This window comes from Cervus canadensis, chromosome 17 (genome assembly GCF_019320065.1).
Source record: "Cervus canadensis isolate Bull #8, Minnesota chromosome 17, ASM1932006v1, whole genome shotgun sequence".
Taxonomy (NCBI): Eukaryota; Metazoa; Chordata; class Mammalia; order Artiodactyla; family Cervidae; genus Cervus; species Cervus canadensis.
This window is the reverse complement of record NC_057402.1, coordinates 47,109,716-47,231,611: the sequence shown is the minus strand read 5'-3', so window position 1 is coordinate 47,231,611 and position 121,896 is coordinate 47,109,716. Positions and strand designations below refer to the sequence as shown.

The 121,896-nt window shown below is 44.3% G+C and overlaps 4 protein-coding genes and 1 non-coding gene across 8 annotated transcripts; 2 read left to right on the top strand and 3 right to left on the bottom strand.

Annotated features, from left to right (window-relative positions):
• Nucleotides 1-2,359: 2,359 nt before the first annotated feature.
• Nucleotides 2,360-16,107, bottom strand: RLBP1 (retinaldehyde binding protein 1). Its single transcript, XM_043490064.1, has 8 exons — nucleotides 15,843-16,107; nucleotides 12,952-13,045; nucleotides 12,554-12,682; nucleotides 10,713-10,917; nucleotides 8,673-8,851; nucleotides 5,147-5,305; nucleotides 3,249-3,359; nucleotides 2,360-2,922 (listed from the first exon to the last, which is right to left on the bottom strand). The coding sequence occupies exons 2-8, from the start codon at nucleotides 12,961-12,963 to the stop codon at nucleotides 2,764-2,766; spliced, it is 954 nt and encodes a 317-aa protein (XP_043345999.1). The 5' UTR covers nucleotides 12,964-13,045; nucleotides 15,843-16,107; the 3' UTR covers nucleotides 2,360-2,763.
• A 9,381-nt stretch (nucleotides 16,108-25,488) lies between these two features.
• FANCI (FA complementation group I) lies at nucleotides 25,489-88,480 on the top strand. Of its 4 annotated transcripts, none has more exons than XM_043489715.1 (38): nucleotides 25,489-25,612; nucleotides 28,255-28,357; nucleotides 33,673-33,745; nucleotides 38,260-38,390; nucleotides 38,809-38,965; nucleotides 39,047-39,104; nucleotides 40,556-40,597; nucleotides 40,924-41,047; nucleotides 41,460-41,545; nucleotides 43,088-43,214; nucleotides 46,375-46,467; nucleotides 47,104-47,240; nucleotides 50,515-50,695; nucleotides 52,068-52,155; nucleotides 57,644-57,774; nucleotides 58,245-58,315; nucleotides 59,102-59,216; nucleotides 60,711-60,833; nucleotides 64,753-64,821; nucleotides 68,425-68,526; nucleotides 69,420-69,590; nucleotides 69,667-69,788; nucleotides 70,309-70,473; nucleotides 71,044-71,223; nucleotides 74,838-75,004; nucleotides 75,335-75,411; nucleotides 76,430-76,546; nucleotides 78,920-78,971; nucleotides 79,799-79,926; nucleotides 80,026-80,094; nucleotides 80,281-80,374; nucleotides 80,669-80,856; nucleotides 82,255-82,308; nucleotides 82,391-82,450; nucleotides 84,791-84,856; nucleotides 86,385-86,480; nucleotides 86,769-86,876; nucleotides 87,792-88,480. In XM_043489715.1, the coding sequence occupies exons 2-38, from the start codon at nucleotides 28,274-28,276 to the stop codon at nucleotides 87,870-87,872; spliced, it is 3,987 nt and encodes a 1,328-aa protein (XP_043345650.1). In that variant the 5' UTR covers nucleotides 25,489-25,612; nucleotides 28,255-28,273; the 3' UTR covers nucleotides 87,873-88,480. The 4 variants fall into 4 exon arrangements, with proteins under 4 accessions (XP_043345650.1, XP_043345653.1, XP_043345651.1 ...); XM_043489716.1 differs by having other exon boundaries at nucleotides 25,507-25,633; XM_043489717.1 differs by having other exon boundaries at nucleotides 25,530-25,704.
• Nucleotides 87,710-105,639, bottom strand: POLG (DNA polymerase gamma, catalytic subunit). The gene is made up of 23 exons (XM_043489719.1): nucleotides 105,477-105,639; nucleotides 103,977-104,747; nucleotides 100,952-101,147; nucleotides 99,899-100,063; nucleotides 99,657-99,803; nucleotides 99,432-99,511; nucleotides 98,435-98,617; nucleotides 98,188-98,342; nucleotides 97,837-97,963; nucleotides 96,701-96,937; nucleotides 95,663-95,783; nucleotides 95,423-95,509; nucleotides 95,017-95,124; nucleotides 94,068-94,228; nucleotides 92,466-92,519; nucleotides 92,245-92,362; nucleotides 91,743-91,878; nucleotides 91,396-91,642; nucleotides 90,322-90,444; nucleotides 90,038-90,206; nucleotides 89,705-89,913; nucleotides 88,713-88,873; nucleotides 87,710-88,209 (listed from the first exon to the last, which is right to left on the bottom strand). The coding sequence occupies exons 2-23, from the start codon at nucleotides 104,585-104,587 to the stop codon at nucleotides 88,151-88,153; spliced, it is 3,654 nt and encodes a 1,217-aa protein (XP_043345654.1). The 5' UTR covers nucleotides 104,588-104,747; nucleotides 105,477-105,639; the 3' UTR covers nucleotides 87,710-88,150.
• Nucleotides 92,526-94,052, bottom strand: LOC122455002. Its single transcript, XM_043489720.1, has 3 exons — nucleotides 93,269-94,052; nucleotides 92,809-93,185; nucleotides 92,526-92,725 (listed from the first exon to the last, which is right to left on the bottom strand). The coding sequence occupies exons 1-3, from the start codon at nucleotides 93,721-93,723 to the stop codon at nucleotides 92,583-92,585; spliced, it is 975 nt and encodes a 324-aa protein (XP_043345655.1). The 5' UTR covers nucleotides 93,724-94,052; the 3' UTR covers nucleotides 92,526-92,582.
• A 235-nt stretch (nucleotides 105,640-105,874) lies between the features above and the next one.
• Nucleotides 105,875-105,947, top strand: TRNAR-UCG. The gene has a single exon. It is a non-coding gene; the product is annotated as a tRNA-Arg (tRNA).
• Nucleotides 105,948-121,896: the final 15,949 nt, after the last annotated feature.

The window sequence follows — 121,896 nt, the reverse complement described above, 5'->3', positions numbered from 1 at the left end:
ATTTGGATTTGAGTAATAACCAAACGTATGGATGTGAGAACCAAATGTCATGTATGGAGAGTTGCATCATAAAGAAAGCTGAGCACCGAAGAATTGATGCTTTTGAACTGTGGTGTTGGAGAAGACTCTTGAGAGTCCCTTGGACTGCAAGGAGATCCAACCAGTCCATCCTAAAGGAGATCAGTCCTGAATATTTATTGGAAGGACTGAGGCTGAAGCTGAAACTCGAATACATTGGCCACCTGATGTGAAGAACTGACTCATTTGAAAAGACCCTGATGCTGGGAAAGACTGAAAGCAGGAGGAGAAGGGGACGACAGAGGATAAGGTGGTTGGATTGCATCACCAACTCGATGGACGTGAGTTTGAACATGCTCCAGGAGTTGGTGATGGACAGGGAAGGCTGGCATGCTGCAGTCCGTGGGATCACCAAGAGTCGGACACGACTGAGCTACTGAACTGAACTAAACTGAAGAACCAAAGCTGCCCCCAAGAACCTTTGCCTGCAGTGTTTTCCACATCCTGATCGCCTTCATAAATTAGAGTGGCCACAAATCAGAGGGTGGGGTGAGGAGGGCTTCTGGCAATAAGGGACCAGGGGAAAGATTGGAGTCATCCAAGAGGAATCAGCCAGGGTTTTCCTCAAATCTGGGACACAACTCTTCTACAAAACAATTATAAGTGTAGCTTGAAAGCTTTAACAAGGCTCATTCCTTTTATCTTTTCAACTCAGCCTCATCCCCTCTCTGCCTCTACCAACACCTGTACTGTCAAATCACCAGTGCCCTCTATCTTGGCAAATACAAGCCCCATCCTCCTATCACTTGCCCCCTCAGCAGCATGTTTCTGCCCTCACCCTGGACATAACCTTCTTAGCTCCAGATATTCTAGATGTCTTGGGAATGAGGCTGCAGAGCCCTCTTCATTCAGGGCAGCTCCACTCTTTCAGGCTTAATACTAGAGTTCCATGTAAGGTTTGATTTGGAAAGGCTTCAGGTTTTAGAGGGTTTGAAGAAGGGTGTGGGAGAAATCCTCACTGGTCGTGTGTATGCATGCTCAGTCACTTCAGTCATATCTGACTCTTTGCAGTCCCATGGACTGTATCCTGCCAGGCTCCTCTGTCCATGGGATTCTCCAGGCAAGAAAACTGGAGTGGGTTGCCATGCTTTCCTCCAGGGGATCCTCCCAGCCCAGGGATCAAATCTAGGTCTCCTGCATTGCAGGCAGATTCTTTACCGCTGAGCCCCCAGGGAAGCCTCTTCACTGGTCAGCCATCCATAATAATTTGCTGTGATTCTTCCTTCAGCTCTGAGACTGTCTGTATATCATTTAAGAAAATAGAGATTGTTGACTGTGAAAGTCATAAAGGAGGAAAGTCACTTGGGTGATAAGCATACACTACAAACCCTAGAAATGAAAGAAAAGATACAAGAAATGAATGCACATATGTGCACAGTCACATATATATGTACATGTACATAGCCACACTGGAAAACAAGAAAGAGAACTCAGTGGGTTCAGAGAAATTTCCAAAGGCGTGAAAGTAGAGGACACTGGATTGAATCCACAGCCCAGGAAAGAGTTGAGGGTCCTGCACCAAACGGTGGGCACAACACCAAGGGTGCTTTCGTGCTCAGAAGGAGGCAAGAGCAGGGAAGTCTTGGGATGATGACTGGGGTACTTCAGTGAGAACAGCCAGGCCAGTCAACCCTCACCCATCACCACAAGCCGGATAACAGGAACAAGTATCTGTCTGAGTGGGAAAGTCAGTGCAGGACCTTGGGAGAAGAATCAGTCAGTGCCTCTGAGCCCCATGCCCAGAAGAAGCCAGGCCTTCCCCAAGAGGGAGCAACATACCCAGCACACACTCAAAAATCACCAGATGCTTTGAGGAAAGTCAGCTCCACAGAAAGAAAAGCATTTATATTTGTCTAAATATGCAGAGCTTGAAAGTAGAAGCTCATTGCTCTAGGGTGAGGCTGCAGACAAAGAAGAGCTTTCACCGTATAACTTGAGGACTGGGAGAGTGCTCAGAGAAGATACCATCTGTAAATCCAAGTAAAACCATCTGTGGAGGCAAGGGGTCTGGAGGATACAGCTTTGGTGGAGGGATCCACAGACAGAAAGGAGGAGGGGGACACAACTGCCATCCTTGGAGGAAGCCCAAGCTCCTGCATACATCAGAGGAGGAGGACCAGACCACCCCAAAATGGAGCCACGTCAAGGCTGCTTCCACCCCAGGATTCAACATGGAAAACCTTTCACCTGCCTACCAGCCACCAAGGTCACTATACTTGCCAGATCCTTTGGACTCATATCCCTCCCCTCTTGGGCTGAGCAACTAACACTTTTACTTTACTCCTCTTTTATCTTTTATTTTTTGTATTCTTAGGGAGGAAGAGAACTTTAAAACCAGACTCCTTGCCTATTTTCACAGATCCTAAACAGTAAAACTCTATTACAAAGGAAATCAATCAGAAGCTTGATTAGAGTCTTTGAAACTCAACATACCAAGTCTGTGTCCTAAAGCTTCAGAGGCAGTAGAAATATAACTATCCTCACTTTTTCATGTTCAGGAAATTCCCCTGCTTTTTTTATTGGCCCATAGCTTGGGAGGAGAATGACATCTGAGTTCACCCAAGCTTAGGGAGGTTCAGGGGCACCACAGTCACCCCAGGAAGCCCTTTTTCAGCCTTCTGGGTCCAGGACAGCTGAGGAGAGGCCCAGGAATGCTAACTACAGGTCAGATGGCAGGAGATGTTCTCAGAAGGCTGTGTTCTCAGTTTGGTCCCGAGGACCAAAGAGCTGCTCAGCAACGGCTTTGCCATCATACTTGGGCAGTGTACCCCCGAAGTCGGAGGGCAGGATGTCCTCGTCAAACTCTTGGTAGAAGCTGGAGAGGTCTTCTCCATGGACAAAGACCTGCAAGGAAGACAAGGAGATGGGTCTGAGCAAGGGGGTACCCTAAGGATGAGGTTGGGGGAGAAGAGGAACAGGAGGACAAAGGCACACATGCCATCTCTGCCTGGCGATGTCCTTCTCAGAAGTCCTCTTTGCTGTGCTGCCCAAGGGATCCACTTGGTTCCAAATCTTGGTACAGAGCCCGAGGAGGGCTCAGGTAGGGTCCCCTCCTCCTCCACCCTCATCCCTCTTGTCTCCTGAACCCTTTCCTGCTACAAGCCCATTCACTCACTCACCCACACACCAGACAATCAGTGGGCACCTTCCCTGTGCAGCCATGCACTCACCCTCTGGAGCAATTTGCTCTTCAAGAAGGGCTTGACCACGTTGTAGGTGGTGGTGAAGTACCACGGCTGGTAGATGAAGTGGATGGCTTTGAACCGAGCTGGGAAAGAATCCTGCAGGGACAGAAACATCCCACCACATGGCCACATGACCTCAAAGTTTCCCACTCACTCTCCCACTATACTGCCTCTCCCCATGACATGAGGACAGAGCTGTTATCGCACAGTTGCCCTGGAGGATAGCCCATGCAGGTTCCATCCCCAGGCCAGTACCTGGGGAGCCCTGGCTTCATTGAAGCTCCAAACTAAAGGAAGGATAACCCCCAGGCAGCCCAACCCTCTTCCTGCTAATGCACAAGACCCTGTCATTAAGTGGAGTGGAAATGGAAAGGTAGCCTTGCTTGGCTTTTAGGTGACCGAGGTTTTTCAAATCCACTTGCCTGCTGAGTAGACTACAAACCGTGATAGACCAGAGGGACACTATTGCCATGCCTTATTGTCCTGATGCACAGAGCCAACTCATTGGAAAAGACCCAGATGCTGGGAAAGATTGAAGGCAGGAGGAGAAGGGAACGACAGAGGATGAGATGGCTGGGTGGCATCACCGACTCGATGGACATGAGTTTAGGCAATCTCAGGGAGATGGTGAGGGACAGGGCGGCCTGGAGAGCTGCAGTCCATGGGGTCACAAAGAGTGGGATATGACTTAGTGACTGAACAACAATAATTGTCCTCCATCCCCTCCCATGACCCTCACTTCCCATCTCTCCTTTCCAAGGCAAAGCAGGTTTAAGATTAGATTCAGTTCAGTTCAGTCGCTCAGTCGTGTCTGACTCTTTGCGACCCCATGGACTGCAGCACACCAGGCTTCCCTGTCCATCACCAACTCCCAGAGCTTGCTCAAACTCATGTCCATCAAGTCAGTGATGCCATCCAAACATCTCATCCTCTGTCATCCCCTTCTCCTCCTGCCTTCAATCTTTCCCAGCATCAGGGTCTTTTCAAATGAGTCAGCTCTTCACATCAGGTGGCCAAAGCATTGGAGCTTCAGCTTCAGCCTCAGTCCTTCCAATGAATTGAATATTCAGGACTGATTTCTTTTAGGATGAACTGGTTGGATCTCCTTGCAGTTCAAGGGACTCTCAAGAGTCTTCTCCAGCACCACAGCTCAAATGCATCAATTCTTTGGTGCTCAGCTTTCTTTATGGTCCAACTCTCACATCCATACATGACTACTGGAAAAACCATAGCTTTGACTAGATGGACCTTTGTCAGCAAAGTAATGTCTCTGCTTTCAAATATGTTGTCTAGGTTTGTCATAGCTTTTCTTCCAAGGAGTAAGTGTCTTTTAATTTCATGACTGCAGTCACCATCTGCAGCAATTTTGGAGCCCAGGAAAATTAAGTCTGTCACTGTTTTCATTCTAAGAAAGGACTTCAGATACATCACTATATAGGAGTGAGTTGTCATGAGGCATTAGTGATATCTCTTTCTCAATATAAATTCACATGCAGAGGGAGATAGCATGACAAAACGGGACAGAGAATGGGATTCCAGGTCAGAAGGTGTAGTTCAAGTCCCACCTCTGCCCCTTGATAGCTGTGTGACCTTGAGAAGTCACTCAAATCTCTGAGCCTAGGTTTCCAGGTTTGTAAAATGAAGCAGCGAAGCAGGAAGAGAATGTTTTTAAAGAGTAAATGAACTGATGAATGTGAATACGTGGCAAACTGTGAATCACCATGAAGTGTTTGTGGTTGGGGTTGTGATTGTCACTGCTCTTTTGGGCACTAGGTAGTTGCCTTCTCAGGCCCCTGCCAACATCATTAAACCAGAAAACCAGGCCCTGCCTCAGTCTCCCCACCCGTGACAGGCTCCTGCAGGACAGAGTTCTGAGGCCTCACCTGCAGCATGTCCACCATCTTTCTGAGATCGGAAGGCCGAAGTCCGGAAGCCTGCTGCATGGTGAAGCCCTTGAAGTTCTCAATGATGCAAAAGCCATTAATTTGAGTCTCCTCATTCTCCAGTAGCTTCTCCAGGATGAAGCAGTATGCCTGCAAGATCTTGGGCACAAGTGAATGGGCTGTAAGATCCAACCCATAAGGACAGCTAAGACTCAAGGTGCTAAGAGGAGGGCTTCCCTAGTGGTTCAGTGGTAAAGAATCCACCTGCCAATGCAGGAGACTCGGGCTTGATCCCTGGTCTGGGAAGATCCCACTTGCCACAAAGCAACTAAGCCCTTGCGCCATAACTACTAAGTCTGAGCTCTAGAGCCCGGGAGCCACAGCTACTGAAGCCGATGCGCCTAGAGCCTGTGCTCCCCAAAAAGAGAAGCCACTGCAATGAGAAGCCTGCACCCTGCAACTGGAGAGTAGCCCCCGCTCACCACAACTAGAGAAAAGCCTGCATAGCAATGAAGACCCAACATAGCCAAAAAAAAGAAAGAAAGAAAGAAAAATTTTAAGAAAGGTCTTAAGGGAAGAGCTATACCAGTTAGCAAATTAGAGGTAATTTGTCACAGGCTTGGGGCTGGAACAGTCCACCTCTTTGAATGTATCCCAAGAAAATAATCAAATAATCTTCAGTGTCATATCCATGGTTATATGCCAGAGTGTCTATCCTTATACCATTATAATAGTGGAACAACCTAAATGTCCAGCAACAAGGGACTGGTGAAATTATGGTATATTCACACTATGGGGTATTTTGGAACAGTGATATATAAGACTAATGATACAGAAAGATATCTATTCATGGTATATTATTGTAGAGTATGATCCATGTTTATAAGAAAAAATGTGTATGTCCGTATGCATTTGCATGCATGTATGTTTCTAGGTTTCTTGAAAAAATAGACTTGGAAGAATGTCAGTGGTAGAAATCTCTGGAGAGTAGAATTCTGGATGATTTTAAATTTGTGATTTTTTTTTTTTGCATTTTCTAAAATGAGTGGTATCACTTACGTAATCAGAAAAAAAATATTTGTAAGTCTTCCTTAGCAGATATATGTATGCTTCAGTCCTAAAGCCAATATCTTATTCAGTAGCAGACACTACAGGCATTCCTAATAGGATCAGGAACAAGATAAGCATGCTCACTTTCCCCACCACAGAAGTACTGACCAATGCATTTGAGTTTTTTTTGTTGCTGTTGGTTGGTTTTGTTTTTGTTTTAATCAAGGGCATAAGAAATAGAAAAGGAAAAGAAAAAATTTCCTCTAATTACAGGTATTATGATAGCATTCTTAGGAAATCTGAGTCAGTTATATGAGTAACATAAATAACAGGAAAATTCAGTAAAAACACTAGGGTATGAAACTAGGAAAACAAAAACAATAATCTTCATGGATGCAAAAAATAACCAATTAGGAGATATAATGGCAGAGAAAGTTCCACTAATAGCAAAAAAATAAATACTTTAATGACAAATGTGTGTAAGGATTAAAAACTTTGAAAAACTTCTGGAAGCTCAAAATGTATTAATAAAAGGGAAGGCATCCCTTTTTTGTGGATGGTACCACTGGTCATGGATGTTACATTCATACTGATACTGATTCTCCTTGTTTGTTATTTACATTAATGTTACTTCAATAAAAATCTTCTAGATTTTTCTCCTAGGGCTAAACAAGTTAATTCTAATTGTTTTAGGGAGGGTAAACATGCAAGAATAGCTAGAAAAGCCCTGAAAAAGAGGAGCATTAAGGACAGAACTAATCCCAACAGATAGTAAACATTCTATACTGGACATGGAACAACAAACTGGTTCCATATTGGGAAAGGAGTACATCAAGGCTGTATATTGTCACCCCGCTTATTTAACTTATATGCAGAGTACATCATGAGAAATGCTGGGCTGGATGAAGCACAAGCTGGAATCAAGGCTGCTGGGAAGAAATAGCAATAACCTCAGATATGCAGATGACACCACCCTTATGGCAGAAAGCGAAGAACTAAAGAGCCTCTTGATGAAAGTAAAAGAGGAGAGTGAAAAACCTGGCTTAAAACTCAACATTCAGAAAACTAAGATCATGGCATCTGGTCCCATCACTTCATGGCAAAGAGATGGGGAAACAGTGGAAACAGTGACAGACTTTATTTTGGGGGGCTTCAAAATCACTGCAGATGGTGACTGCAGCCATGAAATTAAAAGATGCTTACTTCTTGGAAGAAAAGCTATGACCAACCTAGACAGCATATTAAAAAGCAGAGATATTACTTTGCCGACAAAGGTCCGTCTAGTCCAGGCTATGGTTTTTCCAGTAGTCATGTATGGATGTGAGAGTTGGACTAGAAAGAAAGCTGAGCGCCGAAGAATTGATGCATTTGAGCTGTGGTGTTGGAGAAGACTCTTGAGAGTCCCTTGGACTGCAAGGAGATCCAACCAGTCCATCATAAAAGAAATCAGTCCTGAATATTCATTGGAAGGACTGAGGCTGAAGCTGAAGCTCCAATACTTTGGCCACCTGATGTGAAGAACTGACTCATTTGAAAAGACCCTGATGCTGCGAAAGATTGAAGGCAAGAGGAGAAGGGGATGACAGAGGATGACATGGTTGGATGGCATCACCGACTCAATGGACAAGAGTTTGCGTAAACTCCAGGAGTTGGTGATGGGCAGGGAGGCCTGGCGTGCTTCAGTCCATGGGGTCACAAAGAGTCAGACACGACTGAGTGACTGAACTGAATGGAACTGATTCTGTCTATAATTAAAACAGTGTGGTTCTGGAGCATGAAAAGACAGACCGATGGCACAGAGTAGAGAGTCCAGAAATAGATCCATGTACCTGTGAAGATGCAGAATATGATAAAGATGGCATCTCAAGTCATTGGGGGGAAAGATGGACTTTTAAATACATGTTGTTGTGACAACTAGATAGCATTTTCTAAAACAAGTTTGTACATTTTCTTTAAGGCTTGGTGGCACATGCCAAAGTCCTCCCAAGATGAACCCTACATCCCCCACTACAATAGCTCTCTTAAGGGCTTGACAAGTGAAATCACAGACACACACATACTCAGATGCAAAGAACTCAGGCTGCTTAATAGATTGGAACCCATGCTCTCCAGAATCTCTCCCAGTCCACAGTCCACTAAGCCCTGTTCTCTGTGTTGCTCTCAGCTTTCAGCACTTGGCAGGGTTGATCCCAGCTCATGGCCCACAGCTGTCACTCCCACTCGGCAGGGATACCAGCGGACAGCCGTGTACTGGCCAGTGGGCCCTGCCTGCAAGGCTGCTGGGTTTTCCAGCTGCCACGGCACATCCAAGGACTTCTCTTCCTGCTCAGAAAGGGCTTGGTGCCATGAGTTCCCAAACATTCCCTCACAAACCTTGCCTCCCGGGGAGCCAGGAATGAGGTTCCAGTGGAGACCAGATCTGGAGAAGGGAACCCAACCCAGGCAATGGCAGGGAACCAGGCGAGCCCCCACTGACCTCATCAAAGGTGATTTCTTCCGAGTCCCAGTTCTCAATATTGAAGAGCATGACTACTCGGCCATACTTGTCCCGAGTGGAGAGGACACCAGGGTAGCCAGCCTCAACGGTGCAGCGGATGGCCTCCAGGGACAGGCTGTCGAAGAGCTCTGGGTACTGCAGCCGGAAGTTCACGTAGCCTGGCAGAGGGGGAGCAGAGGAGGCCCCTCAGGGAGCCAGCCCCTCCCGGGGTGGCACGTGTGGGCATGCAGAGACCCGGGCTCCTGCCTGGCTCCTCATCTACATGCTGTGTATAACCCGGCAGGGTACTCAACCTTTCTGTACCCCAAGTTTCCCCTCCAAAAGACAGAAGGATAATACTGGCCTATCTCGCCAAGTTGCTGTGGTAATCAAACAAGATTCCAGGTACGCTCCGGTCTAGCACAGGGACCTGTGCTCAACGTTGCGTGGCAGCCTGGATGGGAGAGGAGTTTGGGGGGAAGGATGGCTGTTAATTGGCTATATCCTAATACAAAGTAAAAAGTGGGAAAAAATGCATGGATTTTTTCCAGGTATGAATGCCATCAGTAAACTGTACAAAAATAAGGTGTAATCCTAAATCTGAGGACAGCTATTACTGGTTATTTTTCTCTTTCCCAAGAGTAGAAGCACAGGTGTTTCAGTTGGACACAGGGTTAGCTGAGCAGGGGTGGGGAAATGATCCCTAGATAAAATCCAAACCCCAGGCAGGACACAGAGGTCCCTTCTAATTTCAGCGGGACTTCCACTACCCACCAGCCACATCCTGAACCATCCTGATTGGGTCCCTTCTTCTCTGCGGTTGTCTCCTCCAACAGACCCTGGAGGTGCCAGGCTCGGAGGAGGAGTTTGGGAGGCATTTGCCAAGGGAAAGCCACTGACCTCCTTGTTGTTCCTCCAACACCCCAGGCACGTTCCCACCACCGTTTTTGTCCTTGCTATACCCTCTGCCTTATTGCTCTTTCTTCAAGCATCTCACTTCTTTTTAGTTTTTCTTTAAAAGTTTCCTTTGCACTAGAGCCTTCCTAATCATTTTACCTAAAACTTCAACCCCTCAGTCCTTTATATCCACCTCTTTTGTTTTTCTCTGTATATTTTTAATTGTCTGGTTTATTATTTCTACCATTAGACTATCAGGGCTACGAGGGCAGGCAGTTGTTGTCTATTTTGTTCTCGGCTGCATGCTTTGGCCTGAAACAGCCCTTGGCACAGAGCAACAGTGAATTAACATTTATAGAAGGAAGGAAGGAGTTAGGAGAAGGACTCCCCTGGCAGTCCAGTGGTTAAGATTCTAGGCTCCCACTGCAGGGGTGTGCTGGTGGATATCTGGTGGAGGAACTAAGGTCCCACAGCACCCCACCCCACCCCACCCCCCAAAAAAAAAACAGAGTAATGAAAAAAAAATTTTTTTAAGAAGAAGGAGAGAAAAAAAAGAAGGAGAATCATTAGGCTGCTGAGCGCCTGCTCAGACATCGTTCCCTCCAACAGCACCAAAGACTTGATTCCCTTAGGACACTGGTCTTCATCCAATGGGCGTGGCCGGGGAGGTTCTGTCCTCTGGGCTCACTCCCAGGGCAGGCACCATCTTCAATTCCACTCTTTGTGAGGTTTGGGTACTTGCGAGGAATCAGGCTCATACCCACCTTCCAAGCGGCGCTCCAGAGCCAAAGCCTGGGAGGGGCCCGGTGGGAGCAAGGAGGGAGCAGGGGTTGGAGCGGGAGCTCTGGCATCTCGGGCTCCCAGTTTGGGTGGCTAAGTTCTGCTCACTGAGAGTGGAAAGAAGCGCCGGATCTCCAGGAATCTGGTCCTGCCAGACTCACTCATTGTCAGAACTGAAAAGGATCTCAGAGACTATTCAGTTCACACACCCATTTTACAGATGAGGAGGTTCAGACAGTCACTTGACAGAGCATGGGAGGGAGGTGGAGTGGGCAGTCTCCGTAGTGCCTGAATGAAGGGCCACACCATCCTCATGACCTTCCCTTCTCACTCCCAACCCTCGCAACCTTCCTGGAGCCTCACCTCTGAGCAGCTCGTAGGCGCGCCCCACGTGGAACTTGCGCGCGCGGATGAAGCGCAGGAAGAAGGCGCTGTCTTTTCCCTGCACCCTCTCCGCCACCGCCACGGCCAGCTCCTGCCCGGAGGCCGCCTCCGCCTGCACCAGCTCCTGCAGCTCCCGCACCGCCTCCTCCCGGGTCTCCTCCTTCTCGTTCAGCTCGTCCTTGGCCTGGAGCAGGAGCGGGGTGCAGGCACGAAGTCAGGTAGGCGAGGTGCGGGAGGTTCCTCCCGGGGCCAGACCGCGGAAGGGCAGAGGGCATGGCATCAGCGCTGGCAGCAGCTGACTGCCCGTTATATTTGGAGAAAATTAGGGCAAACTGCTCATCCTGGGTTTGTTTGCAGGAGACGGCCAAAGGGCTAAATGTTTCTAACCACAACAACCTATGCTTACTGGAGCCCTGAATTAGCACACTGCTAAGTCCTGTAGATACGTTTGAAAAAAAAAAATATTGATTTGTCTGCTCTGGGTCTTAGTTGCAGCCCGCAGGAGCCATGGGGTTGCAAAGAGTCGGACACGACTGAGAGACTCACACACACCTTCGAACTCCTAGTTGGGGCATGTGAAATCCCAGTTCCCTGACCAGGAATGGAACCTGGGTCCCTTGCACTGGGAGGGCAGAGTCTTAGCCCCTGGACCACCACGGAAGTCCAATACATGATATTTTAAAATCTTGGCCACAGTCCATCACAGGAAGGTTGTATTCTTATCCCCCATTTCTCAGGGTGAGCAGACTGAGGCTCATAGAGGTTGAGATATTCTTGCCCAAGATCACCCAGATAAAAAGAGGTGAAGCTGAAACTCCTGATCAGATTGAACTGTTAATTGCTTCACTCTGCTGCATCCCAGGTTCATTTCTGATCTTCTCAAAATTAAAGATACCATTAATTAAAAAAAAATTAAAGATACCAGTCAGATGGCAGCCTGCCCTCTCCCTCACATTCCTCCCCTTGGATGAGCCTGGAGAAATCCTCAGCATGCCAGGGGCGGTTCTTTCCTTGGCTGGCATGAGGGGTGAAGGCAGGTCTGGGGGAACTTGGAGCAGCTTTCCCTTGAGATGCCCAGGGAGCAGAGATGGAAGCCAGGAGCCCAGGGCCAGCTCAACCCCAGGCCAGCTCTGCCACACTCGGATGCTCTCTGAGCTTGTCCGACAACCTTCTTTCGTAGACACGGAAGACAGGACCCGAAGAGGGAAAGCGGTTTGCTCAAGATCACATAGCAAGTTGGAAGTGGATGTGATATTGGGCCTCGGGCCCTTTCCTATTCAGCTGGGGGCAGCAGTTGTACCCGTCCTCTCTAAGACCATTGCAAATCAGGGCTCCTCACATCTGAGTCTAGGATGATCCCTGGTCCAGAAGCCCTAGGTCCCAGGCTTGGTTTCAGGGAACCCTGTTGATGCCATAATCTTAGAATAGGGTGGCCTGGACATCTGGTCGACCCAATTGCTACCATGGCCCTGACTTTCAGAATAGCCCCTAGAACAAGCCAGTCCTTTAGGTCCAGAATGACCCGGAGGGCTGGTACTGGACCCCTTCTACAGCAGAGAGGATGTTATCAGTATTCCCTTATGTTACGACTACCATGATGGTCCAGTGGCTGAGACTCTGTGCTCCCAATGAGGGGAACCCAGGTTCGATCCCTGGTCAGGGCACTAGATCTCACATACCGTGACTAACAGCTCCTGCATACCACAACTAAAGATCCCATATGCTGCAACTAAGACCCAGCACAGCCAAATAAATAAATAAATATATTCCCCCTTGTTGCCTCCCTACCTGTCCCTTCATACACCCCCGGGCCACCTCACCTTCTGCAGGGTGTGGCGGGGCAGCTGGCTGCACGGGCCAAAGACAGGTCCATGGTCTTTGGTTGTAAGCCTCTCCAGTTGGGCACGGAGCTCCTGTTCCTCCTCAGGGACCATGCGGAATGTGCCCGCCTGAGGAAGGAGAAGCCAGGAAAAGAGAGCAAAAGGCCCCCATCAGCCTGAGCAAGCCAGCCAAATGGGTCTGCTCATACCCCAAGCTAGTGCTTTTGCCCAAGGTCACTGTTGAACTTCCTCCCCATGGGTGGGGTCAGGGACTGCCGAGAGGTTTGAAGGGTGAATGCCCATAACCCTGAGGAGAGCAGACAATGGAGAAACAAGGAGGAAGGAAAGGAAGGAGGGAAGGTGGACAGGGGGGAGCCCCAGGGCACGGGGGTACTCACCCCCTCTGACATGCTGTCTCTGGAAGACTGGGAGAGATGCAGACAAAGAAGGAGCCCACTCTGTCTGTCCTGGCCTCTCAAGGCAGCTTCCTTCCTAGGGGAGGCATGGAGAAGTTCTTCTGTTATTGTCTCAGAACAATGAATCTCAGACTTTTGAGTGCATCAGAGCAACATGAGGCATTTGCTAAGAATACAGATGCCTTGGCCCTGTGCCTGACTCTGAACTAGGGACCAGACATGTGTATTTTAAAGCAGCACCCCAGGGACTTCCTTCATGATCCAGTGGTTAAGACTCCGTGCCTCCAGTTCAGGGGACCCAGGTTCAATCCTTGGTTGGGAAACTAAGATCCCACCTGCCATGTGGCACAGTCAAAGAAAACAAAGCAGCACCCCAGTGGCCCTGAATAAGGTGGTTTTTGGGCTATGCTTTGGGAAACACCCCTCTAAGAAGGAGCACACACAAATATACCTCGAACTTCAGTTCTTAAAATGAGATGGCCCCAGCCAGGGAGAAACTAGAACAGGCTTCCATTCTCCGTTACATGGTCACTGAGGGATAAAGCAATCCCTCTTCCCATTTGTGTCCCTCTTTTTCCAGTCCCAAGGAAACACCTGAGAAACTCCCCAGCCTTGTGGATGGCCCCATTCCAGCGAATTCACTCTCCGGAGGGATGATGGCTAGTTATGTAACCATAACTGGGTGCATGTTCAGTGCCTTGTGATGCACTTTGCAAATCCATTGTCTGGGAGCCAGCATTATTATACCCACTTTACATAAGAGGGAACAGGCCCAGGAGAGTAGGTGACTTGTCCAAGATCACACAGCCAGAAATAGCCAAGGATCGGGGATCAAGACCAAGCTGTGACTTTCCGTCAGCACCAAGAGGCAGCCTGTTGTGGCAGAAGTCAGATCTGGGTTCAAATTCTGTCTCTTCCACTTGCAAGTGATGTGATCTAACCTGAATCTGGGTTGTCCCCAATAAAAGGGAGGTGGAAGGTTATGAAGATTTTATTAAATAATGTACACAGAAGCAGTGGGAGGCCAGCAGAACAAATTTCGTCCTTTGCCCACGTGACATCCCGCTGAGTATTTTAGGAGACAATTCTTCTATTTTCACATTTTCCCCTCTCCTACCTAAACATCCCCAGGCCCGTCACCACTCCACTCCTGCCTCCGACCAGGTTCCTGTCAGTCAGTTCTGTCACCTGTTCACTGTTGATTCGTGGCAGAGGTGGGACTTAAACCTATGTCTGCCTGACACCAAGACTTTTTTTTTGACACCTAGAGCCAAGACATCTCCAGGCAAACTCTTAGGCAGCAGGTGTCACAGAAAACCACACTTTTGAGTCAGAGAGACCCAGGTTTGAATCAGCCTTTGTTATTTATCACCCATGTGACCTTAGGCAAATAAAACCTTTCAGAGCCTCAGTTTTCTCATCTGCAAATTGGGGATAATAGCCACATCTACCAAATAGAGTTGTAATGAAGATCATATAAGTTCTGTAGGGTACCTAGCACAGTGTTTTGCTCTGAAACATAGTTCCCCTTCTCTTTCTTAGCACCATCCTGATCATTACCCCAGCTTGTAGAGAGAGGCTTAGAAGATTCCAGGGAGTATCTGAGGATCTTCCATCTCCTGTCTGTCCCACTCCGCAGCCCCAGCAGGACAGGGAAGTTCTGGGGGGCTGTAATCCACCAACAGGAATAAAATAGAAGTCAACTTTCTGAGAGATAGACTTCCAAATATGCAGGAAGATATATAAGATAGACTGAAATGCGACTGTGCTGTCACTTCGGTTTTGCTGGAACAGAAATAGCAAGGCTAATAGAACTCCCCGAGTGAGAGGCTCAGGCAGGAGAGACAGTAGCTAGACACCCCCAGAGAGTTAAGCAGGTCATCACAAGATCAAGAGTCTTAGAAATGAAGGGTTAAAGTCAGTACAGCAACTCTTTTTAACATATGCCCAGGGATGGGAGGGGAATTGGGGGGAGAATGGATACAAGTACATGTGTAGTTGAGTTCCTTCCCTGTTCAACTGAAACTATCACAGCATTGTTCGTTGGCTATGCCCCAACACAAAGTAAAAAGTTTTTAAAAAATAAAATAAAATATGCCCAGGGGACTTCTCTGATGGTCCAGTGATTAAGACTCCGCGCTGCCAATGCAGGGCATGTGGGTTTGATCTCTGGTTGGGGAACTAAGATCTGACATGCTGTGCATGGCCAAAAAAATTAAAAATAAAATATGTCCAAACTACTAACTGTGATTTTAAACTGTTGATTTATGAGTTGTATACATGGAGAAAATACCCACCTCTCACTTCATGTCAAAGCTATTCCCTGCCATCTAGGGTTGCCAGATAAAATATAGAATATCCAATTACACATGAATTTCAGATAAACAAAAAAGTTTTGAAGTGTTTAAGTATGTGCCATACAATATTTGGGACATACTTATACTAAACAGGGCTTCCCAGGTGGCAGAGTGGTAAAGAATTCACCTGCCAATGTATGAGATGCAAGAGACTCTGGTTCAATCCCTGGGTTGGAAAGGTCTCCTGGAGTAGGAAATGGCAACCCACTTCAGTATTCTTGTCTGAAAAATTCTATGGATAGAGGATACTGGCAGACTACAGTCCATGGGGTTACAAAGACTGAGAACACAAACACACTAAAAATGTATTTGTGGTTCATCTGAAATTCACATTTAACTTCTGGATATCCTATATTTTTATTTGCTAAGTCTGCCATCAGGTTGGTCGGACTCAACCTGAAGAATGGCCAGTTGGTTTCAGTTTTGGGGGCAGCCTGGAATGTGGTCTCCCCACCACAAACTCCTCACCCTAATCCTGAGCTTCCTGGCCCAGCCAGGCCCCTGCTACTGACTTACCTGACAAGTTAGCAGCTCCTCTTGGGACACCTGGAGCCTGTGTCCTCCGGGAGCTTGGAGGTTGCCTCTGCTGGGGGTGTGGTCCAGTCAGCAGGCTGGGATTACTGGGTCACAAGGAACTTCTCAGGGCCCACAGTTTCCGTTTAAATCAGGCTCACAGGGAGGCCCAGATTGGGGCAAGTGACGCGCCAAGGGGGAGAGGGGCGCAGCTTGGGCCTGGCTGGAGCTCCCTCAAAGCCCTCCTTTGTGTGCGGCTGCTCCGGAGCTCCTGCTCAGCCATGTGGAAGCCGGGCCATGGGGGTGGGATCTGGGTCAGTCCCATTCCCTCCTCCCCTTCCTCTCTCTCATTGCAGAGGGGGTCTGAGAAAGCACTCCCTAGGGTAAGACATGCTGGAGACAGAGGGAAAATTGAAATGTGATCGTTGATGAAATGGCAGCGGCGGAGAATCTGGGTCGGTCACCCTCTCCCTGAGCCCAGCAGGGCCTGGCATGGTAGGGCAGGGAGCAGGGCCCGTTGGGGAAGGTAACTGGTTAAGGCTGCGTGCGGAAAGGACAAGACCAGGCCGACCCACTTCTAGGCAGTGGTGTGCAGTGATAAGAGCCTGCTTAGGAACCAGACTGCCCGCCCCCCCGCACCCAGCACCTTCTAGCTTCAAGAAGTGACTTCACCGCTCAGTGACTCAGTTTCCTCCTCAGAGAAGTGGGGATCATTAGAGGAAGTCCTATTCCCCAGGATCTCAGAACGGGACTGTATTTGGAGATACAAGAGGTAATTAAGGAAAAATGAGGTCATCACGGTGGGCCCTAATCCAAATCACTGGTGTCCTTATAAGAAGAGGGAATGTGGACGCCGACACACACAGAGGGAAGACGGCATGAAGACCCAGGAAGAAGGCACCATCTACGAGTCAAGGAGAGAAGTCTCAGAAGAAACTAGCCCTGGGGACTCCCTGGCGGTCCAGTGGTTAGGACTCCGCACTTTCACTGTGAGGGCCCGGGTTCCATTTCTGGTCAAGGAACTAAGATCCCACAAGCAGCATGTGGCAGGACCAAAAAGAAGAAAAAAAGAAACCAGCCCTGCTGACATCTTGACCTTAAACTTCTAGCCTTCAGAATTGTGAGAAAATGAATTTCTGTTGTTTAAGCCACTCAGTCTATAGTACTTTGTTACGCCAGCTTTAGCAAACTAATAGAGATGTGTCCTTGGATTTTTTTTTTTCTCCAGGTACTTCACAAAGTGTGAGGGCAATGATGGAAGGAGGTTGTGGTGAGAGTTTAAGCTGCTTTATGGGAAGGAAACATAGAGACCCCAGAAGAGTGCATGCGTGCTCAGTTCATGTCCGACTCTGCCACCCCGTGGACTGTAGTCCACCAGGCTCCTCTGTCCATGGAATTTTTCAGGCAAGAATCCTGGAGCGGATTGCCATTTCCTTCTCTAGGGGCTCTTCCCTACCCGGGGATCGAACCTGAGTCTCTTGCACTGGCAGGCAGATTCTTTACCACTGAACCCCCTGGGAAGCCCAGAGACCTCAGAAAAGGCTTTGTCAGAATTGGATGATGGGAACTTCCCTGGCAATCCAGTGGTTCAGACTCCACGCTTCCACTGTAGGGGACACGGGTTCGAGCCCTGGTTGGGGAAACTAAGATTCTGCATGCCGCGTGGTACAACCAAAAATAATAATACAAATTACTTAAAAAAAAATAAACTGGTGATGGACTCCATCATGAGGAATATTCCTTTCTACCGAGAACACTTTCGAGTTGATGGCACAGCCCTGACCGGAGTGGGGATTTTCAGGATGCTGACAGGCCACAGGGCCCTGTGTAAGGAGCAGAGCTTTCTGTGGCATTCTTCTTCTCACAGCCCTTCTGTGCCTCTGCCCTGCCCTTCCCCCCTCCCAAGAGTCACGTTCACGTCCAGCCTCTCTGGCTGGAACAACGGTGCTGCTGTGTGCGTGGAGACACTGCCCTGTGCAGGCCGCCCTGGCAGACCCTGTGGGCTCCTCGGCTCTCTCTGCCAGGCTAGAGGCACATTCGCCATGCCCCCATTCTGTACTGCAGCAGGGGCCTTACCAGCATTACCTGATCCAGTCCTTTCCGATGTGAGGTAGAGAGTAAATCCCCCCTTTTCACAGAACAGGGAACTCAGAGTCCCAAGTGGCGAGGGGACCTGCCCAAAGCCACATAGCTGGAAGAGAGTCGAGTTCTGGTTCCTCTAAAGCCCTTTCATTATTCATTACATAAGGCTGCCCTCTTCTCCAGAAGTGAGAGTGATGGCCCAGGAAAGTCACACCTGCTCCCAGCTCCTAGGGAAGGTGATGTGGTCTCCTCTTCTGGGGAGCAGCTTCCAGGGACAAGAATCTGGTCATTTCCATTCTCTCTTGGTCAGTACTAATTCCCCTGGGCCAAGGAGGACCCCAATGAGTGCCCAGGCCTCAACCCCCCAGCTTTGAGAAGTGGGAAATCCCAGGTTGAGGGACATTCTACACCTTCCTTAAAATTATACAGTGGTAATGAGAGTCCCTCAAGTAGTGTGGTCTGACCCACAAGGACTGGCAGTCACCTTGTGCTCTATAAAGCTCCACAGAATTCCCTGGTGGTCCGGTGGTTAAGACTTCATGCTTCCACTGCCATGGGCACTGGTTCAATCCCTGGTCAGGAACTAAAGATCCTGCAAGCTGCATAGTGTAGCCCCAAAAAAATAATAATAATAATAATTAAAAGTAAATAATAAAAAGCTCCTGTTCTTAGACATAGACATAGAGAACAGATTTATGGACACGGGGGAGAAGAGAGGGTGGGATGTATGAAGAGAGTAACTTAGAAACATACATTACCATATGTAAAACAGAGAGCCAATGGGTATTTGCAGTTTGACTCGGAGCTCAAACCAGGCTCTCTAAAGACCTAGAGGGGTGGGATGAGAAGGGAGGTGGGAAGGAGGTTCAAGAGGGAGGGGACATATGTATACCTATGGCTGATTCATGTTGATGTTTAGCAGAAACCAGCACAATTCTGTAAAGCATTTATCCTTCAATTAAAAATAAATTTTAAAATCTTACTTTAAAAAAAAGCTCCAGTTTTTCCAAGAGGCATGCTCATTCATCCCATGAAAAAGGGTCTGCCCTGTGGCAGTGGGGGAGAAGGAGGTGCCAGAGATGAAAGTTACAAGAAGTAGAAGAGTAAAATCAACCAATATGTTGTTCAAAGAGTATTTTCAAATTAGTAGGTTTAACAATATGTGGCGGCTCAGCGGTAAAGAATCCACCTGCAATGCAGGAGTTGCAGGCAACTTGGGTTTGATACCTGGGTCAGGAAGATCCCCTGGAGTAGGAAATGGCAACGCACTCCAGTATTCTTACCAGGAAAATTCCATGGACAGAGGAGCCTGGTACAGTCCATGGGGTTGCAAAGAGTCGGACATGACTGGACACGCATGTAACACAACAATACAAGGAAAAACCAGTTGGTGCTTTCAGATGGCAGGTTGGTTTTAACTCCCACTACTACAGAAAAAGACACAAGTATTTGCTATGGACTGGATGTTTGTGTCTCCCACCAGGTTCCTTCGTTGAAGTTCCAACCCTCAATGTGTTGGTATTAAGAGGCAGATCTTCTGACAGGTGATTAGATTTAGATAAGATCTTGCTGGTGGGGTCCTCGTCATGGGATTAATGCCTTTATTTAGAAGAGGAAGAAGACAGACCAAGCTCACTCTCTCTCTCCATGTGAACACATAGAGAAAGGCCTCAAGCACACAGTGAGAAATTGGCCATCTGCAAGCCAGGAAGAGGGTCCTCACCAGAACTAGACCATGCTAGCCCCTTGATCTCAAGTTTTCAGCCTCCAGAACTGTGAGAAAAAAATGTCTCTTGTTTAAGCCACCCAGTCTATGGTATCTTATCATGGCAGTGTTTATAGGAAGGAAGCCGTAGAAAGGGAGAGGTTAAAGATGAGTTTGAGCAAACTCTGGGAGATAGTGAAGGACAGGGAAGCCTGGCGTGCTGCAGTCCATGGGGTGGGAAAGAGACGGACATGACTGAGCGACTGAACAACAACAATGACCATGTTCAGACAGAGAGGGGGAAGTGACAGTAAGTGAGTTTCTTGCTGAGAAGATGGAAGAGGTAGGATTCAGTGCTCCAGCAGAAGTACTGGACATAGCCAGTTTGGTTGAACACTCTCTCATCACTAGAAGAAGCCAAAGAGAAGAATTTGTGCTGATGACTGTGAGTTTAAAGATTTGGTATAAAGTTCAGGTCATCTGCTGAGAGTAAAGGAGGAGATAGGAAACTTTGAAATAATCTTAATGAAGAAAAAATGGTTAAACTTATTAAGGAAGATTGGCTGTGTTGAAGCCTTGAGATTGGTGACAATGGCTTTTTCTTTTTTTTCAAATTGAAGAATAGTTGATTTATAATGTATTAGTTTCAGGTGTAAAGCAAAGTGATTCATATATATATATTGTTGTTGTTTAGTCGCTAAGTCATGTCCAACTCTTTTGTGACCCCATGGACCAGTCCATGGGATTTCCCAGGCAAGAACACTGGAGTGGGTTGCACTTCCTTCTTCAAAAGATATTCCCAACCCAAGGATTGAACTTGTGTCTCCTGTGTTGGCAGGTGGATTCTTTACCACTGAGCCACCAGGGAAGCCTATATATATATATATATTCTTTTCCAGATTCTTTTCCTTTATAGGTTATTACAAAATGTTGAGTATATTCCCTGTGCTATACAGTGGGTCCTTGGTGATTATTTATTTTATGTACAGTAGTGTGTATATATTAATCCCAAACTCCTCGTTTATCCTCCCTCTCTCTTTCCCCTTTGGTAACTGTAAGTTTGTTTTCTATGTCTGTGGGTCTACCTCTGTTTTGTAAATAAGTTCATTTGAAACTTTTTTTTAAGATTCCACATATAAGTGATATCATATGATATTTGGTTTTGCCTGGCCTATTTAATTTGGTATGATAATCTCTCAATTCATCCATGTTGCTGCAAATGGCATTATTTCATTCTATTTATGGCTAATAATCCATTGCATTAATATGTATGTACGACATCTTCTTTATCCATTCATCTGTTGATGGACATTTATGTTGCTTCCATGTCTTGGCTATCATAAATAGTGCTGCAATGAACATTTGGGTGCATGTATCATTTTGAATTATAGTTTTGCCTGGATGTATGCCCAGGAGTGGAATTTCTGGATCTTATGTTAACGCTTTTTTTTTTTTTTTGGCCACACTGCAAGGCTTGCAGGATCTTTGTTCCCTGATCGGAGATTGAACCTGTGCCTGTTGTATTGCAAGCCAAGTTCTTAACCACTAGACCACCAGAGGGGCTTTCCTGTTGGCTCAGTGGTAAAGAATCTGCCTGCAATTCAGGAGACAAGGTTTCAACCTCTGGGTCGGGAAGATATCCTGGAGGAGAGCATGGCAACCTATTCAAGGATTCTTGCTGAGAAAATCCCATGGACAGAGGAGCCTGGCTGGCTATGGTCCCTGAGGCTGCAGAGTTGGACGCAGCTGAAGCGACTACACAGGCATGGGATCACCAGCGAAGTCCCTAGGTCAAAATTTTCATTTTGAAATTTATTTCATTAAAATAATTTAAAAACCTATTTTTCTAAGGATGTGTTCATAACTTTGCTCCCATTTAACAAATATCTGAAGCACCCACTATGTGCCACTTTTCCAGACACTGGGAATACAAACAGTGAGCTGTTAAATCTCTGAACTTAAGCCCTTCTAAACCAGAATTTCTTCAGAATGAAGTCAGCTGGTTCTTCTTAATAATCCTGTGGACTTCCCAGATAGTAATATCTTTTTCAAATCTTGGCCATTTTTAAGTATACACTTCAGTAGTGTTAAGTATATTCACATTGTTGAGAAACAGATCTTTAGAACTTTTTCATCTTATAAAACTGAAACTCTATACCTATTAAACAACAGCTCCGAAATCCGCCCTCTCCCCAGCCCCTGGCAACCACCATCTACTTTACTTTTTGTGTGTGTGCCACACAGCATGTGGTATCTTAGGTCCCCAACCGGGAGTTGAACCCACATTCCCTGCAGTGGAAGCTCAGAGTCCTAACCACCAGACTGCCAGGGAAGCCCCTTCCATTCTAATTTCTCTTTCTTGGAGTTTGTCTCCTTAAGATATCTCATATGAGTGGAATCATACAGTGTTTGTCTTTTTGTGACTGGCTTATTTCACTTAACATGTCCTGTGGTTTCATCCCTGTAGTAGCATGTGACAGGATTTCATTCCCTTTTTATGGCTGAATAGTATTCCTCCTTATGGATATACCACATTCTGTTTATCCATTCATCTGTTGGTGGACATTTGGGTGTCCAAATGTTTTGGTGCACTGTCTTAGTTGCTCTGTGGCATGTGGGATCTTCCAGGATCAGGGATCGAACCCATGTCTCCTGCATTGTCAGGCGGATTCTTTACCACTGAGCTACCAAGGAAGCTCCTCCTTAAAAAAAAAATTTTTTTTTACATGCTACTTTGATTATTCCCTCAAGCAATGTCATCCTTAAACCCAGACAACTGGAGTGCCTGCGATTAGTGGTGCCTCGATGGCCCCCTTCTTTGATGATGAAGAGTCCAAGGAACTTGAAGGGTATATCCTCTGAAGCCCACATACCCTCCTTTAGACCATGCTCGGGTTACCTTCCCAAACATCTCCAAGCTCAGTTCCTCAGTCTATACAGACTTCTTCCTAAGTTCACCCTTCTCAGAGTGGACCTGTTAGGGTGTATAACCCTGGGCCCAGAAGTAGTCAAGGGGAGCCAAGGGCAGCTTTCAGGGAGAGAGGCGGTGTGGATTTTCAGACTGAGTGTCCATGTGCAGGCATATGAAGGCCCTTACACTGCAGGACTGAGTGGGAAATGACAGGGGGCCTCCATTTGTACTTTTTCTCTGGAGCCCTGCAAATAGCAGCAGCTATAATATTATTACCCAAACATGAACCAGGTCTGAAAATCATGTGGTCCCAACATTGCAAACCTGTTTTTAACTGGCTGTATTTTCTAGAATCAGTGTACGCCTAACTGCCCAGTGTATGGAGGCTGGGCGGTTGAAGCAGATGGGTAAGATCTGTTGCTTAGTAAGGAAGTTTGCACCAGGGTGGAAAATACTGTCATGAGTCTAAGTCTGTTCTTGTCCTTTGCATACATAACACCCGTGAGCACTAATAGGAAATACAGATGATACATTCATGCAAAAAGGGGAGGCAAGACCCTCTAGTTGTCAATGCCAGTAGGTAAATGCTTACACAGGCAATGCAGCAAGTGCGCCTGGGAATGCAAAAATGGAAGCTGAAAACGAGCCTGTTTGAGCTACACAGACACGGCTGCTACAAATTCACAGCTGCTGGCCCTTCCCCAGAAGCATCCTGGAAGGGTGGTTTTGTGGGGAGAACATGAGGCCAATTCTCTTCCTTGGAAAGCTAAAGGAATAATCTTCCAACTCAGCTGCTGTGCTTCAGCCACATGTGTTTGTGTGTTTAGTCACTCAGTCGTGTCTGACTCTTTGCAACTCCACAGACTGTAGCCTGCCAGGTTCCTCTTTTCATGGGATTCTCCAGGCAAGAATACTGGCATGGGTTGCCATTCCCTTCTCCAGGGGATCTTCCTGACCCAGGAATCAAACCCAGGTCCGCTGCATTGTAGGTGAGTTCTTAACCATTTTGAGCCACCAGGGAAGCCCACGTTAGCCACACATCACAGCTCGACACTGGGCCAGGAATATGGTAGAAGTAATAAAGTGCTTACGAAGGGTCGTGAGCAAGTAGTAGACAGCTGAGAGGCATCGTTCTCTTCCAGCAGCTATGTTTCTTCCAGAACTGGCCAAGTAGATCCATTCTACTCCTGGGGACTGGGAGTCAGTCTCCAGACTGAATAACCCCCGATCTTAGCATTCCTTCCAATGCCATCCAATGGTCTCACACTTGGCAAGTCCAAGTCTAAAAGCCAAATCATCACCCTCAAACTTGCGCCCTTCCCTGTGTGTCCGTTCCTTGGCAGGATCACCCACTTCCACCCCTGTCACTCAAGCCTGAATATTCCTCAACACCTCCCACCTTTTCCCAAGCCTGGGCCACACCACCTTTGTTCAGGACAATTTAGAGCCTCCTAAGGGGATCCTGACTTCAGTCTTCCTCACCTCCATCATCTCTTTTGAATAATCTCTGCAGCACTCACCTGCCAGAAATATCATTCTGCAAAGTGAATACAATAATGCCCTTCCCCTTGATCCATTCCCCACTTGCTCCTGATGTGAAAAAGACTGCTTTCCCACTTCCATCCAAAGCACCTGAGCCAGCCAGGGGCTTGATTGCTTGTTGCCATCAGACCCTTTGGACAAGCTGCCCCTTCAATCTAACACAGGCTCTCAAACCTCCCCTCCATTGCTCTTTGTTCTACTGTCAGTTGTTTGTTTTACAAATATTTACTGCTTTGCCAGTGGTGGTGGTTTAGTTGCAAGTCTTGTCTGACTCTTGCGACTTCACAAACTGTAGCTCAGGCTTTGTGCTAAATGCTGAAGTTTTGCATGCAATAACCCCCGTAGCCACATGGGACTTATATCTTAGGGCTGTCAACTGAAAGAAAAGTACACAACCTAAAAGTGAGTTAAGTTTAATCCAGGGACCTTACACAGCACGATCACCCAGGAAACAGCCTAGCCCTTAAGGGAGGATATATATGAGATTTTTTTTGCAGCGGGTGGATGGGTGGGAAATCCATCCATCAAACTGAACATCAAAAGATAACTGATCATACACAAAACCCCAGCCATTTCAAGTTAATGACTTAAATGCTCTTCTATGTGTAGGAAGATGCAAGAATCTTGTTGTTCCATTGCTCAGTCGCGACAGACTCTTTGCGACCCCATGGACTGCAGTACATTAGGCTTCCCTGTCTTTCAATATCTTCTGGAGTTTGCTCAAACTCATGTCCATTGAGTCAGAGAAGCCATACAGCCATCTCATCCTCTGTTACCCCCTTCTTCTCTTGCTCTCAATCTTTCCCTGCATCAGGGTCTTTTCCAATGAGTCGGTACTTCCAACAGGTGGCCAAAGTATTGAAACTTCAGCTTCAGCATCAATCCTTCCAATGAATGCAAGAATCTTGTTTCATTTAAATTATTCCTTAGATTTGCATCTTCACTAAGGATCAGTACATTCAAAACGTTTCCTACTTTCCCCTCAGGCACACTGAGACCAGAGACTGCAGTGGCCACAGACTTGATTCCTGCAGAACAGGAATTGCACGCAACATTTATTTTTCCTTTACAGGGGAAACTGACACCTCTGGCCCAAGGAGTAGGATGCCTTCCTCTGCCTTCCAGGCACTTCCCATGCAACATCACTTGATTCATTTCCTCTCTCACTGACCCTTTCCCCAATAGTACACAGGAAGGCCTTAATTGGTCAAGACATCGTGGTGACTATGCCCAGGCCACACTTCCCCTGCTCGTTCTGAGGTCCCGAATTAGCGTTCACAGATTGTGCCCCCGACCACCACCACTTTGAGTGGGAACATCCGAGGATTCCACGGCTCCCCCCCTCCCCAGTTGTCTTAATGGTACGCTCCAAGCAAGAGCTCCCGGGTACCGGAAATAAGCCTCGGGGGGCGGGACCCGTTGCTCAGGGTAACGGAAGGACGGAAGCTGCAGGTTGAGCGGGTTTTTTGGAACTCCGTGGCTGCGTTGAGGTGGAGGTGACCGGCTAGAGGAGCTTCGCGCGTTGCAGGGGAGGTGGGACTCAGTTCCCGGGAGGTAACGGGTCTGGGAGGACAGGACGGCGCCCCTTCCGAATGGCGTTCTGGCGTTTTCCTTGGCCCGAAAGAGTCAGTGTGCCTTGGTGTCTCCCGTTGCTGTCTTTAGCTTTTCTCGCTCCTTGGGCGGCCTACAGTTGGCCCTCTCGTTAAATTTTTCCTCTCCTTCAGCGTTCAGCTCCTACGTCTGAGACATTTCTCTAAACCCGTTTCGCCTTTGTAGCTCGGTCACAGCGCACATCCCCAGCTGCTTCGTTTTATAGTTTCTCTGTGTTTACTTCTCGCTCTCTGAGAAGCCCGGGTGCTAAACCCGCGGCGTCTCCCTTCCGCGGTGCCTCACTAACCTCGGGGCCTCTTGACAAGGAGTCTGCTATCCGCACAGGGACTTAACAGCCACCTATCTGTGTGCTACTCAATTCTGGTCTTAGGACTAATTTAGCAAATGTACCTGCTGAAATAGAAGGAGTTCAGCATCTTCCCTTTAGGGCTGGACGTCTCTTTTGGTCCGTATGCCTTTTCTGAATCCTCTACTACCACTCAGCCCCTAACAGAGGGGCTAATCGTAGGTAAGAGTCCCCAGTAGTGGGTAAAAGCATGGGTTTTGGAGTCTGCAGTTGGACAGACTTAAGTTTCAGTTCTACTTCTGCAACTTACTAGCCTTCTAACCGTGGGGGACGTTCCTTAATTTCTCTGAATCCCAAAAGATCTTCATCTGAATTGGGAGTAATAGCACCAGTCACAGGACTGGTGTGAGGATCAGTATCATTTTTCCCACAAATATTTATTGGGCACCTATTACGAGCCAGGTACTGTGCTAAGTCTTGGAGATTCGGTGATAAACAAAACCAGAGATGGCCCGCTGCCCTCCTGGAGTTTGTGATGGAGTGGGAGATGTAGTTCTTAATCTAATAAGTGTAATGTTAAAAGTGTGGTGATGGTGAGAGATTACAGTTGCCTTGAAAGAATGTAATAGGGGAGTGTTTAGACTGAGCTTGTAAAGGAGTGTGGGATTGGGCTGAGACCTGAAGGATTTTTAGGAATTAACAATAAAAAGATTGGTGGGCAGTGGATGAAAGAAGGGGTATTTATTTTTATATAAGTTCCAGACAGAAAATCATGTGAAATTGTCTGTGGCAGGAGGGACTTGGGGGTTTGAAGGACTCAGCAGTTCAGTGTAGCTGGCATATAGAATGATGAAAGGGAATTAGCATGGACTAGACCTTTATATCCTGACGTCAGGATTTTGGACTAATAATGGAAAGCCACCAAATCGTTTTTAAGATGAGGATGACTCACAAATCTGGTTTGTTGTTTCAAAGACATTTTAGCTGCTCTGTGGGGAATGAGTTAGGAAGCTGTGTAGTAGTTCCGGTGAGAGATGGTGGTGACTTTGGAATAATGTGGCAGTAGTGGATCTCAAAAGTAGACTTGAGAGATGTCTGGGGACACAGGACTTGGTAGTGGCTGTGGAGGATGAAGGTGAAGTGGTTAAGAATGTTGCCAGGGTTTCTTGTTTCAACAGCTGGGTGGATGATGGTATAATTTAGGGAGATTGAAAACAGCAGGAAATACAGGAAGGGGTTTTTCTTCCACCAGTGTGCATTGCCCTCTTCTCGTAATACTCCCATAGCTATTCACTACTCACTGAAGCCTATCTGCCTAATGTGCTTCGATTTCACCCTTTGCTTTGCTCTCTCCAGAGTCAGCCACCAACACCAGCCTTTGTCACTACTGCTGAAATAGCTCCCAGTAGCCTCTTAGCCTATGCTCTTGTTTGTTATTCCCTCCCTACTTTAATCTGCGCATTGATGCCATATTTAGTTTCCTCAAACATCGATTCAGTCTTGTCAGATTCTCTTTTACTCCAGACCTTTTTGTCACTACTACTTACAGAATAAGGTCTAACTTCCTTAATTCGACGTTTAAGATCTTGCACAGTTTAGCCCCACCCTTTTACTAGCTTGCCTTCTCACTGCTCCCCTAGCTGAACTCTCTACCTCAGGCTATGTACTCATTTTCCCCAAGTAAGTTTTTCAGATTCCCTTATGAATGCCTTTGTTGACAATACTTTCCTTCCCAGTAATGTACCATGTGGTTCTGGTGACTATTTAAATTTAATCTTTACATTCCAGTTCAAGGTTTCCTTTGCTGGGAAGCCTGCTTGATGTTTGAGCACACATTTATTTCTTAGCCTTGTTAACTTCTCATTTATTTTTACACCATTTAATTGGTATAAATGCATTTGCAGTGCTATTGCTTTATTCATTTATTGTGTATGTGTAGATAATAGTATATATTTGCAATACTGTTAAATGACAGCTTTGTTCTAGGTAGCATAATGGGTAGATACTAAAAAAAAAAAAAAAGAAAATGTGAATAATTGAATTATGAGACCACTTGGTTAGACTACAGCTTTCTAATAAGGAAATTCCAGGGGATTCTCCAGATTCTTTGGTTTGGCTAAGAATCACCTACTCCTACAATTGGTAGTCCTTAGCCTGTTGAGTACCCATTGTGTACATAACATGTTTGAAATACTCAGTTAACAAGGAGAGAAGGGAAAAAATCAAATTTGTTTACTTTTCGTAGTTTCATCCAGCTCTTGACATTTTTCCTTTTCAGTTCCTTGCTGTGTGCAATAATGGACCAGAAAATTTTATCTCTAGCAGCAGAAAAAACAGCAGACAGCCTACAGGAATTTCTTCAAACCCTGAAAGCAGATGATGTGAGTATTGGGAAGCAGGTTCTGCCAAAAGCAGATGCCAGGCATGATGACAGATGCAAGGGACATGTTAGAATTAATTCTGCCACTTCATCTATCCCCCACTCTCCTTAGAAGACAAGGGTTTATTTGATAACAACTCATAGATGTAAAGAAATGGGGGAGAGGAAGAGACATGGACTACTTAGGGCATTTCTGTACATTTATACAACTGCATAATTTCTTGGGAACATACAGTTTAATGAAATCGACCCAGTTTGAGATGGAGTGCTTAAACAGATCAATTTTCATAAAAGAAAAAAAATTAGCAGTTATACTTCAACAAAAATACCAGGCCCAGATAGTTTTGCAGGAGGCTTCTACCAAACCTTTAGAGATCAGAGATAAGAGCTAGATAGTCCCAGTGCTACACAAGTTGTTTTAGAGCATATATATTACATAATGTATGTACATACATAAGGAAAGCTTCCAAGTGCTTTTTATAAAATATAACATTGATGCCCTAAACCTGATAAAGACAGCTTGCAGGGGCTTCCATTGGTGAAATGTGAACTTCAAAATAATCAAGTTCAGTTATGAATTATAAATCACTGAAATATAAAGAAATCTGTGAGTCCATATTGATAATAAAAATAAATGGTGAGAAAGGTTCTTGCTTACCATAAAGTTAGAAAATCATCATCTGGCAATAATCATGATCAACATTGGATCAGGCAGAAGCAGCAGTGGATGCTAAATCCAGGGAGAAGTTTTTTGAACTTTTTATTTTGAACTGATTTTAGACTTACAGAAAAGTTGTAAAAATAGTAGAGTTTCCACATAGTTCTCTCCCCAGTGTTAACATCTTACATAATAATTTCAGTAAAATTTTACGAACCAGGAAGTTAATATTTGTACAACACCTTCAGTGAGACTAAAGACTATTTGAACCCTACCTGGTAGTTTTTTTCACTGATACCTGCTTTTTTTATGTTCCAGAATCCTACTCAGGATCCTACACTGCACTTAATTGTTATTTTCCCCTGATTTTCTGCAATCTGCAACCGCTCCTCAGTCTTTCTCTGTCTTTTGAGACCACTGAAGAAGTTTTGATCCATCATTTTGCTGAATGTCTGATGTGTCTCATGATTAGACTCAAGACATGCATCCTTAGCAAAAAGACCACAGAAATGGCTCCATGCCTTTTCACTGTGTGTCATATCATTGGGCTTGTGATATGTCATACCTGGTGATGCTGACTTTGAGAACCTGATATCAGAGGTTGCTGCTGGGCTTTTTCATTATACAAGAGAAAGTTAGATGAGGAACACGATACTTGCATAGTCTTAAAGTTTCTTCCACAAACTGCATACTGGTTGCAAAGGGCGGAAAAAAAATAATTATAAAGTGGGAAAATAAGGCAACACATTTGACTGGGTGATCAGACTCATACTACCAGTGAAGGACAGATGGTATCACATGCCTCCAGGTGTGATACTCCAAGAAGGACACAATATCAATTGTATTCTGGCCAAGAATGCATAAACTCAGTCTAATCATGAGGAAGCATCAGACAACAGAAAATGAGGACTGTCCTGTCTTATAAAAATCTATTTTGGAAAAAAAAAAAAATCTATTTTGATGGTGCCATTAACTTGGTAGTTCCAGTCTGTCCACTAAAAGAAAAATTTTAAGCTTTTCAACGTAAGGAGGATACTTAACCTTACCTGGAGCTTTTCTGGTGGCTCAGACGGTAAAGAATCTGCCTGCAGTGCAGGAGACCTGGATTCAGTCTCTCGTTGGGGAAGATCCCCTGGAGCTGGGAATGGCTAACCCACTAATTTTCTTGCCTAAGGGAATCCCATGGACAGAAGACCCTGACGGGCTGCAGTCCATGGGGTCACAAAGAGTCGGACATGACTGAGTGACTAATACACACTTGGTTTACTTTTGCATTTTAAAATGCAGTAAAAAGGGAACTGAATAAGGTCAAAAACTAAGACCGCAGATCATGTAACTAGAGGGAGGAAGACGAAGTAGGAGTAGAGGACAGAAGGAGTGGAAGAGAGCTAATTTGTGTGAGAGCCTGCTGTGCCCTAGACCTGTACAGGGTCCTCTGCCTGTCATCTAATGTAATCCTTCTAACAGTGCTTTGAGGCAGGAAGTAGACACACGTAACAGAGGTTAAATAACTTGACGTTATAAAGCTAATATATGACAAAGCGAGGATTCATATCTGGGTCTTCTGATTCTGGGGCCAGTTTTTTTCCCTGTATGCCACTATGCCTTCTCTTAAAACTGAATTTTTTCAAGAAGAGTCAGGGTTTCTCAGCCTTGGCACTGTGTATATTTTAGAGTGGATAATTCTTTATTGAGGGAGGTTGTCCTATGCATTGTAGGTTGTTTAATAGCATCCCTGGCCTACACCCATTAGGTGACTGCACCCTTCCGGTTATAACAACTAAAAATGTCTCCAGACTTTGCCCTGTATACCCTGCCTGGGGTGGGGGTGAGGGGGTAGCCCCTGGTTGGGAACCTCTCCTCTGAGGGTTATGTCAAGGGCTATTGGAGGTTCCAGGCGGAGCAGTCAGTTATTTCCTTATTAGGTATTTAAGAAGGGAGAGATGAACTCCAGTCAGAAAGAGCAGGCACATGTAGAAAAGATCAAATTCAGTATTGTATTGGTTTTGGCCTCTGTGATAGTCCTTTGTCTGGATATTATCAACCTCATCTCAGTTTTTGCTGGCTGCTGCTGCTTAATCACTGAATGTTTGTGCTTTTTTTATCTTTACATTTTCTCCCTGGATGATCTTACATGTTCCCATTGACCTCTTTCCTCTCTGAGCTCTACTTTGGCATATCCAGTTATCAACTTGACATTACCACTTGGGTATCTTAGGAATAGTAGTTCTGAGCCCCACATCGGATCTGCTAAATCAGAAACTGCAAGTGGAGGTCTCTGTTTTAACAATCTCTCTGAAAGATTTAGATGCTTGCTTAATCCATAATTTTCACCATGTCAGTAAATGGTGTCACCATCTACCCAGTTAGTTGCGTAAGCCAGAAATTTTGAATTCTCCTTGATTTCTCTTTTTCCTTTATCACCACAGCCATTTCACTTCTAAATCATGAGGAAATCTGTCTTTGTCTTAGTCCTTTCAGGCTGCTGTAACAAAATACAGTAGACTGGGTGACTTATAACAACAATTATTTCTCATAGTTCTGGAAACCAAAAGTCCTGGACGATGGTTCCAGTGGGGTCAAGTGAGCGCCCTCTTCTGGGTTTCAGGCTTCATATTGTACCTTCATATGGTAGAAGGAACCTGGGAGCTCTGTGGGATCTCTCATAAGAGCCCTAATCCCATTTGTGGGAGTTCTGTCCTTATACCTATTCACCTTGCAAAGTCTCCACATCCAAATACCATTATAATGGGTCTGAAGAGTCCAACACATGAATTTTGGGGGACATAAACATTCAGACCATAGTAAAGCCCTCCTGATCAAGCTCTCAAATATATCTTCAGTGTACCGATTTTCAAATTAAGATGGGGTTATATCCCAATAAACCCATTTTAAGTTGAAAATATTATACATTGAAAAATACCGTAAACCGGAAATGCATTTAACACACCTACCAAACTTCGTAGCCTACCCTTACTTTCAGTATGCCGAGAATACCTACATTAGTCTTCAGTTGGGTAAAATCGTCCAACAGCCTGTTTTTTTAATAAAGTCTTGAATATCTCATGTAATTTATTGAATACTATTCTGAAAGTGAAATACTGAATGGTTGCATGGGTGCAGAATGGTTGTACGTGTACTTGTTGTTTATCCTTGTGATCCCAAAGCTGATCACTAGCCCAGGAAAGGATAAAAATTTGAAATATAATATGTACTGAATGTGTATCACTTTTGCACCACTGTAAAGTTGAAAAATCATCAGTTCATCCATTGTTTTAAGTTGGGGACCATCTGTACTTCATCTTACAAAGTATTACAAACTGCAGTAGCTACTTATTTTTACAGTTCTGAGGACTAGAAGTCCAGAATCACAGTGTTGGCATTGTTGGTTCCTACTAGGGCTGTGATTATCCATTTCATGCCTCTCGCCTAGCTTCTGGTCGATTGCTGACAATCTTTGACATTCCTGGCCTTGTGTCACCTACACATGGTCTCTGCCTTCATCTTCACATAGCATTCTTGCTGTGTATGTGTTTCTGTCCCAAGTTTGCCATTCTTCTAAGGACTTTAGTCATATTGGATTAGGGCCTACGCATATGACCTCACCTTAACTAATTACATCTACAATGACCCTGTTTCCAAATAAAATCACATTCTGAGGTGCTGGGGCTTCGAACTTAAACATGAATTTTGGAGGGGAACACAGTTCAACTCATGACTTCTGATTACGTCAGTGTAGGCCATTATCTCTCTCTTGATCACTGTAGCAATCTCCTAACATTTCTATTTCACTCTTAAACCCTTCCACAGTGTATTTTCTACCACAGTAGAGAGACTGATTTTTTTTTAAACATCTATCATGTCCCTCTCTTCTCTTTAGTTACTTCTATTGCACTTAGACAAAAATCTGAACTTCCTACCATGGCCTACAAGATTCTTATCATCTGATTCTCTCGAAATTCATTTTGTGCCACTCTTCCTTACTACTTTTCATCCAAATTGGTCTTTTAAATTTTTTTTCAGGCCATCCCACTTGCCAAACTTCTTGCTCCTTCAGGACCTTTCCGTGTAACAATACCTTCATCTGAATGTTTTCCTTTTCCCACTTTGCATAACCAGCTTTTTCTCATCCTCTAATTCTCTATATGGAAATGTCCTCCGCCTCAGAGACGCTTTCTCCCTGACTACTGTAGCTGAAGTTACCTCCCTTTCCTCAATTATTGTTTATTTCAGTCTTTTCAACCATTTCTTTTTCTGATTTTTTTCCTGTTACCCTTTTTCCTTCTATCCTACTGTAAACTGAGTCAGACTATCATGTCAGTCTTGTTCATTCTTGTATACCTAATGCCGAGGAAAAAGAAAATATTCAAAGAGTGTTGAATGAATGTATATCCCCAAGAACATAGCTCAATACCTAGTGCTGATTAAATATTTAATAAATGTTTGTAGAAAGAACGTATGAATAAATTTCATCTTGACGGCCCAGTATCATTTTATGATCCACCCTGCTATAATGTGAATACATATGTTATTTTTGATGCCTGGAATTTCTGAAAGATATGATCCTGACAGATGAGCGTTTTTCATATTGGGAGTTTAGGTCATTCAAATAGGGAAATTGTTGCCAGACTTGTACCTTTTCCTTTCTTTTTTTGTAGCTCACTAACCTCCTTCAGAATCAGGCAGTGAAAGGAAAAACTGCCGGAGCACTGCTGAAAGCCATCTTCAAAGGTAATAATAATGCCACTTCTCTCTCTGGGTTCACTGGTATGTTTGTTTACTTTTGGCTCCTATTGCTATTTTTCGTATTGCTTGAAGCACCACTGAAGCTTTTCTGTTTTGGGGATTTCACAGAATCAATAGCACTATCTTGTGGACTTAAATAATTCTTCTAAGGCAGGTAGAAGTGGCTATCTGAGATGTATTGCTAGTTTTGGAACCTGGAAAGGATGTACTTAATAAAATACGGTTTGGTTTACTTGTGCTTTTTAAGCTTATGGAGAACGGCAATAGTTAATATTTAATCTGTATTTAACAAGAGGCTAGGGAGCTCTGAGTTAACGAAATGGAGTATCTTAGTTGACTTATTTAGAGATGCTTAATTCCCAGTGGGGCATATTTGTTTCCGTATCTTGAACAAGGGCCAGTTTTATATTGTTGCAGATTGTAACTCACAGTCATTTTGTAAATTGTAGTAGAATAAAATTCTATAAGCACAAATTAAAAGTGGCTTTAGACCCTTAGCAGGTTATTTTAACTTGGTTTATTTTTCTTACCCCCTCAAGTAATTGGGTCTTGCCTTGCAGGTTTCAAAAACACATATTTAAAATTTGGAAACTTTTTAAATGACTGTTTTGTAGAAATATCAGAGACCAGGAAGTAATGGAGAATCAGGAGCTGCTGCCTCTGTATACTAAGTGAAAGTAATAAGAGTAAAACCGGGAATAGATCATCATGGCTCCCACTTCTGTAACTAACCTTATTTTTACCTTATTTAAAATCATAGATTTGGAAATCCTAGTTTCAAAGTAGCACGAATTATTGAGTATTTATGGAAACTGCCTCAACTATTTTAATCCTATTAAATCAGTTCTGTGAAGGACCAATAGTTAGCTAATGATGACGTTTTAAAAAATTGATATAATCCATGTACTAAAAAATTCACCCTTTTAAAGTATACATTATTTTATTGAGATGTAATTGACATCATAAAATTCACCCACTTAAAATATCTATTTAGTGGCTTTTAATATATTCACCAAGATGCACACCTGTCACAATTTTCGAGTATTTTTATTATCCCTGAAAGAAACTTTACCTTCCTTAGCTGTCACCTTCCTAAATTCCTGATTGACTCCAGCCCTAAGAAACCACTTATCTGCTTTCTGTCTATAGATTTGCCTATTCTGGCTATTTCATAAAAGTGGAATCATACTATATGTGTCCTTTGTGACTGGCTTCTTTTACTTCCCGTAAGGTTACTAAGATTCACCCGTGTTGTAACCTATATCAGTATGTCATTTCTTTTTATTTGTTGAATAATATTCCATTATCTGAATAGATCATACTTTTCCATTCATGAATGGGTGGACATTTAGGTTATCTACACTTTTTAACAATTATGAATACTGCTACAAATTTTTGTATAAACACATATTCATTTCTGTTTGGTAAATATTTAAGAGTAGAATTGCTAGGTCATATTGGACACAACTGAAGTGACTTAGCAGCAGCAGCAGCATGGTGACTCAATGTTTAAGTGTTTGAGGACTGATGAGCTGTTTTCCCAAAGCTGCTACATCATGTTTCCAACAGTATTGAATAAGGATTCCCATTTCCCACATCCTTTGTCAACACTTGTTATTGTCTTTTTCATTCTATCCACTCTGGTGAGTGTGAAGTGGTATCTGATTGTGGGTTTGATTTGCATTTCGCTGACGGCTAATGATATTGAATATCTCTTCTTGTGCTTCCTGACCAATTTGTATGTCTTTGGAGAAATCTGTGTTCAAATTATTTGACCTTTTAAAAATTGGATTGTCTTTTTATTACTGAGTTGTAGTATTTAAATATTCTAGATATAAGTCCCTTATTAGATGTGTGAATCACAAAGTTTTTCTTCCATTTTAGGTTCTTTTCATTTTTTTAATGTATCTTTTGATGCACGAAGCTTTAAATTTTGATGTCTGCTTAATTTTTTGTAGCTTTTGCTTTTGGATTTTTGTCTAAAAGATCATTGCTTAATCCAAAGTTACAAAGATTTATACCTATGTTTTCTTCTCAAGATTATAATCTTAGCTTTTACACTTATAAATTTGATCTATTTTTGAGTTAATTTTTGTATATGATGTGAGGTAGGAGTCCAGCTTAATTTTTCCCCATTTTTTCCCCTTCTTTTTAAAAATATTTATTTATTTATCTGGCTGTGCTGTGTCTTGGTTGCAGCATGTGGGATCTAGTTCCGTAACCGGGGATTGAACCTAGGCCGCCTGCATTGGGAGCACAGAGTCTTAGCCACTGGACCACCAGGGAAATCTCTTTTCCCATTTTCAATAGTACCTTTATTGAGAATCAGTTGCCCATAAATGCTAGGGTTTATTTTTGGACTCAAAGTTGTATTCCCTTGATCTACATGTCTCTCCTTGTGTCAGCACCACACTGTCTTGATTAGAATAGCTTTGTGGTAAGCTTTAAAATTGCGAAGTGTGAGTCCTCCACTGTTTTCTTTTTTAGAAGTAGTTTGGATATTCTGGGTCCCTTGAGTTCTCATATGAATGTTAAGATTAGCTTGTCAATTTCTGCGAAAATGGAAACTGGGTTTTTGATAGGGGTTATGTTGAATCTATCTGTGGAAAGTATTGCTATCTTTATATGTCTTCCACTAATAAATATGGTATATCTTTCCATTTACTTAGGTTCTTTTTCATTTCTTTCAACAATATTTTGTACTTTTCAGAGTATAAGTGTTGCACTACTTTTATTAAATTTATTCTGAAGTATTTTATTCTTTGGATGTGATTGTAAATGAGATTGTTTTCTTAATTTAATCTTCTCATTGTTCACTACTAGTATATAGAAACGCAGTAGATGAGTATATTGATCTCATATCTTGCAACCTTCCTGTACTTGTTTATTCTAATAGTTTCTTTTTTGTGGATCCCTTATAAACAAAATTATGTCATCTTCAAATAGATTACTTCTTTCTCAAACTAGATGCCTTTTATTATTTTTCTAACCTAGTTACCTCAGTTGGAACCTCCAGTACAATATTGAATAGAAATGATGAGAGTGAACATCCTTGTTTTTTTCCTGATTTCAGGGGGAAATCTTTCAGTTTTTTATTAGTAAGTATGATGTTAGCTGTGGGTTTTTCATGGATGCCCTTTATCAGGTTAAGGAGTTTTCCTTCTAGTCCTAGTTTTTTGATTGTTTTTTTAAATCATGAAACAGTACTGAAATTTTCAAATGCTTTCTCTGTATCTGCTGAGGTGACCATGTGACTTTTATCCTTTATTCTATTTATGTGGTATGTGAAATTGATTTTCATACATTGAACCAGTATTGTGTTATTAGGTTAAATCCAGTTGGGTTACAATCTTTGTTTTATATTGCTGAATTTAGTTTGCTAATATTTTGTTGAGGATTTTTGCATCTGTAGTCACAAGGAATATCATTCATGTCTTTGTCTGAATATGTTTGTCTGGTTTTGATATAAAGGTAATATTGACCTCATAGACATCAGTTTGGAAATGTTACCTTCTCTTCTGTTTTTTGGAAGAGTTGCTGTTAATTCTTTAAATGTTTGGTGAATTCATCAGTAAAGCCATTTGGTTCTGGACTTTTCTTTGTAGAAGAGGTTTTATTGCTAATTCAGTCTCTATTTATAAGTCTGTTCTGGTTTTCTGTTATCTTTTTTAGTCAATTTTGATACTTTGTGTCTTTATAGCAATTTATTAATTTCATATGTTGTTTATTGTATTACTTTATTTTTTTTTTATATCTGCAAGATTGGTAGTAATGCCACTCTCATTCCTGATTTAGTAATTTGATTCTTCTCCCTTTTTTTTCTTGGTCAGTCTGAAGATTTTTCAATTTTGTTTATCTTTTCAAAGAAAAAGATTTGGTCTCCTTGATTTTTATTCTTCTATTCTCTTTCATTTTTGTCTGATTTTATTTTTATATTCTTTTCACTTGGTTTGAGTTTCATCTCTTTATAATTCCTTACGGTAGAAGCTTGGGTTATTGATTTGAGACCTTTTTTAATATAGGTATTTACAGCTATAAGTTTCTTTATAAGTTCTACTTTAGCTGTATCCAATAACTTTTGGAGTGTGTTTTTTTTTTTTCCCCATTCATCTCAAGATATTTTTCTCTATTTTCCTGCTGACTTCACTCAGTGATGATGTTTTGAAGAAAAGTATGTTACTTAATTTGGGTTACTGGATCCCAGAAAAGCTTTAAGAAATATTAGAAGGTGTTCCTTCTGCACTATAAAATTACTTTAAAAATTAATGGCATGGATGGAAGTGTGCAGAAAAGGTGGTATTTCAGTTTTCTGTCTAAATTAAAAGACTTTTTCAAAGCTCCCATATATTGCTGTTCTAAGTACCATAGTAATAAGTATTTCGATAATTCTGTTTCTATATTCAATTGCAAAGCTGTTTGTTATTCCTGTTTGCCTTTCAACCTTGTAAGACTTCTTCGTTTTTTTCTTTGTTTCTGTACTACCTGTTTAAAACAATAAGGTTTACCCTGTTCTGAGGAAGCTGGAGCTCTTAAGAGACTTAAGATATACATTTGTTGTATCCAGTTGTTGGAATCAGGGGATTTACAGAAAGAAGTAGCATCTGAAATCATAGGACTACTAATGCTGGAGGTGAGATGGAAAACAAAAACTTCTTTGGTTTTGGTTGGATTTGGAGCGGGGTTTGTAATTTGTTGAGGGAGGGAAAACAAACCCACCATAGTTCTTACTTATAAATAAGAACTACCATTCTAAAACAAAATAGCCGATGAATGAGCCATGAACCACCTAGATGTTTATGTTTGGTTTCCGGTATCATGGACGTGTGTCTCTTTCAAGAACTGGAATATTTAAGAACATCAGGGAACTAATAGAAGATCCTGACCTTTTGAAATCCTTTACCAGAGCAGAATGATTCCCTGAATCACTTTTAGAACCAGTTTTGGGCTTCAATGCCAGTTCTGTCAACTCAGCAAAAGACAGTTTCTTAGAAAGAGGTACCAAATATCTAGATATCTGCTTAATGTTTTTTAATCCCGTGAACTTTTAGGTTCACCGTTTTCCAGGACAGTTATTGGTTGAATTAGCCAATGAGTTTGTTGGTGCTATCAATGAAGGCAAGCTAACAAATGGAAAATCTTTGGAGCTGTTACCCATTATTCTCACTGCCCTTGGTACCAAAAAGGAAAATCTGACTTATGGAAAAGGTAGTTTTTCTTCCAGTCTTAGTAGCATTTTTCTCTCTTCACTTAATTGGATTTATTCTTCAGTGTATTTTGCTTTTCTAGGTGAACTAAGTGGGGAAGACTGTAAGAAGCAGTTGATTAACACCTTCTGTTCTGGCAGGTAAGTCCTTAATAATATGAAGAACTTTTCTCAGGACTACAAGTCACCAAAAAAAGGAATACCGTTATTTTGGGAATTTATATCACTGAAGTTTTAGTCCATTTTTTTGTTTATGATTTACTACTATAAAACCATTTAGTCCGTGATCAGTTTTTGAGAGAGGTTATTTGCTGTATTCTTTGTTCTAACATTATACATACAGTCTCTACTTACTTAACTGTTCATCTTAACACAGCAGTTTAGCCCTATAGTATTATTTGGAGTCCCAGGGTCTTCAAGGCTAGAAAGTCATCTTGCCACTATCTTTTATTTTTTTTGGGGGGATGGGTGATATATAAGTGATATTTTTATCTTTAAACCTGATATTTGTATCTTTAAATCTGAAATACTAGTGTCTACACTAAGGAAAAACTGCATTGTATAAGAAAGTCTTCATACATGAACATTTCAACACAGAAATTTGTGACTAACTTAAGGATACAATAATAGAGATATGTAAGTTGTGGTATGTAAGCTATGAAAGAGCCACTCCATGTAATTTATACCCATTAAAAATGAAATATATAAAGACATATAGCAAAGATGAAAGATCTTTGTGTGTATGTGTATATAGTAAGAGATCCTTAATATGTATCTTTATATGTATATATATCTATATATAGTCTGAAATGAATAGAATACTAACTTACATAATACTGTGATTATACTTCAGTATATTGAAAGGAACTAGATTATCTAAACCAGAGATAACTGCTTTCATGGTTCATGAGGTCTCTTACAGAAATGATTTTAAGCATGTATCAGCTCATGTATGTATATCCATTTATTAGTTCTTATTTACACAAAAGTTTATTCATTCCACATTGTAATATACCTTGCATTTTTCATTTAACACATATGTTCATGTCAGCATATACTACCTTACATCATTCTTTTTAATAGTTCCATAGTATTCTAATATTTGGCTAATCTCTAATTGTTAGATTGTTTAGTTTTTGCCAATAAATAATATTGGCTATTTGGTTTTTTGCTATTATAAAAGATGTTGCTGTTAACACTCTTTTATGTCTGGGTGACCTTTTATAAGCATGTACATGGGATATATTCCTAATAGCAAGAGCTGGGTGGCTCTTTGGTTATGTGCATGTTTAAAGTCGATAAGTAGTATTGCCAACTTGTCTTCCCAGAAGGATCATATCAGTGTATGTTCCCCGAAATAGTATGTGAAGTGTTTGTTTACCAAAATCTCACTAGCATTGAATGTCATCAAGCCAGTCTGGTAGGTTAAAGTGGTTATTTCATTGTTTTAAATGTCATTTCTTTGATCTTGTTTCCCAGTGGCAGCAAATCAAACTTGAAAGGGCCCTGTTCTTTTCTTCCTTGCTAATTTTACAAAGTAACATGTAAATAAGTTAAAAGAACACAAACTTTTCTTTTTCATTTTTAATCAGATGGGATCATCAGTATGTAATCCAACTCACCTCTATGTTCAAGTAAGTATCATCATTCCCTTTTCTTTTTAATCCTGCTGTGAGAACTTACCTGCTAGAAGTTGAAATGGAGTAAGCTCAAAAACCACTGCTCCTCAGTAAGAGTATTGGTACCTCTGTTTTGTTACAAGATTTCCCCCCACCCTTTTTTGCTTTAACTTCTTATTTAAAGTATAACTTTATAATGTTTTTTTCCAAGATAATTTTGCTGAGGTAAGGTTATTGGTTTCCTTTAAGGTTCTCTATTAGAGAAAAATCAAAAGAGGCAATTAACAATTTTCTGATATCTCCCAAATTAGTCTCTAACCTTTAGAATCTTTGATCCACAGGGCTGTCCCTCTGACTGCAGAAGAGGTGGAATTTGTGGTGGAAAAAGTGTTGAAAGTGTTCTCCAAATTGAATCTTCAAGAAATACCACCCTTAGTCTATCAGCTTCTGGTTCTCTCCTCAAAGGTATAAATAAAATATTTTTTTAAACTCTGGTGTAATGACCAATTAGTACCATTCAGCTTATTCACACTCTTTATTTTATGTACTAGGACATAGAAGCTTTCATTTCACATATGATGATTTGGTCTACTAAAAATGTCATGGTCCTCAGCCGGAGTGAATGTGTACTATCTCTGGTCTCATGTGTGTGGTAGGAAGAGGGATGAAGAGCTCTGAAAGGGTGGATTATAGGCCCCTTAGAGTCTGATATTAAGATGTATTTCAAACTCAGTTTCAAAAAGTGTTTTTATGAAAGTGTTCTATAAATTCTTAGTGTGAGTCTAGCTTATAATTTATTTAAATTCATACTTGAAAATTCTTTAAGCTGAAAAGTACTTTAACTTGCCCTTATTTATTTTGTTTTATTCTTTTTCAGGGAAGCCGGAAGAGGGTCTTGGCAGGAATCATAGCTTTCTTCAACAAGCTAGATCAGCAACACAGTGAGGAACAAAGTGGTGATGAGTGAGTCAAAGAGTATAGAAATAAAATCATTTTTCCAAATTCATCATCTCATTGTCTAACTCTTCAGTCCCTACCTTCCCCTCAGTATAGAATTTCCCTAGTTCCCTTAGCTGCTCAGTAATAAAATTAAAAAATAGTGTAGTCTCCTCAACTCTTTTATTTTAATCTTTCCTGGAAAATAGCAATAATGACTCTGTAGTTACAAACTTCAAAGGCATTTATTACGTGTTTATTTTGTGTCAGAAGCTATTGGACCTGGGCCAGTGATGAACCAGTCAAAGTTCAGAAATTTTAATGAGAAGAGAAAAGAAAAGAAATGACAAGAAAAGTGTTAGAGTGGAAAGTGCTATGCATATGTTTCAAGTGGATGACGTGCCAGTGACAGTGTAGCTACGTCGGGTTGAGTGGTCAGGGAAACCGCTGAGAAGGTGCTGTGTTAACTGAAGCCTGAAGGATAACAGCCATAATATGTGGATCAAGGAAAAGAACATTCTTAGTGGAACAGTTAGTCCAAAGGCAGGACACAGCACGGTATGGCTGGAAAAGAGTTTTTGAAGCAAATATTTGTAGAATGCTTGCTATGCGCCAAGTACTGTTCTTAGCACTTTAAACTTCACAGCAACTCCATTTTGTCTCTATTTTATACTTGGAGAAACCAAGGCACAGAGAAATTAAGGGATTCCCTGGGGTTATATAGCCATAAATTGCTGGATTTGCGATTTGAATGCAAGCAATTTGTCTGCAGAATTTGTGCTTTTAATCCTATCTCAGTCTGCTAACCTGGAATAACTGTTATTTTACTTGAGCAGTTGATGAGAAGTTGTTCTTGTGTACTGAGTTAGGAAAGACTGACAGAATAGCAGGTTTAGAGGAGAATAAGCTCAGTTTTTACCATGTAAGTTTGAGATATGTATTAGTATCTGATGTGAAGGTGCTGAGCAGGCAGTCTGGAGTTTCAGGGAGAGGTTGGGACCAGAGATACAGATTGGAAGGGACTGAAGCCTGCAGGCTCTTTAGGGTCACCTGGGCAAGTTGTGGAAAGAGAAAAGGAACCCAAGATTGAACTCTCAGAGGCATTCCACCACTTGAAGGATGAGCCAGCACAAATAATTTGAGGCCAGTGACAGTGCCCCAGGAGCTAAGAGAACATGTTTCCAGAAAGAAAGGGGTCAACTGTGTCAGATCTACTGAGGCTTTAATTAAGATGAGACTTGATTATTGATTTTGACAATGTAGAGGTCGTTTGTAGCCTTTGTAAGGATAATCAAATAGCATTGAAAGGGAGGTTAGGGAGGGCACAGAAGCCTAATTGAATTGGATTTAACTGGGGAGAGGTAAACAAGTGGAAATAATGACCATAGACAGTTCATTCAAGAAGTTTTATGAAAAGGAGCAGAGAATAAGACAGTAGATTTTGTACTTTCTGCCTGCCTCCAATGATCCTGTTAGTTCAGCCTGAGTTTTTCTATTCGTTCATGTGAGCAAATGCACCGTTGTCTCTTGGTCAAGCTATAGCTCAAACCTTTCTGTTGAATCTTTTAGGTACTTGGATCTTGTTACTGTACCACTGGATGAACTTCGTCATGTGGAAGGCACCATTATTCTACACATTGTGTTTGCCATCAAGTTGGATTTTGAGCTAGGCAGAGAACTACTGAGACACTTAAAGGTAGTAACCAGACTCTTAAGGTGATCCAGGATCTCTTCATGAAATAAGGACGTTTGAACTCAAGCTTCTTTTTATGCTGTTTAATGACAGGAAACCAATACATAGAAATACTATAGAATGACCCTGGGTCTAGAGGGTCTCTTTTTTAACTTTGAAAGTGGAAGATATATGATACCAGTATATTCTTAAGCAAGTCTCATTTTAAAACCACATCTTAAGTGTTCTAGTGTTTTTTATTTGTTTTTTTAAAGATGAAGACTGTTCTGGAGGAAACTCAAAATTTAGCCTTAGCTCCATTATTATATGAACTTCACTCTTGACCTGTTTCCTTATTTGCGAATTAGGGAAATTGTCACTTAGTAAGTCATGGAGTTCTCATAGTAAATCATGGAGTTTTGTGAAGCTAAGTCATTTTAAAATATTTGTAAAGTAGTAAGATAAAAACTAGAAATGTTTTGAACTCTTTAAGTATTTTACTACATTTACCTTATCTCACCTCTCTCAAGTATATTTTTTCTGAACTATTTAAAAGAAGAAATGTTGACACTTCAGTGCCTGAATATGTCCACATGTGTCTTGTAATAATAAGGATTAATACCTTTTTATTGAATTTTTTAAGAATCCTGCCCAGTTTTCTTGTGTCTCACATTGTCAGATTTGTCTTATTGTCTCCCCGTAATTAGATTCAAGTTAAACATTTTTGGTGAGAATATGTCACAAGTGCTGTTGTATTTTTTCTCTTGTTGGAGTCAGTGAACTTTCTCTGAAGGACCAGATAAACTATTTCAGGCTTTGCAGATGATATGGTCTCTGTCACCGCTAAACTACTCTTGTAGCAAGAAGACAGCTGGAGACAACACATGAATGAATGAGTGTGGCTGTGGGCCAGTGAAACTATATGGGCACTGAGTTTTAATTTTATTTAATTTTCATGTGTTATGGAATACTATTACTCCCTTGACTTTTTTCCCCTCAACAATTAAAAATGTGAAAAGCAGTCTTAGCTTATGGGCTGTATAAAAATAGGTGGTGAGCTAGATTTGTCCCAGAGGCTTTATTTTGCTATCACTATTCTATTGCATCACATCAAAAGGCTCATAGTACCAGGCAATCTTAGCCAAATCATTTGATTAAGACAAGGACCAGCAGTTTTCTTCACTTGCAAAGATATGTTTCCCTTTGTAATTAGAAAGTAATCCTTGGGGTCATAATTTGAGACATGTGAAAATCCTTTCCTCAGCAACCTTTAACACAGTGGATTTTGGTTTCCCATCTATTAATGATTCTTGTCCTAAATCAGTAGTTATACTGGGAGTTGCAAAATAGTAGAATTAAAATCAGAAGTTTTTATTGGTCATTCCTTCTAGTTGGTTTTCTGTGAAAAGAGCCCCACACCTCCATTTTTTTGAATATTGTTATGCAACCATGAACCTTTTAAAATTCCATGTACTCATAAACAGTACCCAAAATGATCCATATTTGGCCATTTGGATCCCTGAGGTTGGCTTATGTGTCCTTCTGACATGACCCCGTTAGTCTTTGAGCACTTCCATGGCATAAGCTATCCAAGATACACCTGTACTTTCCTTATCGCATCTGATTTCTCCAAGGAGCCTCAGGTCCCTTTTGTAGGAGAAGATATTTAAAGACAAATGTGAAAAGTAACCTTTAAAGCTCCTTTATCTTCTCTGTGTCTATTTCCTTTCTTTTATTTAGGTTGCTAGTAACTGTTCTTTTCAAAGAACCAGCTTTGTATTTGTTTACTGTTTTATTTTTGTTTGTTGGTTTTCTGTTTTATTCATCTTTGATTTCTTTTTTTTCTTTTGTTGTCTACCATTTCTTTTAGGGCTCAAAAACCTATTTTTTAACTTTATTGAGTTACAATTTATGTAATGTAGAATATACTCATTTTAAAGTATAATTCAGTGATTTTTCATAAGTTTACCCAGTTATGCAACAACCATCATCATAATTCAATTTTGGAACATTTTCATCACCTTGTAAGATCCTTCATGCCTGTTTCTATAGATTTACCTTTCCCAGACATTTCATATAAATGAAATCATTTAATATATAATATTTTGTGTATAGCTTTTTCATTAAGCATAATTTTTCAAGGTTTTTATTCATGTTGTAGCATTTATCAGTATTTCATTCTTTTTTGTTGTTGAATAGTCTTCCACTATGTGTGTGTATGTGTGTCCATTGATTAGATGTCCACCAGTTGATGACATTCCAGTTGTTTTTACTTTTTGGCTAATACGAATAATGCTGCTGTGAACATCCAAATGCACGTCTTTGTGTCGGGATATATGTTTTCATTTCTCTTGATAGATACCTACCAGTAGAATTTCTGGGTTTTGTAATACATTTATGTTTATATTTTAAAGAAACTACCAAACTGTCCTCCAAAGTGGCTACAACATTTTACACAGCCACCAGCACTGTATGAGGACTCCTTTTTTTTCCGCATCGTGGCCAACATTTGTTGCTGTCTTTTTTTATACCTATTCTAATAGCTATAACACGGCTTATTGGCTGTTCTGGTATCTTTGTATTGCAGAGTCAGACATGACCGAGCAGCTGAACAGCAACAACTACGATATCTTTGATGAAATGTCTATTCAAATCTTTTACCCATCTTTTGATTGCATGACTTACATAGTTTTAAGATTTCTTTGCATATTATGGGTACAAGTCCTTTATCATGTATGTAATTAGCAAATATTTTTTTTCAGTCTGTGGCTTGTTTCTTAATGGTGTTTCCTTTGAAGCACCAGAGTTTTGATTTTTAATGAGGCCCAGTTTATCAGTTTTTTACTTAACATAAATTATATTTTTGGCATTGTATCTGAGAAATCTTTAATCCAAAGTCTTGAAGATTTTCTGCTGTGTTTTCTTTTAAAAGTTTTTATAGGCTTTTTTTGGGGGGGTCATACTGTGTTATGTGGGATCTGAGTTCCCCAACCAGGAATTGAACCTGCACTCCCTGAGTTGGAAACACAGAGTTAACTGCTGGACTGCCAGGGAAGTCCCAAAAGTTTTATAGTTTTAGCTCTTAGGTTTAGGTTTCTGATCCACTTAAGGACCTGTTTTTAAGTAGGATATGTTATATTTTTCAGATGTAAGTTATGACTTCTTTTCGGTTTATCTGTTCTAGGCAGCGCAGCAAGGAGATTTCAGCACTATTATATGTCCTTTCAGCATCGCCCTCTTGCTCTCTGTAACAAGAGTACAAAGATTTGAGGAACAGGTATTTATGAGTGACTTTTGGTTTCCTTCTGTAGTTGATAAGGAATATAAGAGCCTGTTTATCCTTTCCTAAACAATTTCACTCCCATCCTACCAGCAGCAAATTACCCTGTAAGAATGTAGGCCCACACTCTTCTCTGGGAGCTGCTTGAAGACTTCTTCAGATACTTGATTTATACTTCTGTTTCCGACTGTGTGGCAAGCCAGGGGCTGAGATGGAAATAGCAGTGGGAATATCACACAGTCCAGGTAGCAAGAATGGCAAGTTTAGCTGGCTATTCATAGCAGTCATATTATATTGTAGCTTTCTAAGAAATAGTCCTTGACCAAGTTGAAATTAATGAGAATAGGTTATTTGCAAGAATGAAACTATAAAATCCTTTACCCTTTTTTCTCATATGTGTTTCCCTGGGTGTGGGTAATATTTATTTTTAGCCATTTTGCTCTCAAGACAGGCATGTCTTCAGCTCCTTTAAGTTCTCACTGAAAGTCATAATTTTTGCATCATGCTCATCTGTTGAAACAGTTGTAGGGATATGAGTGTGTGGCAGCAAGTAGGAACAGTTACAGGGTTAAGATTCTCTGGTATGGGCTATACATTTTTTGCTTCATTTTCCTATTTCTTTCATTATGATAGGTGTTTGACTTTTTAAAGTCTTCAGTTATAAAAAGCTTTAAGGATGTTCAGCTTCTCGAAGGCGCAAAATATATGCAGAGTCTATTTCCTCATGGATGTTGTATTTCAACCATGATCTTGGAAGTGGTAAATAATAGGTAAGTTTATGAACCAAAAGATTTGTAAGCTCTTTAGTGTTAGAAAATGCAGTGTGGTACCATACTTATGGCCCATCAGAGAAAACTGTTGACTTTACATATCAAGGTTTAAATCCCTTAAAATTGATCAAGCAGACTTTCCTGTATCAGAAGATTCTTAAATCCCAAGGCCTGATTTCTTGGCCACCTTGTTAGCAAGAACACGAAACTGAAGTAGTACCTTTACTTCTTTCATGTTATTACTACTCTGTTGGTCTAAGTCTTCATTGGCTTTTTAGGTAAGTAAAATACAGTTTTGTTCACTGTAACTGTTGGAGTTTGGGACTGATGGATGGAATTAAATTAGTAGTTTTAGACAACTGATTAGCAGTTTTAGGCAAATTTATCTTTAACCAAATAAAAAAAAAAAAAAAAACTGGTTACCATCCTGGTTGTTATTTTCATGGTTAATGTTGTATTTCAGAATATACCTCAGCCATTATAAAAATCTTTACTGAGTAATGCTTTTTTTGTGGTTTTGGTTTGCTGTATTTAACTCTGTTGACAATTTTTGTGTTTACCTGCAGGTAGCTTGGAGGTGCAAAACATTAATGTACTAGGAAAAAAATCACCTATGAACCAATACAACTTCTAGGTTATACTTATTCCCCTGTGTACCAAATCACATATGAACTCTTTCACATTACAGATAAGACATTTTGTAGCAAAACAGATTGTAACTGCCTCTTCTCTCCAAAATGAGAACTTTAGTGCATAGCACAATTTCTCCACTTCCTTCTTGTTCAACATTATTACTAACAAGCAATACTTACTTAGACTTCACTGTTTTACTGGTTTCTTTGTTTACGTTTATCTTTTGAATCTCATACTTTGGCCCATCTGATTTCTGCTTGGTGTTTGGTGTGCCCTTCCACTATAAGGATTCATATATTTCCTCTTGAAATGTTTTTCTTCTTTTATTTTTTTTTTGAGTACTCTCTCCTTTTTCTGTTGGAATACCTTGATCTATATACTATGTCTCAATTTTTCTTTCATACTTTCTGTATTTTTGTCTTTTTATGTCAAGTTCTACAAAAATTCCTGGGACTTCTCTCGTGGTCCAGTGGCTAAGACTCCATGCTCCCAATGCAGGAGCCCCGGGTTTGATTCCTAATCAGAGAACTAGATCCCGCATGCCACAGCTCACCCCTGGCACAGCCAAAATAAAAATTCCTTAGCTCACTCTTTAGTTACTTCTTCAGTTCTGCAGATTTTATTCTTAGGCCATCTGTTGAGGTTTTCACTGTATCCATCATGTTTTTTATTTCCAAAATTTCCACTTGGTTGTTTTTTCATAAGTTTATTTTTTTTTTTTTTTGTTTCATGAGATAATATTCTCTTTTCTCTGAGAATATTAGACTTTTAAAATATTATATTTGTTCCATTAGTCTTTTCCCATAGGGGTTGGTTCTCTTTGTTGAGTTTGGTGCTTCTCTTTCCTGATGGTATTATTTTCTTGTATTTGGTGATTGCTTATTTCCTTATTATTGTATTTGACGTTCCCCATTAGTTTGTCTGAGAGTGCTGTATTTTTTTAACACACTCTACCTCAGTGATTTGAGGATAGCAGTAGGATATACCAGGGGCTAATCTCCTAGGTATGGTGTCTCCCTAATCCTCCAGCATGTTGTCATCGTCTCAGAGTGCTGCTCTGCCTCTCAGGCCCCAGAAGCAGTGAGGTCTTGGGGAAGAAGGTGAAGAGTGCTGCTGTGTGCCAAACCTCATTCAGGCGTACCCTAGCCACTCACCACGAAAGTAGCCCCGGGGTTCCTTCCAGTTCCCAGCGTACCTGCCCTTGGCATCTGCTTTTGGAGGCACCCTTTCAGTCTGCATAATATTGTCTGGATTTCCTCTTTCCTTCTATTACTTTCACTTTTTAAGGATTCCTCATAATTTCTAGACAGTCAGAGCACTTCTTATTTTTCCACGTTATCATGGATTGTATGCATGCACCACATAGAGACATTCACATAAGGTTATATCTATCTTTTCTGTCATTTGTAGGTATTCAGGTTGGGAAAAATGGAGCATGTACTCATTTTATTGTCTTGATCCCAGATTCCCAGAGTGTGACTGTTGTTAAAATCTGTCAGAATGTTACGAGAATCTATTCACAACTGTCTACTTCATTCTTTAATGCTGCATTATAATTTGTTGCTGTTTAGCAGGTAGATGTAATGATATAAAGATTATTATAGACATGATTTCCACTGTTGTGGGTAACATTAAGTGGTATAAAATCAATAGGGTTTCTCTTGCTTTGCAAAGGTTGTTTGTAGTTTTATTTCATGCTTTTGAAATCCAATCATTCATCAGTCCAATTCCTACTATAAATATGAATATAAAATAAATATGAATATAAATGTTCCTACTATAAATATTTACTGAGTGCCTTTTTTTTTTTCATTTATTTTTATTAGTTGGAGGCTAATCACTTTACAATACTGCAGTGGGTCTTGTCATACATAGACATGAATCAGCCATGGATTTACATGTATTCCCCATCCCGATCCCCCCTCCCATACTGAGTGCCTTCTATATGCCAGAATTTGTGCAAGGCTCTATGAGCAAAAATATGGCTACAGTGTGCTCTCCACCATAGAGAATCTCAATCTAGAGAGGAAGACAGACATTATATAAGAGTTGTTATTGGCATGAGGGGAATAGTAGAAGCAGAAATTAACATGTAGTCATGAAATTTTGAATGGCAATCTCTAATGATCTGTGAAAAGTGAAAGAAAGTGAACTTGCTCAGTCGTGTCCGACTCTTTGCAACCCCATGGACTGTAGCCTACCAGGCTCCTCAGTCCATGGAATTTTCCAGGCAAGAGTACTGGAGTGGGTTGCCATTTCCTTCTCCAGGGGATCTTCCCAACCCAGGGATCGAACCCTGGTCTCCCTCATTGCAGGCAGACGCTTTACCATCTGAGCCACCAGGGAAGCCTGTAATGATCTGTACACTGAAATATTCCAGTTTCTTCCATATGTTGCTTCATGTTCCATAGTTTCTGGATTTTCATGGTGATCTGTCGGTAGAGATTGCTTACCTACCAATTCCCCATTACTGTTCCTCCAAAAATTCAGTATTTGCCAGATTAAGGGTACATGAAAAGGAAAGACTCGTGGAATATTGGTTATACAGGTCAAGTTTGGGAAATGTGTAACATGGCAAAGAATGTAGAGGTAAGGTATTTTATTAAGTTTTTCTTCTTAACTAAACTTTGTTTTCCTGCAGTGTTCATAGTTGGGATCATGTTACTCAGGGCTTGGTAGAATTTGGCTTCATTTTAATGGATTCCTATGGGCCAAAGAAGATTCTTGATGGAAAAACTGCTGAAACCAGCTCAGGTCTTTCTAGAATGCCAAACCAGCATGCTTGTAAGCTGGGAGCTAATATCCTGTTGGAAACTTTCAAGGTGAGACTCTAGTTTAGCAACCATTCCCTCATTTTGTTGTATTATATTATAAATAGGGAATTCACCTGGGAGTTTGAGGGACTGGGCAATTTGAGTATGTAGCAGTTCCCCAGAACAGAAACTGGGATAATAGTTGAAACATTAATAGATGCAATTTGATGAAATACTTTCTCACTCTTTATCTGAGTTTTTCATCTATTCTAATTTCTGTTCTTTCTGACCATTTCTTAGAAGTTTGAATGTAAGATAGCTTCCTTATTATTTCCTCTTCTTCCTCTAGCAGTAAATCATTTCTGAATTTATTTTATTCCCTTATACAAAAAAGAATCTTTTAGGTCGCTGTAGAACATCAAACTTGAAGAATCATGCCTATTGGTTTATTGTTTTTGAAGAACCCCAAATGGGAAATTTATATTCTTTTAATTCATTACCATATTATGACTGTTATCTCAATCTAAGTAAGATCATATCTGAGGCTAAACAAATTTGCTTTGCTGGTGATTTCTCTAAGTCATCTTGACATCCATTCTTCAGTGTATCTATACACCAAAAGTATCTGCTGACAGTGTTATTTGGAGGTCAATTTAAATGTAAATCTGATGTTCTGATCCAGAAGTGAAGTGAATACCATATAATAGTCCTTGAGGGTTGTGTGTTAGATACACATGACTCTTTAACAGTAATCTGATTTAAAAACATTCTTAGAATAAGAGACTTAATATTTTTTGTTTTTAAATTAATCTTTTTTAAAAATCAAGGTTTTACTTGGTTCACACAGTTGTTGGCTTTGTCAAGGTACCTGTAGAGCATAGAATTTACTGATAATCAAATTATTAGTCCAGAGTCTGAAAGAAATCAGTCTCTACTGAAAGTAATCAAGGTCAGATATGAAATTTTGCTAAAGTTCAAGTAAAAATTCAAAACAGGTCTTTTTAAGGCAACTACTCTGCTTCTAGAAACTGAGGACAGGGTTGGTGAAGATTTTCTAGATTTTCAGGTTTTTTTATGGGCTTTTAAATTTTAATATGAAAGTTGTGCATACTGTCAGAAATATGGACATTGGCATATAGTAGATACCTAGGTAGAATTATTCCTGTTTGCTGCTGGACCTTACATGTAGCAGTGCTTCCATGTGCTCTCTCTTTTAGGCTAATAAAAGTTTGCCTGGTTAATGAATAATTTGTGTACAGGATGAGAGTTGAATTGAATGATGTCTTTCCAGATGATTCACATTATGTTTGTCTTTGAAATAAGCAGTCCAGTTTTACCCATATTCAAGCTATTGTTTATTCTGCCTAATAGGTATTAATTAATACAGTTGTAAGCTGAAGGTCACCAAGGAATATTTTATTGATTCTTCTGTTCCTTTTAGATCCATGAGATGATCAGACAAGAAATTCTGGAGCAGGTCCTCAACAGGGTTGTTACCAGAGCATCCTCCCCCATCAGTCATTTCTTAGGTATTGAACTTTGAAAGGGTGGAAAAAGTTGTCAGGAATATTTTTATTTAAATGTCATAATGCTTTGGATCCTGGGAAAAAACCTTAATGATATAGTAGATTAATGCAACATCTTTGATTATGATGCCAATAAAATATAAATTCCTTTATATTGTCTATGGTTGTCAAGAAGGAAAGGAGCATATAACTAATGAGTGAAACTACTTTGCATCAACTTTCTCTCTTTTTTGTTTTAATAATTGTCAAGTGAGTGCTGTCCCTCTGCTGTCTACTTATTGACCTCTCACTCTCTTAACCCTTGACATTCTGACTTCATTGGTCAGACTGACCAATGGTCTGTCATTTGGTGACCTCTTTGGTGACCTCTGAATTTTTTGTCTTTTTAATACGTATTTCCTAATGCCTAAATCCACTCATTTTAATCACCAATTTTCTTAATTTCCTTTTCTTTCTACACTATTTATAACCCTCCTGAAGTTCTCTGATAACTGTAATAGTTTGCATCTTTTATCCTGCCTTTTATCCTGATCAGTTTTTCTTTCTTCTTGGAGATTGGTTTTCTTTCTTCTATCCTTAAATGTCAAGGTTCTCCAAAGTTCTGTACTTGACATTTCATTCTACTTCTTTTCTTTCTTTACATTCAGCTTTACTGAAATATAATGAGGTACAGTAATGTGCACATATTTAAAGTGTAACAGTTTGACTTTTGATGTATGTGTACATCCGTGAAATGGAAACTATCACCACAGTCAAGATGAACATATCTGTGTGTGTGCTAAGTCGTTTCAGTCATGTCCAACTCTTTGCAGCCTCCTGGACTATAGCCTGCCAGGCTCCTCTGTCCATGGGATTGCCCTGGCAAGAATACTGGAGTGGTTTGCCATGCCCTCCTCTAGGGGATCTTCCCAACCCGGGTATCGAACCCTCATCTCCTGCATTGCAAGCAGATTCTTCACCTGCAGAGCCATTGGGGAAGCCCATGAACCTATCTATCACCCAGAAATGTTTCCTGGTGCTTTTTTCTGATTTGTTCTTGCATCTCTCTTTTCCTTCCCTGACTTCCTATCTAGTCTGATCTGCTTTCTGTCACTATAAATTTTAAATATTTTGTGTAAATGGAATCCTACAATTGTACTTTTTTTTTCTTTTTCCTTTTGGTTTGGCTTTTCCAGCATAATTTTGAGATTTTTCCAAATCCTTTGTCAGATATGTGTTTTGCAAATACTTTCTCCTCTTCTGTGGTTTGACTTTTAATTTTTGTAACATTGTCATTTGAAGAGCAAATATTTTTATCAGTTATCAGTTCATCAGTTTCTTTGTATAGATCCTGCTTTTTGTGTCTTGTATTTAAAAAATTTTTTTGCCAAATCCAAGGTCCCTAAGGTTTCTCCTATATTTTCTACTAGAAGCTTTATATTTTCATCTGTTGTACTTAGATGTATGATCCAGTTTTGTTAAATTCTGTGTATGGTGTGATATAACAGAGTTCATTTTTTTGCTTATGGCTATCCAATTGTTCCAGCACAGATTTTTTTTTTTTTTTTCAGCACAGATTTTTGAAAAGATTATCTTTTCCTTCATTGAATTACCACGGTGTCTTTATTGAAATCAACTAACTATATACGTGTGGATCTATTTTAGTAATCTTCTATTCCAGTGAGCTCTGTTATGTCTTGATTGCTATATATTGAGTGTTACAATCAGTAGTGTAAGTCCTTTAACTTTGTTCTTTTTCAAAATAATTTTGGCTATTCTAGGTCCTTTATATTTCTAAATAAATTTTCTAATCAGTTTGTCAAGTTTTATGAAAAGACTGCTCATGTTTTGATGGAGTTTGCCTCAAATCTATGGATTAATATGGAAGAGAATTGGCATCTTAACCATATTGAGTCTTCTAACTCATGAATACACTATATCTCTCCATTTATTTAGGTCTTCAATTTCTTTCAACACTGTTCTGTATTTTTAGTGTGTGTATCTTGTATCTTTTGTCAGTTGATCCCTATTTCATTTTTTTGACACTGTTGTAAATAGTATTTAAAAATTTTTCAATTTGTGATTGTTCACTGTTGTCATGTAGAAATAGTTGCTTTTTTAATGTTGACCTTATCGCCTACAGCCATGCTAAACCCATTTATTAGTTCTAGTAGCTTTTCAGCAATTCTTCAGGATTTTCTACATAGAAATCACATCATCTGCAAACGCAGCCATTCTTGATATCAGTGATTTGTCTTTTTTTCTTTATCAATCTGGCTTAGAAACTTGTCAGCTTACAGCCTTTCAAAGAATGAGATTTTAGTTTGAATTTTCTCTATTGTTCTTTTATTTTCAATTTCACCAAATTTTGCTTTTTATTATCTCCTTCCTCTTGCTTGCATTGGGTTCATTTTGCTTTTTTAAAGTGGGTGAAAAAAATCAAAAGAATATTTCTTGATACATGAAAATTTTAATTTCAGAGTCCATAAAATACAGTATTATTGGAATACTGTATTTATCAGCAAGAGGCTTATCAATTTTATTGATTTTCTCTAAGAACCAGCTTTTCATTTCATTGAGTTTCTCTGTTTTTCTGTTTTTAGTTTTATTGATTTGTGTGCTTTTTTGGGTCCTTTCTACTGCTTACCTTGGGTTTAGTCTGTACTACCTTTGGTTAAATGCATGTGTCATTAATTTGAGATGTTTTTCTTTTTTTTCGATACAGGCATTAAACTGTAAATTTCCCTGTAAACATTGCTTTAGCTACATCCTATAAATCTTGTTTTTTATTTTCATTCCATTCCGCATACTTTTTCATTTCTCTTGTGATTTGTTCTTTAACCCATGGGTTATTTAGAAGTATGTTATTTAGTTTAGTCTACTATCATTGTGTTGTTCCTGATACGTTTCTGTTGATTTATGTCATCTTCATCATGAGTTGTGTTTTCCTGCTTCTTTGCATCATTAATAAGTTTTGACTGGATGGCAGACTTTGTGAGTTTCACATTGTTGATTTGCTGATTTTTTTTTTCCTTCAAATATTCTTGAGCTTTAAGGTCCCTGGTTGCTCAGACGGTGAAGCGTCTGCCCACAATGCGGGAAACCCGGGTTTGATCCCTGGGTTGGAAAGATCCCCTGGAGAAGGAAATGGCAACCCACTCCAGTACTCTTGCCTAAAAAATTCCATAGATGGAGGAGCCTGGTAGGCTACAGTCCATGGGGTCACAAAGAGTCGGACACGACTGAGCAACTTCACTTTCACTTAAGTTTCTTGGAAAGTATTTAATCCTTTTGATGATTATTTCTATGTTGTGTTATGAAAGACCAGACAGCTTTTAATCTAGGGCCAACTTGATGCTGCAGTTAAAGCAATGTTCCCTGTATATTATGAGGTGTGTACAGTGTGGGTGTTGTGAGTGTGAACTATTTCCTGCCCTTTAGGACCTCAGAGAATGGATTTGCCTACTCCTTGCCAGTCACTTTTAGCTTCACTTAGGTGGTTTTTTCACACACATGTACTGACTAGCACGCAGCTCACATACAAGGAGAGCTCCCTGCACATCTCCAGGGTGCTTTCACTGTAGCTCTTTACTTTCTAGTGCTAGCTGCCTTGGCTTTCCTGAATTGTCAACTCTGTCTCTTTAACTCAGGAAGACCACTGGGTTCTGAGTTTCTCTTCTCTGTGTTCCTGCCTAGAAGCTCTCCAGGCAGTAACATGGGACAATTATAAGCCTCTCCTCATGTATTTCCCTCTCTCAGGGATACTGAGAGAGTGTGTACTGCTTATTATCTGGTATTTGAAAATTGTTGTTTCATGTCATTTGGCTTGTTTTGTTGTAGGTGTTTAAAGTGAAGATAACTCTGGTTAGTGTTACTCCATCGTGGTGGAAAGTGCTTCTTCTTTTTATACTTTCTCTTACTTGTAGATATCACCCCTGTTCTCATGATTTCAGTTTTATTTTGTTTTTTTTTTTTGGTGGGCTTTTGTGGGCATGGCTCCCAAATCTTTTATGTCAGGACTATTTGCTTAGTTCAGTGCCTCAATGCCTTCATTCCATTTAGCTTTTTTTTTTTCTTTTATTTCAAATGCAATACTGTTTCCTTTGAACAACCTCCTCTTTCCTTTGTCCCTATTTCTGTTACATGAAACACAGATGTCTGAGTCCCAGAGGCTAGAATTTCTTTTAATCTGGAATACATTTGGTACCTAAGTTCTCTCATTCTTTCCCTCATACTTTTTATATTCTTTTTTATACCCTCCCTGCCACACACAGACATCCATTTGCCTAATTCCCAACCTTATAACCTTCCATTTAGGCTACTGCAACAGCTTCCTAACTGGTTTCCTTGCTTTCTTTTCTCTCTGCTGCAATCAACCCTGCAAATTGCTACCAGAACAGTATTCCCAAAACATCTGTCTGTCACCCAGAAATCACCTGTACCTTCTTTCATAAATTACCAGGTCTATATCCTCTTATTTCAAGGTCTTGGTGGAATACCCTGGCTGTCTGGTAGTTAGGACTTGGTGCTTTCACTGATGTGAGCCTGGGTTCATCCTTGGTTTTGAAACTAAGATCCCAGATGCCACATGGCATGGCCAAAAAAAAAACCCAAAAATGTCCCTGACAATTTGATTGAACCTCACTTTCCAGCATTAACTTCTGTTATTTACTTTTCTGAATCCTTCAGCCCACCTCCACAGAGTTCCCCACCATCCTCTGAATGTATCTTATACTTTCCTTCCTGTTCTTTTACTTGGACTTTTCCCTGTTTCTTTGTGCATTCTTTAGAATCTAACTTAAATTTCCTTTTCCTCTTTGCTCACCTAAAGCATACCATCCCATAATGATCACTTTCTTTACACCCCTATTTAAATTCTCTACTGTTTCCTAGACAGTGAACAATGTTTGGAATTATTAGATACTTGATATGATTTTGTTACTTCTTTCATTCTTTTAAAATACTTTTTTCTTGGAAGGTGGGAGGGCGGTTCCAGAGGGAGGGAACATAAGTATACCTGTGGCTGATTCATGTTGATGTATGGCAGAAACCAGCACAATATTGTAAAGTAATTATCCTCTAATTAAAAATAAAATTTTTAAAAAAGAAAAAAATTTTTCTTGATTTTCGGCTAAATTATGTTTCTTGAAGGAAGAGAGACCATGTTTTGTGTTTCTGTATATTCCTTGTAGGGCCGTATAATTATGCTTGTTTATAATAAAAATTAGTAAATATTTATTGATTTATTTCAGCTTGGAAATATGAAGACAATGTGTGCTGGTTGTTCAGGCACTATAATGAGTTTCTTCCTTTCTTTTAGACATAAAATTTTTGAAAAATATCTGGTTAGCATTGACCTTAAAGTATATAGGATCAGCAGAAATGTATATTACTTGACTTACTTGAGAAAGGAGCAAAAAACTTTTTTACCATTTCTTTTTCCATATTTATGTTCCTTTTATTTAAAACCTCTAGTTATTTGAGGCAGCTGATCATAGTTTCCGTTTTTCAGACCTACTTTCAGATATCATCAAGTATTCACCGTTAGTTCTTCAAAGCTGTTCATCTAAAGTTATAGAAACTTTTGACTATTTGTCCTTTCTGCCCGTTCAAACCGTACAAGGACTGCTGAAGGCAGTGCAGGTAAGTCTTTTGACTCCTAAGCAGCTCATGGGCAAGGTTGAACTGTTTAGTAGAAGTCTGATGTATTTCTTCATAATTACATATGTATAAGAAATCCTATTTCCCTTGATTCTAAGACAGAACTTTCTATTAAAAGAGCAGAAGTACTGAGCTAGAGTCTATTTTCCAAGTTTATCCCCTCTTCATAGTACTATTCTCTCTCCTTTGATTCTGTTTCAAGTCAGTGAAGTAATTGAAAGGCTCTTAGGAAATTATTAATTGAAGACAGTAGCTATAAAGGTATTCACAACTAGTTTCAATTTAGCGTTAGGATTAACTGTCCTTATTACTAAGTGCAGTAAACATTGCAGCATGTTTACAAAACAGAACCAAGCTTTCTTATACAAGCCAAATGGTGACAGTATTGAATAGAAATGTGCTAAGGCTAATAAACAAATTGCTGTTTTTAACACTGATTCTTCCTCTTTCAGCCCCTTCTCAAAGTTAGCATGTCAATAAGAGACTCCTTGATACTTGTCCTTCGGAAAGCCATGTTTGCCAGGTATGTAGCATCCCCTGAGATCCTAGGAAGTGACGCTCTCTATTGTTACCTAAAGTCCTCTCTGCAGTCACCGCTAGTAAGCAGTCATGCAAATTCCTAATGCACGATCGAGATGACAGTACCATCTCCTAAAGGGATTATGAGATGAGTACTGTGGAAAGAATTTGCTATTTAAGGATAAAATACCAAATTATTATCACATTGTCCATATTATAGTACACTCATGGGTATTCAGAGGAGCAACTAGTAAGCAGCCAAATGCTATTTATCTGTGTTCTAGAGCTGACAGTTTTTGTTAGTCCTTTCCCAAAAGTGTGTGTGATAGGCCAGCATTGTATGTTGTAGTCTCAGTGAAATGAATGGTTTCTCTGGATGGAGGGTTTACAAGGTGCCAAGCACTGCATTCCTCTCTGTAGAAGGGAAGTCTCCTTTAGACTCAGGAAATCAACAATTTTCTTTGCTATTTAGTACTTACGTTTGAGTTATCAACTCATTGTGCAGCCTCTCAGGACTCCTGTTCTCACTGCCCACAAAGGCTTGTCAGCAGGATAGAGAAGAGTAGAGATGGTGTCATGAGGTTAAGTAGATGAAAACTTCAGCTGAATTCCTGTACTTCCTAAGTGATGTGAACAGCTATGCCTTATTTTGAGTATGTTTACTTTGTTCTTCATTGTTAATATACATTCTTTTTCTGTACAAAACTGACTGGATTTTTCTGACACAGAAGCCTATTACTGTGAAATCAATACTGTTTGGTAACTTCTTCTCTGTCTATTCCTGAGCTAGCCAGCTCGATGCCCGAAAATCTGCAGTTGCTGGGTTTTTACTGCTACTGAAGAACTTTAAAGTTTTAGGCAGCTTGTCATCTTCTCAGTGCAGTCAGTCTATCGGTGTTAGCCAGGTAAGGACTTTTTTTCACCGGCTTATGTGTGCACTGATGCAGGAGTTGGTGTAAAGATTTTTTTACTCGTGTTCTGGTTGTACAAATGATCCTGAAACTGAGGGTATGATGATGATAGTATCAGCCATCACTTACTAATGGCAAATTTGCTGTATGTTAAACTGCTTTTCTGTATGGTAGCTGCTAGCCTCAAGTTGGCTCTTGAACTGTATGTTGATTGAAATGTGGCTAGTTCAGATTGAGTTGTGCTGTATATGTAAAACACACACACTGGATTTTGAAGACTTAGTATGAGATAAAAGTGTAAAATATCTCATAATTTTTTATTTTGATTATGTGTTGAGATAATATTTTGGCTATGTTGGGTTAAGTAAAATATTAAAATTAATTTCACCAATTTCTTTTTACTCTTTTGATTTGGCTATTAGAAAATTTAATATTATATATACAGCTTGCATTTGTAATTTGTATTGTGTTTCTAATGGACAGCACTGTGCTAGACACTATGCTAAGTGCTTTACATTTATTTTCTCATTTAACCTTCACAGCAATCCTCTGGCTAAATACTGTTATTGTCCTCAGTTTTAATAGTTTATTTATTTGCACACCTGATAAAACCTGTATTCTGAGATAACAAAGCTTTTTACAATAATTTGATAATCTAGGCTTGGCAGCAGTAAAATTGTCTTTGTCATTTAAATTCAGTACTAATGTGATTTGTAAATAAGAGACATCTGTATAGCAGTTTCTTTAGGAATCCTTTATTGCTGTTATAACGACTCACCACTTTTGTTTATAACTTATGCCATAGATTAAATATTAGGAACACTGCATATCATTTATGTATGGTTAATATCCCCATTTTAAGTATAAGAAAACTGAGACTGAGAGAAGTTAAATAATTTGCCCAAAGTGATAGAGCCAGTGAAGTGTGGAACTCGGATTTGCCCTCAGTCAATATTAACTACCTCACTAGGAGCCTGAAGTAAGGATTAGGGTTCTTGGTCTATAATGACTGAAATTATTATGTAAATCAAACAGGCAGTATTATTCTTTGTCGTGTCCATATCTAAAAACTACCTACCTCTAAACCTCTCAGGAGTTCATGGAACCCTCAGAAGAGCTCAATTCTTAGCCTTTTAAGTAGAATCAAGTTTATTTTGACTACTAAATTCTAGTGGCATGAAATAATCTGTGTGCCTTCCTAAGTAGGTGACTTAAGAATATTGTTGTACCACATTGCCAAGGAAAATCTTAAGGAATGAGAAAGTTAATTTTTTTAAGTGCTTGAAAATTCTTATTCCAAAATGGAATAGGATACTTATCATGGTCTGATAATGGTTATAATGTCTGCCTCAGCCCTGGGTTTTGCTGTATGGGGAAAGCTAAATGTAAGGTTCTTTGACCAAAAATATCAGCTCATTTTACCCTTTAAAGGAACTATTAATATTTACTCAGGTAAGATCTACATGAGCTGACCTCTCTTCCTTTCAGGTCCACGTGGATATCCATAGCCGTTACAATTCTGTCGCCAATGAGACTTTTTGCCTTGAGATCATGGATAGTTTGAAGAGATGCTTAGGTCAGCAGGCTGATGTTCGACTCATGCTTTATGAGGTAAATCAGTAGGGTGAAAGGGATGTAGTACTCTGCTCCCCAACTCCGCTGATCCTTTTAATTTTAATAATTTTTCTTATCAGAGTACGGTAGATATACTCTTATTTAGTGCAATGAGAACTAGTAGTTAGTGATGCTTAGCCAAAAATTCATTGAAGGTGAGGAAGCGTAAAGAATAGTTGAAACATATTAAATGTTTTCATTTGAAATTTTTAAATGTACTGTTAATTTACCAGCCTTTTGTTTTAAGGAAAAGTTCTTTTGCTTTTGAGTATGAAAAATACTCCAGATTAGTCTTGGTAGAGAAATCTTCTAAATGTATTCAGTTTTTTCCCTAAGTTTTTAGAATTGTCTTCCCCTCCCCCAATCCATCAGAAATTAGTTTTAGAGATTTACTTTTATTAAATATTTCCAAAACATTCAACTTAGTTTTCATAAAAACAACTTCTTAAGTTTTTTTGTTTGTGTTTGTGTTTTTAGTGGGGTGGTTTTTTTTTTTTGGCCATGCTTGCATGCCTTGTGGGATCTTAGTTCCCTGACCAGGGATTGAACCCACATCCTCAGCAATGAAAGAGCAGAGTTCTAACAGCTGAATTGCTAGGGACTTCCCTCAAACAGCTTCTTTGTCATTTTGCTCTTGGTTTCCAACAGTTTCCAGAATGTCTTGAGTAGATTACATAATGACAGTACAATTAGCAAAAAATGAGTGGAACAAAATACTGATTACTACTGACTTGTAATTAGGATATAATCAGCCAGTGGAATGAAAGTCTGCAGTCATGGGAGACTGCAGTACAAGTTCTAGCATTTAGTACGCTTTGCACGTCAGCACACATTTCATAGGATGGAGAACATTAGATAATCCAGCGGGTAGATTGAGTGCAAGTCATTTCAGAGAACAGCTTTACTTTCATTTGGCATTTTTAAAATAGCATTTATTGAGCTACCGTAGTTGTCAGGCACCATACCTGACATTGGATTTTTTCAGGTTTATTGTAAAAAATATAGAAAGTACAGAAAAAAAATTTTTTTATTATTACTAGTCCTACCATTCATATGTATACTTACACAAAATTGGAATCATAGATTTCTCTAGTGTTTTATCTCTTAATATTATGCTGTAAGCATTTCCTATTTTATTAAATGTTCTTCACCACATAATTTTGAATGCTAAAAAGTGCTCTTTATGTGTACAGTAATTTATTTAACTTTTCTTTATTTTGGGGGCATTTTGTGGCTTCCAGTTTTTCACTATGAGTATTGTTGAACCACACTGAATGTTTGACAATAATGTACCACTGTGAATGACCACATTGCCGGGTTAAAGATAGAACATTTTAAAGTCTATAGCATACGCTGTCAAGCACTGAATTTTTTTTTTTTAATGGTTGAAAATACCTTTGTTTTAACATTTATTTAATGTTAAATGTTAATGTCTGAAAAATCTCAGACACTCTTTGCAAATGAGGATTTGAGGGGAAATTTCTCAATTTAATAAAGGGTATCTATAAATCCTACATTTAATTTAAATAGTGAGAGAACTTAATGTGTTTCTCCTCTGGTCAGGAACAAGGATATTTGTTCACAAAACTTTTGCTCTACATCGAAGTGAAGGTCTGATCCAATGCAACAAGGCAAGAAAAAGAATTAAAGGCTCATAGATTTGAAAGTATGAAGTAAAGCTGTCTTGATTCACATAGTGTACATAGACCATACCAAAGAGTCTACAAAAAATGATATAGTAAGGTTATAGAATACAAGATCAGTAACCATGTAATAGTCAATTATAGTTTTGCTTACTAGCAACAGATAGTTCAAAATTGAAAGTAATATTTGTAGTAGATGAAAAATACTTAAGGAGAGGTTCCACAAAGTATATGCAAGATATGTACACTGAAGACCTCAAAATATCACTGAGAGAAATTAAAGAAGAGTTAAGTAATTGGAAAGATATGCAATGTTCACAGAATAGAATGCTCAATATTGTCAATATTTTTAAGTATCTGAAAGATCTGTAAATTGAGTGAAATCCCAGGCTTTTTTGGTAGAAATTAAGTTGATTCTAAAAGTTACATGGAATGGAAACCACCTCTAAGATGAACAGCACAATTGAAAAGTATAAAGTTGGTCAGTAGAATTTTGACAAAGATCCCAAGGTAATTCAGTGGAAAGAGGATAGTCTTTTCAACAAACAATTCTGGAACAATTGTTTGTTGTATTGGGGGGCTCCCCAAAGCCACCTCTATTTAAAAATTTCTTTAGGAGTCATAAAACAACATATATTTATTCTCATGGCTAAGATTATAGTTAAGGATACAAAGCAAAAAATAGCACAAGTGAGAGGCTCATAGGGTAAAGTCCACAGGAAACCAGATTCCTCTTTAAGAATATAAACTATATTGTTTATACAGTTTAGGCACAATAAGCTTCTCATTGTTTTGGGAGTTTTATATCAGTATAAGAAACTGTTTATCAACCAGATTCACAGCCACCAGCCAAGGGCTAACCTTGGAAGCAGACCTTACCAAGGATAGCAGTCTCAGACTACTAAGTTAACTCTTCTCCACAGTCATCCCTATTAAAAAGAAGAAACCCTCAACCCTTACTTAGCTCCAAATTAAAAAAATTACCTTGTAATGTCTCATAGACCTAAATCTGTTAGAATATTGGTATTCATTTATTCATCAAAGACTTAAGTCAGTCTTTTGATTTGTAAAAACTCTATGTATTATTAACATAAATACCTTTTGTCATACTTGTTTTAAGTACAGGCCAGATTGCCATTTGCTTTTTTTTTTTAGTTCTACCACTTTATTGCTACTAACCCATCTCCCTCCACCTTTGTGCACACATGCTTAGTCATGTAACCCCATGGACTGCAGCCCGCAAGACTTCTCTGTCCCTGGACTTTTCCAGGCAAGAATACTGGAGTGGGTTGCCATTTCCTTCTCCCACCCCACTTTTTTTTAAATGACAATCATTTTAGAGCTAGAAATTTAGATTTTACAGTTTGGTTGTAATCTTTACCTTTGAGATACCTACTATCTCTTTTGTGTAGAGTCCATATCCTTCCAGTGAATATTTACTAACATTTTCTTCTATTTTTTTTTCATGCTTTTGTTTAACTACTTAATTCTTCTGCAATTTTTATATTAATATATAAAGACCCAACTCCCCCCAGATTAGCCATTTTTTTTTTCAGATATAATATATTGCCTCTTTTATGTGTACTGAGTCTTTCTGTTTGTATGCTATGCCTTTATTTTTCTGTAATTTTTGTGCCAGGACCACAACTGTCTTTTTATTACCATTATACTTTTATAAAATACCCTAATACTTATTAGAGCTGATCATCCTTTGTTTTAAAGAAAAAAATGGGAGGGGATGTCAATTCTCATTTTCTGTTTCTCACTGGTGGACTGTATAACCTCTTTCTCAGGTTCCAAAAAGAAAAGCCTCCCCAGGATTTTAATCTGAGCAGTTTTAAACTAAGACTGGGAAATTTTGGATGGGATGAAATGTCATAGTCATTCACAGTAGGGTGCTTAGGTCCAGGAGGCACTTTTGAATCACTGGAGACTAGGGGGAGTGCCCTAAAAAGGAAGGCTGTAATGTATGATAAGAGGAAAAAATGAGGTCTGGGAAAGGGAGAAGTACCCCAAAGCCAGAGGAGACCTGACATCTAACAGTTGTGAGGATTATGGTCAGTTTATAATCAAGTTCTCATTGTCAGAGATCTCACGTTAGCTTAGGCCAATAACCTAAACTTTCTGCATTGTTTCTCCCTCTAGCATGTACGGCCTCCATCTTTTTTTCAGAGAGCTGAGAATAGGTAAAGAAATACAAAGTTATTTTAAAGTTAAGATTGTCCAAATCACTAGTGACTCTGATAGCTTATTTGTCCTCTGATTCCTTTTAGGGGTTCTATGATGTCCTTCGAAGGAATTCTCAGCTGGCTAACTCAGTCATGCAAACTCTGCTGTCACAGGTAAATTATATTTTCATGGATATAAGGGAACAGGTACCAAGGCATTAAATATAATTGACGTTTTTCATAATTTTCAAAATATAAAATAATTCCCAACTAGTCCACTGGTACGTTGCAGACATGCCGAGGGTACATGATGCTATTTCATGTTGTTTTATTTTAATCACTGTTTATCTGTCTACCATATTGCCATCATCTGACAATTAACCTTCTCAGTTAACATCCTAAGTCAGAAGGACATTTTGTAGAACCATTTATACAAAGGCCATCAGCAGTAGTACCTGTTATGTTTATTTCTGATAAAGAAGAGTGATTTGGAGAAAACAGTAAAATATTGACATTTCTTAAATCTGAGTAACATATTCATGAGTGTCTGTTGGTATTTTCTGTATTTCTCAGCTTTTTTAAAAAGCTGCAAATTATGAAATAGTTCAAAGAACCATCAAGATGAGAAGAATTTAGCTGAAGAGTTTCTGATGTGAATAAGACCTTTTTACTCTCGACATTAAGCATTTATTTGAATTAGTGTATTCACAAAGTACAACCATCACCATAATCAATTGAGAACATTTTGTCATCTCAGAAAAAACCACACCATTTAGCTACCCCGCCTCTAATTTTCCCATCCTTCCTCAAACCTTCTACCCCCAAGCAATTATCAGTCTTCTTTTTCTCTCTATAGATTTGCCTGTTCTGGACATTTCATATAAATGAAGTCAAACAATGTGTGGTCTTTTATGACTGACTTCTTTCACTTAACATGATGATTTCAGGGATCATCCATATTGTAGGGTGCATCAGTACTTTAATCCTTTTTATGGCTAAATAATATTTCATTGTATGATTTATTTTTTTTTTAATGTATGTTGAGAGAGTTCAAGAGACTATTGTGTACTAATAGTAATAACAGTACTTAATGTTTAGCACTTACAGAGGGCCAAGCAATTTATGAATGGTGTATGGTGGATCTCATTTAGTCCTCACAAAACCCTGTGAAATAACTGCTTAGTTCCATTTTACAGATGTATGTTTTAAGGCTCCAAGAGGTTAAGTAATTTAATTTGCCCAAGGTCTCACAGTTAATAAGTGATGGAGCTAGAATTTGAATTCAGATCTTCTGGCTCAAGAGCCGAAGCATGTGTTTCTCCTATTTGGAGTTGATTAAGCTATTTGGATCTGTAAGTTGATGCTTGTCACCACATTTGAGAAATGTCCATTCATTATTTCATCAGATTATTTTTTCCTATCCCCTCTTTCCTTTCCTCCTGGGACTTCAGTGGTATGTATAATGGAATGCCTGATATTGCTCCACAGATCTTTGAGACTTGGTTCATTTTTCCTCAATATTTTTACACCGTTTTCTTCAGATTTTATATTTTCTCATAATCTGTCTTCAAGTTTACTTTCTTCTGCCATTTCAGTTCTATTGTTTTACTCTTAAATGCATGTTAAATTTTATCAGATGCTTTTCTGTATCTGTTGAGATGACCATATGATTTTTCTCCTTTAATCTGTTACTGTGATGAATTATATTATTTGATCTTTTTAAAAAAATTGCATTCCTAGAATAAACTCAAATTGATTATATTACCTTTTTTATACACTACTGGGTTTGGTTTCCATTTAGGACATACATATATCTTTACAAGAAGGAATGGCCTGTAATTTTCATTTTTCATACTGAAATTCTTTGGTTTAGTATGAGCTTAGTAAAATGATGGGGATATTCCCTCTTTTTCTGGTTTATGTAAAATTTGAAGTTTCTTTTATTCCATTTTCCCCCTTACTTGTTTCAAAGTTAAACACTCTTTAAACTTTCAGGTATATTGTCTAATGATTTGGACAGTCTTAACTCTCAAATAACCCTATATTTGAAGTCATGTGAATTCCAGCCCCAGCTACATTTGGAGACTAACTTATGGTTAGAAAGTCCCTGAGGAGACTTTTCCCCCTTCACCTGAAGTCAGAGGTAGTTAGCTAGGTATATATCCCCCCACTATCTTCCTCCATGTGGTGGATTTATTTTTTAGGTTCATCCACCAAGGATATCTGCTTTTGAGAATTCCAGCTTTCTGTGAAAGTCTCTGATACAATCTCAGATACAATCTCTGATACAGTCTAGATAACAATCTCTGATACAACCCCATGAGGACCTTAGGCTCTATCTTAAATTTCATGATTCCTTTTACTTTCCTTTCATCTTAGCTATCTATTTAATAAATGTATCTATATAAAAATTTTAATGCAGTATTTTTTATTGTTCTTTACCATGAGGGTTTCTCTAAACCCTAGTCCACCATTTTGCTATAAATAGAACTTTTCTTTCCCTCTTGCTCTTCCTCCTTATTTATGCCATTGCTTTGTGCTAATTCTTCTAAAGAAGCTCCATTTGAAAGTGGAGAAATTATTGGAAGGTCTTATACTATTTATCAAAAGTTTTTCAGTGGGCCTTGGACCTGATCTTATATAAAATTTAGATCTTATTAGTTATATTTTATCTTTCAAACTAATGATCAGCCCATCTGCATTTGCACATTAACATGGAGAGTTATGACTGAAAGCATAGAGCAGTGCTTCCCAACGCAGGTTAGTGTGTGGGCCAATAAAGTTATATAGACTCCAACAGTTAAAAGGGGAGAATGGCAATTAGCATTTTTTCTTTATGGAAGTATAGTTTATTTGCAATGTATTTGTTTCTGGTTACAGCAAAGTTATTCAGTTACATATATTTTCTTTTTCATTATGAGTTACTACAGTATATTCAATATAATTCCCTGGGCTATACAGTAGGATCTTGTTTATCTCTTTTATATATAATAGTTTGTTTCTGCTAATCCCAAAGTCCTAATTTATCCTTTCCTCACCTGCTTTCCCTTTTGATAACCATAAGTTTGTTTTCTGGGTCTGTGACTCTATTTCTATTTTGTAAATAAGTTTTATTTGTATCATTTTAGATTCCACATGTAAGTGATACCATATAGTATTTGTCTTTCTCAGTCTGACTTCAGTTTGTATGGTCATCTCCAGGTCCGTCTATTTTGCTGTAAATGGCGTCATTTGATTCTTTTTTATGGCTGAGTTAGCTAACTTTTTTTGAGCTCTGTTATGAGCTGAATAGTATTTGAAGCTCCTTATGTGTGTTAGCACATTTAATCTTACACAAATGTTTGTGCTTATATTAATAATATCCTAATTTCACAGATGAGAAACCAAGACATCCACCTTTACTGAATTAATAAGTGGTGGTACTGGGATTTTAGACTCAGTCAGTCTGACTCCGGAGCCTGTATTCTTAACAACCAAGCTGTACTGAAAGTGCTTGATAGCCTATACAAATTAAGTAACTGGTGTGAGAGCGCGTGGTGCCTTACAGGTGAGGTGGTGAAGTGGACTAGGAAAGATCTCAGTCAGTGCCCTGCCTGATGCAAGGGCAAAGGAAGGACAGGGTTGAGCCAAAGCAGCAGATTTTCCTGCAGTGTTCTTTGGACAGTTGGGAAATAATGTCTTAGAAGGCATTAGACATTAAAGTTGCCATTAGCTTGACCAGTTAAAAAAGTGAAAAGCATTCATGAGCCATGGTGTCTTTTTCCTTTCCATACACAGTTGAAACAGTTCTATGAGCCAGAACCTGATGTACTGCCTCCTCTGAAATTAGAAGCTTGTATTCTGACCCAAGGAGATCAGGTCTCTCTACAGGAACCACTGGTGAGACTTTGTTTCCTCCTCCTATAACCATTATTTTTACTCTTAAGTAAAACTTCCAGCCCTATTGATATGGTTGAGCTTCAGAAAGAGATGACTTCTCTGTGAAACATCTGGTACTCCCAGTGAATTTTCACTCTTGACTCTTCTCTGACCCATCACCACCTTGGTTTTGGTGGTGAGGTATCTGCATGTCAACACTTGACTAATAATCAAGGCATCCATCACTTCTCCCAAGGAGCATTTTACCTCCCATTAATGGCTCTCTGATTGCAAGTACTAAATAGATATACTTTAGAATTTGGAGAACAAGGTTACCCAGAAGCAGATGAACCCAGGGGATCTGCTTCATTAGTCTGTAGTGTATGACTTAGGCTGAGCTAGAACTGGCATTCTGTTGAACCTTCAGAGGAACTGGGACAGGTTGGTTTTCTACTCTCGTCTAGCCTCAGAAAGAAAGGAAAGAAAGAAACTGAAACTCCTGAGTGACTTAAAACTGAGATGTGCTCAGCCTAGGTCAGAGAAGCTATATTGGTCTCCCAAAGATTCCCTCAACTCAAACCCATATGTTTAGAATAGCCTCTGGGACTCAAAGGTGCTGGAGAGGATTTAATTTCACAACCTGGCTCCTTGGTATTTGTACCAGATCAGAGCGAGCACATTTGATGTTACATTGTTAGGTGTCAGCTACTTGTGAAGCCGGTGCCTTTGGGAAAGGCCAGAAAACAATGCCTCTGTTAGTTCAATTATTTTTTTCTGTTTTGGTTTTTTTTTTTTTTTTAACTCCAGATTGACTTAATTTGTGATGCTAATGATAACTTTATTTAGCCTTATAGATAAGGTTTATTTGTCACTTCTTTAACAAGGATGTTCAGTTATTATATTTTCTTCTACAGGATTACCTGCTGTGTTGTATTCAGCACTGTCTGGCCTGGTATAAGAGCAGAGTGGTACCATTACAGCAGGAGGAGGAGGAGGAGGAGGAGGGCTTCTACCAACACTTAGACGATATGCTGGAGTCGATTACGCATAGAATGATAAAGAGTGAACTAGAGGACTTTGAACTGGTAATTGCTAAGTCTAAGCTGTGTTGAGTAATGGAGGTTTTTAGTAGCTTATTAATTTTTATCTTGTGTCTTTTAGGACAAATCAGCAGACTTTTCTCAGAGCACTAGTATTGGCATCAAAAATAATATCTGCGCTTCTCTTGTTATGGGAATTTGTGAGGTTCTAATAGAATATAATTTCTTCATAAGTAATTTCAGGTAGGGTATTACTGTAACTCTACTTGTAGTTCATTTTGTGTGTGGGAGTGTGTTTTCTTAACACTAACAATAGGCTAGAGATGAACAGACCACAGCCCCATGACACTATCTCTTAGATGGACCTCTAGCCTAAGACCAAACAATGTTCTTTCTACCAGGGAACATCAAAGCACATGCCAAACAGACTTGTGAATTTTGTCTCTCCATCAGTCTTTACTTTATTGAACATTCCCCAGACCTTGAACATAACAACCCCTGGTTTTAATAGAGAAATTTTGATTGGTGGTAGTACTGAACTTTCATTCTCTGCAATGACTGATACAAATAAAGGAGGAAAAGAAATGACCCAGATTGGTATTACCTAGGAGTACTGTGTTAATAGTGAAGATCCATTCATTTGTAATAGTGGGTCTAAAGTATGACATCTAAAGAAGTATTGTGATTTCCTTATTACTGTTTTGAAAGTAAACAATAATATTCTGACACCTTTCCTTGGTGGTCTCTTTTTCCTTTTATACAGTAAGACTAAGTTTGAAACGATTCTGAGCTTATTTATGTGTTACAAGAAGCTCTCTGACATCCTTAATGAAAAATCTGGTAAAGGCAAAACGAAAATGGCCAACCGAACAACCGATAGTTTTTTGTCCATGAAATTTGTGTCAGATCTTCTCACAGCTCTTTTCAGGTAAGGTTCTAACAAAGAGCTTAAAGACAGCCTTAAGGTGAAGGTAGAGACACCTGCTAAGGGTCACTGATATTATCTAGTTTGGATTCACAATTCTTTAGCTTATATACAGTAAAAAGTAAGTCAAGGGGGTTGTAATTTTCTTGAAAGCAGAACAATCCCACATAGGCATTTAAAGAGATACTTTGAATTACTAAAGGGAACGTCAGAAACAATGAACTAGTGGATGAAAAGATAGGATGGATTCCAAGAAATCAACCTAAGTAGCATGAAAAGGGGAAAGAAAAGCCTGAATTTAAAAAAAAAGGAACAACAAAAAAAACATTAAAGGAAGTTAACTAAGACTGACCTTTAAATTTCATCAAAGTTAAAGGATTGGGGGAAGGGGGAGAAAGGGAGGTAACACTGAGAATAATATTTGTAGAAAGACAGCCTCGGCAGTGACTCTGGCGTGGGCTGCCTCAAGTCTGTCTTTAGAGCTGGCTGGGTGCTATTGTGAACTGTCCCTAGAAAACGTAATTTCAGGTCCCAGAAGCAGGGGAATCTTTCTGTCTCTTTTTTCCTGTCTAGGGACAGTACCCAGAGTCATGAAGAGAGCCTGTCTGTTCTGAGGTCCAGCAATGAGTTCATGCGCTACGCAGTGAACGTAGCTCTGCAGAAGGTCCAGCAGCTAAAGGAAACAGGGCATGTGAGTGGCCCCGATGGCCAGAACCCAGAGAAGGTCTTTCAGAGCCTCTGTGACATAACTCGGTAAGCCCCACGCACCCTTAGGACCTGTTCCACTTGCCGTGGCATCTCCAAGAGAGGAGATCGGCAAGGGGGTTGGGGAGAGGAAGGTGGTTTGAAGTTGGGTGGGGAGTAAGGTGGTTTGAAGTCGGGCATACCCAAAGGTGGAAGTGCAGTCACTCACTATGTTGGGGTTTTTTCCTAGTCCTGTTTTGGTGTGGATTGTTGGCCACATATAAAATGTTATTCTAATACCAGGAATAAAAAGGGATATTACATAATGACTAAATAATTCATCAAGCAGACAGAACAGTTTTAAATGTATATGTACCTACCTAATAGCACCTAATAACAGCTTCAAAATACTTAAGGCAAAAACGGTAATACTGAAGGAGAAATACACAAATCTACCTTTCTCAGTAATCAGTAGAATTAGATAGAAAATCGGGAAGGATGTGGAAGACTCGAACAACACTATCATCCAGCTTGACTTAACAATATTTATAGAACATTAATAAGTATTTAAGATAGTGAGGTATTGCCAGAATCAGTGGAACAGAAATAGATGGTTCAGAACTGATCCACACAAGTATGGTCTTTGGACTTTTGACAAAGGTACCAAGATAATGGAATGAAGAAAGAAAAGTCTTTTCAAACAAATGTTTCTGGAACAATTGTACAGGAATATGTGAAAAAATGAAATTAAAAGACGCTTGCTCTTTGGAAGAAAAGCTATGCCCAACCTAAACAGCATATTAAAAAGCAGAGACATGACATGCCAACAAAGGTCTGTCTAGTCAAAGCTACGGTTTTTTTCCAGTAGTCATGTATGGATGTGAGAGTTGGGCTATAAAGAAAGCTGAGTGCCAAAGAATTGATGCTTTAGAATCAATTGATGTGTTGAAGAAGACTCTTGAGAGTCCTTTGGACTGCAAGGAGATCAAACCAGTCCATCCTACAGGAAATCAGCCCTGAATATTCTTTGGAAGGACTGATGCTGAAGCTGAAATTCCAATACTTTGGCCATCTGATGTGAAGAACTGACTCACTTGAAAAGACCCTGATGCTGGGAAAGATTGAAGGCAGGAGGAGAAGGGGAAGACAGAGGATGTGATGTTTGGATGGCATCACCAACTCAACGGATATCAGTCTGAGCAAGCTCTGGGAGTTGGTAATGGACAGGGAAGCCTGGCATGCTGCAGTCCATGGGGTCGAAAAGAGTCAGACATGACTGAGAACTGAACTGATGTGAAAAAAAATGAACCTTGATCCATTTCTCATGTTATAACAAAATATTGACTTGAAATGAATCAGAGGCATAAGTGTAAAACCAAATATTGTAAAACATCTAAAAGACAGAAAAACCTTTGCAACCTTGTTTTAGGTAAAAAATTTCCTAGGTATAATACCAGAAGCACAATCAATATTTTTAAAAAATTTAACTCTGTTCCTTGAAAAACACTCCTAAGGAAATTAGAAGACAAGCCACGAATTAATAGGAAATATTTGCAAAACACGTGTCTGATGATGGACTGGTAACCAGAGTATATGAAGAACTCTCAAACTTTTTAAGAAAACAATCAAATTGAGAAAATGGATAAAGTGTTTTAACAGACGCTTTACCAAATAAGATGTATAGGAGGCAAATAAGAACACGAAAGGATGATCAACATAATTAGTCACTGCTGCTGCTGCTGCTAAGTCGCGTCAGTCGTGTCCAATTCTGTGTGACCCCATAGACGGCAGCCCACCAGGCTCTGCTGTCCCTGGGATTCTCCAGGCAAGAACACTGGAGTGGGTTGCCATTTCCTTCTCCAATGCATGAAAATTAAAAGTGAAAATGAAGTCGCTCAGTCGTGTCTGACTCTTCGCGACCCCACAGACTGCAGCCCTAGGTTAATGCAAATTAAAATCACAATGAGATATCGCTAAATACCTATTTTTTTTTCTTTTTAAAATTTATTTATTTATTTTAATTGGAGGCTAATTACTTTACAATATTGTGGTGGTTTTTGCCATATATTCACATGAATCAGCCATGGGAGTACATGTGTTCCCCATCCTGAACCACCCCCCACCTCCCTCCCCATCCCATCCCTCAGGGTCATCCCAGTGCACCAGCCCTGAGCACCCTGTCTCATGCATTGAACCTGGACTGACGATCTATTTCACATATGATAATATACATGATTCAATGCTATTCTCTCAAATCATCCCACCCTCGCCTTCTCCCACAGAGTTCAAGTCTGTTCTTTATATCTGTGTCTCTTTTGCAGTCTCATATAGGGTCACCGTTACCATCTTTTTAAATTCCATATATATGCATTAATTAACTGTATTGGTGTTTTTCTTTCTGACTTACTTCGCTCCAGTTTCATCCACCTCATTAGAACTGATTCAAATGCATTCTTTTTAATAGCTGAATAATATTCCATTGTGTATATGGTACCACAGCTTTCTTATCCATTTGTCTGCCAGTGGACATCTAGGTTGCTTCCATGTTCTGGCTATTGTAAACAGTGCTGCGATGAACATTGGGGTACACGTGTCTCTCTTAATTCTGGTTTCCTCGGTGTAAACACCTATTAAAATGCCTAGAAAAAAAAATAAAAAATAATAAAATGCCTAAAAGTTTAGATTGACTATACCAAAGTGTTGTCGTGGATGTGGAAGAATTTAAACTCCATGTTTTTTTGGTTTCTTAATATTCATTTATGTATTTACTTTTGGCTACCCTGGGTCTTCTTGCTGTGCGGCCTTTTCTCCAGTTGGAGTGAGCGGGGGCTACTCTAGTTGCGGCGCACAGGCTTCTCATGTTGCAGAGCGCGGGCTCTTGAGCCACGGGCTTCAGTAGTTGCAGCTCCTGGGCTCTAGAGCACAGGCTCAAGTAATTAGTTGCTCCACTGTATGTAGAATCTTCTAAGATCAGGGATCAAACCCGTGTCTCCTGATTGGTAGGTGGATTCTTTACCACTGAGCCTCCAGGGACGCCCAGAATTTAAACTCTTATACACTGTTGACGTAAATGTAAAATGGTGCAGCCACTTTGGAAAATAATTTGGCAATTTCTTAAAAAATTAAGCACACACCTATCTTACGATATACCCATTCCACTCTTAGGTATTTACCCAAAAGAAATGAAAGCAGATGTTCTTATAAAAATTTGTATATAGTAGTTTTATCTGTAATAGCAAAATCTGGAAACAACCTAAAGATGATAAATCGGTGAATATGCAAGCTGTGGTACATTCATACCCTGGAATACTACTCAGCAGTAAAATGCAACAAGCTACCAGTACGTGCAACAACAAAGGTGAATCTCAAAACCATATGCTGTTAGCAAAGCCAGACTCTAAAAGCTACATAATGAATGATACCATTTTTATATGATAGTTTGTAAACTGTAAAACCACCAGGACAGGAAACAGATCAGTGGTTGCCTGGGAAATCAAAGAGAACTGACCGCAAAGGAGCACATGAGAACTTTTGGGGTGATGGAAATGTCTAGATTGAGGGGAGTGAGTACACGACTATGGAAGTGAGTCAGCAGAGCCATACATTTACAGGATGGGAATTTTACTGTATGGAAATTGTATCTCAGTGAACTTGACTTTGAAAATAAAATCACTTTTCCCCAGGGTCTTGCTTTGGAGATACACTTCAATCCCTACCTCAGTGGAAGAGTTGGGGAAGAAAGAGAAAGGAAAGAACATCTCGCTGCTGTGCTTAGAGGGCTTGCAGAAGATACTCAGTGCCGTGCAGCAGTTCTACCAGCCCAAGTGCCATCAGTTTCTCAAGGCTCTGGGTGGGCATTTCAGTTTTGATAACTTGGCTCGATCTGAGTTTCTCTCTCTCAACCAAACCTCTCGATTCCAGTTGTTAGCCTAGCAGAGGACACCTGCGAAGAGTCCCAGTGTGGCTAAGGAGTGACACCTAGTGGATTCAGAACTGGCACTTACTGGATTCCACTTAACCACAGATGGGACTGAGAAACTGAATATAGCCTTAAGAAGCTGCAGAATGTTAGGAATATAATTAAAGCTGCCTCCAGACTTTTGGCTTCCTAAAATTTTAGCTTGGCAAAGAAAAAAGCCAAGCCCCTTTCAAAGCAGATAGTGTTCTTTTCCTTTCCTAGATGCTACAGATAAGGAGGAAGAGGAGGAGGAAGTCAGTGTCTCTGAGAGAGCAGCTTTCCAGATCCGGCAGTTCCAGGTGAGAAGCCTAGGAGACTGCTGTGCTTTGTGAGGGTCCTCAGAAAGGGACCGTTAGCCAGGCCAGCTGGTGGGAACAGGCAGACCGTCCGCAAGTAGGACAGCAATTTTTTCTGGGTTGTCATTCAAGCAACTTGACACAGCTCTGAGAGTGAAAGATAATGCGTTTAAAAGCATTCCAGGAAGGATGTGTGTCAAGCCACCCCAATCTGCAGCATTCATTGCCTCTAAGAGTCACTGTTTGAGCTGATATTATACAAAGAGCTTGCCAGGAGCCCACTCCTGCAGGGAGTAACTTGGCTTTGTCTGTCATATGGTTCTAACCACTAGTTGTCACGTATCAGGAGCTTTTATCCCAGAGGATTTCTTTAATAATGTTAAAGTTCATATCACATGCCAGAAACTGTCCAGGCGCTGAAGATATAACAAGGAATAAGAGACACAACCCTACCCTCACAGAGCTTACGCTGTAGTGGGGAGGGACTGACAGACCAAAGACAGTGTTCTGGGTGGTGAGAGAGAAACAGAGAAAAGGGAAACGGAAGGTGTGTAGGGAACGCCAGTGTTGGGGTCTGTCTAGCCCTCAGGTGAGTGAGTGGGCCTCAGGAGGTGGTGAGCCACCCAGGCCTGGGTGCACTGGAACACTGTGGCGATCAGCGGTTGGGACACAGCACTTACACTGGGCCCGTGATCTGTCCCTTGTCAGGGAGCTAAGGTCCCACAAGCTGTGTGGTGCAGCCTAAAATAAACAAAACTGGGTGCACAGTTCATTCCTAATGTATATGTGGCAGGGGTTTGGAGGAGAAGGAGTCCATAGCTCTCAAAAGAACACTCAGATGTCTGATCACAAACAGGGTAGGAAACTACCTGCTCAATCCAGGTCTTATTTCCAGATTTTATCCTCTTGGATTTTTGGTATTTTTGAGTCATTTCTGTCCCAGCCTTAGGAATCTCTGGCTAGATGTCTCTTCTCTTTGCTAGTATCATGTCTGCTAATGTTTCTGTGTATCTTTTCTCAGAGGTCCTTGTTGAATTTACTTAGCAGCCAAGAGGAAGACTTTAAGAGCAAAGAAGCCTTGCTTCTGGTCACTGTTCTCACCAGCTTGTCCAAGCTGCTGAAGCCCATCTCTGCTGAGGTATGAGCATCAATCAGTCCCACTTTGCATCCCCCAGAAGGCCAGGAGTACTACATCTGACAGTGTACAGCTAAATGTCCTCCTGAAATCTGGCTTATTTATTTATTTATTTATTTTGAACTAGACAGAGTGATGCAATTTATTGGAAAGAAGAAACATAAGCAAACACTTCTGGAAATTATGAAAAAGATTGATCTGACAGGAGAGACTTATCCTAAATCATATCATCAACCCATAAAAATTAAATAATTTGGTTTTGAATAATATGCATATTATAAATAAATAAAATACAGATAGAACTTTTAGAAGTAAACCTTAATACTTATGTATAAGGAAGTGCCAGTTATGATAAAAATGAAATCTGGCTTATTTAAAATCATGTATCATTATGCTCCTGAATTAATATAAGATTTGTAAGATGTACCCACCCCACACACACATAGTGTTTCTACCATGACGTAGTTACTGTTTTTGTTTATTTGGCCACTGTCAAGGGTAAACAGTAAGCACTGTAAAAAAAAAAAAGTTTTTTATCTGTGGGGCCTTCAACCTTCTTGTGTTTCCCTACCCCCTCCCCTTTGGTGTTTTCTAAGATGAAAGTATGTTATTATCAAGGTAGCTGACATTCAGCAGTTAACTTTCTCATCAAAATTAGCTGATTCTGAGTTTGGGGGATATTCAACAAACGGTGATAAGTCAGAAAGCATGATTATAGTCCTAAAATAGAATCCGTTCTACCCAGATAGATTTTAGGTATATGTGCTTGGGTCTGCACATATACACGAAGAATATGTGTACCCATATATATGTGAAATAAGAGAAGTGCCATATTCTGTGGGTCTGTTCCATTCAGGAGTAATTTCCCTAAAGGATGATAAAGAGAGTCCTTGAGAGCCTAGGGCTATGTGGTCCTCCCACTTCTACTTCCTGACCTGTGGGGAGACCAGTTGAGAGTGCTGAGGTGCAGGCCTCCTTGTGTAAGCCCTTGCTTTTAGGAGGAGCTAACCAGACTACAGCCTAGTATGTTATGACATTTGAGTACTGAAAAAGCAGACTTGATTTTCCTCTTGTCCTAGTTCCAGGCAGCCCAAAGAAAATCCCCATTGCTACTTATTTCATCCTAGATTGGAACAATGCATTCCTACTTTACTTTCAGCTTCATTCCTTCATGTTGCTACTTTTGCTGCAAGGAGCCCAAGACTAGGAAAGAAACACAGGGAATTGGAACATGGGGATATTTGAAGAAAAATAGATTTGGAAAGGCTAACACAAAGAAGAAATTTTTAAAATTTTACCACCCCCTCATAATTTTGGGTAGTGTGTCTAAAATTTTTTAATTTTACTTTGAATGGGTAATAAAGTTCTTTGATTTGAAAACCAGACATTATAAAAAGATTTGCAGGAGATTGTCACCTTTCTGTCCGTGTCCTCCATCTGTTCAGCTCTTCTCCCCCAGCAAGTAAATACCTTTTAGTTTCTTGTGTAAAGAGTTCTTTTCTTCCTGTACAGCCATATGAATATAGCTTCTTATGCCTAACCCTGCCCTCTTCACACAAAAGCCTGTTCAACATCCTGCTCTATTTATTTATTACATTTAACACTGTATTCTGGACATCTGTATTCTACAGTAATCACTGTATTCTGGGAAATACTTTTATATCAGTTCACAGAGAATTTTCATTTAGCCTCTGAAGTTATCTTTTTCCCTGACAGATCAAAACCTGAATTCTTACTGGTCATTTTACCTTTAAACAGCACTGCATTTCAGTGTCTTGGTGGCTAGAAGCCTATCCCAAACAACTGCTGAAGCAAAAAGCTGAATGTGTGTCTAGCAAAACACGACCTACTAGTCCAAGGCCTTAAGCGTCCCCAACTTTTTTTTTTTTGCCCCTTTTCTTTTTTCTCCCTGCTCCCTTTTAACCTCCTGTGGCCTTTTGGTTCCTAAAGGCTAATTTGACTGTCACTGTGGCCAGGATCTTACTCTCCTATGCCTCTGTTAGCTTACTATCCTTAAAAGATGTCTCAGATGCAGAGAGTGCTGGGCATGGGAAGAGGAAGAAGGGCACTTTGGCCCCAGACCGTGGTGGGAGTGGCCAAGGAAGCTCAAATAACAGCCCAGATCCCAGGACCTTTGGCCCTTAATGAGAACATTTGAGAATTGAGTCATAGGCTATATTTAAGAAAAGAATCAGTAATTATTCTCATAAGTTTGGACTTATTTTTATGCTATTTTTTAGTAGAGTACCACTTTAGATCCAGGCACATGTTTTAGCAGGTGATTTGCTTAGACTTGGAAAGGACTAGAGCTCTTTTAGTCTGAAAGCACCTAGGTCTGTCTTTTGAATGTTTCTATAATATCTGAATGATCTCTAGTTTGTGCAGATGTTATCCTGGACATCTAAGATTTGCAAGGAAAACAGTTGGGGTAAGTTTCCTGCCATATTTCCTTTTTCGGCTTTATATAAAATCATCACCACCAAACAACATTTAGAAAATTACACATTCACCAGAGTAGCCAAAAGGAAGAAATACACATAAACCAGTCCCAAGGGTTGGTAAGAATATAGTGCAGTTGAGCCTCTCATTCACTGCTGCTGGAGGTGTCAGTTGGTAAAACCACTCTGGAAAACTGTTTAGCAATACTTAACTACTAAAATTAAACGTAGGCTTACAATCAAGCAGTTCCACTCCTAGCAAAAACAGGTGGGAAAATTCTCACAGCAGCACCGTTCTAACAGGCAACACCAAACCCAAACGTTTGTCAGCAGTAGAATGGATCAAGGGGTTGTGCTGTATGCACACGGTGGGACCCTGCAGCAGTGAGGATGAACAGACCCCGCTGACACATGACGTGGAGGGTCTGGCGTACAGAACGTTCAATAGACGACAGACACAAAAGAGTACTCACTCTGTGATTCTACTAGATCAAGTCCAAAATCAGACAAAACTCGCTGTGAGGTTACAAGGCAGAATGACAGCTTCCTTGGTGGGGTGAGGGGTGTCCTGGGGTGCTCATATTTCTTGACCTGTATGCTAGCTGTGTGATGATAGTGACTAATAAATGGGAAACATCCCCATCACTTGCACCCGTGGGTCGAAGGGTACCTTTGTGGGCCAGCTGCCTGGGTTGGAGTGTGTGCAGCATGGGGATGTTGTGCCTGAAACATGACAGGCTAGCATTCCAGTTAGGCACCCACCTGCTACAGGACTGACTGGGATTATAACTGAATTTTCTTTCCTTTCTACTTCTAGAGGATGCCTCCTTCTCCAAGGGCATGCTGAGTTTGCTCTTCAGCCTCCATGTTTCGTGTAAGAGTCCTGTTAGTCTGCTGCGTGACTTGTCCCAGGATATCCATGGACATCTTGGAGACCTAGACGAGGTACTGTTGTGAGCCTTCAGTACGGTGCCCCGAGTTGGGAGCAGAGGCCAGGGGAACAGCCTTACTGTCATTACATCTCACCTCTCTTTCCGTGCCCAGGATGTAGAAGTGGAGAAAACAAACCACTTTGCATTGGTGAATTTGAAAACAGCTGCCCCTACTGTCTGTGTAAGTGTTGATCCCTGACACTTGGGAAATAGCCTTGTCATCCCTTCCATTTTATTCCCTGTGAGGAGTGAATTACAGTGGCTCAAGTCCTGAGGCCTGTAACCCACCCACAGGGGGCCGTGGCTATCATGTTACACCAGCAGCTGTGTGTAGTGAGCCATGTCAGGCGTTTTTTTTCTTTCACAGCTGCTTGTTCTGAGTAAAGCTGAGAAGGTCCTAGAAGAAGTGGACTGGCTGATCACCAAGCTTAAGGGACAAGCGAATCAAAAAATCATACCAGGTAACACGAGTTGAGGGAGAGGTTCCAGGAATTGTGATCAAAGCCAAGTCAACTAAAATCTGAACTGGAGAAAACATAAAGGCAGAGCCCCTGGGCTCTGTCTGTTCGTTTGTGCTAGATTTCCAAAGTAATGAAAGTAGACGGTAGTGTGGCTTATGACAGCATAATTATTAATGTATTCTGCATCCAGACTTCCTAGTTAATGATGTTTAGTTGGTTTCTAAATCTCTTTGACTTGAACTAGAAAATAAGGTGAATTGGGTTTGAATGTGCTAAAACTTCATTTCCTTTCAGAAGAGGCCTCTTCTCAGGCAGCCCTAACAAACCGTCCCATGGAGAAAGTCACCATCATACAGTTGGGAACTCTGCTCACATTTTTCCACGAGCTGGTGCAGACAGCCCTGCCATCAGGCAGCTGTGTGGACACCTTGTTAAAGGACCTTTGCAAAATGTACACCACTCTCACGGCACTGGTCAAATATGTGAGTATCGGAGTCGGTCACCGTCACTCTGCCCCCCCCAGCCGGGACCGTGCTCCTGGTGGTGCACACGCCAGTGCGGAGTCCGTGTCCACGTCTCTGCAAGTCACAGTGTGACCCGTAGATGGCAGCTGACTCCACAGGCCTGGGAATAACAGTGGAAGCATAATTCTAAATCTGTTTTTAGAGCTCCGTATTTCTTTAGCATATGAGTATGTCGTTCACATGATTGAGTATAATGAATGTAAATACCTCTTGATTGAATGTAAATGATTGAGTGTAAATGCCTTTTCAAACACCTTCTAAGACTCAAGTCTAAACTTTAGCTAGAGAATTTAATCTGATTCCAATTACACAAAAAATTAGACAATTTCAGACCAGTCTGGACACCGAAAAGGTGTTTGTCCTTTAACAAGTAGGTGTTAAATGCCTCACAGGTCAGGTATATGAGTAGGGAATAAGTTTATTTTTTGAAAATACAAGGTATACTTGCCCTGAGTGTAAGTTAATGCTTCTTAGTATCCGTTAACAAGAAACTTTATATTTGCAGTATTTTGATTCTCAGCAGACATTCAAGAGTGGTTGGAACTACATAATTTAGTTCCGATTCTAGCAATGACCCATATTACTTAGGAAGGCACAGACAACTCAAGAAAGATGGTGGACTGCCTCACACCATATACCCAAACAGCAGCACTGCCATTTCTGAGAAGGTGCAGCTCTGGCTATAGCATGTGGCTAACTGGCTTCTGTGGTCGAAGTACTGAGAACCTCTATAATCTTATTGGCTTTTTCTAAAGGAAAAACAGCAAGATCATTGGCTTTCTAGATGCAGGGACTATCACCCTGAAGGATTTTTGAAGCAATAAATGGAACAAGTCAGAAACAGAAATCTTTCATTGCCTCCTATCTGGGAAGCTTTGGAGCTTAGGGGAGGGAAAAAAGGAAGCCTGGAGTCTAAGATTCTCCATGAATCTGGGTAGCTTATTTTCTTTTCTCTCTCCAGCCAGAGCAATAGTCATACACCATGTGCTTGCTGCATCACTACCTATAGTTTCATGGGACATCTATATAGGAATAGCATACTAAATCTGGATTCCCAGGTGGCTCAGTGATAAAGAATCTGCCTGCCAGTGCAGGAAACATGAGATGCGGGTTCAATCCCTGGGTTGGAAAGTGTCCCCCGGAGTATGTAATGGCAACCCACTCCAGTACTCTTGCCTGGGAAATCCCATGGACGGAGGAGCCTGGCACATGACAGTCCATAGGGTCGCAGAGTTGGCCATGACCGAGCATGCGTGCATGCAAGATTCCAACACTTTTCCCTAGACTTTATGAAACCTTTGAGAGAAATGGGTGTCCTGCCTTTGCCTAATACTAAATCTTGGATTCTTTTGTTAGTATCTCCAGGTGTATCAGCGCTCCACAGGAATTCCAAAAAATATGGAAAAACTGGTGAGTTGAGAATGCCTTTCCTAGGAATGGGGAAAGCATCTTATTCCTACAGTTACATTGATTTCTTTCTCCTTTGCTGCAGGTGAAGCTGTCTGGTTCACATCTGACCCCTCTATGCTATTCGTTTATTTCTTATGTACAGGTAAGTGATTGTATCACGATGTATCTTCAAGTGAGAAAGGACTCCTTATATTCCCAGGGGACTGCTCACTCACCTGAGCTGAGTGTATATAAAGTTTCTTCTACTTAAAATAAGCCAGAGGTGTCCATCTGAGGACACGCCAAGGCTTGAAGTCTTTGCAGCAGGAAGATCTTTAAAAAAAAAAAAAATTGATTTAGAGAGAAAAAGCGTTTGGTATGGTTGCACTTGGAGCAGAGGAGAAACAAGCATCCTTAGGCTCAGTGACTTGGTTTATTTCTGGGTGATTCCAAACCCACTCCTTTGGGAATGTGAGTGAAGTAGTGGCAGGCATAGTGAGGATAAATGAGGTGACTTGTGGAAAGTGCCTAACACAACACCAGGCAGGTATTCTCTAAATTGTTCCAATAAAATGAACAGGACCTTAGAGCATCATTTCCCAAGCTGTCAGACATAAGACCAAAAACAGATAGGTTAAGATTCCGAGCTTCTGATTTAGGGGGCGTGGGTGTGATCACTGGTTGGGGAACTAATATCCCACGTGCCATGTGGTACAGCCAAAAAAGGGGGCAAAGCTGAGGTTCGAACCAGGTTCTTTGACTCCATGACAGTGGTCAGCAAACTTTCTGCAAAGGGCCAAATGGTAAATGCTTTAGGTTTTGTAGGCCATAGAGTCACTGTCACAACTAAACTTTGCCGTTGTAGAATAAAAGCAGCCATAGTCAATATACAATGAATGAGCTTGGCTGTGTTCAGTGAAACTTTTGAAAAACAAGCGGTGAGCTGGATTTGGCCTCTTGGTTGTAGTTGGCCAGCCCCTGCTCTGGAACCATATTTGATACTCACTGACATGTAAAATGCTGGGAGGTTTGGGGTTTTGTGTTTGACCCATTCTCAAGCTTTTCTTCTGCTTATCACTAGGCACCTTCTAGACTATCTTTTTTTCTACATTACACAAAAACTGGTTGATGTATTCCTCCTTGGATATTTCTCCCCTTCTGGATCTGTGTTTGACTTAAAGCCTTATTTGACAAGTCAGCTGATCCACAGGCACTTTTTGTCTTTGTGAGATGTGCTTAATGAGCCAAGAGCCCATGGTTCCATTAACTCTCTCCAACTTTTATCTAGAAATATGGATTGCATTTGCCACATCTTTCAAAGAGCTGCTTATTCTCTTTTAGCCCCTTCTTTTTTCCCATAGCTTTGGATCTCAGTGAGAGGAAAGCAGTGAAAGCCATTGCTCCAAAACCCTTAGCTTAGCATCCTGCTCAGGACTGTATACCTTTAAAAGATACTTCTCTTCCCCTAGTTTTAGTCCTGCCTGAATCAGCAGAAACAGGCCGTAACTGGGATTGATTTAGGGAGTTTCAACAAGGTCCTTTCTGGGGTACAACTTTTAGGAAGATGGCTCACTTCCCATTTGGTCACAAGTTCTACCTGTGCTGCTCTCTGCCCCTCCCCTACAAAGTATTCGCCCTCTACCCTGCCTTCCAGGGCCAAAAATAAGTTTCTTCACACCAGCATCTCTGGGATCCCTACATTTTCTTGTTTTCCAGAACATGCCCTGTGGACCAAGCCTCCTCTCTCACATGGCTGTAGTAGTGTAATTTCTCTCCATTTGCAGGCCTCTGTTTTTAACTCTGTTAGTTGTCCCTTGGGGCGTGGTATGTCATTCCTAGAGGGCACAGCACGCCCCTTCAGGTAGCAGGTTCCTGTTTGTGCACCTCACGCTTGGGTGGTCTCTGACTCATGGTCCGTTCTCTCCTGCCTTATCAGAACCCTGTGCTTCTTGGTCCCCTTCTTGGTTCTTCCTTTCTCCAGGAGCTCTTTATTTTGATTATCTGCAACATAGGGAAACAAAGTGTTTCTATGACCTTTAAACCTTTCTGGAGCCTGTAACCACTTGTCATGTGAGACACATGGCTCTGGGAACAACCTCTCCAGCTTCCTGTCTTTTCTACAGCCCTTTTAGCGAAGGTCCCAGTAGGGAACACCTAGTCCTACTCCCACCTTGACAGTTCTTTTGTAGCTCACAAGTCCCTTGGCTGCCCTAGTGTTAATAACAGTGGGTCCTACCCTCACTTCCATGTGATAGACCTATCCAAGAGCAAGACTGTAAATCTCGCAACAACAAAAAGCAGAAAAATATCTGAGGATTATAAAGTGTCCCAGACTGTTTCCCATTGTCCAGCATCTGCTTCAGGATAATCTCTTCACCCAGACTTGGTCCCCTTAAGAGTTCCCCCATTATCGCTATAATCATCACATTAGAAAATCACCACTAGCCTGGTAGCTCTACAGAAAGACCTTCAGGAATGAGAGAACTTGTTTGCTGTCCTTTAGAACAAGCACAGTAGGAGCCTCAAATGCACAGGAGAAAAGAAGACGGCCGCCGGCCCCACGGCCATGGTAAGTCGCTGACAGCAAGACATGGCCACTGAGAGTTCCCTGCTGGTCCAGTGGTTGGGACTCTGCGCTTCCACTGCAGGGGGGCACCGGTTTGATCCCTGGTCATGAAACTAGGATCCTGCATGCCATGCAGTACAGCCTAAAAAAAATAAAAAATGGTTGCTGATGAACCTTGAAAATACATTAAGTAAAAGAAGCCAATCAGACAAAGACTATGTGTTATATGAATCCATTTATATAAAATGCCCAGAAAAGTTAAATCTAAAAAGAGAAATTAGTGGTTGTCTAGAACTGGGGAGTGGGAGTGGTTAGGGGGATGTTAGAGAAACCGGGAAGGTGCCTGCTAAAATGGGTATAGGGTTTCTTGTGGGAGTGGGGTGTGTGAAAATGCTGTAAATTATGGTGATGGTTGTACAACCCTGTGAATGCACAAAGAAACACACACACAAAAGTATGCAATATAACGGGTAAACTGGTTGGTATGTGAATTACATCTCAGTAAAGCTGGGGAAAATGTGCTTATTTGTATATGGCTGCTTCTCAGCTCATGGACTTTGTTCAGATGGAATGTCTTTTTCTTCTGTATATGCTCTATTCAGGAAGTACCAGGAAATCTTGAGCTCTTTCTTCAAAAATAGAAATAGCTTAGGATAACCATTGGGAAGGAGCTGATTGTAGGAAAAGTTAGTGAGTGAAAAGGTGCCTCTTAAAGGATGTGAAAGATTGGTGCCGGAAAGTGGGTTCTCCAGGGCACTGCTGGCAAAGTAAGAATTGAGTCCTCTCTCAAGGGGAACATTTGGCAATAACTGTTCACACGCACCAGTCTTTAATGCCACAATTCTACTTGTAGAAGAGAGAAGTTGTAAAGGCCTGTGTATATTCAGTTCTAGTAATGTTGTAAGTAAAAGTGAAATATTGGGAAAACTAAGATGCCCACTGGCTGGCTTTTATAGTATATTTGTACTGTAGAACACTATGCAGACATGAAAAAATACAAAGCTAAATGTTCAGATATAGAATTCTAAGATAATGTTAAAGAAAAAAAGATGAGAACAGTGTCTTCATTTGTAGTTTAAAAAATATAAAAACATGTCTATATGCATAAGAAATATATGGAAGGATCTACAAGCTACAATTCAAGTTGAGGGGAGAGAGAATCGCAGCAATGAAAATGCATCTGTAGACTAGAGCGGAAACAGAGCTAGGGCAGAGTGGGCTCATTGTTACAGAATCCTAAGTCAGGCAACCAGATTCCTACACATGGTCCTTCCCTCAGCAGCCTCTAGAAAACACATGTTTAGGAATTACAAGTAGAAGGGTTAATTGCCATCTTCATTGGCATTTTTAGGTCCTTTGATGAAACTGAACTGTCAAAAAAAATCTCAATGACTGGTGTATAAGTAAAACTGCATTTCATTGGAGGTCAGACTATCTTTCCCTCAAAGCCACGAGCAGTTCTGCGACAGGCAGCTTCAGAGGACTTTACCACTCCTGAACCCCAAATTTAGGTCTTCTCTTTGCCCTGTAGGCCAGAGCTCTCCGGGAAACCAAGCCAATTCCTAATCTCATCTTTGCCATTGAACAGTATGAAAAATTTCTCATCCACCTTTCTAAGAGGTCAAAGGTAAGCATATTCTGTTATTTTTGTACTGATGTCCACTTACCCTGTGAGGGGACCTGGCAAACTGAAGCAATGCAACTGCACTGGGTGGGGGAGTCGACTACATTTGATCCTTTGCTATTTCTGACCTGATGGCCTGAAGCCAAACACTGACACAGGGAACCTGATGTGAAGTCTAGTGGGTGTCTACTTGCTTCTCTAGCAACTGAAGGTTTATCAGGGATGGCTTAGGCAGCTCTGGGCAGGTTTTACTGGTCGGAAACTGCGCCTGTGTTTACAATCCTGTCCCAGGTGAACCTGATGAAGCATATAAAGCTTAGCACCTCACGAGACTTCAAGATCAAGGGAAACGTCCTGGACGTGGTTCTTCGGCAGGAGGAGGAGGATGAAAATGAAGAGGTCAGTGCCTGCTCTGACTGGAGTGCAGCACGCTTCAGCTGCCCTCCTGGCTGGTTGTCAGTAGCCTATCTGGGAGCAGCCACAGAGAAAGGGCCAAAAGCTGGTCAAAGACGAAACTAGGCATTCTCAAGAGAAAGGTTGTAAATGGTGAACCACACACGAAGTTTCCCAGGCTTGTGTACATTTAGGGTCGACATTTCCAGAAAGGGGATGTTGAAAACAAGGTCTTACTGTGGGTCTTCTCCCCATAACCTTTGAAACCATTGGAAAATTATGAACCTAAGTATTCTGGCTCAGAAACCAGTGTTTTCCTCTTCTACCATGCCCTCACTCAAAGTAGGGCCAACTACTCTGAATGACATTCAGCGCATTTCTCAGCCTCTTTTCCCCTCTGCTGAGACTAAAGGGAGAGGAACAGACCTCCCCAACAGCACGCCGTGAGCCCTACAGCATCTCTGAAGCAGAACCCAGTGTTTCCTTACTTCTAGTGCCTAGAACTTCTATCACCTTATGTATATCCAGGATAAACTGGAAGTTTACATCAACCACCCTGGATTTGTAGCTTCTCAAAAACTGTGAATCTTCCACTTACCACACTCTAAGCAATAATACACCTGGCCCTGTCCACTCCCTCTGCCTACCCGGCATTTGAGTTCAGGGGAGTTCTGCACCATCTTGATGCCCCTTCTCTGTCACCGTGTTCCCTGCATCATTACAGAAGTCCAAAGGGAAGGAGTCAGCACACCGTGCTCTACTGCAGAGCTCGCCCCATCTCCAACAGTTACCTCCCGTGAGTGGGATGGGGGAGAAAGCATGACCAACACAGGCTTTGATAAGATGAAGGATTTCTGTTTTTATTTCCACTGCCTCTGAACAGGCTTCTCACATTACAGCGTTACTTCTGTCCCCTTCTAGGGCACTGCGTCAGAGCATGAGGGGCAGAACAAAGAACCAGCCAAGAAGAAAAGGAAAAAAGGAACGAAATGCCTGAGTTAATGTGAACTTGGGGGCTTCTGCTTTCCTTTCACCCAACAAGCAACAATGCCCCCTTGTCCTAATGCCTGCACCACATTGGCATCTTGGTTCTGAACTCAACTGCACCTTTAGTTTAGAGGCAATCATTCTTGGCAGGTCCTGCTACTGAAAAATGGCTGGCCTCCCCTTTTGCAAAAAGCAGAGCTGAAAGCCTGAGTTTTAGGAGCCTGCACTGCCCCAATGAAGCTCCATGGGAGCAAATACAGAGCCTCCAGGCAGGGCTACAGTCCAGGCTGGCTTCATTTCTCCAGGGAGCCTTTGGTGAGTTCAATTATCTGGTAAATATCCAGTGCTTCACCTGAAAAATAATGCAGTTCGTTAGGATGCCCCCTCACAAAGCAGTCAAAAGTGAGAAAAGGAACTTAATGTTAAGGTCAAAAAGGATTGCCAAGAATGGTAGGGTCATATTTGGGGAGGGTCTGTTTTCTTTATGTATAAAATAAGTTTGTCTTAGATACATTTTTTTTTTTTTTTTTAGATACATTTTAAATAGACTTTAAGCTTTCTAATTTACTTGTTGCCCAAGAACGCACTGTGACTTTCAAACAATAAATCTCCTTTAAATCTTTTGTGTGTGTGTGGTTGAAGAGGCAAGAAACCAGAATCAAACACTTCTTGCCTTTGTGATCTGAACAGTATGCTCACTTCGGACTCTGGGCCCGTTATAAACCGAAACAGCCCAGTACACAGCAGAAGAGGGGGGTTATTATCCTCTAGTACCCCAAGCCTCTGTTGTCCAAGACCACTTTCTAGTCTTCCCCCCATCCCATGTGTAATAAGGAACGAAGGTGTTGCACTCACCCTGGGGAATCCCATATCGCCTTTCCATCCCAGTTGGGTTAGAAGGGGTTTTACAATCCATGGTCACTTCCTTCCTGAGGCACTGGTCAATATCGACGGTACTGAAAAACGCGACTGACTGGGGCAGATCATTCAGACCCAGCTTGTGGGCGAACATGCACCTGAAAGAGACCCGACCTCCTTTCAACAGCCGTGTCCCTGCTCTAAACAAACGCCCGTCTCGAGGACAGGGCCTGCCCACCCAGCTCTGTTCACTTAGCAAAGAAAGCTGAAGGGCCAGCACGGCCCTCCACCCAGCAGCCCACACCTCCCGCTGAGCCACTCGGTACAACTGTGGACTCAAAACACACCTTTTTTCCCACTTTGGTCAGAAGATGAGGGCACCAGTATTGATCATTGTAAACATTCATTATATACCCATTAGTCAGGACAGACCATGGTTCCCAAACTGGTTCTTAGTGGCAGATCAACATGGAACTGTAACATCAGTTAATCCAACCATATAAACTAGGGATTTTACTACAAGGAAATGCAACTCAATATGTATACTTGAGCTTCCCTTTTAACAATGTTTTTTGTTAGTAATCAGAATAACATACTTTTGGCACTTAAGAATCAATGTTTACAAATGAAAAATTATCTCAATTTTCTGTGAGTTGAGAAAAGCCTGTCACTTGATTTTCAAAACAAAGGTGTATTCTGAGGGGAGCACAGTTTAAGAACTCTCTGAGACTACTCCCTGGGCTCTTCCACCTCCTCACCACCCCAGCGATCTAGTCTGGCGATATGACACTTTCAATCTCCAAAAATCTTTTCTAAATATTGAGCTAGTCTTTTTAAGAATTCACAGTTTTTAAAAATCAGAAGTAAAAGTGGAAACACTTATTGCTGGGGGGATGAAAATTCAGATTGTGCCCAGTGTGGTCCAAGCAGACGGTGGATCTGTGGATCTGGCAGACGGTCAGGCCGGAGGGGCCACGGGCCCTGCCTACCTGGTCAGGAGGTTGGTGATCTGCAGGGCGAGCGCCGCGCGGTATCGGTCCTCCTCCCGCACCAGGTAGCGAACCTCATCATGGATGCTAATGCAGAAGCGCCCGTCAATGGAGAACTCCTCGAACAGCCACTTCATGGCCACGAGCATGAGGTGCAGGTAGTCCACCGCGGAGCTCTGCACCACCCAGTTCACACGGCTGGTCATGAACTGGGAGGGAAGGCAGGCACAGGTGAGAAGGGTCAGACCACAACCAGCTCCCCCGAGTAGGAGGCGGCACAGGAGCCCTGCCCGCCCTGAGGCCCCCGTTCCCCGATTCCGAGGGCGGCGGTACCTCCCCGCGGACAGCACAGGGTTCCAGGGCCCGGCTGATGCGGCAGCCCAGCACCGGGGTACGAGGTATGTCAGATGTGGCAATGTTCTCCAGCTTGTTGAACATTTCTGACTCTGTGCCCCCCATCCAGGCTCGCTCAGCAACCACCTCCCACTTCTTCCATCGTGATCTGGGCAACAAAGAGGGCAAGCTTTGTGCTTCACTATATCAGAGCAAAAGCACGCCAGCTCTCCACAGGCCAGCCCAAACCCTCCCACTGACATGAACACAAAGAAGGTTCTCACTTCTTCGAAGCTTCTCTCTGGATCTTGCGCAGATCCTTCAGGGAAATCCAGCCGTCCTCAGCCCTGTCCACAGGGAGGTCCAACTCCTTCACCAGCCACTCGCCCTCATCTGACAGCCGGTACCTGGGGGGCAGCGTCACAACCGTCACTCCCATGGGAATGGCTGTTCTGTGCCAAACCCTGGGATAGGCGTGTTCAACAGCACTCCATTTCCACAACCACGCTGGGGTCAAAAGGCTCAGAGATGCCAAGTGACTCTGGGATCACACAGCAGGAGGAAGCAGAGCCTAGACAGGATCCCAGGATTTTGTGGGCTACCTGAGGGTAACCCGATAAAGGACGGGACCATTACTGTCCTAAACCTTCAACCCTGCACTGCCCAGTGACCAACAGGTGTCATGTTAGTCCAGGAAGCAGCAAAGGCTACCACCCTGCATTTCGGGGTGAGGGTGGGGAGAGCATTTAGAAAGGCAGAAGACAGGACATACAGCCAGGCCTGGCTCACTCTTCTTGGTCCCTGCTGCCCCAGACTCCCAGCTTCACAACTGCGGCTTCAGATGACACCAGGCTAGTCCCCTGCTGGCTCATCATGTCACTCACCTGCTCAGAGGTGCAACGGGCTTTCCCCACCACCCCAGTCCACACTGACACCTTCAAAGGTCTCCACAACTAAGACCCAGCCATCTCTGTTGTCACTGCCTCGCCTCCGCCAGCACACGCTGCCCTAGTGCATCCCCCCCAGCCCCGTCTCCCCCTCACCTCCCTGGACGACTGCTCCCCCCTCACTTGCTCGCATGCCCTGTGGGCGTGTGGGTTCGCAACCCCCACATTACTGTTTATTCTGTTTATTCAGGAGCAGAGCAGGCACCCTGCAACCACTCAGTGATAACGCATGCAGCTTTATGAGGAAGACGGACTGTGAAGCCAGCAACCATCACAACCGAAGGACAGCCCACCTAGAGCTAGGTCAGAGGTCATGTGAGGGCTCAGGCAACGGGAAGGCCAAAAAGACAGGCGCAGCAGAGACAATAAAGCAAGCCTGAGGCCCAGGGGCGGGGAAGGGGGGACCCTCACCGGCGGAGGCCCTTGGTGACCGCATACATCTGCTGGGCCTTCTCAGCCGCCTCCTGCCGCGTGAGTCGGTGGTTGAACTGCATGAGCAGGCGCTCGGCAAAGGGCTGCCCGGCCCCGTAGATGCGGCCGTAGTTGATGATCTTGGCGTGCTCACGGCTGATGCCCACGGTGGCCGCCGTCTTGCTGTGCAGATCGGTGCCCCTGCTCTTCCTGCCCTGCAGGGTCATCCAGCCGAAGGCCGTGCATCCTGGGGAGCAGGGTGACAGTGAGAGAGGCGGCCTTGGAAGTGCTCTGCCGGCCACGCCCCAGGCCGCCTCCACTCCACTTCAGCCCTGGCTCCCGCTCACCGTGCATGCCAGCAAAGTGGGCGTCTCCCAGCACAGCTGCGATCCACAGCTCCTGGGAATCCACGTCGGCACCCACGAGGACATAGCCGGGCGGGGCCTGCACCATGGCCTTCAACTCACTGCCTACGCGGTCAGGCTGCGGGAAGAGGGAGGTCAGACCCCACGTAGGTGCCCGGTGAGACTCCTCTTGCTCACCCCAGGGCCTGACTAGACTGAGATGTGGTGGCCCTTCCCAAGGGCATGGTTTTAGGGAATGCAGCCAGCTCTGCCAGTTCCACATAAAGATCCCCTGCCCCATGCAGACTCTACAACAGCTGTGCCACGCATGCCTGGCCAGGAGCAGGTGCCCAGAACTTATCTGCCCAACAAATGGAGGGGCTGTGGTGCCAGATTTAGACTTGAGTCCCGCCAGACTCAGATCTTAGTACAGGCCCATTGCAACCCCAGCCTCTCGACACAGGAGAGGAAGGCGAGGAAGAACAGATGTACAGAGAACACGTACCCGGGCGTTGCTGGCAGTGAGCCACGTGGGCTCCACGGCCCGCCGAGTGATGGTGCCGGCTGTCACTACCTGGGGCAGGATGGCCCCGTAGCGGCCTTCCTCATCATAGCTGGCATGCCTGTAGGGGGGTGGGGGGAAGGACCTGAATCTCCGCAGCTGGCTTTGGTCTTAGGCCCCGCCTCACTCAGCCTTCCTGTTCCCGCAACCCCAACAGGACGTACCTGGTCACGGCCCGGGGCAGCGCAGACCGGGGCAGCCACACGACCATCTGGGAGCTGCGGGGACACAGTGCTGAGCGCAGCCGTGGGGGCGGGAGCCACCCCCGCACGACGCGGCTCTCAACTACCCTGCTCTGCTGCGTGCCCTCTATGCCCGGCCTCCACCCTCTCCACGGACCTGACTCGGGCCAGGCCCTGCCATCTCCCATCCAGGAGCCTCTGCTGTGTGCCCTCCGTGCCCGGCCTCCACCCTCTCCAGGGACCTGATGGGCTGGGCCCTGCCATCTCCCATCCAGGAGCCTCTGCTGTGTGCCCTCCATGCCAGGCCTCCACCCTCTCCACGGACCTGACTCGGGCTGGGCCCTGCCATCTCCCATCCAGGAGCCTCTGCTGCGTGCCCTCCATGCCAGGCCTCCACCCTCTCCACGGACCTGACTCGGGCTGGGCCCTGCCATCTCCCATCCAGGAGCCTCTGCTGCGTGCCTTCCGTTCCTGGCCTCCACCCTCTCCAGGGACCTGACTTGGGCTGGGCCCTGCCATCTCCCATCCAGCAGCCTCTGCTGCGTGCCCTCTGTGCCCAGCCTCCACCCTCTCCACGGACCTGACGGGCTGGGCCCTGCCATCTCCCATCCAGGAGCCTCTGCTGCGTGCCCTCCGTGCCCGGCCTCCACCCTCTCCACAGACCTGACTCGGGCTGGGCCCTGCCATCTCCCATCCAGCAGCCTCTGCTGCGTGCCCTCCGTGCCCAGCCTCCACCCTCTCCACGGACCTGACAGGCTGGGCCCTGCCATCTCCCATCCAGGAGCCTCTGCTGCGTGCCTTCCGTGCCCTCCGTGCCCGGCCTCCACCCTCTCCAGGGACCTGACTCGGGCTGGGCCCTGCCATCTCCCATCCAGGAGCCTCTGCTGCGTGCCCTCCATGCCAGGCCTCCACCCTCTCCACGGACCTGACTTGGGCTGGGCCCTGCCATCTCCCATCCAGGAGCCTCTGCTGCGTGCCCTCCGTGCCCGGCCTCCACCCTCTCCAGGGACCTGACTCGGGCTGGCCCTGCCATCTCCCATCCAGGAGCACAAGCCTTCAGGGATATGACCAGGCTGCTTCTGCCCGCATCCTGGGGTGACCGTGAGGCGCCCCACTTCAGCCCTGCCACCACTGCCGCCTCCACGCTCAGGGCAGACGTCACAGCCCCTGCCACTCTTCTCACAGGAGCGTGCTGCTGGCGGCCACCTCCAGTGTAACTAGACTTCGATCCATCTGCCATCCCCGGCCTAGGACCCAGCCCGCAACACAGCTTACAGGCCACTAGCCCTTCACAGAAGGGGCCTCACAGAGCTGGGAGGGGCCTTCAGGGACCTACGGTACCACTCTTCTTACGTAACAAGGAAAACGGAAGCTGGAGAGGGAAAGAGCCTGGCCCGTGGGCGCACAGCACCTGGACCAGAGAGCCTGGCCTCCAGACCAGGCGAGCCCTGCGCTGTAGTACAGGCTGTCAGGGGCCCCGGGGCTGGGGGTCTGTGGGGCGGGGAGGGGAAGGGATCCCAGGAGAGTAGTGACCTGGTCAGAGGCGTGGATAGCAGCAAGTCTCTGCCCTCCCCCATGGCCCACCTGATACGCTTATGGGCATTCCTCCAAAAAGAGATCATTTTATTGATTTCCAAGGCCCGGGGCCCACTGGCGCCTCCTGGGCCAGCCTGCAGGGTGCCGTCCTCCATCTTGGGCAAGAAGTCTTTGGCGAAGGGGCTGCCCACATTGCAGCTGTTGCCATCCTGCGGAGAGCAAAGGAAGTGGGGGCTGGAGGTGCGCGGCGGATCCCCAGTGCCCTAGGCACTGCCCGACACCCAGCCCAGACAGCCCCACAAGCAGAGCAGTGTGGGGCAAATCCCTGATTGCAACATAGATACACACACAGGCGCAAACACACACACATTCACACGCAGGTACTAACACACACAGACACAAACCCAGCCCCCCTCCCAGTAATAGCCACCAGTCACTAGGTGTGGTAATAGGCTCCCGACAAGCCCCATGTCGTTTTTCTCTTTTTTCTCGCCCTGTGTCATTTAATTTTGCCACCAGATCCCTCGCCACTCAATTTTTAGAACAAAAACAAAGGCTAGAAGACTTCCCTGGTGGCTCAGATGGTAAAGAATCTGCCTGCAATGCAGGAGACCCAGGTTCAATCCCTGTGGGGAAGATCCCCTGGAGGAGGAAATGGAAACCCACTCCAGTGTTCTTGCCTGAAGCATCCCATGGACAGAGGAGCCTGGCGGGCTACAGTCCGTGGGGTCACAAAGAGATGCCCCATGTCATTTTTCTCTTTTTTTCTCGCCCTATGTCATTTAATTCTGCCACCAGGCCCCTTGCCACCCCATTTTCAGAAGAAAAACAAAGGCTCAGAGAGATTGCAACTTTTGTCCGAGATCATGCTCTGCCCCTCTACTCCTGGCATTCCCACAGAAAGGCCATCTCCTGGTTTGAGTCACTCAGCAGGCCCACTATGCGCCCCGAATGCAGCAAGGACACCAGGGAACAGGGTGTGAACCAGAACACACACCTTGTGAGGCAGCTTGAAGAACCAGCAGCCGGGGATATCCACATCATTGTAGGGTCCGTTGCCATGGTGATAAGCTGGCTGGCTGGCTTTGGGGCCACCAGCAGCAGTCTGTGGGGGCCACACACCTAGATCAGGCCCTGCTCCAGCACCTGCATTCAGCGAGGGCCATGGGGTAGGGGTGGGAAAAGGGCCTGAAATAGCATGCAGCTGGGAAATGACAGGATGGCCACGAGGTCTCAGGCTCCCTCCCTGGCCTCCAACAAGGGTGGGGCTGCCCAAGGGCATGGCAGTCATCTCCCAGCCCCCCAAAACCTTGGTAACTGAGGGGGAAAGAGCTACTTGGGTGCAAGAGGACGTGGCCACCCAGCACCCACCCAGAGAAGCCCTGAGCAGGCGCCCAGCTCACCGGAGGTAGCAGTTGACCTGGAACTGCCTCTCGCGAGTTCTCCATCTTTGCCTCGGCTTCCACCTCCAAGCAGCCCAGCTCTTCCACCTGGAGGGGCCCAGGTACCAAGCGAGTAAAGCAGGGGGCTGGGCTGGCCCACATCCGCCAGCCCCACTCTGGGCTGAGTGAGCAGACGAGCGCCTCTGGCACCCGGCCCCCACCCAGAGGCTGCCCCGTCCTGGAGGCCAGAGCCGCCCTCACCGTCTGCCACAGGGCGCCGCTGTCGGACAGCAGGAACTCCTCGGCCAGGTCTGCTTGCGGCGGCTCCGGCTGCTGCTTCCCCTGTTCAAGACAGTGCCTCCTGTACAGGGACTCGATGGCTCTGCGCAGAGAACGGCGGCCGCAGCCTGATTACCGCGGGCCCCTCGGGGCCAGGCCGCTCGCCGGGCGCCTTCCACCATTCCCTGTTCAGTCCCCAGGAGCGGCTCTGAGGCAGGAATGCACAGCACTCTCCCTGGCTCGCAGACAGCGAGTGACAAGCTGAAAACTACAGCACGCTGCTGGCAGGCTGGGCTTCGAGGCCCGGGCTGACTCAGGAGAAGAGCGTGTGGGGAGCAGGGCAGTGGGGAGTCAGGGCCAGGCCCGCCCCAGGCCAACTCTGCCCACGCACCCACTCTTCGGCTCACAGGCACAGGCTGACCCCCATCCTTCTGTCCTCAGGCCCCACAGGTGGGTCAGACTGCCCTGCTGAGCCAGGACCCTCAATTCTGGGCCACTTCGCACGCTATGGCTTCTCCCCAGCACCTGCCTGTCAAAAGCTCAAGGGTTTGGGATCTCAGACAAGAGACTGACTTCCCGGGGCCTTTTCTTCTGCCAGCTCTAAAATAAAGATTACCACCCTGTCTCATGTGGCTGCCTCGGGAACAAACGAGGAAAGCGCTGTAAAGCATTTATTAACAGAGAATATAACCAGTGCTCAATAAGTGATACTCAAAGGAGGCACACCAAGTCCACGGACCCATCACGTCCAACAGCCCTCCAGCCCGCTCTCTACATGTTCCTGTGTGGGCAGCCGGGCTGCGGGCTCCCGAGCAGGACCTCAGCCCTTCCCACTCCAACCCCACGCCCTCAACTCCACAGGGCTCGGAGGCCTGGACGGAAAGACTGCCATCAGAAAAGAACTAGAAGCCAGATGCTCTGACTCAGGCTCCTCACCCTAGCCCGAGGTGGGCTTGGTCTCTCCAACAAGGGGAAGGGTCCCGAGACACCAGCCCCTTCCTCCCCGAGCCAGAGCCTTACGTGTGGGGGCAGGCCACCCCAGCCGACGTGAGGGCGCTGCCGGCCGGCACCTGAGCCAGGTTGTCCCGCCGCCCGGGCACCAGGTAGCCCCAGCCATGCTGCTCCGAGTAGTGCAGGGGGAAGCCGTCCCAGGTCAATGCCATGAGCTTAGGTGTGACCCTCATCTGGAGGCTGAGGAGACTGGGGCCAGGGGTCCAGGCAGGGTCATCGAGCCGGGGACACAGCTTCCGATACCACCTACGCCACCAGCAGAGAGCGCGTCACAGCAGGCAGGGGAGGACGGCGTGTAACGAGGAAGGCTCTCTCCACCCGACAACGCCCACCCATCCCAAGGCCTGCTGGTGACCTCAGCCTGCCATCACCCCTCCTCCCTCTGGGACTAAGCCAGGACCCCCACGGAGGCCCCTAGAATAATTCAAATATCCCTCAAGGACAGATCCTCTGTCAGCCCCCTGTTCCAGGACCCATACACACGGCCCAGGGCAGGATCCTCACCAAGCTCCACATGACCAGGGAAACTGCCCAGAGCAGCGTGCAGGTCTGCCCGACCTCTGCTGCTCCATCCCTCACGGGCTGTCCACCAGAGCCAATGCCAGAGGCAAGTGAGGCACTCAGGGCACAGATTCAAGGAGGCCTCCTCTTAGGCAAACACAAAAGTGGCCCCTTGCTGTTCAATCTGGATACCCCTATTTTCTCATCTCTGCCACTCTGTGGGGTGAGAATGAAGGTCACCTCCTCAAGGAAGCCTTCCTAGACTTCCCCAGGCAGAGTTTTAGGCTCTGCCTCAACACTGATGACTCTTCTGTCTCATGACGGATATAAACTCCAGCTGTGCAGGCTGATCTACACAACTGGCTCCTCCCAGGGAGAAGCTACTAGAAAGGAGTTATGCTCCTCTTTGCCTTTCAGAGACTGCAGTGAGGCCCAGAACACAACAGGTGCTTACTGCACTTGCACTGAACAAGCCCAGTGACCTGGGGGTGAGAACAGGACAGGAAGACGGCAGGAACAAATGGCAGCATGTTAGCAGGAGCTCATATGCATGCTACCCCCTGTGCTGGGGCCCAGAATATGCGTGTCTCGGGGTGGAGGGAGGGATAGGGTGGCCTTTGGACATGTGAAGGGGCAGGGCTCACCCTGGGTGTCCAGGAAGGTGCTGGGGCCGCTTGGGTAGGAGCTCTGTGGTCCCCCTCAGCTGCTCCAAGCAGGTGCGGGCTGTGACATCTCGCTGGAACTCCTCCTCCTCACTGGGGGGGCCGGGGTCTGCACAGGGTGGGGAGGACAATCAGGACCAGGGAAGGGTGTCTCAGAAAGACCCTCCCAGGACCTGCCCAGTGGTCCAGTCCAGTGGTTCTAACTCTGCGCTCCCACTGCAGGGAGCACGGGTTCTTCTCTGGAAGGCTGGAGCCACCACTGCCAAGGGACGCCTGGGTCCCAGGCCCTTCCCAGGGCCCCTCCCTTCCCCGCCTCCCGCCCATGTTCCCCACCTTCCTGATCCCTGGGGTCCCCAGGGGCATCAGCCCCCTCGACAGGCAACTTGCTGGCTGCGGCCGGCTCCCTCCTCTTCCCCTTCTTTGCTTTCTTCTGCTTGAACTCCTGCACGTCCCACTCCAGGTCCCAGAGCCAGGGGTCCTCTTTGTACCTGCACAGCCAGTTCACCAGGGCAGGGCTAAGGCCACGCCAGAGGCCAGGCCTCCCGCTGCCCGGCCCCTGCCCACCCAAGGGCCTGGCTACCTCTCTCCCGAGAGCAACTGGCAGGCGTCGTTGGCCAGGTCCATCAGCGACTTCTTCATCTCCCGCTGGAGCTCCTCGTAGGTGCTCTGCGCCTCCGCCAGGTAACGCTCCCAGTTCTGGTTGACGGGCAGGTAGGAGACACCCATCTCCAACATGCCAGCCAGAGTCACCGGGTGGGGACACCTTTAGGACAAACACCAGGGCTACCATAAATGACCACGGGAGGCAAGGCTCTGGCCCAAGCCCTGAGCCGGCCTGGCAATCCTCAACCCAAGCACCCACGTCAGAGAGACAGGGGTTTAAACCCCAGTTCTCTCCTATTTGCCAGCCATGAGACCCTGCATAAGTGACTTCATCTCTCTGAGCCAAAGTTCCTTCATCTATAAAATGGGGATAATTTCATTCCAACCTCAGGGATAATGTGGGAATGACAGATCACAAAAATGGAGATGGCTGCCACTTGCTGAGTAATGACCAGGTGCCAGACACTGCATTAACAACTCCATACACACGAAGTGTCATACAAGAGCCTTACAACTGGAGTAGTCAAGTATGACTGTGTGTGCTTCACAGATAAGACCACTGAGGCTCAGAGAAACCAAGTGCCTTGCCCAAGGTCACATGAGCTGGACCGGAGAATTAAGATCAGAACCGGGTCTGGCTGAGGCTTCCAATTCTGACCGCATCATCAGACTGACTCACTAGGACACATAACCAAGATGGACGTGAAGCCCTTGGCTCAGGATCTGGGTTCAGAGAGGGCGCTGAGCAGACCATGAAATCAGCACAGCCTGGGTCCTCCCCTCTATGACTCTGTAGGCATCCCAGAGTCCAAGGCCCAGGTGGCCACCCCTGGACAGAGCAGCTCCATGCTCTCAGGCCAGAAAGGCTGAGGGCCCCAGCCTGAGAAAGGCCCAGCAGCACCTGGCTACAATGGGCCCAGGTGCCACCGGGAACCCACTGACCCCCAGGGGTTCCCAGGGGGGCACTCCCTCACCTCTCCAGGAAGAGTGGAAGCTGCTGCTGGAAAACCTCATAGGTGGCCCACACGTCCTGGGCACAGTACTGCATCAGGTCCTGGCACAGGCGACAGGAAGGCGCAGGGTGGGCAGTCATCCCACTACTGCCGCTGGGGCCCAGGGTCAGGTGTGGCAGCTACACTCCCAGCGTCTCTAGGGGCCTGCCCCTGCCCACACCCCCGGAGCCCCCTGCCCCGCCATACCTGGAAGTTCTCACGGACGTCCTTCATGTTGCCCTTGATAAACAGCTCGCGGGGCTCCTTCTCCAGGCGAGGCCCCCCCACGTAGAGGCCGTGCACGTCTGCCAGATTATTGACACTGCTGATGTCCAGCCAGTCCCAGGACGAGATCTGGGGGCCAGAGCGAGGGACATGGCAGGTCAGCGTGGCCTTGAGCCAGACGGGCAGGCTAGTGACAGGGTCCCCCACACCCCCTGTGCCCTCACCGCCGGGCCATTGGCTTTGCTCTGGGACTTCTGGCCTCGTTGAGTAGGGGGCCGGGCCTTGTGCTTGCCCTGCCTGGCGGCCACCCACAGACTGCGCTGGAAGCTGCTCAGCCCCGAGATGGCCATGTGCATGCTCATGGTGTCCAGGAAGCGCGTGTGGGAACCCTGAGGAGGGAGAAAGGCTGCAGCAGAGGGGCCCACCCGCCCCATCTCAGGGCTTCAGCCCACCAACCCCGCCACAGGCCCCCTCCCAGCACACAGCCGGGTGCTCAAGAGGCAGCGTCTTCAAGCTTGCGCGTGCTTGTTCCTTCGCCTGTGAGGGGCCTGCCCTTAGATCCTAGCCACCCTGGAAGGCACAGGCCAGGCTCAGTCCCAACACATGGCCCTTCCCAGCAACAGCTGAGGAGCACCTTGTGAACAGAGGGGCCTAAACCAGGCCTTCCGAGCTATCAGGCTTAGCTGCCCCGCCCTGCCACTCACCAGCTATGAGGCCCTGGGCAAGTTAACAAGGCTGTCCGAGCCTCAGCATCTGCAGCTGGAGGCCAAGGCTGCTCCCACCTGCCCCACCTCTCCTGGGGCACTTCCCACAAACTCAAGAAGTGCTACCACTATGGTTCTGAATGTCTGACACGTGCACTGTTCAAGCCCTCTCAGCAATCCTATGATGCAACTTCTGCTATCTCCCTCTTTTTACAAAAGAGGAAACTGAGGCTCAGGGGTGTCAAGAAGCGCATGCTGCTCACCAGCGGCTGAGGCAGGACATGTGCCCAGGCTGTGGGGCCCGCGGCCTCCAAAGCCCAGGCCAAGCTCTAAAATGCCGCACACAGACGAGGGCCATTAGCACTGTGACAGCTCAGGTCCTATGCCAGGGATCCTGGGGACCCAAGAGCTGGGCACAGGGACCACGGGCAGGGCTGGTCAACAGGGGGCCCTGGAGCCGCTACAAAGGCGATGGAGGCGCCAGCCAGGACACGCAGTCCTTCCCTGGCCACTGAGAGCCAGGCTCTGAGCCCACCCCGTGCCAGGACCTGCACTCAGCCCTGGGATCCTCACCTGGATCAAGTACTGCTCCCGGATGTGGGCTCGGTCGAAGGACACATTGTGTCCCACCACTAACCGCTCCCGCTGTTCTTGCTGAGCAGGGCCGCCGGCACTGGCAGGGACCTCCAGGGGAATGAGGTCAGCCGGCGACAGCTGGCTGGTCCAAGAGTAACGCTCTTCCACCAGCCGCCGGCTGCACCAGGAATACCTGAGGAGGCGAGAGGCAGGCAGGCTCAGCCCAGAGATGTGCATGCCCCGCTCCACAAGCCCCACTGCGCACCTTCCACCACATGCAGGTCCTGCGCTAGCAGCTGGAGACACAAGGGAGACGAGGTCTCCTAACCCTCACAGAGCTGGAGGTCGGGTGGGGGGCTGTCGGGGGCCGTGCTGGGAGTGAGGAGGAGTTACAAAGCCTTCTTTACTTCTCCACCTCCAGACAGGAAGGCAGCTACGCGCCACAGTCCCTGGTGTCCCGGACGGGCATGCAGCCTGGCCATCAAGATGTCTATTAAGTCTGGGGCTCACCAAGTCTGTGCTTGGCTCTGAGGTGTCTTAATGAATGTTACCGACCCCTCACATCTATAAGCATGAAACAGCTCATGTTCAAAGAGCTAATAAAGGGGACAGACAATTATAACAGGACCCAAAGTGGAATTTTTTTTTAATTGAAAGTGGGGAAAAAAAAAAAGACAAATGCTGCACACATGTACAGGATGAATCATCTGACGGCTAGAAAGATTCCGAAGAACAAAGAGCAAGTCACACACCTTGTAGAAGGTGCTGGGCCTCTGAGCAACCACCCTCAGTGATAGACCAGGGAAAGTGCCAGAAAGGAGATGTATGCACATGTTCTAGAAGTATGTGCTAGGGCTGGGAGGTGGGGGTGGGGGGACAGGGGGTGAGTGCTGCCTGTTGGGGGCCTGACACTGACTCAGGAAAAGGCTGGAGTTTGCTCAAGATCCACAAGACTAAGTATGGGGAAAAAGCCTCTTGTGAACCATGGATCACGCCAAAGGCTCAAGGCCACTCAGCACCAAAGTGAGTGACGAGGCCACCTGTGTGGCCACCACAGCTGCAAACAAGCTCCCCGTGTCCCTTATGGAGGGAAGGAGGGGTTATCTGCCACAATAATTAACGACAAACATAAAACTAGTTTCTCTGGGGGAGGGGATTACCAGCAAAAAGTGGTTCCTAATTTTAAAGCTCTAACCACATCCCAAATGATGGGAAAACGCTCAGGAACTCAAGTTGCAACCTCCTTCCCTCTCAATTCAACATGTCAAAGCCCTTAATAACAACACGGAAGAAAAGGCTGAAGGATGTCAAATATCAGAGGCTGCGGTGATGACAAGGACTTTGGTTGCAATAAAAAGCCAGACTGGTGTCAAGATCTGGGTCTGCAGCTGTGCATGAGAACCATCGTGTTAAATTCCTTTGTGATAAAAAAAGAAGAAAGCCAAAATGCAAACACCTTTGGCATACTTAAGATGAGTCAGAACCATCGCTATTAACACTACACTTTCCCTGTGAACCTCAGCTCGGCACTGACAGCCTGTGCAATGTCCCTCTGGTTTGATGACCAAAGCCTTCACCTGCGGCCTTTCAGAAGCTGCCCTCTGGCCCGTGCAAGGCTTCTCCCTTCCACTGGAAACTGCAGGCTGCTCAGGTATCTGACGTTACACAGCCAGATGCCAGCGATGTGCCCAAGTTAAGTGGGCTGCTGTCAGGGTCCCCGCCTCCCACTCCCCACCACAGTCAGGCTCCCAGGAGGAAGGCCCTGTATGAGCCCGGTCCTCAGTAATGATTTCCACTGCCAGGCAAGCTGAGCGGTGCCCCCCAGTACCACTGGCAAGAATGGTATGAGAATGCGAGGATGATGGAAAAGACAGGAAGAGAAAGAGGTGAAAAGTCAGGAGAGGAAGAAAAGAAAAGAAAAAGGGACTAGAGGTAAATTGGCCAAGAATGACTGAAAGGTTGAAAAACAGTTCTTATCACTGGTTATCTAATTTCCTTTCAGCCACCACAACCTACTTTACTTTCTCAAATGATGGACAGTATTCCCTCTATTTGACCATCAAGTTACATGGTAAGCTGAGATTCTCATCTTAACTGAAACTAATCAATAAGGAATCATCTAGTTTTGCTCTTTTCAGCCATTAATGCCTACCTTATCTATTTAGCCATGTTTTCACCATTTTCAACTGCATATTTAACATTTCGCAGCTTTCTTTACAAAGATGTAGCTTCCAATAGGAATAAAGAAACTGCCAACTTTTTTTTTTTGCTGGCCATGCCTGAAAGCATTAAGGTTGTAAATAGTATTCTAATCCTGGAATGAAGAATAAAAAAGGGGAGAAACAGTACTGCCATCATTGTTTGAAAAAGAAACTTGGGTAGCACTTAGAAAGTTACTCAAAAAGAAAAGAGTGATTGGACATACATTTGGGGGACCAAAATGCCTGCAGGCCTACTTGGGAGGCTGGGGGATGGAAGAAGTGTTTCTCAACTAGGGGTGGTCAGCGAGGTGTTACCTGAGGGGAGGGTTATTTGGAAACTGAAATGGGGGGGGGGGGGCGGGCAGCAGGATTTGGTCTGGCATTTAAAGGAGCAGCTGGGGACGCTAAGTGTCTTATACTGCCTGGGATATACCCACCAAAGAGAAGTTTTTCCTGCCTAAAATAACCACTGACATCCCCAAACAGAAACACTGTTCAAATGTCTTGGACTAACTTTTCAGGAAGCTCTTAGGGGAAGGGGTAAAGGCACCAAATCAAGGTAATCTCAACTGGTCTCCCAGTCAGCCTCAAGTACAACATGTTACTGGGACTCTGCTGAGCCCGTCACCACCTGACACTTGCTAGGGTGTCCTTTACCACACACACCTTCCCCACCAGAAAGTAAGCTTTATCAAAGCTGGGGTCAAGCTGATTTCAGTTCACCACTGAGTCCACAGTCCTTGGAAACCCACTCGCCAGACACAGAGTGGGGGCCCCCCACGTGGGCTCAAGTCCCCTGACCCCCGCCCCTCCCTACTCACCAGGCCGAGGGGGATATGGCCACCGCCAGCGTGGGGCAAGTTCCCTCTGCCAAGCAGACCTCCACGTCGAACACCAGGGCCCGCTCCTCGGGGATGGCCACGGGTTCGGCCTCCCCCGCGGGGCCGTACCGGGTCCAGCCCTCCGCCCAGGCCCAGCTCGGGGGCCGCGGGGGCAGCTGCGCCTGCAAGAGCGAGTTGGCCGCCTCCAGGTAGGGCAGGCTCTGCTTCTGCGCCAGGAGGCGGAAGTGCTGGTCCAGGCTGCCCCCGAGGAGGGGCGGCAGGCGCAGCTCCACGTCGGGCAAGGGCGCGGCCGGCTGCCCCCAGAGCCCGTGCTTCTGCAGGTGCTCCACGCTGCGGTGCACCGCGGCCTCGTCGGGCCTCTCCCCGCCGGGCCCGAAGATCTGCTCGTGGAGCCCTCTCGAGAGCATCTGGATGTGCAAGGGGTTGTGCCGCAGCTGCCCGCCCTCTGAGGATGGCACAGGCGGCGGCGGCGGCGGCCCGTCGCTGGGGACGGGGTCGGAGGCGGAGCTGGAGACCCAACGCCCCGGAGCTGGAACCGGGCCTGGCCCGACGGTGGCGCCGGCCACCTTCCTCCAGAGCAGGCGGCTCATGGTGGGTGCAGGGAGCCCCCCGGTGGGCGTCAGGACACCCGGCTTTGGGATCCAGCTTGGCAGCGTTCACGGGCTGACAGACGTGGAGAGGGACACGTCCTGTCTCCGCTTTCCTGCCAGGGAAATGGTTCTGACCATGCCTGCCTTCCACCCACAAATCCTAAAGGAGACAGATGATGTACAATGTTACCAACTACATGCAGAGCACGTGCGATCTCATCAGCCCTCCTTGCGCGAGCACTGCCTGCGTCCCAAAGTAGGGTGTCAGGCGCCTTTAGGTGCATGTTCTCAGCTAATCATCAAGCAACCTTGGGAAATACCAACACCCCTCGGAAAACCGAGGTTCACGTTAAGTTCATCAGAGGAGGCGGTAGTGGTTAAGAGCGCAAGACTCTGGCGGGGACCACGCGGGTTTGAATCCCGGCTCCAGCTCTTCCGAGACGTGTGACCTTGGGCAAGCGCCTTAAGCCCCAGTTCCCTACTCTGTAAAATGGGGTGACTGGGTTCTACCGGTCATACAGGACTACAGTTCTGGTGACACACAGGGCGAACCTGCCGCGGGACACGACCCTCGGCAAGTGCTCGGCAAACGGTGGCTGCCGCTGCCCTGACCGCCGCAGCCCGAGGGCCTAGCGCCCTTAGGGGCCGGCGCCCGGGTTCGAGCCCGCCAGGGGGGCCGCTGTCCCGCGGGAGTCCCGAGCTCGAGCCCTAGCCCAGCGCGCCGCAGGGGCCCTCGGCCGCCAGCCTGAACCCGGCGGCCGAGCCGCGGTGCGCGCTGGGACGAGCCTCCGCCCAGCCCAGGGCCGCGCTCCCAGACTAGAGAGGGAGGGGCCGCGCCGCCGCTCAGCGACCCGGCCGCCAGTCCCCCAGCGCCGAACCCGCCGGAAACCTCAGTCCGCCGGATGCCTCCCGGTCTGCGGCTCCCGACCCCAGGCTGGCGATGCTCCGGCTCCCTCCGCGCGGCCTGTGCAGCCTCGGGGTGGCGTGTGGCCTCCACCCGAGCGACCCGCCTCGCTGGCAGGGGCAACTTCCCGTCTGTGCCCCGCTAGGTCCCGCGGCTACCGGAGAGGCAGGCGGAGACTTCCAGCGAGACCAATAGGAGAGCCACAAGTGGGCCGGTCCGCCCGCAGGGGGGAAAAAAGGACTTCCGGGTGGACTTTCCCCTGCCGAACTCTGGGAGCCAAGGTCCAATCTCCCCTGCTCAAGAAGCAGGTGGGTTGGTCCCAGGCAAGCCGGTGGGCGGTAATAATACTTTTCAGATTGTCCAAAGAGCACTAGCTAACGGGCGGCCGCGTGGCCTAATGGATAAGGCGTCTGACTTCGGATCAGAAGATTGCAGGTTCGAGTCCTGCCGCGGTCGCAAGGGAGAGAGTCGCTTTTTTGGTTTATCCTTTCTTAGGAACTTAAGTAACAGGACCGTACGGAAACGCTGTTGCCAATTGTCACCCTTCGTTCACGTCTGGGAACACCCAGATCTGACGAAGTAACTGCACCCACATCCCATGCGGCAGTGTCCCTGTGAAATTGCTCCTCTACCTGCTACAGTTACATGGAGGTGGGCGGAAGTGGTGGTCCATTTCTAAAAATGTACCATCAGCGCTCATACACCCCCACACTGGTAGAGAAGCGGGAGCATCCTTTGCGGGAACCCCGATTTTAAATCAACTGATACGTGGGAATCACAGAGATTCACATTTGACTGCAAGACCTTTCCCTCTCTTCATCCTGGTCAATTCTGATGAGTAAAAATACTGCCTCCCCTTGAAGCAGAATCTGTTGCCGGGTATTAAGCTCTCGTCCAACGCGTCTGGCTCACCCCGCCGGCCCGAGGAGCCACCAGAGGTACCTTTCCATTTTCGCGGTCTCCTGTCTGCCTCCACCGCCTGTTGCTCCAGGTGCCTCTGATAAACTGTAAAGTGCCGCAGAGAATCAGGTCCACACAGACAGCGAGAGCCTGGGGGTTGGATCCTGGAGGCTCGGCCGCGTGGATGAAGAAAGTGAGGCTTGGGAGAGGTTTGAGATAGGCCTGAGGACACACAGCTGATTAGGGACAAAATTCAGGCCTCGCAGTTCAGTTCAGTCGCTCGGTCGTGTCTGACTCTTTGTGATCCTGTGGACTGCAGCACGCCAGGCCTCCCTGTCTATCACCAACTCCTGGAGCTTGCTCAAACTCATGTCTTTTGAGTCAGTGATACCACCCAACCACCTCATCCTCTATCGTCCCCTTCTCCTGCCCTCAATCTTTCCCAGCATCGGGGACTTTTCCAATGAGTCAGTTCTTCACATCAGGTGGCCAAAGTATTGGAGCTTCAGTTTCAGCATCAGTTCTTCCAATGAATATTCAGGGTTGATTTCCTTTAGGATTGACTGGTTTGATTTCCTTGCAGTCCAAGGGAGTAATACCTGAGAAACCACATACATTTCCCTACAATTCCCTGGACCTCTCCTCCTACACAGCAAGAGACAAATTCATTAGGAACCCCCTGCCCAGACGCAAACACTCTGTACTTTCTTGCAAAGCAGGAATCTCAGGTGTAACAGAAGCTGATTTTATTTTTTTTAATATCCCCCTTCCTCTGCTGTTAAATACCCAGGAAGACTGACCTTGTGTCTCATTGGATGCTCTGCTCCAGGATCTGGCTGGAGCTTGGTAATAACTACTAGCAGATATTAGATGTCAGGTTGTGGCATCTAAATGAATTAATCCTTGCATTAACCCTAGGATGGAGATTCTGTTATTATCCCCTTTTACTGATGAGGACACTGAGGCCCAGAGAGGTAAAGTAGGGAGCCTAAAGCCCTATAGCAGGTAAGTGGTAGAGCTTCCCCAAGATTTCAACCCAGGGAGACGTGCTGTACTGTATTACTTGGTGAACACCCATTAATCCTAAAAGCTGGGGACCCCTGCTCCTAGGTTGTGGGCCAGACACAGGCTGAGGCTGGAGATGCAGGCTGGGGCAACTCTGCGTCACTGTTGCTGACTAAGGGACTCTCCTGCCACTGCCTTCTCCACCACGGTTCCTCTAGAGAGCTTCCTTCCTGATGACCTTTTTGTGTTGTCTTTGCCAAGCCCAGTTTCAGCAGTTTCTGCCTCAGAGAGAAACTATCACTGTTCTATCTTTAACAAAAGCTACCACTGCCAAATGAACCAGGCTAAATGCTTTAAGAGTAGCATCTCCAACCTGTCCAATGACCCCTTTGGTACTATTGGTGTGCGTGTGCTAAGTCGCTTCAGTGGTGTCTGACTCTGTGTGACCCTATGGACTGCAGCCCACCAGGCTCCTCTGTCCGTGGGATTCTCCAGGCAAGAATACTGGACCCTCCTCCTGCAGATCTTCCAGACACAGGGATCAAACTCACGTCTCTTATGTCAGACCGGCATTGACGGGCAGGTGCCTTACCACTTGCACATAGATACTACTATTGTTTGATTTTTCTTTTAGCTATATTTATGGGGCTTCCTAGGTGGTACTAGTGGTAAACAGCCCGCCTGCCAATACAGGAGACATAAGAGACTTGGGTTCGTTCCCTGGATTGGGAAAATCCCCTGGAGAAGGGCATGGCAACCCACTCCAGTATTCTTGCCTGGAGAATCCCATGAACAGAGGAGCCTGGTGGGCTACAGTCCGTGGAGTTGCAAAGAGTTGGATACAACTTAGCATGCACCCACACAATACTAGTTTATTTCAATGTTAACTATTTTATTAGAGCAATTATATTACTATAATAGTTATATTAATATTAATTATATTAAAGTAATAATTTGGGGTTGGAATAATTGAATCTTAGAATAGAAAGGTATGGTTGATGTTCATTGTTTTTTCTTTTTAATACCCAATCTTTCTGCTTTTTAAAAAAATTTATTTTTCAATTGCAGGGAAATTGCTTTATAATGTTGTGTTGGTTTCTGCCCTACAACAATGCAAATCAGTTATAATTATGTATATATCTCCTCCCTCTTGAGCCTCCCTCCCTTCTCCCCATCCCACCCCTCTAGGTCATCTCAGAGAACCAGAGGAGAAAAAAAGTCTCCAGTAATAAGTATGAGGTTGACTCACTTATCCAAAAATCATACAGTCAGTGCAGGGCCTGGATTAGGACCCAAGCACTGTATGATTCCCAACCCACCAGGCATTTCTTTGAGCCCACTAAACACCCCACAGGCGAGAAAGCGAGTTTGAAAAGACAGAAAGCCAATCCTGATCCTGGGTTTGCTACTGGCCCGCCCCAGAGTAACTGGCATAAGATCCCAGGTCACAGCAATAGCGGCCCTTCTGATATTTGTCAGAAAGCAAATGTGAGTTTATTTTTTAAAAAATGTTTTACATTTATATCTGAGTGATATAGGTCTTTTTTTTTACTTTTTCTTTTATATTGGATATAGTTAATCAACAATGTGATAGTCAGGCGTACAGCAAAATGACTCAGTTATACATATACATGTGTCTATTCTTTTTTAAATTATTTTCTCCTTTAGGTTGTTACATAATATTGAGCAGCCTTCCCTGTGCTATACAGTAGGTCCTTGTTGGTTATTCGTTTTAAATACAGCAGTGTGTACTATATGTGAATGTAGCAATTTTTTTCATGAGACTTCCTCCTTCGTGCTTTACCAGTGGGACCCCCCAAAGGAGCTGAACAAGAGGAACAGGACGAAGCAGTGGGTAGGGGAGGTGTCTTAACCAAATATTATTTACTATGCAGTTCATGAGCCTCCTCATCCATAAAACGGGGCAGTTATAGCATCAGTACCACGCAGTTACTGTGAGGGTCAAATGAGTCCTACGTGTAAAGCACTGAGAACAGAGCCTGGCCCAGAGTATAATACTCACAAAATACAGTGTGTGATTATTCTTACATCAGCACCTCCATAAAAGCTGTACCAGCATTATGAGCACCTCCAGGGCCTCCATCCCTGAAATAACAAGACCTTCACCACCAGGCTTCAGAAGGCAGAAGGCAACCATCTCTCTTGAGCTGTTTCTACCAAAAACACATGGTAAGGGGAGTGCTCGTTTGGGGTCAGCTCCTGCGGAGTCCCAGGTCTCTGTGGGATCACCCTGGCATGGGTGTAAAACTCGGGATGAGAGGCATAGGCTAGTTTCAAAATGTGCTTCATATTTGAGAAGGGTAACTTTTTTCAATAATCACTTATTTGGCTGCGTCAGGCCTCAGTTGCAGGGTTTTGTTGCATCATGTCGGGTCTTTCGTTGCAGCACATGGGTTCTCTAGTTGTGGCACTGGGGCTCAGGGGTTGCGACCAGCAGGCTTGAGCACTCATTAAACATTTGCTTAATAAATGATTGAGCTTTTTTTAAAAAATATCTTTAGCTAAATTTCACTGAAGTAAATTTCACCAGGACAATACACAAGATTCTTCCATTTGCAATGTGCTATGCAGCTGTTAATTTCACCTTAGCTGCACAACAATTTATGCTCCTGGAGCTATCTCTGATACAGAGAAGTATCTAGAAGGAAAACAATTTATTTCTACCATAAGCCAAAAATTATCACATCATAAGTATAATTTCAACATAATTGACTATATAATAGCTAATTTATATATTAAAAATACATTGAATTATAATTTAACATATAAAATTTAAAAATAACGAACACCAGAAATTCAACTGATTTACAAAAACCCACACCTGAGGGCTTCCCCATCTATTTGCCATGAAGTGATGGGACTGGATGCCATGATCTTAGGTGTCTGAATGTTGAACTTTAAGCCAACTTTTTCACTCTCCTCTTTCACTTTCATCAAGAGGCTCTTCAGTTCTTCTTCACTTTCTGCCATAAGGGTACTGTCATCTGCATATCTGAAGTTATTGATATTTCTCCCAGTAATCTTGATTCTAGCTTGTGCTTCCTCCAGCCCAGCATTTCTCATGATGTACTCTGCATATAAGTTAAATAAGCAGGGTGACAATATACAGCCTTGACGTACTCCTTTTCCTATTTGGAACCAGTCTGTTGTTCCATGTCCAGTTCTAAGTGTTGCTTCCTGACCTGCATACCTTGAGGTTTCTCAAGAGGCAGGTCAGGTGGTCTGTTATTCCCATCTCTTTAAGAATTTTCCACAGTTTATTGTGATACACACAGTCAAAGGCTTTGGCATAGTCAATAAAGCAGAAATAGATGTTTTTCTGAAACTCTCTTACTTTTTCGATGATCCAGCGGATGTTGGCAATTTGATCTCTGGTTCCTCTGCCTTTTCTAAAACCAGCTTGAACATCTGAAAGTTCACAGTTCATGTATTGCTGAAGCCTGGCTTGGAGAATTTTGAGCATTACTTTACTAGCGTGTGAGATGAATGCAATTGTGCGGTAGTTTGAGCATTCATGGCAAATAGATGGAGAAACAGTGGAAACAGTGGCTGACTATTTTTCTGGGCTCCAAAATCACTGCAGATGGTGATTGCAGCCATGAAATTAAGAGACGCTTACTCCTTGGAAGGAAAGTTATAACCAACCTAGACAGCATACTAAAAAGCAGAGACATTACTTTGTCAACAAAGGTCCATCTAGTCAAGGCTATGATTTTTCCAGTAGTCATGTATGGATGTAAGAGTTGGACTATAAAGAAAGCTGAGCACCGAAGAATTGATGCTTTTGAACTGTGGTGTTGGAGAAGACTCAAGAGTCCCTTGGACTGCAAGGAGATCCAACCAGTCCATTCTAAAGGAGATCAGTCCTGAGTTTTCATTGGAAGAACTGAGGTTGAAGCTGAAACTCCAATACTTTGGCCACCTGCTGCGAAGAGCTGCCTCATTTGAAAAGAACCTGATTCTGGGAAAGATTGAGGGCAGGAGGAGAAGGAGGTGACACAGGATGAGATGGTTGGATGGCATCACTGACTCAATGGATATGGGTTTGGGTGGACTCCGGGAGTTGGTGATGGACAGAGAGGCCTGGCGTGCTGTGGTTCATGGGGTCCCCAAGAGTCGGACATGACTGAGCAACTGAACTGAACTGAGGGCTTCCCTGGTGGCTCAGTGGTAAAGAACTCACCTGGAAATGCAGGGGACACAGGTTCAATCCCTGATTGGGGAAGATCCCACGTGCAACTAGGTCCATGTGCCACAACTACTGAGCCTGTGGTCTAGAGTCTGGGAGCCACAACTACTGAGCCTACTCGTTGCAACTACTGAAGCCCTTGTGCTCTAGAGCCTGTGCTCTGCAACAAGAAAAGCCACTGTGAAAAAAAAAAGAAAAAGAAAAGCCACTGTGATGAGAAGCCTGTGCACTGCAACTAGAGAGTAGCCCTCACAGCAACAAAGATCCAGCGCAGACAAAAATAAAATTATTTTTTAAAATCCTTAAAAAAAAACAACCACGCCTAAAAGTAAGTTCTTCCATCAGAAGAATGAAACATTATGAACACTATACAGAAAGGAGACAGTTAACATATCTTAGTTTAAGATAAAGAGGAGGTTCTGGGTCAACAAGACGATTTCATTTTTACAATGGTAATATTAATCAGCTCCAAGCATCTCAATCCACATGCGCACACCACCAGAAAGGCAACTGAACTGCCTTCTCTGACAGACATTAGCATCCTTACACATACTTCACATACTAAACAAATGCCAACTTCTGGAAGTAACAGTTCTACAAATCACTGGGGGAAAAAAAATCCCCACAAGGATCCATCCAGGGGGCCATGGCATCAGTGCCATGTGTCCTTCCAGACAGAGAAGGGCAGAACCCTCAGTTCCTGAAGGATTGAAATATCCATGGGCTCCGAGCCCTGGCGAAGGCCCTGTGACATGTTTTGCCAGCTGCAAAATTGCGAATCCCACATCCTAATCTGTTAGATCCCAGCCTGGCCTGGCTTGGCGAGCCGTGTCCCCTGCAGGGTGAGAGGAGCACAGAGCCTAGACCTGCAGTGGCCACTCCACATGCCCACCGGAGAAGGCAAATGGGTTTCTTGCCATTTGTTTGTCTCTAAAGATTTTATGCTCAAAATATAAGCTCTGGGATTAAAAGAAATGTGTATTTCTCTCCTGCAGAGACATTTCCTTTAAGGAGTATGTTGGATTGAACTCTTTTACTTTTTTAAGCTGGTTTTCTGGAGTACAGTTTCTTTACAAAGTGGTGTTAGTTTCTACTATACAGCAAAGTGAATCAGTTATATATATATATATATATATACATATATCCCCTCTTCTTTTGGATTTCCTTCTCATTTAGGTCATCACAAACATCGAGTAGGGTTCTCATTAGTCATCTATATTCTATATCCTATCAATACTGTATATATGTCAATTCCAATCTCCTAATTCCGCCCACCCTGCATTCCCTTTTAGTATCCATACACTTGTTCTCTATGTCTGTGTCTCTACTTCTGCTTTGCAAATAAGATCATCTGTACCATTTTTCTAGATTCCACATACATGCCTTAATATACAATATTTGTTTTTCTCTTTCTGACTTACTTCATTCTGTATAACAGTCTCTAGGTTTATCACATCTCTGCAAATGAACCAATTTTGCTCCTTTTGTGGCTTAGTAATATTCCACTGTATATATGAACCACATCTTTATCTATTCCTCCATTGATGGACATTTAGGTTGCTTCCATGTCCTGGCAAAGCTTCCCTGGTGGCTCAGATGGTAAAGAATCTGCCCGCAGTGCAGGAGACGTGGATCATGAAGATCTGGAGAAGGACATGGCAACCCACTCCAGTATTTTGGCCTGGAGAATCCCATGGACAGAGGAGCTTGGCGGAATACAGTCCATGGTGTCGCCAAGAGTTGGACATGACTGAGCAACTAACATTTCACCTCATGTCCTGACTATCATAAATAGTGCTGCAGTGAACACTGGGGGGCATATGGGGGTTTTTTTTATTATGATTTTCTCTGCATATATGCCCAATAATGCGATTTCTGGGTCATACTGGGCTAAATTCCAAGCACCAAGAATTTTTGTAGAGACAGTCTTACTTGCCTATTAAAAGAGGACACACCCCATCCCATCCCAGTAACAAACAAGGTTTAAGTTATTCATTCAATGGGGGAAAAATGAGAACAAGACTCTCTGAGAGCAGGTTTTCTCATGTAGGGGAACATCTCTAGTACCCCACTTTTGGAAGGAAATGGTCATCCTGCCTTGGCATTTAATTGTCAGGGTTTCGAGAGAAGATTCTGTCTGTTGTCTTTCAGGGGAAATGACGGACATATTTGGTGACTGTAATGTGCCATTCAGTTTGAACTGGCATGGCTATTTATTTATTTATTCCCTGCTTTGTCCCAGAAACACTTTAAGGTGGCAGAGGTTAGTTGTGCTGGAAAAGACCCTGATGCTGGGAAAGACTGAGGGCAAGAGGAGAAGCGGGTGACAGAGGATGAGATGGTTGGATGGCATCACTGACTCAATGGATATCAGTTTGAGCAAACTCCAGGAGATGGTGAGGGACAGGGAAGTCTGGTGTGCTGCAGTTCACGGGGTCACAAAGAGTCGGACACAACTTAGTGAGTGAACAAGGTTAGTTGTGATGAGGTGATCATCAGTTAGAGCGTAGAACCAGGAAGCAGCTCAGGTTAGTGTCCAGTGGGGTCAGCAGCCACAGGGGAGGGGGTCCTGCCAGAAGGTGCACAAAGACTTGCTATGCCCAAAGACCCACCCCCCCAGGAAACCAGCTGTGCTCCCCCAACCATGACTGACTGGGCTCAGGCAGGTACCTGAGTCAAGCTAGCTATGGACCAGCCAGGTTTGAAAGAGACTAGATGTCAATGCAGTGAGGCTTAGCCCACAGGGGTGATCCAAACCAGACAGTGACCAAGTGTCCCTACTGCATCCTCTTTCAGGAAGCGTGAAGGGGCCCTGGCCAGTCTCATCTGAGAATACAAGAGGCCTGAGGTCACCAGAGCTTCCGCTGTACCCCTGTGAGCTCTCCCCACGAAGCTCAGTGCTCTAGGCTGGTGCAAAATTGCAGGCCTGGCTGTGACTGGCAGGATGGTCACTTTGCTGGAGGGTCAGTTCTAGAAGTTCATTCCGGAGGCCCAACTGAGAGTCTACCCTCCAGCCCTTCCTAAGATTTGTAAGCACCTAATTCCTTGCGCTAAGTCCCTTGTGTACTAAAATATCTGGAAAGGGAAAGAATTGAAACATATGCTTTACCATATGTAAAATAGATAAGCAGTGCAAGTTTGATGTGTGACGCAGGGCACCCAAAGCCGGTGCTCTGTGACAACCTGAAGGAATCAGGTGAGGAGGGAGGTGGGAGGGGGAGCTCAGGATGGAGGGGACACACGTATACCTGTGCCCAGTTCATATTGATGTATGGCAAAAACCATCGCAATGTTGTAATTATCTTCCAATTAAAATAAATTTTAAAAAATATGACACTGAAGCTGAAGCTCCAATACTTTGACTACTTGATGCGAAGAGCTGACTCATTGGAAAAGACTCTGGTGCTGGGAAAGATTGGGGGCAGGAGGAGAAGAGGGCAACAGAGGATGAGATGGTTGGATGGCATCATTGACTCAATGGACATGAGTTTGAGCAAACTCCGAGAGATAGTGAAGGACAGGGAAGTCTGGTGTGCTACAGTCCATGGGGCTGCAAAGAGTCAAACACAACTGAGAGACTGAACACAACAACAAAAATACCTGGAAAGCTCTTTGTTTCTCGAGACTGAACCCTGACTGATGCCAGGACCCTTCTCTGGGCTCCCATCGTGCTCTCTGGTGTGGATCACATGGCCATGGTGTGCTTAAGTTCCCTGCTGCCTCACCCGCCCCAGCCACAAGCTCGCTGAGAACTGCGTCTGGTTTCCCTTATGTCCCTAGCACCCAGCACAGAACCTGCAGGAAGAAGGTGCCCAGCCAATATTTGTTGCTTGGACCAATGGGTCTCCCCGGTGAGAATAAATTCTTTTTCACCTTCATAGCCACATCATTCAGAGTAGGAACTAGGGAACACTCTGGCTATTTCCTGCAAGAGGAGATTCGGTACAGAACTTCATCAGCAAGAATAAAGATGGCGGACGGGCTGGCAGAGTGGGTGTCTCGGGTGACTTGCTTCAAGGTCACACCACTGCAGCGGGGACCTGGAGCCAGATTCTGGAGGGAAGGAGGCCACCGTTGCCACGGCTACCACTGTGGCTGCCGCCACAATGCGAATCCAGCGACGAGAGACACACCAAGTTGGGCTGCGACAACCGTCACGTCAGCCAGAGCATGCTGGTCTGTGCGGAGGCCACAGGAAGGCGGTCCCTGCCTCTCTCTGCCTGTGAGACACAGGCAGAGTAGAAATTACAGCCAGAACCCGGCTGCAAGGGCCTCTGGGAATTGCACGCTGGCTCCCAGCATTGAGGGCAGGAGCTATTTCTTCATTACCCTGGGCTGACCCGCGCTCTGAGGACAAGGGCTCCATTGAGGTTTCTGGCCAAGATCTCACACAAGTTTCTGTGGGTTCCTAAGAATGGGGATCTAGGAGAGGGACTGCTGGGATACTCCTAAAAAGTGCCAGCAAACCACCCCCCACCCCCGACCCCTACTCACAGGAGTTGAGAGGCCGCAGGAAACAGCAGCTGAAGGCCTGGCCTGAGGCACCTCAGCTCAGGGACCAGTGACCTCTTGGAAGGCAGAGGACACAAGTGGGCGGGAGGGCAGGCCTGGATCAGGCAAACAGGGGAACTCAGAAGACTTCGCTGGGGAAGCCTGGTGGCTCCCCCCGGTGTGGGGTTCCCGGGCAGGGTGTGCAATCCCAGCACCCACAGCAAGAGAAGACGGGGCTCAGCTGCCCCTCACTGGGTTTGCAGAGAGACCCGGTGACTCCCAGATGGACGCCAAGGCCATTGAAGTGTGACTGGTGTCTGAGAAGGAGGAAGCCAGGGGAAAACGATGGCCTCACTGCAGGATCAGAGAGCAAAGGCGGCCTCCCCGACCCACCAGCACAGGGCTCCTCACCCCTCACCCATCGAGGTGCGTGGGGTTTGGCTGTTCTGCTTCGGCGCCTCCTGAGTGGGCCTGGGCCCTTCGGCTACCCGTACCTGGTAGACGGCAGAGTCTGACCACCCAGTTTGGGTGCTTCAGCCTCCTACCAGTCCTGGGTCTGAAGGGCTGTGAAGAGACCCCGGGGTGGGGCAGGCCATGATCAGGTCAGAGCTGCACTGGAACCTAAGCCCCAGCAGGCGGGGGTGGGAAGGGGAGGGCCTTGTGGAAGCTGCTGACACCAGGGTCACCCGCGCTTCTCTTAGGGCTCAGCTGGGGAGGCCGGGTCCACCAAGAAAGCAGGCCCATCCAGGGCCTGACGGGAGCGGCAAACACCGGCACTTGGTTTTCCCCATGACCTCCCCTCCACCCTGGACATCCTGAGGGGAGCTCTCAGGGCTCCTCGCCTTCCCCTAAAATGCAAGAAACTGGATCCATCAATGCCCCCAGGCGGGACACAGGGAGAATCTTCACTTCAATACTGCGGTAGCTTTTGAATTAAAAAAAATTTTTTTAAGTGTTTATTTATTTGGCTGCACCAGGTCTAGGTTGTGGCATGCAGGGTCTTTAGTTGTGGCATGCAAACTCTTATATGAGGCATGTGGGATCAACTTCCCTGACCAGGGATCGAACCCTGGTCCCCTGTGTTGAGAACGTGGAGCCTTAGCCACCAGACCTTCTAAGAATTCCCACTCTGGAATGTTGAATGATGAACTTGTTATTGTTCAAAAATAATACTAAAAAGAAAAGAAGTGATTAAACCAATGAGAAAAAGAAGTGATTTCCCCACCCACCCCCTCCATATTTTATTATTATCTACTTCCATGGTTAGGGCTTCCCTGATAGCTCAGTTGGTAAAGAATCCGCCTGCAATGCAGGAGACCCTGGTTCGATTCCCGGGCTGGGAAAATCCCCTGGAGGAGGGAGAGGCTACCCACTCCAGTATTCTTGGGCTTCCCTTGTGGCTAAGCTGGTAAAGAATCCACCTGCAATGCAGGAGACCTCAGTTCAATCCCTGGGTTGGGAAGATCCCCTAGAAGCGGGAAAGGCTACCCACTCCAGTATTCCAGCCTGGAGAATTCCATGGACTACAGTCCATGGGGTGGCAAAGAGTCGGACATGACTGAGCGACTTTCACTCATTTCCATGGTTAACATACATTCAACTTAACTGCGGGCAACGATCAAGTCACTATGGTTCCTCAAGCAGGACCCTCCGTGCTATCCTTCACACGCACCCTGAGTACACAGCTGGCTTCCCACAATGTGCCCGTGTGTGCGTGTGCAGTCGTGTCTGACTCTTTGTGACCCCATGGACTGTAGCCCACCAGGATCTTCTGTCCATGGGATTTTCCAGGCAAGAATACTAGAGTGGGTTGCCATTTTCTTCTCCAGGCAATTTTCCCGACCCAGGGATTGAACCCGAGTAAGTGGGTTCTTTACTGCTTGAGCCATGGATTCCCACAGGTGGTCCATAAAGAGCTGCAGACCCCACCTTGGCCACAGGGACTGATCTAAAGGTGGCAGGTGAGCCAAAGTCAGCCCATCAGGCTCTTTGCCTGGAATTTCTTTAAATGACAGCTAGAAGAGGGGGTCAGGTCTCAAATGTGCCGCAGCCATGCATCTGCAGTGTGAAGAAAGCTGGTCTGACCCGCAGGGAGAGAAGAGGAGAGCCCGATGAGACCCCGATGACGTCAGGTTCCTGTCGTCCTTCCCTTTCTGCAGTTTGGCTGGGAAAGCCAATACATTCTCCTTTGTCTGCCAAAACTGGTGTGAATCAGGTTTCTGGTGCTTGCAGCTAAAAGAATTGTAAGTGATTAGTCTTGCCCTCTGTAAAATAAAGGGGCTAGACAGGCTGGTCTTGGGAGTGGGGGTGGGGGATGGGAAGTGTCCTGGTGGCTTTGGATTCTGGGGTGGTAAAGTCCATGCCCTGTGCCCTGGAGTGAGCCGGGGGGTGACCTGGATGTGACACAGACCATCCCCCTCTGTGTCTGGCAGAATGGCTCATTCTTGGGACACTGCATTCAGAAGGCTGGGCCAAATGACAAAAGGGCGTTTGGCCACCTTCTCTAGCTCCAGCCTGCCATCACCCGCCCTGCCGCTGGGCCAGCCAGCTCTGGAGAAGGGGGAACACAACCAGAGCCTTTCCGAGTAGGGAATCAGCCCCTGTTACTGCAGTGAAACCTCACAAGCTCCCTCTGGAGCCAAGGCTTCCCACTTCTAGAGAGGAGGGCTCGGGCCCATGGAGGTCCAGCATACTCTGCTGGAGGTCACACGCTTCAACAGGTGGTGTCAGGATTCAAACTCCTTTTGTTCATAGGCCTCTACTTGGCCTTGCTTACAGGCTCAGTTGCTCTTGGGGGCAGCCCCTTACGGCCTCCAGGTTCTCTAGCCAGACCCACCTAGGAGGAAAGGGGAAAACCCACTATTTTCCAGGGGCTTAGCCCCCAGAATTTTTGAAGGGCTTTGCTGGTGGCTCAGCTGGTAAAGAATCTGCCTGCAATGTGGGAGATGTCGGTTCAATCCCTGGGTTGGGAAGATCCCCTGGAGAAGGGAAAGGCTACCCACTCCAGTATTCTGGCCTGGAGAATTCCATGGATAGTCTATGGTGTTGAATGAGTTGGACATGACTGAGCGACTTTCACTTGGCCCCCAGAGGCCCCAGAGCAGCACTGACTCCATGGATGTTGGGAGAAAGCATCACGGTGAAAGGCCTGAGCCAGTGGCAGGCCACGTCCAGTGCTACGTGACTGCAGAAGGGGACCTCTAAGAACCACTGTCGCTCATCTGTGAAGTGGGGAGAAAATGCCTGCTTGCCTCCCTCACAACAAGGTGAGCCCTCAGGAGTGGAAGACTCGGGACACTGCCCAGCTCCCTGCCCTCATCAGAGTTCTCTGTGCCTTGTGGACAGAGTTGTGGCCTCCCACTCCCCCAGCCCCCTCACCCCCTGGCCACAGCCCAAGCCAAGGGCCACCTCCATTTGAAGGGACTGCTTCCACTTTAACTCTGCGTGGAGGACCAGGGTGGCAAATGGAATTAATAGCAGAGGTGAAAGCACACCCACTCCCCCAACCTTTGCCTTTTTTTTTTTAAGTAAGCAATATTTTTTTTCTCTGTTTACCACCCTTCCCCATTCAGAAAAAAACCCCACAGATGAACTGTAGAAATTTTAGAAAATATATCTTAGTCAATATACAATCCAGGACTTCCCTGACGGTCCAGTGGTTAAGAGTCCTCCTGCCAGGCTTCCCTGGTGGCTCAGTGGTAAAGAATCCACGTGCCAAAGCAGGAGACACGGGTTCAATCCTCGGTCCAGGAAGATTTCACATGCTAGGAGCACCTAAGCCCTTGTGCCCCAACCACTGAGCCCACGTGCCCTAGCGCCTGTGCTCCGCAACACAGAAGCCTGAGCACCACAACTAGAGAGTAGCCCCCACTCGCCACAACTAGAGAAAAAGCCCACACAGCAACGAAGACCCACACAGCCAAAAGTAAATAGGTACATTTCTTTTTTAAAAAGAGACCTCCTGGCAATGCAGGGGACACCGGTTCAATCCCTGGTCCAGGAAGATCCCCTGCCCCAAACTGCCAGGCCATGAACCACGGCTCCTGAGCCTGCACACCTGGGTCCAGCCAGGCAGCAAGAGCAGCCCCCTCCAAGGGAAGCCTGGGCTCCACACCTAGAGCGTGGCCCCAGATTGCTGGATCTAGAGAAAGCCCACGCGCAGCAAGGAAGACCCAGAGCAGCCAAAAAAGGAAAAAAAACAAAAACAAAAACACAATCCATACTCATAATTCATGGATTCTGAATTTGTGAATCCACCTATTCTCTAGCATTTACTTGTAACCCCCCAGATCGATACCTGTGGGATTTTAGCGGTCATCCTCCAACATGGGCAGAGCTGAGAAAAATCTGAGTGTCTGGGTGCTGGCATTCCTAGCTGAGGTCCAATAAGACAGAGTTCTGCCTTCTCCTTTCAGCTCTCAGATCCCAAACAAGTGTCCTTTCGGTAATTTACACAGGATGATTTTTTTTTCACATTTATGCATTTTTTTTTGGTAGGTGATTTTAATCTTTATAATGACCCGAAGCCTGGAGGTGAATGAAGTACAGTCAGGGGTTCCTAAGCGGATTCAGCATGCGATGGGCCTTAAAGAGAAAATACGGTCATTCAATTAGCTCTGTTCAGACATAAGTCATAGAGCTATTGACCCTGAGTGCAACGTTAATGAACCAACAGTACACATTAAAAAGATGTCTTTAAGTAGAAACATCCCCCCAAACAAGGCTACATACTTACCTATTGATCCACTGAGAAAAATGCGGTGACCCAAGGTTGGCAAGAATCCAACTCCACGTTGCCCTAGGAGAGCTGGTTCAGCCTTCGCTTCTCCCCTGTTTTCAAGGGTCTTTACAGAGCGTGGCTACTGGATAATGAGCATCATCTGTTCTCCAATCTAGAGGATGCCCATGGCAGTTCAATGAAGACTGAAGGTTGAAAAGTACTGACGACAGGATGACCCCATATTGTAAGAAGTAAATAAACAAATAAAGCAACGTTTTTTTAAAAAAAAAATCCTCCACCTCTGTGTTTTATGTTTTTTGGAACTCAGAGAAGAGTGGAGAGATTCAACCTGACTTTCCTGGGGAAGAATAAGGGGTGAGGGGATGATGAAGTATTTTCTTTACACGCCTCTGCTTTGTTATGAGAGGTGTGCGTCACTTTTGTAATGTTTTAAAGTTCCATCCCTCCTTATACTGTTCATGGGGTTCTCAAGGCAAGAATGCTGAAGTGGTTTGCCATTCCCTTCTCTGGTGGACCATATTTTGTTAGAACTCTCCGCCATGACCAGTCCGTCTTGGGTGGCCTACACATGGTTTCATTGAGTTAGGCAAGGCTGTGATCCATGTGATCAGTCTGGTTAGTTTGTGATTGTGGTCTTCATTCTGTCTGCCCTCTGATGGATCAGGATGAGTTGGGCCATAAAAAAGACTAGGCACTGAAGAATTGGTGCTTTTGAACTATGGTGTTGGAGAAGACTCCTGAGAGTCCCTTGGATAGCAAGGAGATCAAACCAGTCAATCCTAAAGGAAATCGACCCTGAATATTCATTGGAAGGACTGATGCTGAAGCTGAAGTTCCCAGTACTTTGGCCACCTGATGCAAAGACCTGGATCAGAAAAGACCCTGATGCTGGGAAAGATTGGAGAGAAGAAAGGGACAACAGAGGACAAGATGGTTGGATGGCATCATCGACTCAGTGGACATGAGTTTGAGCAAACTCTGGGAGATGGTGAAGGACAGGAAAACCTGGCGTGCTGTAGTCCATGGTGTCGCAGAGTTGGACATGACTGAGCGACTGA

Bases quoted from the DNA above. Each gene is read 5' to 3' on its own strand.
- RLBP1 (XM_043490064.1), bottom strand. The intron at 5,306-8,672 runs GTCAGTGGGGGC...CTTGTGCCCAAG, and splicing joins AAGAAATCACCTTTGATGAG to ATCTTGCAGGCATACTGCTT. The intron at 3,360-5,146 runs GTGAGGCCTCAG...CTGTCCCTGCAG, and splicing joins AGATGGTGGACATGCTGCAG to GATTCTTTCCCAGCTCGGTT.
- POLG (XM_043489719.1), bottom strand. From the start codon at position 104,587: ATGAGCCGCCTGCTCTGGAGGAAGGTGGCCGGCGCCACCGTCGGGCCA. The intron at 99,512-99,656 runs GTATGGCGGGGC...CGCCTGTGCCAG, and splicing joins ACGTCCGTGAGAACTTCCAG to GACCTGATGCAGTACTGTGC. The intron at 95,784-96,700 runs GTAAGGCTCTGG...TTCTCTGCGCAG, and splicing joins GGGGTGGCCTGCCCCCACAC to AGCCATCGAGTCCCTGTACA.
- LOC122455002 (XM_043489720.1), bottom strand. From the start codon at position 93,723: ATGGCAGATGGATCGAAGTCTAGTTACACTGGAGGTGGCCGCCAGCAG. The intron at 93,186-93,268 runs GCTCCTGGATGG...CACGCAGCAGAG, and splicing joins ACGGAAGGCACGCAGCAGAG to GCTGCTGGATGGGAGATGGC. The intron at 92,726-92,808 runs GTCCGTGGAGAG...CCAGCCCATCAG, and splicing joins CAGGGCCCAGCCCGAGTCAG to GTCCCTGGAGAGGGTGGAGG.
- FANCI (XM_043489715.1), top strand. From the start codon at position 28,274: ATGGACCAGAAAATTTTATCTCTAGCAGCAGAAAAAACAGCAGACAGC. The intron at 41,048-41,459 runs GTATAAATAAAA...ATTCTTTTTCAG, and splicing joins TTCTGGTTCTCTCCTCAAAG to GGAAGCCGGAAGAGGGTCTT. The intron at 60,834-64,752 runs GTAAATCAGTAG...GATTCCTTTTAG, and splicing joins TTCGACTCATGCTTTATGAG to GGGTTCTATGATGTCCTTCG.